At 36.9% G+C, this 144,179-nt stretch overlaps 1 protein-coding gene, 1 long non-coding RNA gene and 1 pseudogene across 2 annotated transcripts; 1 reads left to right on the top strand and 2 right to left on the bottom strand.

The window, feature by feature from the left end:
- Positions 1-54,316: 54,316 nt before the first annotated feature.
- On the bottom strand, positions 54,317-55,658 carry LOC101177371 (annotated as a pseudogene).
- A 1,795-nt stretch (positions 55,659-57,453) lies between these two features.
- Positions 57,454-105,021, bottom strand: VGLL3 (vestigial like family member 3). The gene is made up of 4 exons (XM_003255139.4): positions 104,885-105,021; positions 92,816-93,092; positions 82,878-83,414; positions 57,454-63,688 (listed from the first exon to the last, which is right to left on the bottom strand). The coding sequence occupies exons 1-4, from the start codon at positions 105,008-105,010 to the stop codon at positions 63,645-63,647; spliced, it is 984 nt and encodes a 327-aa protein (XP_003255187.1). The 5' UTR covers positions 105,011-105,021; the 3' UTR covers positions 57,454-63,644.
- A 5,798-nt stretch (positions 105,022-110,819) lies between these two features.
- Positions 110,820-117,837, top strand: LOC115832139. Its single transcript, XR_004027578.1, has 3 exons — positions 110,820-110,978; positions 116,657-116,750; positions 117,720-117,837. It is a non-coding gene; the product is annotated as an uncharacterized LOC115832139 (long non-coding RNA).
- Positions 117,838-144,179: the final 26,342 nt, after the last annotated feature.

Genomic DNA, 144,179 nt, shown 5'->3' with positions numbered 1-144,179 from the left:
TGGTTCCACATTTTTGCAATTGTGAATTGTACTGCTATACACATGCATGTGCAAGTATCTGTTTCGTGTAATGACTTCTTTTCCTCTGGGTAGATACCCAGTAGAGGGATTGCTGGATCAAGTGGTACTTCTACTTGTAGTTATTTAAGCAATCTCCAAACTGTTTTCCATAGTGATTGAACTAGTTTACATTCCCACCAGCAGTGTAGAAGTGTTCTCTGTTCGCTGAATGCATGATGCACCAAAATCTCAAAATCACCACTAAAAAACTTACTCATATAGCAAAACACAACCTGTTCTCCAATAACCTATGGAAATAAAAAAACTAATAAATATAAATAAATAAATACAACAGGGAGGACGTTGGTAATCTTGATGAGAGCAGCTTCTATGGAGTATTGGAAAAGAAAACCCGACTGGAGTGGAATTAAGAGAAAAGGGGATAAGAACTGGAGAGTGTACACGCTTGTCTTTCTTGGAGTTTTGAATGAGGAGGCTAAAGAAATAAAAGCAAATGGTGTGTCAGAAGGAGGTGAGAAATTGAGCCAAAATAATGATTTTTTTTCTTTTAAGATGAGAAAAATAATATCTGGCCTAAATGCTAATTGAAATGATCCAAAGGGGAATAAAAAGTTGATGATGTAAGAAAAGGGAGAGAACTGTGACGCCGATGAGAAGAAAGGAGAATGGGGCATCCTGTCATCAGTACGTGAGGAGTTGAACTGTAGTGATATGCAAGAGTGCAGAGAATGTGAGGGCAGGCAAGGATAGATAGCTAGTCATGATTAGTGACAGCCTGAAATAATCCCTTAGATGTGAATCCACTAGAGATAGGATAGGATAGGTTCAGAAAGATCTAGGCTAATAATCATGAATTTAAAGTGAGAACAATCAGGGGGCTTGTTTTCTCCACTAAGGTTTAGCTGATTAAGTGCAAAACAAATGTAGGATAAATTTTGAATTTAGATAGCATTGGCTAGTTTATCAAGTGTCTGAGAAAGTAAAATGAAGATTTTTAACATGAAGTCATAAGCCTCTTTCCTGTATTGTTGAGTATCTTTAAACTTATTATTTTAATGTTTATAAATATGAACAAAAACTTATTGAAGTATTTTCCAATTGTTGGAATATTTGTTTTCACTCATTATATATAACATTTCAATAACTATTGAATTTAAGAACCAAAATTGAAAATCAATTAAAAAAATAAAATAAAATAAATTGCAAAGAGCTTCCAAAAGAATAACTGTTTTAATTATGATCTATTGCTATATAACAATTCATTCTCAACATTCAGTCGGTTTAAGAAACAACAGACGTTAGTTTGTTTACACTTTTGAGTTGTGCAGTTCAGAAGAGAAGTCTTGTCCAACTTTATTACATTTGGGAGTCAAACAGTTTAGGAAGGACTTGTTGGGAATAGCTTATTTTGTACATGAACGCTCATTAGCTAAAGTAACCTGGCTAGAAAAATTACTTCCAGAATGGTGTCACTCACATGGCTATTGGTGCTGGTTGCTGACTGTGAGTAAAGCTAGAGATATTTGAAAGATCAAAATATATCTTAGAAATCAATATTGCTTGTGGCACATATACGCCATGGAATACTATGCAGCCATAGAAAAGAATGAATTTATGTCCTTTGCAAGGGGGACATGGATGAAGATGGAAACCATCATTCTCAGCAAAATAACACAGACACAGAAAACCAAACACCGCATGTTCTCACTCATAGGTGGGAGATGAACAATGAGAACGCATGGACACAGGGAGGGGAACATCACACACTGGGGCCTGTCAGAAGGTGGGAGGCAAGGGGAGGGAGAGCATTAGGACAAATACCTAATGCATGATAGGCTTAAAACCTAGATGATGGGTTGGGTGCAGCAAACCACCATGGCACATGTATACCTGCGTAACAGATCTGCACATGTATCCCAGAAATTAAAGAATAGTAAAGAAAGAAAGAAATCAATCAATATTTCTACGATGGATATAAACTTAGATTAGATTGGGAGAATTTTTATATATTTCATTATTTTTCACCCAAATTTTTTTGAAATTTATGAAATAAACTTTTTTAATAATTAAGTTTTGCTTAAATTTTTTTGCAATTACTTTTCTCTTTCTTTTAAGTTTACTTTGTTCTTTGACCAATTGATGTAAAGGTTTATTTAATTTAGTTTCATTCTACTTTGTTAATCTATTTTTTTTTGGCGTTTATCAGTCTCAATTTTTATATTTATTTATTTTTTGAAATCAGTAGGTACTTTAATGAGGGTGTATGTGAAACATAGTCGTGACATTTTATAGCCAATGAAACCAAAGTCCCCCATCAAAAAAGTGGGTGAAGGATATGAACAGACACTTCTCAAAAGAAGACATTTATGCAGCCCACAAACATGAAAAAATCTCATCATCACTGTTCATTAGAGACATGCAAATCAAAACCACGATGAGGTACCATCTCATGCCAGTCAGAATGGTGATCATTAAAAAGCCAGGAAACAACAGATGCTGGAGAGGATGTGGAGAAATAGGAATGCTTTTACACTGTTGGTGTGAGTGTAAATTATTTCAACCATTGTGGAAGTCAGTGTGGCGATTCCTCAGGGATCTAGAACTAGAAATACCATTTGATCCAGCAATCCCATTACTGAGCATATACCCAAATGTTAATCTATAATTTTTAAATTTAAGTTTTAAATAATTTTTAATTATTAAAATGTTTAAAACTATGCTTGTGCCTCTGGATATATTCTTGGACACACCTTAAATCATACCTAAGGTATAGCCTAGTTGTTCACTTTTGCTCTTAACTTCTATTTTGTTGATTTAAAAAATGAGAACTTTAAAATTTCTTCTTTGAGAAATACATTGAGGTTTTCTTTGTGGCATAATCTAAATTCACTTTTTTTGATGAATTTTTAATGAACTCTTAAATAGTTCTTATTCTAAGTTTTAGGTTGTTAGGTTCAATGCATGCTTTTAATTTAACTTAGTGATTCATCACCCAAGCATTTTCTTTTATGATATTATGCCAGTTACTTGATTGGCTACAGTTTTTAATGTGTAACAAAGTTATCATGCTAGATTTATGACTGAGAACTAATGTATATAGTATTAAGAAAAAAATGTTCATGACACTTGTTAAAGCTGGCAAGGAAGAATCTAGGGGAATACAAGGGACTACTGCAGTGGGATTTTACAGTAGGGGAAAGAAATTAGGCTCAATTCTGAATACTACATAAGGATTTACAGCTAAGAAGTAGGGTGAAAAGATTGGTGGATGGAAAATTACTAAGAAAGTAAGGTAATTCTCTGCTAAATTTACCTGTCAAGATTCTTGCTAAAGGTAATCAGACATCATGAAGGGGATGGTAGAAAGGAGGAAATTGTCCAGGTATTAAGGCTGATTAGACTCTACAAGAACTAAGACCAAAGCCCAAGTTTGAGCTACTTGAGTGGAGGGCTTAAGGGAACTTGACTGAAGTTTGGCCAGGTACAGTATATTTGACAACAGCATCTCATCGGTAGAAATGTAATATTTTCAGTTAAAGTAATATCCTGTCACTATAGAATTAATTGTATTTGCCAAAATATAATCTGAACAATTGATTCACTATAAAGCCATACAAACAACCTATAAAGCCATTCTATGATTTCAACCTAAAAGACCACTCTAAGATTTTCCTATAAGTATAATGTTGACAAAATATTAGCCTCTTACATTTAGAATCACTCTGTAATCTAATTCTAAATAATATATTAAGTTGCTAGGTATTAAAAGTTATGTTGCCGAATCCAATTTATCTCTTCCTAATACTTAAAAAATACATTAAATTTTATAAAACCTAAAAAGACATTTTCCATATTATTCACAGGAGGTCTCTTCCTACACTCACATCTTTAACAATGTAAGTCTTCCCATAATAAAATGCATCTTAAATATTCATGTTTTATGACCTCATCAATTGTAATGATTTTATCCACCTGGATGAAGCATCAAAATAACTATATTAATCATGTTAACAGCGTTGCAGTCTGAGGGTACTTACTGAAATCACATATCCTCTCTTTTGACTTTTCTTTTTTTGCAGAATTGATCTCATGATTTATTTTTACACTGCTATCATAAGTTTCATTGACATATATTATTTAATGCAGTTAATATTTCAGCATGGCAATAATATTTCCTAAGGTTCTTATGGGTAAGTTAAAAAGTGTTCATGAGATCTCCATATGCAATGTAACAAACTCACAACAATATTTGACTTTCATCATTTGCATACTAAGAAAATGACTTATAATTTATTTCTATGTAACAGAATATTTTCTCTGTGAACTTCATTAACATAGATATTTTTCCATCTTCTTGATTTGGAATTATACTTCAAATCATCACGTGGACAAATTCAGTGTGACTGAATGCTTCCTAGGTAATAAAAATAAATAATACATTTTTGCACACAAGGTTGACTAATAGCTAATTATTCTTACAGACAAGCCTCTGTAGTAGAATTTGTGAGGTTTGTAGGTGTATTATAATGCCATTCCAACAAATGCACCTCTGTAACAAGAGAATAAGCCTAGATTTTAGAGATGGTTTGCTGGGGTTCCGGAACTATTTGAAAAGTAAAGGATACTTTGATTTTTTTTCTATGAAATATGTTCATATTTCAAGTTTACTATTACACTTTTATTTGTAATTTTACTTCTTCTCTTTTATTCTGACTCTAAATATGATTTTCATCTTTAATCTTGAGCGGAATGTTTTTTTCCTCAAAAAGTAACTAAGTACTGTATCAGAGTGAATGGTTTGTATTGCCATCTACAGGAAAATAATGCACTACATTTAATTTCCCCAGGTAAATAAGTCATATAGAAAATATACATTTTATTACAGCCTCTAATTCTAGAATTTAGAGATGCACTTTGTTAATAGTATTAGTATTGTGTTTGTTTTTAAAGACCAAAAATCCATATGGAATATTTTAATGTTATCCTCACATTCCTTTCAAAAGTATCTACACATCTTGAAGGAGAATAAACACATGCACACACACACACACACACACACACACACAGTGTCTCTGCAATTGAAAACTTAAGATAAATATGTCAGTATGTAGAGTGTTATGAAGTAGACCTGTGATATCAGATCTCTTGAATAAAATTCTGTGTTCTCCATTTACTACATGGAGAACTACATGCTTATCCTTTTATAAACTACTCAGTTTAAGTTTTGAAATTCTTATCTGTAAAATGAGATTTTACTCAGGACTATTGTGAAGATTTAGAGTGATCATGTACCTAAAGGGTAGTATATTCCTGGTACGTATGAAGCACTGACCACATGTTAACTACTATCTTTTTTGTGGTACCTTTTTCGTATCAATACAATTTTAAATGACAGATAATCATATGCATAAAACTATGTATGTCTGTTAAAAAGCAGTTTAAGCTGGCATATGATGGATTTCACAAGGAAATCTATACAGGCTCAAAGACTCAGAAAGAATATTTAATTAATGTTTTTTGAAAAGATTCCATGAATGAATAACACCCTTCCCAGTCACTGACACAGATAGCTATAACATGTTATTAATTTACAAGTTTTTATTTTTTATTGCTATAAATTATATAAACAATTGCCTGGATGACACAGATGCATTATTATTCAAGAATAATAGGATTAGTACATGTTTTTGAATAAAAAATAGATCTAATTCAATGTATATGAAGTTGATAATTTATTCTTTATTAGATTTGAGTTCTTCTAGTGTGTTTGAGAAGCAAAGTACAATTGTTTTTAAAAGTTGCAGGTTAAAAAGTATGTGAAATACTTTTCAGAAAATATTTCAATTGGTTGCTGTACAGATAATAACCTACAGCATGTGGTCGTGAATTAAATGCAAAATAACATCAGGAGCCCTGCTTCAAGAAATAATTAGGCTTTCTGCAGAGTCATTCAGTAAAATTACATTATAGTGTTCTACTGAGAGGAGCTGTGTAGAATTGTATTTGTAAAATATAATTGCAGGGACAGCTGGCCTGAAAAAGGAAGAATCTTAATAATATATGTTGCTGAGGTGGTTGTTTACTCCCCATTATGAAAGTGGCTGATAAGAAGAACAGTTACTGTTGCATGGGAAAAAGAAATTAATTCAGGAAAATAATGATGCAGCTTCTCATGTCATTTAACTGAATTTTAAAGCGAAATGTATTGTTAGGCATGCAAGCAGCATGCCTGGAGAATTTGCGCTCCTTTCTCCTACTCCCAAAGCCTCCAATCTGCTATGTGGCCTTTCCCAGTTGGTTTCTTTTATTTTCTTAACTTCTCCCTTGTAATGTAAACATGGGAAAGAGAAAGTGGTAGAAGAACAAAGAATAAGCATACAAAGTAGCTCCACTCCTTCTGCATAGAGCTTTAATAGGGAAATGGTGCCACACTGAGACTATATGAATAGATTGATAATAGTGTGTTCATTTAAACCAAATAAGGAACCACTATATATTTTGCCACTTTAAAGTCAATTTCTCTTTTACTTAAAGGTCTTCTAGATTTTTGTCTACTCTTTGTCAAATAGGACAATTAGTTTTATCAACATAACCTTTCAATGCTGTTATAAACTCACATGTGCTAAAATAAATGTCTTAACACCCTCATGGTCATGACTAATACAGATTATCACATAAAATATGGGTGCTAGTATTTGATATACAATTCACTGTCATGTAAATTAAACAGAAATCAAGGGAAGACAAAGAAAAATGTTTAGATGATTATTAACTCCGGAAAGAACCACCTTTTAATGTTTAATGATTATTTAAATGCAGGTTAGTTTTTAAGTGGCTTTTCATTATTCAAATGAATATTAAGTAAATATTTGTTATAATCATCCTGCAAAACAAAAACATTGATAAATGAATACATTTACCATTTCCTGGAAACTGAAAGTTTCTATTTTTAGACAATGTCAGCATGATGTTCTCTTTAAAATTATTGGGATGACCTGTGTTTTCATTTGTAAAAGCAAAGTTTGTAATTTACAGGCAAAATACCTGAAGGCCAAGTTTTACTTCTTCGACAAATATATATTAAGGCTACTATGTGCCAGTCACTATTCTATACAGAAAACAAAATAGAGAAACTACTTTCAGGGAAGGGGTATGCAAAAGTGAAGGTGGACGTTACTCATTTAGTGTCATGTCAGTAGTAATAAATACAGTGAAGAGACAAAAAGCGGAGTAAGTGTATCAATGAACGATGTGCTATTTTAAGTCGGTTAGTCAGGGAAGGCCTTTCTGAGGCGGTGACATTTGAGCAGAGTCCGGTCTCTTATTTATTTATTTATTGAGAATCCTTTAATATTTTTATTATTCTGAAATTGAGGAGAAACAACACTACTTGAAATCTGTAGGATATAATTGACGCAATCCTGTTCTATTCATCACAGGAAACCAAATCAGCTCTCTCAGCTGCACAGCTGAGGTTGACAGAAACGCTTTTACTGGCTTCATTTGTGAAGAAAACATGGATTTAAGTAAATCAGTAGGCGGTATTTAGAGCCATTTTTAATTTGTTGTATCTCATGATCTTATGGGTCAAGAATTGAGCCAGAGCTTGGCTTCCTATTTTGTTACACATGGTTTTGACTAAGGCCATTCTGATATTCAGCAGCGCATAGGTTGGTGTAAGGATCCAAGGCGGCTTCTCTCACACGTTGAGCCCTTGGTGGGGAAGACTGAGAGACCAAGTTTGGCCAGGGGTTGTCAGTCAGGGAGCTCATATGTGCAGCTCCAGTACAGCAGTCTTCCAGTCATCAGAATTCTAACGTGGTTGTTCAGGGATGCCAGAGGGAGTACTCCTAGAGAAGAAACACAGATGCTCCCAGGCTCTTAAGGCGCAGCCCTAACGTCTCTCACAATATCAATTTGGCTTTATGTTATTGAGTAAATCAGTCACGGAGCTCACCCAGACCAAGAAGGGTGACATGGGCTCCTTGATTTCATGGAAGTAAAGGCAAAGAGATGGTGACCATCTTTAACTGGCCATATTATTCATATAAAAACTTATAAAACGTATTCAAATACAGTGACCAGAAAGCGAATTTGCCTAAGGTGCTAGGATAGTTCTATAGACTCTGTTACGTGTGTGTGTGTGTGTGTGTGTGTGTGTGCATAGTAAACCTAAAATGATATAGCTGTCAATAGAATATGTCATTTCTCCAATTTTGTACTGTAGAACTCATAAATTAAAATCCAGCCAGAGAAACTTGTTTATTTGTATGTTCTGGGTGGTAACCTGAGTCCAAAATGCAGGAAAAGCTAATTCACCGTTGGCATTTGTCTTATAGAAAAGGTTTCATTAGATGGCTTATTTTATACAACATAGTGGCTATAATTAATAGCTTACAGTTAATATGTTATATTCTTAAAAATTGCTAACAGAATGTATTTTAAATGTTCTTACCACCAACCAATAAGTATGTGAGATAATACATATGTTAATTCGCTCGATTTTGGCCATTCCACAATTTATCCATTATTTGAAACATCATGTTGTACACAATAAATACACACAATTTTTGGTTGTCCGTTTAAAAAGTATATTTATTTTAGCATCTTTTAATTCTTACATAAAGGGTATAACGGCAACTAACTACAACATAATGATCTCCTGTATGTTTAAAATAATGATGCAGCTTCTCATGTCATTTAACTGAATTTTAAAGTGAAATGTATTGTTAGGCATGCAAGCAGCCTTTTAATGAAAATCATTAGAACAGGTATTTGTGCAATGCCAACATTTTGATGGAGATTGTTTCACCTGTCCCTATTTAACTCAAAGGCAATTTTATGTCTACTTGAGAATAAATTTTGAAAGCTCTGCGATGTCAATCCAATCATGGCCTCTGTTTCTGATGTTTCCTTTGGCAGGTAACTTTAAGTTACAAGTGAAGTATTCACCCAATCAGTTTCAGCTACAGTAGCAATAAAATCATTCTAGTATTCTTCTTAACTGTGGTTATTCATTTACTAGATCAACTTTGAAATGACAGACAATATCATTTAGAATAATTCCTACAGCCATGAAAATTCTTAATTTGGGAAACTATAAGAACTTTTAATTTTGTATCTAATAGTAGCTCTGAGGTATTAAGATAATTTTATTTCTATGTAAAAATGCTTTCTATGATATCTAAATTGCCAACATTTTACTATGACATTTTAAATGAGAACATGTAAAATTCTAGGAATGGCCTTACATCCATTGTAGCAGTTTGTTTGAATTATCCAAATTTCTGGTCTGTGTGGACAGCAAGGAACTATACATTCCAGAATTCACTTGATTTTTAACAGGAATTCTTATTTCTGTTTATGCCAGTTTGAGGATAGCTACGTGCAACTGGATACTTACTTTTATTTTATTTTATCTATGTCTCCCAGACACTAGGTACGACTATGCCCTATATTAATTACATAAGATTTCTCGGTATCTAAATTCTAATAATTAAATTCTTAACATCTGCATGAGTTAGAAAACAAAAATTCTTCTTGCAGTTTTGCTCATTAAATAAACGGAAGCTACTCAGAAATTGCCAAGTGGAAATAAGAAGAAAACACTTTCCACTCACCTTGTGCTGATCTGATGAAATAGTCTCATTCACTCTTTAAATGTGTCTCTAAAGTTTGACCTTGGCCAGAAAGTTATGAGGACAGAATTACAGTCTCTTGTCTTTGAAATGGGTGGGTCTGCTAGGCAATTTTCCTTCTGGCATTCACAGTCTCAAATTAGTTGTGCACTTAATTAATAGCTACTTTAGTTCCTTTTTTGAAAGTGTAATAAAAATTATATGCCAACATTTAAATGTCTATCCATATAATCACCTAGAGATGGTTTGATATCACTGTTGTGGGAATATCTGGGTGTAGATATTTGGGGATATCTGAAAGTTTAATTTTTTTTCTGCTTTCAGATGCTTTATTTTCTGTGCCTTTAGCATTATAGAAGCCTTACTATAAACTACTTAATAACAAATAGTGTTTGTAGGAAGCACTCATACCACTGAGCAATTCACAGGCAACACTTAACAGCAATCGATGTTCAATTAAATTTATTAATTTTATTTTCTAGAAACCAGGTGTCCTTTTCAGAGCTGTGGACCCATGAGCTTTAAAAAATAAGAACTAATGCTTCCTGAGCACTAATTCAAATCCAAGTGTTTCTCTAGTGCTTCTTTGTATATTGGGTTATTTAATCCTCATTACATTTTTACAAAAAAAAAAAGATACTAGTTTTGAAGGAGAGAGAGTCATACCCATTTCTACATGGATATTCTGTCCCAGAGAAGATCACAAAGCTTGTAAATGATAGAATCAGGATTTGAAATCAGGCTGTTTGTTTTGCCTGTTTTTTAACTGCTATATTGTTTTTGCTCTCTATATAAAATTAGGAAATTATTTGTAAAGACGCTGTGGCCTTAAGATAAGTCACGGAAGAACCTATACATTCGAAATTGCTTGATTGTGAATCATTTGGAGTTTTCAAGTGTTCAGGCCTATGAACTCACCACCTCGGACCATGTAGAAATATCCGATTAAAACATTTTGTAGCAATTGACACATCCCTTGATCACTTTTTATGTACAATATATGATTACCACTTGGAGATACAAATATATATACATATATATACAAATGTTTGGGGGTAATATTGTCACTATTATTACATTTTAAAACACTATTTTTCTTCTAATTTTAACTTAGGAGTATCTACAAAGACAAATGAGACAAATTGTATTTTGGGATTTATTTTTTTTCCAAATTAATGTTCTACTTTTGGTGACCTCAAGTAGATATCTCAGAAAGTGAAGAGGTAGGGACATATTTAAAAGGCAGAAGCATTTCATGTATTTTGATACACTGCCTAAGATAAGTGAAAGTATAATGTTAAAACAGTAATTGTTTCTCTTATATATACAACTAGTCATAGCCTTTAAGTAAATTTTTACTTCATGGATGTATCAAACGTATATTCTTAGATATAACTGACATAATTTCAGAAGAGCTGTTTATCAGGTTCAACAAAATTCACATTCTGGAATTTTTATAATGATTTTAAAAATCATTCAGTTTTGAGAAAAGCTTTAAAATAACAAGTCTCCATAGACCATGGAAATATTTCTCAAAGAAAATAAAATGGAAATATTAAGATAAAATATTTCAGGATAGCTGTTTGTTGTGACTTGTTAAGACAGAGCTTTTCTTGTGGAATTAAAAATTCAACACATCAGCAAAATATGTTTGCTAACTTATAATGTGTGGGAAATAACTCACATATTTTATTTAAATCACTATTACGTTGTATGATTTTTTTCTTCTCTGACTATGCAAGGCTTAGACTCATTAAAGTACAAATTCAAAAAATTTTAGTTGAAGAACATTACTACTAGATCTCATAATATGTTTTCCTTATGATCTCTTCAGAAGTGAACCATTTTTTCCAGATATTGTTTAGCTTTAGCATTTGGCCAGTGAATCAATAAATATAAACGTTATAATCTCTATGGATAGATTTGGTGCTAGGTATGGAAGTAAAAGAGCAAGAATTTTTGAGACATTATGTTGGCTGTGCCTTGTGACAATGTTCCTTGAGGCTAAGACCGTATGTTTTTCATCTTGAGTCTAACACAATTTGTGACACATAGTAGGCAGTTAAAAAATATTTGCTGAATGAAAAATGACTGAATGGCTGAATGTACTTAATTGTTCCAGTTTGGCATTTAGAAGTTATTTTTAAAACTGTTAGAGTGACGAATATACTCATTGAATACGGCAGCAAATATTTTCCTTTCACAAATATCCAAGGATTTTTTGGTAGGTATGTCAGTTTCCCATTGTGCCAAAAGCTCTAATAATTTTTATTTTATTTTATTTTTTTAATGTAAGTACACCTTAGAAGTCTTTGGTTAAATTGCAAAAGACTTAAGTTTGCTTTTTCAGTTTTTGTAAAAATGTTAGTTTTCGTGTTGAATTTTCCATTTGATAAAGTATCATTAATAGTTTTTATATAGTATGCCTACGATTATAAGCAGTTTTTCTTCTTTTTCTTCTTTTTTTTTTTTTTTTGTTTTGTTTTTGAGATGGAGTTTCGCTCTCGTTGCCCAGGCTGGAGTGCAATGGTGCAATCTCAGCTCACCACAACCTCCACTTCCCAGGTTCAAACGATTCTCCTGCCTCAGCCTTTCTGAGTAGCTGGGATTATAGGCATGCGCCACCACGCCCAGCTAATTTTGTAGTTTTAGTAGAGACAGGGTTTCTCCATGTTGGTCAGGCTGGTCTCGAACTCTCGACCTCAGGTAATCCGCCCACCTCGGCCTCCCAAAGTGCTGGGATTACAAGTGTGAGCCACCGTGCCCAGCCAGCAGTTTTTCTTAAAACAATTATTCCTATTAAATTAAGTACCACTTAGCAATATTGAAAATTGTGCATAAACCTCATAACAATCCTAAGATGTAGGTATTATGGTTATCATTCCTATTTAATTAGGTCTAGAGATGTTAAAAGAGTTTGTCCCAGTTCATTCGACTAACAGTGGGGCCAAACATGACAGATCCTAAATTGTTGCCTTTATTATGGTCTTTGGCAAAGCTACTTTTTGTTGGCATTGTAGTATGTGTACCACATTCATTTCTCACTGTGTGTCTCTGTGTGTGTGCATCCGTGTGAGTGTGTATACATATATTTTTTTCTAATATATATCAGACTATTTAGAGTCCTTACCTCAGCCTGTTAAGTACTTCAACTAAGTCTAGAATCAAAAGTGCATGGCTAAGGTGGGCGTAGTGATGCATGTCTGCACTTCCAAATACTTGGGAGGCTGAGGCAGGAGGATTGCTTGAGCCCAGGAGTTCCAGACCAGCCTGGGCAACATGGCAAAACCATGTGTCTACAAAAACATACAAAAATTAGGCATGAGTAGTGGCACACGCCTGTAGTCCCAGCTTCTCAGGAGGCTAAGGCCTGAGCCTGGGAGGTAGAGGTTGCAGTGAACCGACTGCACTCCAGCCTGGGTGACAGAGTGAGACCCTCTCTCAAAAAAATAAAAATTGTGTTTAAAAAAGCACATGGCTGGAAATGTCAATTTTTCAAAGTATTTGATATCAAAAAATAATTTATTTTAATGTTTTAAATATCAAATTATTTAAAAACTTTTCCACATTATTAACGGTGAAATATAAAAACCTAAAAAATAAGACAGAACTTGTTTATTTTTAAGCACCAGATCTGTTTCCCATACAGTAATTACTTTGATTTGTTTTATTTTGTCCTCCTGCTTCCCAAAATGCTTACATGGGTGTGCCTGGTTACAAGTCAAGTTGTTTATGTTATTCTAGTTTTTCAGACAAAGAGAAGTTTCTTTTATTTTTCATACTTTTATTAATATGTCGTTGTACCACTAAAAATTCTAAAGAAAGACAACTAGAAAACAGATCTGAACCCGTTACTGTCTGCAAATGAGTAAAAAACACATGTATTTAAATTACCCACAAAAGTGCTCATTTTGCTTCTTCAATTGGTGTGATTCAGATATAGTGATGGAAGAAACTCTCTAAGAGCCATAATTGCATTTCTATTATACCATGTGGATGCTCTCAGCTGCTTGTGTCTCAGGAGCCACATCGTGGCCATGCACAGCCTGTTTCCTGCGGAAAGCAGTGGCACTGCCACACAGTTCTCCATAAAAAAAGAGACAAAGCACCGCCATGTTCACGCTGTTGACATTTTCATTATTATCATAAGTTGCTTCCGTTTTCAAAGTTGAACATTCATCAGAGTAATCATTATATCCAAAGCAAAAGAAATAACTATAGAACTCGAAATTTATTGAAGACATGTAACAACTGATTTAGGGGAGTCAATATTGAACCCGATTCTATTATCATACTTTTAGTTCCCGTATTTTTGCTTTATACTGTATAGATGGGCAAATAAATGGACTTAATTTTATCAACATGTAGCTTATTGACTTATAAGTCACTAAATCCAAAAATTTAGATGAAAAGATATTCTTGAATGTGTATAGAAATTACAATTTCTGGCCGGGCGTGGTGGCTCACGCCTGTAATCCCAGCACTTTTGAAGGCTGAGGCGGGCGGATCACGAGGTCAGGAGATCGAGACCATCCTGGCTAACACGGTGAAACCCCGTCTCTACTAAAAATACAAAAAATTAGCCGGGCGTGGTGGCGGGCGCCTGTAGTTCCAGCTGCTGGGGAGGCTGAGGCAGCAGAATGGCGGGAACCCGGGAGGCGGAGCTTGCAGTGAACCGAGATTGCGCCACTGCACTCCAGCCTGGGCCACAGAGAGAGACTCCGTCTCAGAAAAAAAAAAGAAAAGAAAGAAGTTACAATTTCTTTAGTAAAAAAAAAAAGAAAAGAAAGAAATTACAATTTCTATAGTAATCCATTCACATATTTGTTGAGTAAATTAGAGAACAAATGAATAAACTGAGTCCATCTCAGCTGTTTTTGGTGAAACCAAACCAATGAGGAAGTAAGGCCTTAGTGAAGGATCATGGATGCCTCTTTGAATATTACAGGTACTGAGAGAGAGAGAATATTCTTTCCTTATTTTAACTTTTGATATTTGTTGGTTGGTGGTATAATTTGAAGATGACTGATTTAAGCGTTGGAGGCCTGGATATTTATTGATTCAGCCATGTAATGCTGTGTAACCTGTTGCCATGTATTTAACCATTTTGGGTTCAAATTTCATCGTGGAGACTGTCACAACTGTCCTTGACTCACAACTTTATGGTGACTACCAAAAGCTGTAAGATACTGTTTTTTAAAAGCCGCATTATAAAGAGCCTTTTTAACAGATTTTTCTTATAAATATAAAGTTGAAGATTTTCTGGAGTTTGTCTCATTTGGATAAAATCTTATCCCCCAGTAGCTTGCTCCTTTTTGAGTCTTTGGAATTTTCCATGTCTACACTCAAGAACAGTGAATGGGAAATTTCCTTGAAGGGTTTAGAGATAACAGAGATGAAGAAGGAAAGTGTGCACCTGTCATAAGATCAGATGACTAAACTGAAACCAGCATTCCAGATTGCCTGTGGTCTCATGTACCCAAACCGACATCAATAATCTTCTGTGTATGTGTGCATGTGTTTGTGCTTCTGTGTATATTTGTATGAATTTTTACCTTTATAATAAATGCTTATGATCCATTCACCAAAATACGCAAATCTTTAACTCCCGAATGATCTACTACATGTAGAAACTATTCTGAGCCCATAGTGTATGTATTAAAGAAAACTCCTCAGACAAAGAAAATAGATTTATGTTTACCCACAGGACTGAAGAGCAGGAAGACATTATAAAGGAGAAATAACCACCTTGTCCAAAGGACCAGTCTTAAAACGATACACGTTTTATGTTCTCATGTAGAAATGATGGATGGTCCTCATTGTAAATGGGATCAGATGGCAATAAAAGGAAGCAGCATATCTGATGGCTACAATATCGGGACCAATTAGATAAAATGAGACAGCAGTGCATAATGGACAGCACACATCTGTCGTTACAATACAAAGTGCTCCAAGGAGTTCAAGGACTACATAAGAAAGAGTAGGGGAATTTCACACTCATTGACTTTGCCTCTAATTGATATTTCAGCTGCAGAGATAAGATAAACCTGTTTTCATGCTTAAGTAACAACACTCTCCAAAATATCTAAGTATCATGAGCAATTATGATATACAAAGAAAGCAAATGTTATAATATCTGACTTTGTTTTCCAGTGGTTAATTAAAAGAATACATGCTATTTCTTTTGCTGCGAAAATACATTCAGTCTTGAAATATAAAATCAAACTTAGCAGTGCAAGTGGCAAGGAACTAATTTATGAACACCACATATAGGCACTCTTAAGAAATTGAGGATGTCAATGTTTAAGTATTACTGGGCTCCAGCAGCTGTGATTGTCTGTCAGTGTAATCAGCTATCTAATTATATTGGAATGGTGGAAAATTTTTTGTGTATTTTATAGCTCAGTGGTGAAGATACTCAAAATTAGATAGCACATTAGGGCTTTGATAATGAAAGTAACGTACTGTAATATTTTTGAAGGTAAGGGATATTTTGGAAACTGATGTTAATTGATTTCAGTGTTAATCCATTTTTAGTTTCAAATATACCTATCTACTTTGCTATTGGAGAATTATAACTAAAAGTAAATTAATGATCCTTTTTCAGTCAGCACATTCATTCCAACAGACTTTTCACTCTTAGTGTCCGTTTTTATAATTAGCCACAACGCAATTAATAATACAATACAAATTTTATTATATATACGGGGGAGGGAGAGAGAGAGAGTTTACTGCAATATATATCAGATAAATACTATTATCACTCAATTTCGCAAAGGAGAAACTGGCACCAAGAATTTAATTAACTTTTCAAAGATCAAAAGCAAGTAAATTGTGAACACATGATTCAAATGTAGGAAGGTTTTGCTACACACTAAACCGCTACAGGAACCTGGATTTCACTGTTCATTAAAACTCCAAATTTATATAAAGAAGAAAAATGTTGAATCCCTAAGTCTGCTTTCAAGTAAATAATTTATCATCAAATTGTTATTTATTGTGCCTAATTTCAAAGTCTGTTGTATTTGAGTTTGAATTCTGACCTATCCTTGTCACTTACTGGATGTGTGATTTGAGGTTAGTCACAGTTTCTTAGCCTCATTTCCTTATGTGTAAACAATAAGAAAAAAAACCACTGTCCTTTCACCATTGTACGCATAATTGAGCAAAGATTAGTCTTATTATTTGTGATATTCTGGGCGAAGAGAATGGAAAAATAGAAAAGGCCTAGTATATGGAACTATTAACATTAATATCAATGTTGCCATCATTATCATCCTCCTTTAACATGTGATTCATTTAAAATAATTTGATAACTTTCCATAAGCATTTCATAAATAGATAATTAATTGATACTTTTATTGTTTTAGAGACTATTAGCCCTATCTGTTAAATTGAGAAATATACTTTTAACCTGGCTTCTAAACAGTAGAATTTCATGATCCATTTGTAGAGAGGGACTAGAAACAAAGAATAAGTTATTTCTTCAGATATTTTATTTACATTAAAACAGTATATACACACAACCATCTACTCTTCAAGTGAGCTCAAAGCTGTGTAACGTTGTTATCTATTTGAATTCAATTCAATCCCTGATCAACTTTTGTGGTTGAGCTCATTAGTTGATCTGATCCTTTGGCTCCGTCATCTTCTACAATAAGAACTCTTAACAGCTTCTGCAATTAACTGTGCCTAAATATATTTAAGACAAACTGACATCTAGCAAAGAAACACTTTGCCTTTCATCCATCTTTGAGGAGTAAAGACTTGTGTTCAGGTATGCCCAACTCTACTTAAGTAGTCTCCACAATCTTAAACACCTCTAAAGAATATAATGTTATATATGTAAAAATATAATGCACCATGTTGCAGAGATCCTGTTTAAAACAGATTTAATATTGAGATTACATTGTAAATATAGTAACAAAAGGCTAATTTCTATTATTTAAAAAGTTTTTGCACAGACTCCTTTTACTTTGTTTTTTTCTTTTCTTCCTCTTTTTGTGAGGATACGTTACATGCAAACTAGAGTCCTAAAATTTCATTTACTTCGACACTTACATAGTACCTGCTAATAACATTAGCTACTACTAATATCTATTCTGCATTAATTATACATTTCCATTTTCAAAAGAATCCAGTAAGGTAAATATTGTCTCCATTTAATAAACAAGGAAACTAAGACTAAAGATATACAGTAAAAAAAGAGACAGAGCTTGCACTCTATAAAGCTTGCAATCTACTATGTTAGAAGATAGCCGTAAACACAAACAGCTTAACGCAAACCATGGCATAAGTACAAGCCCTCTAAGCAAGCTCGATATAAAAAAATCATTGAATGCACAGAAAGAAGAGCACATGATACAAGTTGGAGAAAGCTGGGAAAAGCTGGCATTAGATGCAGTTTGAAAAAGAACCAGTGAATATCTGAAAATGGGGAAAGGACGATTGAGGCAGAAGAAACAATTTGAGAAAAGGCGCAAAGGTGTGAAAGTCTATGGTATATTTGGAAATTAGTGTGTCATCTTGTGTGATTGTAGTACAGAATATTTGAGGAAGAAAATAGGTGAGGCATAATGGTTTAGATCTGTTGCTCTCAAATTTTAGTACCACTCAGTAGGGACTCCCAGGTGGTCCCAAGAATTTTCACTTCTGACAAGTGCCCAGGTAACCCTAGCGCTTCTGTTTCAGAAAACACACTTAGAGAACTACCAGTTTAGAGGCATATGAGTTGCTAATTTTAAATGCAGAATGTAAAAAGGTTTTATTATTTATAATTCATAAAATGAGATGTTCAATGTTGGCCTACAATGTTAAAATCATGTGATTTAAAAGGTAATTAACTATAGGCTTGAAGGGCCTGTTAAGAAAGGATTTTGTACCACGAAGTCTGGAGTTCATTTGACAGTCTAACAGGATGCTTGCTCATAACCCTAAGGATGAAAGCCTTGTTGAAATTGACATAAGAACAGGCTGTGGCTAGGAGCAATAGTTAAAGAAACCATTGGGACCTTAGTTGTGGTAATACAACAACAATCACCCCAAAATGAAGACTGGGGTAACAAAGCAACATTAGGTCACATATGTGAAAGAAGACACCACTTAAGAAGAGACCAAAGAACTGTCTTTGAACTGTCTCTCTTTGAAGAGCCACTTCAAAAGGTCACGAATTGGTACACAGTGCAAGGGTACTGAGCAGAAGCTGACAGAAGGAGTTAAAATGTACCTCCAGGTTGGGTGCAGTCGCTCATGCCTGTGATCCCAGCACTTTGGGAGGCTGAGGCAGGTGGATCACCTGAGGTCAGGAGTTTGAGACCAGCCTAGCCAACATGGTGAAACCCTGTCTTTAATAAAAATACAAAAATTAGCCAGGCATAGTGGAGCACGCCTGTGATCCCAGCTACTCAGGAGGCTGAGGCAAAAGAATCGCTTGAACCCAGGAGGCAGAGGTTGCAGTGAGTCGAGATTGTGCCACTGCACTCCAACCTGGGTGATGAGAAAGATTCTGTCTCAAAATAAATAAATAAATAAATAAGTAAGTAAATAAATAAATAAATAAATAAGAAATCTACCTCTAATACTTTCACTGTCATATCTGATGCTGAAGCAGGGGTGTAGTTTTGCTGGCACAAAATAATAATTTGTCTGGACTGCACATCCCTTTCTAATTTATCTCCTCACTTCAGGAGTCTATATTTTTTCATTCAAACCCAGTAAGCCAAAGAATTGGGCAAAATTAGTTAGTTCTAAAATGTGGAGAAAAAGCAATCACCTTCATATTGCTGGTACTGTAGTAGTAGGTTGCATGATCTTAAGTAAGTGGCCTAACTCTTCTGGGATATAGTGTCCTAAAACATGAATTAAAATAGTCAAAATAAGTAATTCCAAATACATTTTCATATCTGAAATCTGTCTTTTAGAATAAAGAGAAAACAATGTGAGTAATCATGAGTATTGACACAGGGAAGATCTGGGTTGAAAACCACTCACTTTCAGAATGCTCACTTATTGAATGATTTTGGGTACACTAATCTTTCAAAGTTTCAGGTGACTTTATTTGCAAAATGAGAACAACAATCCCTACTTCATAAGAACAGATAAAACGGAAGAACAAGTTCCAATATAAATTTTTTTCAAGCCACTGAAGCAAAACATTTCGCCCATTTTTTTTTTCATGGTAAGGTAAATAACCCTACAGAACGAAAATCCATACCAACTTCCATTTCAAATCTTTCCTTACCCAACCCTAAAAGGTGTAAATTGCTTTAAAAAGAAAGGTAAATGAAATTGCTTTAAAAAGAAAGGTAAGTGAAATTGCTTTAAAAAGGAAGGAAAGAAGAAATGAACAGATGGAAAGAGATGGAAAAATCGAAGGAATAAGGGAGGTAGGAATGAAAAGACACCTCTTTTAATTCTAGAAAAGAATTACTTTTCTTTAATCCAAAATGACTAAATCAAATCACGGCAGTACAAGAATATATAGAACATACGAGAAGTTACATACTATAAAAATTAAATTGTCAACAGCTCTATATGAAAAGTATGACTACAGAGGGAGCAAACATAAGCAGTACAAGAAATATTAATATTTAACAGCTATCTATATTTTTACATGTGCACTTTATAAAGAAGAAATTAATCATTAAGATGTCAAATTCTGGGCTGGGCGCGGTGGCTCACGCTTGTAATCCCAGCACTTTGGGAGGCCGAGGCTGGCGGATCACGAGGTCAGGAGATCGAGACCACAGTGAAACCCCGTCTCTACTAAAAATACAAAAAAATTAGCTGGGCGTGGTGGCGGGCGCCTGTAGTCCCAGCTACTCGGAGAGGCTGAGGCAGGAGAATGGCGGGAACCCGGGAGGCGGAGCTTGCAGTGAGCCAGATTGCGCAACTGCACTCCAGCCTGGGCGACAGAGCGAGACTCCCTCTCAAAACAAAAAAAAAGATGTCAAATTCTCCAGTGTCTTTAAAGGATGTGAAGCACCATACTGTTTTCTAAGAATGCAGATACAGTGTGGGTATTGAGGCTTAAAGCAAATTTTATTTGAATCTTGATTCCAGCACTTGTGTATTCCAGTGATATGACTTTGAGCCAGGTATTTACACTCTCTCAACCTTAATTCCCTCATTTGCCAAATGTAAATAATACTACCCGCTTCTCTAATGAATCTGTGCTCACTACTCAAGTGACCACATAACCAAGCATTTAAATACTTCAAGCCCAATTTCTGAGCTATCTCTGAGTGTTGTTTATTTTGGGGATTAACTGAGAGAATGTATTTAAAATATCCACATATATTAGTCTTTCAATAAATATTAGCTTTATTAATACTAAAGAATTAACATGCAAGTGTGCAATTGACATGTAGTTAAAAATATTCCTATTTGAATACCATAATTTCAGTCATTTTAGCACCCTAGGATTTTTGAATCTATCAAATTAATCTAAAATAGCTATTTTTTCTTCAACAACTGATTAAGGATGAGACATAATAACAAATTAGTTTTCTAGAAATTCTGTTACTTTTATGGGACAAAACAGAAAACATGATTACCTCAAGCATCACATTTTTTATAGAAGTCAACTCATATCACCAGGCACTTCTGAGTGCTCATCAATTTATCTCAGAAATTAGACACAGTAACACAGGTAGTACCTATCTAAAATTCAAATGAAAGAGTCAGTTATCTATGTATGGGTCCTGAACATGATTTTTCAGAAATTCCAAGAAGATGGTAATACCATACTACATATCTTTTTGTCATCTCACTCTCTAAAATTCCAAATTTTAATGCTTCTTTCTGTAAGTGAGTAGCTAAGATTCCTACTATCATATTCACATACCCATGAAGGACATTTTGAAATGTAATCATTGGCTCTCCATGCTTATCCTCATTTTCAAACATGATTGTGACCAATTGCCTCCCCTGACATACTCAATTTCATGATCTAGGTGACTTTTGCAGGCCTTGTTGGCTCCTGTTTGAAATGAATAAAGGGCAGTAACACTGCTCAGGTTACAAATGAAATGCTCTTTGATTGACATATTTTATAACTAATATGTAGGTACATTACATCAATTTCGAAATGTACAAAACAAAGTCAAAGAAGAAAATCAGTATCACCTTACACTCAAGAGATGTCCTACATGCACACAAGAAAGAAAAATAAATACCCTGCTATTTCCATACATCGCAAATATTTTTTCTGGTAACTAAATACTTTTGTAAATAACTATTCTAATGAGAAATATATGTTAACACAATCATCCTATAATTCATTTCAATAACCCAATTGTTGATGCCCATTTTTCAGTATTATAAATGTCATAACAATAAAGATATTTGTAGACAAATAGATGGCAATTATGTATAACCTTAAATAGCTTCCTAAGAAGAAAATTTCTGATCTAAAGTTAATAAAGCATTTATTTTTGGTAAGTGCTGTACTTTGTTTTTCAGGAAGTTTATACCAGGCAACGGTAAGTAACATCACTATTTAAAATATTTCCAGTAATCTTGTTGTATACCTTAAAAAAATTCAATTTTTGTCAGTTGTACCTCAATAAAGCCGGTGGAAAAAATAAATAAAAATTGAAGACTTCTGATAAAATTTAATTTTAGTTCAATAGAAATATAATTAATGAATGTTCATTACAGAAAATTTAGAAAATACAGACAAAAATTAAAAATTTGAATAAATTTTGCCATTCACAATTACTGGCTGTTCCTTTTTTCAGCAGAGCTTATGTATATATTAAACACACATTTTTAAAAAGGTAATACAAAGTTTCAAACTCCTCTCTTGACATTGTATTGTGAGTGAGCATTTTATAATTTTTTTTTTTTTTTTTGAGATGGAGTCTCGTTCTGTCGCCAGGCTGGAGTGCAGTGGCGTGATCTCTGCTCACTGCAGCCTCTGCCTCCGAGGTTCAAGCAATTCTTCTGCCTCAGCCTCCTGAGTAGCTGAGTCTACAGGCTCCCACCACCACGTCCGGCTAATATTTGTGTTTTTAGTAGAGACGGGGTTTCACCATGTTGGCCAGGATGGTTTCGATCTCTTAACCTTGTGATCAGCCCGCCTTGGCCTCCCAAAGTGCTGGGGTTACAGGCGTGAGCCACTGTGCCTGGCCACATTTTCTAATTTCTGAGTCTCTGTTTTTCTTCCCTATTTCAGAGATTGGCTACTATTGACAATGTTGCTCTCATCAGAAACTCATGGGTATCACTCCAGACCTGACTTTCTTTCTTTTGTCCAGCACCAGCGGCTTACCAAGTCCTAAAATGTCCACTTGTAGGATAATTCTTGTAAGTTTCAGCTCCCCTCCGATCATATTTCCTCTCTTGTTCACTTGTATTACCACAAATACCTTTCAGCAGGTCTTTTGACCTTCAATTTAGCCATTTTATATTCCACATCCCAAGATCCTGTCAGAATTTTCTTCCCAATGTTGAAATAAAACCCTGTCACTCCTAGGATTATAATGATTCATTTAAGATAAAATCCTAGTTTTTCCGTGTAACACTGTTCCCCTTTACTTTTTCAGCTTCATTCATCTCTTGACATTATCTCAGATGTAGCCTGCCCTGAGGCATGCCAAACACTTGCTGTTCCTTGACTGTTTGCTGCTTTTCCATGAGTGTGTAAGTTCCATATTGGAAGCCTCAAGTAGGGGCTCAGAGCAGGGGCTCTGGGTGAACACTGCCTATAGTTAAGTCTTAGCTGTGCCAGGTGTTGGCTGTTGTCCTTGGGCAATTCACTTAACTTTTTTTCTTTTTTTTTTGAGATAGACTCTTGTTCTGTGGCCCTGGTTGGGCAGTTTCCAGAGATTCTCCCATCTCAGCCTCCCGAGTAGCTGGGACTACAGGTGTGCACCACGATGCCCAACGAATTTTTGTATTTTTAGTAGAGACAGGGTTTCACTATGTTAGCCAGGCTGGTCTTAAACCCCTGGCCTCAAGTGATCCACCCACTTGGCGGTCTCCCAAAGTGTTGGGATTACAGGCATGAGCCACCACACCCGGCCTCACTTAAATGTTATATGTAACTTTCATGTTTTCTCGTTTGTAAAATTAGGATAATAACAGTATTTACCTCTACAATCATTAGAAGGATTAATTGTTATGGTTATTAACTAACAACTATGTCTATTAAATAAAGGCTTTCTGTTTTGCCTGCATGTTATACTGATTAACTTGCACAGCTTACCTAACATTGAGATCTCCCCAAAACCTTTTTTTTTTCCTGATACTCAGCTGAGATGCATTCTTCTTTACTTTTACCTTTGTCCCATCATTTTCATCCAGTGTTGAAATTGTCTGTTTGTAACTCCTAAAACAGACTAAGTTGTCTGAGAGTACAAGTTGTCTTTCTCCTCTTTGTCGCCAGCATCGAGCAGAAAGCTTAAGCTGTGTCTCAAGTTGTTGTGCATCTGTATCTGTTTTATGAATGAACAATATTTGATAAATGGTAGTTTTTATTAAGATCTTATTCACCACTCTTCTTTTTCTGTGCAATATGCTTTCAAGACCTTAGTTAAATTAAAAAATATATATATTACATATATATAAAGGCCTAAGATTCACATAATAAATTAAAAACATGTAATCTAATTTTAAAGGGAGACAGGGTCAAAATTTACTTTTATCTGGTATTTTATTGTAATATTTTCATGGAGAAAACAAATAGCCCATGTCATATAACAAACACAGTGAAAATTAACAGCCAAGCAGGCACATTGACTAAAATTGTATGTTGTAACAATTGCAAGTAAACACCATGAGAAGACACGAAGAAAAAAGACATAGAACTTACTTTGCAGGATGCTTGGGGGTCTCTTTGGCTTCAGAACACACAACCCCAAGATTCTTTAGGCACACCTGGAGATCTGTAACAACGTATAATTCAGAGAATAAGCAAATTAAAACAATGTCGTATCCAGTGTTATAAAGAAGACATAAATGGAACCATTATGACAGGAACTTTCAGCTCAGCAATGAAATATTTTAGGATGATATTAGTCTTAATTCAAATTATAAAGACAGAGACAAACAAGGCTCTGAAAAGAGAAGGTTAAAAAAGTTAAGGGAGATGAAGAGAACACTCAAAGTCATAAAAGTAGAAATGAGATTGATATCACCAGAAAGAGGCTTTGTGGAGGATGTAAAGCAATTGGCAAATTCTTTTTCTCAGTCTGATGGTGCAACAGGAAATGAAAAAAGGTATACTACAGAGCATGGAAGTCTTTCACTACTTAAGTATTTAAGAATGAGTGAGGGCGCTTGTAATCCCAGCACTTTGGGAGGCCGAGGCGGGCGGATCACGAGGTCAGGAGATCGAGACCACAGTGAAACCCCGTCTCTACTAAAAATACAAAAAATTAGCCGGGCGTGATGGCGGGCGCCTGTAGTCCCAGCTACTCCGGGAGGCTGAGGCGGAGAATGGCGGGAACCCGGGAGGCGGAGCTTGCAGTGAGCCGAGACTGCGCCACTGCACTCCAGCTTGGGTGACAGCGCAAGACCACGACTCAAAAAAAAAAAAAAAAAAAAGAATGAGTGAGGTAAAAGTACTTCATAAATGAAGAAGTTACAAAATGTACATATGCTTATAATACCACCAATGTTCCTATTAAATTTCTAACAACAATAATAGTAAATGATAACATAATAGCACTATGACTGATGATGATGAAAAATGATGAATATTATCATTATATTAGTAATCAAGGCGAAGCAAGATGAATAGACAAATATAGATTTTCTAGATTATGTTATTTAAATACTTCAGGTTTACTGAACACCTGGCTGTCTAATGTGAATTACTCCAAAGAACATTCTGTTCCTTTCCTAACAAAAAAAAGCTTCAAAGGCAAATAAATAATTTCCAATTCCTTTTTGGTCTCCAAGTCACTCTTTACACAAGAGGAATTTGATGAGTTAAGTGTAAATGTATAAGAAACACGTGCATTGCATTTTCTTTAAAAATATGCAAGGGTTTAAAAATTAAGGACGAAAAGTGTTTGGCACAATGCATTTTTGGTGAAGCCAAACCAGAAACATTTGAGACAGTTTCAGATTGTGACCTTCAGCGTTCCTTGTGTTTCTGGGTATTAAATGAATCTAAAAATAAATGCTATCCTGAGCTAGAACTGAAGCAATAAAACCTGTAGCAAGGTATGGACCTGAATGAAAAATTTTTTGAGGATTTACTGAATTTTTGTCTTTTTTCTAAAAAAAAAAATCTTCTAGCCTGAGAGTTCAAGCAAATGCCCACCATATGTGTCATGCTCTGTTTCTATTGCCTTATTTCTTCTTAAGGTTTCTGGTTCACGTAGAAGAGGAGACATCTAAATATGTATAAGAAAAATGTCAACCCTCCCCTAGTGGTAAGATTAATTTAACTACAACTTGTACTCTTCAATGGGTTCAAATGTGTTCTGAGCTTGAGTCATTTTTGAATGCTTTTGGTCCATACTTTGTTGTAATTTCTCCCTATGTATTTGTTGAAAAGAATGACATGGTATTTTTTTCAATGCTTTTGGTCCATACTTTTGGTCCAATGCTTTTGGTCCATAATTTGTTCTAATTTCTCCCTATGTATTTGTTGAAAAGAATGACATATGTATTTGTTGAAAAGAATGACATTTTGTTTCTGTCCATAGGAAAGAATTATAAAACATAAATAGCTGGGTTATGTTGAGATTTTTTGGTGGGTAAGTTAAGGTGATAGAATATGCACTATAACAGGCAACGGCCATTTTAACAGCCAGTAACAAGTGGAAAAAACAATAAAATGGAAATGCAAAATTAGTGTTTTTATTTTTGTTGTGTGCTGCTGGCTTACCTGGTGCCTCTATTGAAGAATGGCATTTCATTGGTTTTTGCTGTTCTACAAATTCTCTCAGTCATCGCACATTACCTCCATCTCCTTTATCCCGTTTTCCAAGCACAAAGCACTGTATATTAGTCCGTTTTCACACTGCTATAAAGAACTGCCTGAGAATCAGTAATTTATAAAGGAAAGAGGTTTAATTGACTCACAGTTCCGCATGGCTGGGGAGGCCTCAGGAAACTTACAGTTGTGGTGGAAGGCGAAGGGGGAGCATGAACTTTCTTCACATGGTGGCAGGAGAAAGGGGAAGAGAGCAATAGAGGAGCTACCAAAACACTCATGAAACCATCAGATCTCATGAGAACGCCCTCACTATCACAAGAACGGCATGGGGAGAACTGCCCCCATGATCCACTCGCCTTCCACCAGCTCTCTCCCTCAACACCTGGGGACTCCAATTCAAGATGAGATTTGGATAGGGCACAGCCACACCATACCACACTGAGTCCTGTCAATTATTTTTTAGTGCCTTTCTCAAAGTCATCCTTTCCTTTATTTTCCTACTGCCAGCTTTCTGAGGTAGGCTCTTATCTCTCTATATCTAGACTGTACTTGTGAAAGAGAGAAAGTATCAGTCTCTCCTATTTTACATATGCCCCGTAACCTGTTGACAACAATTTAATATTTCTAAAAAATAAAAAATTATTCTACCACTTTCTGCTTTATAACCTTCAATGGCATCCTATTGCTCAAAAGCTAAAATCTTACATCACAATACTAGAAAGCAGTGGTTATTCAGTAAATATTTGTTGAAGAAACAAATGTATTCATCTCTTTTTTAGCTCTCTAAAACCTATCTTCTCACTATCTCCACTACTTTTTGAAGCACATAAACTCTTTGTGGTAAGCAGAATGGTTTTTCAAAGTTGCCCACTCACTAATACTTGGAAACTGAGTATGTTATGTTACATAGCAAAAGAGACTTTGCGATGTAATTAAGGTTACAAACCTTAAAACAGGAGGGGAGAAGACCCATTATCCAGGTGGGCTCTCAATCTAACTACATCACCCCTTAAAGCAAGGAATCTTTTTGGCTTTCAGGAAAAAAAAATGTGGCAGGAGGTGAAGCAAGAGATATGTGACTGAAGGAAAAGTCAGGGAGATTCCAAGTGTGAGCCTATTTGACATGCCCCTGCTGGCTTTGAGAAGCAGGAATCCACGGGCAAGGACCTCAGGGGCCATTGGGAGCTAATGGCAGCCCCTAACAGAGAGGGTGACCTCAATCTTACAAGTGCAAAAAACTGGATTCTTACAAGAGTCCAAGTGAGTTTGAAAGTGGACACTTCCCGGTACCTCCTGATGAGAACCCAGTTTGCCAATATATTTAGTTTAGCCTTGTGAAAAAGCCAAAATCCAGAGCAGTGCAACTAGCTGAGCCAACGGAACAAAGGGATAAATGTGTGCTGTTTTAAGCAAATTTGTGATAATTTCTTACAGCAGCAATAGGAAAATAATACACTCTCAAATATGTTGTTCTTGCGTTATGCCCATTGCCTCCTCAGCTCCACCTAGCATTCTACTTACCTACGGCAATAGTATACCTTCTGTATCACCTCCCAGTCCATCCCTAATCCACACAAACATCTTGAAAAGAATTGCATTGTGTTCCTTACAGCCAAATATTCTTAATTAATTAATGTTTGAAAAAGAAAATTCCTGGGAGAATCTCTTTGGTTTGACTGGAAAGAGCAATGTATCTTTTGGATGACTTGCTGTTGTATACAAGATGTTCTTGTTTGATTTATGGCTGTGGACATTTAAGAAAAACATTTTAAACTAGTGCATAGCAAACCTAAGTATGCATATGTAACACCTGGGGATCCTGTTAAATCGCAAATTCCGATTCACTAGGTCTGGATTTGGGCTAGAAAGTCTTCATTTCTAGTAAGCTTTAATAGCATTGTCATTTACTTTTTGTGTGACCTCGAGTAAATTACTTCGGTGTCCAAACCTAATTTTTTTCACCTGTAAAATTGATATTGTGCATATAAACGAGAACATGGATATAAGGGAAACACTGCTTTTTATGCTTTTCTATTACTGCAGCTCATATAACACCAACAAAGCAGCCCAGAAAAGCAGGGATGAGCCAAGGACAAATCACTCTATTAGCAGATCTCAAGAGCTGGTAGAAAGGTCTCAGGCTCTCGTTCTTTATTTAAAACTGCATTCAGCACAGTTTTTTGTTTGTCTGTTCATTTGTTTGTTATTGGAGGCAGACTCTTGCTCTGTCACCCAGGCTGGAGTGCAGTGGCCCAATCTTGGCTCACTGGAAGCTCCACCTCCCATTTTCAAGTGATTTTCATGCCTCAGTCTCCTGAGTGGTGGGGATTGTAGGCATGTGCCCCACGCCTGGCTAATTGTATCTTAATAGAGACAAGGCTTCACCATGTTGCCCAGACTGGTCTCAAACTCCTGAGCTCAGGCAATTCTCCCCTACCAGCCTTCCAAAATGCTAGGATTGCAGGTGTGAGCCACCGCGCCCTGCATCAACACAGTTCTTTAGAGGGACTGAGGCCCACAGCAGATGGAATTCCAGTTGTTCTCAGTGGTAACAAGCTTTCCTCTTAGTTTACTTTCCCCACCCCTTTGCTTCTGTTTCTTGGACCCTTCAAATAAACTACCTTTTCATCAGTCCTTTTCTCAAACTAATTTGGCACCACAATTACTGGTACTCTTACCTATTTTGAAATGGGATAAGAGGTAGAAAAGAGGGAAACAGCTTATGGAGTAGCTCTGATACTTGAACTTTGTGGGGGCAATGATCATTTAAAAGATTGTAAAATTAGTTGACATTTAATTTGCATTGAAAACCTTGGAGAAACAGAATGACACTGGCCAGAAGACCTTCATGGAAGTTTTTTAAAGCCTTTTATTTTCTATAGCTTTGGGTAGACTTTGCTGAAATTCAAGCCCAGGATTTAATAGTAAAGGTGACAAAACTGCAAAGGAGACAATGTTCAGCCTTAGTGGGTCTTTTGTGTTAAAATCATGGCCAAGATACAAAAGAAGTAAGAGATTGATATATCTGAGATGGGAATACCTGGGTTTCTGCACCCAAGGAGGCATGCATTATTGAGGAAAACACTAACATTTTTGAGAAGTGCAGTATGGCCATCCTCCGCAGTACAGAATTGACAGAAGGAGACAGTTCCACGAGACAAAGGCCCCCAGTGTCAATGAAGCTGACAGCATTCCGGAAGAGCAGAAAACGAAGTGGTGGCACTTAGCCATCAGAAGCAATATGAGAAGGCGCAGACATATGTGTATGGCAAAAAAGGGTTCCTTAACCTACAGAGAACTCTGGCAATGGCTAAAAGACTATAGTGTATATCTGGAAGTGAAATAAGTGTGCAGCCATCAAAGATGTTGCTTGACATGTATAAAACCAAGAAAAAACTCAAAAGGTAGTAGGCCAAGAGCTCTATCAGACTCTTCAATAAAAAATTACTGCTCCTGGCCCAGTATTCAGATCTGAGATAGCCTCAGATAGGATCTATTGAATAAAATAAGGATAGATACTCCTGAGGAAAGACCCTTTTATGCCACCAAAAGCGTATATCATAAATGTTATATCAATCTCTCCTCAAAAGTACCTGTGGTCTTGTACCAGAGTAACCACACATTAAGGAAAATGCATAATCAAGCTCTTTCAAAGAGATGTTGAAAACTGAGTCTTACTTCATACCAAAATTAAAGTGACTCTAATTCCTGGTGTATTATGATCAAACAGTAAGTAGATTTCTGGCTTTAAATCTAGCTTATAATGAGTTTAATTTTTCCATGGAATCACCCTGTAGTCATTTCTCAAGACTCTGAATTTTAATCAAACTTAGGATCTGATAGAACCCTTACCTTAGATTTCTGATTTGTGGAATAAGAGACATTAGGTTGAAATACCAAGAACAAACCTGAGCTTTCCCACTCACTCCCAGTCATGATAGTAAATCAAAAGTCATGCTATATCCAAGTTGAAAGTGTGTAATCACAAGATCATAGACAATCTGATAGAGTGTAAGAATGGCCTCATAAAGGTTCAGCCTAGCTCTCAGTGTGGGAATGGCACCTTATGTGGTTAGGATACTGCCTTTTGTGATGCGATGTTCGTGTTTAAGAAAAAACTATTATATGATGCCTTGTTCCTACTACTAGAATACGCAGGTGAGAGAATGAAATGTTGAAAGAAGCATCGACCGCACTCACCATCCCCCATCCCCACAAATGACCCACTGGGGAGTTTGTGTTTCTCACTCCTGCACCTTTAGACTCTGTAGATTCAAGATCTTAAACCCCAGTAGGGGAAATGTTGCTTCTAGGAAATGCACTAAGGGTTTCTTCAAACCTGAAGCTTTAGCTTTTGCTTAGTCATTTTGGACTCCTCATGCCTGTAGACCAACACATAGATGATTTTTTAAAACAGTTACTAGATTGACAGGATGTTTAACCCTAGTTCTCATGCGTTTCTATGGTTACTGCCGTATAATGGAGGCGTGGAGGAGTGCACTGGGCACTGAGGGAAATCACTGTAGCCTCCCGTGGTGTTTCTATGCTCAGTGAAAAAAGAAAACAGGCATTTGCTGCAGCAACAGTCTGATAAGGGGCAAGACAAACAAAGAAGACTCAGATCACTAAGGGGTGAAGCTCTGTGCTTCTCTATCAGGCAAGCAGCTGTATGCCAGCTGTAAGGCTGGCCACGTGAAAGAAAGCTGTACAGTGGGTGGTACAGAAGGAAGATAATGAATATCAGTTACAGTCTTGGGACTCAGACTGTAGCAGGAACTGTAGCTCGCTCTACTAAACCTACTTTAAATTCATATTTAAAGAGGTTGTGACAAGCCACGACTTCAGAGTTGTTAAAAAGTTGAACTGAATGTGGAGCAGTGGCATTTCTGAGCAGTGAAAAGGGATACTAGAGTAGACAACTTGTGTGTTTTGTGCCAAGGTCCCTAAGCCAACTTGCAATTTTAGCTGCATTTATGGAAAGTTCCCAGGCACTACAGCAGCAGCCCACTTTTCTTCCTTGCTTTTCTTCTTTATGTTTTGTGTGGACCCTCACTCCGCATACAGGACAGCTTGGGAGTGGGAGATAATTAACTGCCCTGGGGCACAGCCCTCAACAGTAATGGACAAGGGTCATGGTAAAGGCCCAGTTTCCTGTTCTACAGAGAAACAATTCTCAGGGTCTCCAACAGGACTGAGCCCCCGTGGCTCACAGTCATAACCCACCCTTTAGTGGCATCTCTTCCTTTCAACCCCACATTCCTGGATCCTCCGATATTGCTTTCTGGGATCACATGCCAACTAAGTTACCTGAAAAAAGACAGTCACTCTTTCTGAGGAAATCTAAATTGTGAACGGATATAAAGTGTCCCGCACCATGCTTGATAAATAATCATACCCAGTACATGTTCCTATCCTCCGATTTTTTTCTTTGCCATAAGATATTTATAGTTCTTTGGAGAAAATAACCGACTAAAAGATAGGTGTTATTGGTAAATATCATCATACTCTGCAAATGTACCTATAGCCAGAAATTAAGCCAGCATACTCCCATGTGCAGAGGGCCAACTGGTGTTTTTCATTCATACATGTCTGGAGCTTGAGAGGCAGAGTTTTGTATCACTACAATAGGAACCTGAAGAATTGGATTTTGATTCTGTTTCATTTACTTACTGGGATTTTATTTTATGTTTAAAATATTCACCAATATATTTAACTTTAGGTTCATTGTCTTCAAAATATTGTAATTTCTTATAATTTCTCAGTTGATATGAAGTCCGAGTAAGCTAATGGATACAAATATGTCTTGTAAAATGTAAGCTATCTTAATGTAAATGTACATGTCTCTACCACATGATGTCAAAGATGGTTGTTATTTGGCGAAGTGAGCCAAAATAATATTTCCTGAAAAATGCTAAATGCATGCTAATATATGTTATTTTGTCTTTATTTTTAGGAAAAATAAAATTCAATCTCGGGGGCTGATTCTATTTCTTGGAATTTTAGATAATTTGAAAGGTTCATGATGACAAAACTGCCTGTTAGCACATCCCAAATTTATGCACAGAATATAACCCATCTTGCTTGAGGTTAGAGCTGGTCTTAATAGTGCCTTTCTTTCTTTTGAAAACAGTTCTAAATGTTACCAAGATATTTGGCAGAAATTTTCAGCATCTAGACACAGACGTGAAAGAAACAGATGAGGGATATAGCCTGTGTCTGAAAACTTATGGAGGCTCAGGAAATAAAGAACAGTTAAATTACAGTCACTTATTCACTAATATCCCTGGCTGGTTATTTTTTTGGTAGTTACAGCACCATCATGTTGGTTTCAGTGGTAATTCACTGGTAATAAGTGAGTATCTACCAAGCTCAATCCTATCTCTACACAAATATTTGAATTATCTTGTAACAATTTTCCTGAAGATTTTTCTTAATTTACTATTTGATATGGTTTGGCTCTGTGTCCCCACCCAAATCTCACCTTGAATTGTAATTCCTAACGTTAGGGAGGGGTCTGGTTGGAGGCGATTGAATCATGGGGGTGGACTTCTCCCTTTCTGTTCTTGTGATAGTGAGTGAGTTCTCATGAGATCTGGTTGTTTAAAGGTGTGTAGCACTTCCCCCTTTACTCTCTCTCTCTTCTGCTCTGCCACGGTAAGAGGTGCTTGCTTCCCCATGGCCTTCTGTAATGACTGTAATTTTTCTGAGGCCTCCCAGCCATGCTTCCTGTATGGCCTGCAGAGCTGTGAGTCAATCAACATCTCTTTTCCTCATAAATTACCTAGTCTCAGGTAGTTCTTTATAGCAGTATGAGAATAAGAATGGACTAATACACTACTTGAACAATTTAGTTTACTTTTCAAGAGATTGTGGAACAAAGTATACTTTTTACCATTTTTGATTCACTGGTAATGAGCTCACTCATAAACTCTAGAAAGATAAACTAAACTGTTCAAATAGTAAAGTAGAAATATCTTTAGGAAAATTGTTATAAGATAACCAAAATATTTATGTAGAGATAAGATTCCAGTTAGTATTGTGCTTCAATGATATATTGGAAAATAGGGTTGTTCAGTTATTTAGGGGAAGTGACTTTTTCTCCTTTAAGTTTTATTTCCTTTTTAGGGAGGTTAATATAACTTATGATATTTTTGATAACTACTCTTACTCTTCAATATAATATTCTTAATAACCTTTCAGTCTATTAAATTTTTTAGTTGAATGATAATTTGAATAGCAATCATTCAGAACATTTTTCTATTCATTAACATTTTTCCTCTTGGTTTTAAGTTTGCTTGGTTGTCAGTTACTTTTCAAGGCTGTCATAATTTGTAATGGAATAGAGATTGCTAACTCACTCTTAGCTGGCAATCCTCTTTTATATCAGTGACATGACATAACAAAACTTTCAGCTTGCTTCATCATCCAGTTTTTCTTCTATCACTACTTCCCCAATAGTTATGTTAACAAACAGTTATATAAACAAACTTTATCCCTTTGTTTCTTCTTTTCAGGAATACTGGTAGTTGATGAAAACAATGAGAGAAATGCCTGCTTCTTTCCATACACCATAATTTCCCAAGAGCACCAAACTGAATGCTATGTGTTTTAAAATGTGTCAATCTAACAGTCAAACCTGGAATAAAACTTTTATTGGAGGTGAAGGCAGTTAAAGCTCAAACTTTGGGAACTATAAAATTCCAAATTCAAGGTGACTCCTCTCTAATTGATTTCATTTAAGACAGAACCACTTATTTCCAGAAAATGAACTTGAATAAAATTATAAATAGGTGAGAGTATGAGTAGGCATGCTATGGTTAATCGATGAGAAACGTAGTCATTTTATCAGACTAGACATGCTCAGTGAATAAATATGAATAGTTAGAACCTTTCATAAAATGTCTGAAGAAATAATAGATATTTTAATATATTATTCCTGTGTATATTAGTTTCAAAGACTCTAAGAGAAATCCTAAGATCACAGAATGTTAGAACAGGGGGTATTTTAGGGAGCATTCAATTTCCATCCTCTGTTCTTAGATCCTCCTTCTTGCCCAGGAAAAGCAATGTAGCATTAAGGTTAAACATGCGGAATCTGGAGCCAAACAACCTTAGTTTTAGTCTGGGCTATGACTAAGCTACCTAATGTCTCCACCTCTCAGTTTCCCACCTGTGCAAGGAGAAGGATAATAGGAGCACCTAATTGCAGGGCTGTTGAAGAATCGAGTGGCTGAATACATGGTAGATCTTAGAAGAAATTGACACACCCTAATAACAATAAATGTGTGTGTGTGTGTTTTTCTGCAGTGATGTTTTATTGAGAAACTCCTACATGCAATCACTGACCAGGTACTAGAAATGCAAAGAAAACTTGTCATGTTTTCTGTCCTCAGGATACTGAAAAACTTGAGGAGATGGACATCACAATGGTGTGAATGGGCAGATTTCCCTGAAACGATATTTACAGATGAGATGATATTTCATCCAGATCCTGAAGGTTAAGTAAAAGCTTGCTAATATGCCGCTGCTGTTACTGCTGTTGTTGCCATTGATGATGATGATAATGATTGTGATGACAATTAATAATGAATTAATAATGTAATTATTAGTTAATTGCTAAAATTTATTGGACACTTACTATTGGTTAATTTCTAATAAAAAATGTGTTATTTCGTTTAATGCTGAGAAAGATCCCATGAGTCAAGTTTCATTTTTATCTTTATTCTTGAAGACATGAAACTGAGGCCTTGAGAGATTATGAAATTTTCGCAAAGTTACTCAAGGAGTAGATGGCAGAGCTGGAAAGTAAGCACAGGCAGAAATCCATTTTAAGTAATGGGACAAGCACTGGAGAGCATACCTAAAAAATGATGCATTGTGATGAATGGAGAAAAATGTTCAAAGTAGCTCAAGCACTGAGTGTGTGCAGGTGATGGCAGCTGATGGTGAAGAACCTTCAATACTCTGCTAAAAGGGTGAACATAATACAGTAGGACCCAGCTTTTAAAAGAGAGAAGTAAGAATGATTGCTTCCATTCATTAAGAATTTATGTCTACTCCTAATCCCAATTGCCTGTCCCAGTAGCATGTTATACACATAATAGAATCCTTGGAAGTTTAGAGGTTAATCACTTTCCTAGGAATTTTGAAAAGATTACTCTGGAGGCAGTGTGCTTGAGAGTAATTTGTTAATTGAAGGGGAGGATGAAAGGGAAGAAATGATGAAGTCAAGAATGAGTGCGGTTTCTGGAGTAGGGCATTATGGAATAAATTATAACAATAAATGAGATTTATTGGAGAGTTTGAGAGGCAGTGGATGAAATACAAAATAGATTTTGCACAGACACTTTTCACTGATTATTGGATTTCCTAGTGGTAGATGTTTTTAGATGAGCAGTTAATACATGCATCTGAACAGGAAAGAGAAGGTAGATAATAATGACAATAATAGTAATGATTTGAAAACCATTAAGGAATTTTCCTTTTACCTTTCTGAGTATATAACCATTATGCTGGTTGATCTGAGGTCCAGGGATGTGGGTATCAGTCGTGGGTGAGAAGATGAAAATGTTTCAGAAGAAATGTAGAGAAAGAAGATGATAATAGTTATATCAATAATGATTTACAGCAAAACAGTGATTGTAAGTTCCGACATCACAGAGAAAAATAAAGATTACTTTAACGTCTTTAATTCTCCGTTTATATATGAAGGGCTAAACTAGATGTTTCCCTAAAGTTAGAAAAGGCAACCATTCCCTGAGGTTAGAATAGAAAGGAAAGTGATAATGTGATACATAAAAACACTTCACACTGACTTGAAGTTTGGTCAGAGAATGGAGTTGGGGACAAAGGAAACTATTTGACTTATATCTCAGTATTCCCGCTCTGGATTTGACCTGAGGATGAGGAAAGTCTATTAGATAATTAGGGGAGAGTAGAAAGTTCGGGGGACTTTTGACTTCAATTGAAATAATTTGGGCGGATCCACTATGCACTGTGCCCTGCACTAACATGGGGCAGCCAGTTTAGTAGGCAAGGTGGAGTGGCGTGGGAAAGGAGGAGCACAGTGGGCACCCTCTAGCTCCTGCCATTCTTTGATGGCAGGAAGACCATGGTGGAGGTCACCAGATCTGTGAGCAGCCTCCCAAAGTGGCATAAGTCACACTCTTGTCAAGGCCAGAGAGATGAACGGAAGAGAACTGTACATCTTTGCCAGCTGAAACTTGGGTAAGCTGAGCTAACCAGGTGGGAGAGGGCTATGCTTCTGGGAGGACTTGATTACAGCCCTAAGTTTAAAACCTCAAACTTTAGTTTAGGAAGCATGTACGAGGCCCAACTACAAAGTGGACAAGAGTGACAGTAAAAATATCAGCAAGTACATATCTAGCAAAGGACCAAAGGTCGGAGGAGTCCTCCCCATTGTACCTCTCACCAAATTAAAATAATACAAAACTAAGAGCCACGACAAAGACATGTGAACATTCCCTTTTCTCTGTCTGAAAAGCTTAACTTCATAGCAGGTGAAGGAGGAGGAGAATATCTGAACCTAAATACCGCTAAAGGAGACAGCTTATTTAGCTTCCAATTAGATACAACTAAAAGTTAATACTTTTCTTCTTACCAAGGAGTGAAGATTTCTAGGAAGACAGGCATAGTTATGGATTGGATAAAAGAGGTTTTATTTCCTCTGTGACCAGAATGAGATTGGGAAAGAATAATGAGAGAGAATAGAGGTATTCCAAACTTAGAGATTCCTTTCCAGTTATGGGAAGAGTTTCAGAAGAAATCTGAAAAAGTTTAATTAATTTTCCCTGTGGTACAGCAGGTGAATGCACTGAAATTTTTAGCTTGAGTTCATTTCTAGACTGTGCATCACCTCATGGCCACTCCCCATGGGAGGAGCCTGAGGATACCAAGCACTTCCCATAGTGCTCATGAGGCTTTAAAGAAAAGAATTTCCCAGTTGGCTTCTGGAAGTACTGTGCTAGATGGGTGGAAGGAAAGCTCTGTAGAATGTTACATAGAAAATGTTAACCCTCTCCATAAAAATGGTACCAAAAAACCCCAACATAGTTTATTAGAAAAATCTGGATAGATAGAATCCTTTTTAAAAACTCAATTTTATTTTTTACTTGCCTAAAATCAAAAACGTTTTATATAATAGTTTGGGGGTCATATTTACCATTATTTTGGGGGTGGGGTCATATTTACCATTATTTTGCTTTCCAAAACAGGTTTGGATTTATCAGATGTGGTCTTTGCTGCTTTGGGGATACAACATTTTCAAATTGTATTATTTGGATTAAATCTAAATGAATTACAAATATATATGTGAAGTAAAAATATCAAGATTCTGGTAACTAATTCGTGTATCAATTGGTATATTGATATTAGTAGCTCTCATATTAATAATTACTCTGACTTTTGTAGCCATAAGGCTTACTAACACTTTAAGTACTTCTGTGATGTTCCTGGACAGCTGTCAACATTACCAACTCATTCCTAACCCAGTTGACCCAATGGAGAAAGTCAGACACTGCTTAGGCCCTACTTTTACCGATTCTTAGTACAGAACTAAATCTGTACCCTGTGCCACAGAGTGTGTGTGAGACCAACCTCATATTTTCTACTTATAAGCTCTTTCTTTTGCCTTTTATCCACCTTTCCATTAGTTCCTCTTCTTTTTACTTTCAAAGTTGTAAGGGTTAAACTACTTTCTTGTTCTAGCTCTGAGAACTGCATTGTGTTTCACCCTTTTGTTGAGAAGGGAAATTGACTTTAAATGAAAGGCAAACAGATACTACTCAGTCATGATAAATGGTGAAAATTAAGCCCACAGAACTTTTATCTTTAAGCATATTTTTACCCTGACATCTTGAAAATATTATATGATGCAACTATTTCCACAAGTATTTTAAAACTGTTTTTCTGTTCCAAATAGGACCTCAAATTACTGCCATCATCATCTTTCCATGGACTCCTACTCTGCATAAGGTGCTCTAAAGATATTGTACCCACTGAAAAGATATTGTACATGACTAAGATCAAAGGATCTTTCTCACTGAGAGGCTAAGAGTCTATTTGGGGAAATTGTACAAGCACAGAAAAATTATAATCCCAGGCAAGATTTATTTACCATGTGGGTTATAAGATCAGAAAGTAATGAATGCTATTCATAGAGTAGAAAATGGCTTTGAAGGGTCTTAAAAGATGGGTAAGATTGAGGCAAAGGAAGTCAGTGTATCACAGCATCCTCAACAGGAAGTGTGTGGCGCGTGCCTGCGTGGAGTTGGGAAGGCACGTGGCAAGCCTGGGAAACAATAGTAGGTCATTTGGGCCACAAAGAGGAATTTTTATATAGAATAATTTTTCTCACTAGTAAAAACTACAAAGAGTTCTGAAGGAAGAGAAAAGAACTCCCAAGCATCAACAAAGATACAATATAAATAATGGCTGCTAGGTGAATATTCTTGTAAACAAAGATTTTTGTATGTCTTTCTTTTTTTCTCCTCCTTCTTAATGGGGACTTAATGTTCTAAGAATCCATTTGACTTTGGCAAGCTCTACCAGACACCAAGTGATGGCATCTTTAATTTGTTTATATGAAACAGAAAAATAGAAAACAAAAACAAATAAATAAAACCTAGAATGATTTTCACTTGAAAAAGCCAGAAACTGAGAAGTGAGTGGGTGCTGTATCCACTGTGAAATGGATGCGGGTATCTCTAGAAGGATCCTATCTCTACTGTACAGGTTAGTTTTGTCATGTTTCATAAAATGTTCCAGCCCTGTGACATACTGGACTCTTTGCTCTTTTCTCCTTCCCTTCAAAGGTTAAAACACGCAGGGGAGATTGGGTGATGATCATAACAGAAAGAATGTGGGCGTAGGAGGTGTGAGGAAATCAGTGCCTGGGGCCTGAGTTGGTTCTTCCCTGAAATGATTGAAAAGCACAGTGTGGCTTGATGACCAGAATGAACAACAAAGACTTTGAGTAGAATCTGCAGTCTGGGCCCATGGGAAGAGTGTTCTGCAGTGATGAGTCCAGCCATCACTCACTCACGTTTGCCAAAACAACCAGCCATAAGAAGGATGCCCATCTCCCCCCCGGGCCCTGCTTGTAGCCTGGATGTAGTGTTGCCTGTTGCTAATGAACCACTAGGATTGCCTCAAACACACCCTGACAGCTGCAGAGTTTTCGGTAACAGCCCTAATTCTACTTTCTCTTCCATCTGTCTACAGATGGCTTAAATTTGACCCCTTTAAAAAAAAGTATCCTATTAAGAGGCAATTACTGTGCTTGTAGATTTCCCATAAAAAATGACCGAATTGTGATTTGCAAGAGAGTCTGGTAATTGTGGATTATGTTGAGAGTTTGATACTCATTCTGGACATGGAGGTTTTGACACTATTTGGGGCTGGATTGCTAATATTCTATTTGGATTTATTCTGTCAATCATAATGCCATAGATAATAGTCAGAATGGTCAGCCATAAGTGCAAAAAGAAGTCAGTCCTTTCAAAACCATTAGCACTGAATTTATTTTTATTTTTTAAAATGTCTTTCAACTACAACAGGATGCTACAACACCAGAGTGTTTCTGTTTATTCTGTGCCATCTGGGTTTCCTTGATTAATTATATAATTCTTCTTTCTACAAGAACTTTCTTCTGAAAATTGCAAAGCAGTTTCAAGGTAGTACTTCAATATTCATTATACTTTACATATTATCTCAGTGTGAATACAAGAACCCAGCTAATTTAGGAGAAATCAAAATGTAAATAGGTTTCTAGAATATTTCAAAGAATTACAAATCTTAGACTCTTTGCAGCCTGAAAGTTTGCTTGTCCAAATGTCTCCTTTGCTAGGGGCAGGGAGGATCACCATGCCCTGAGTGACCAACTGTGCTTCCCAGTGAGCCAGAAGGAAATGCCAGTCCTACTGATGTCCAATTTAGTACTATGTACTTTTGACACCTAAGTCACAAAAAATCTTTCTTCTAAAATGAGTCTGTGTTTTATAATGACCGAATTTCTCTCTAAAGTTTTCTGAAATAGAAGGATTTTCATTTTAACAGATCAAACCAATACTTTTAAGCACGTGCTTTGTGCGCTATGTTGCAGAGACTACAAAGAAAAGATACAGTCCCTGTCTCAAGATGCATATTATTGTCTTGGAAAATTACCTTGAGGAATCAAGGCCTTCGAATGTGAAAATGTATTTAATATTGGGAGGCTTGCATGACAGAAAGTGAACGGTACAGTTGATATGGAAGTGAATAAGGCTTCTCCTTGACTTTCAGCAGGTGCTCTGCAAACACTTGTTGAGTTGCATTGAGCTGTATTCACTTGGAGAGCAGCTTCTCTATGGGAAAAACAATGGGTTTGATCAACAGTGTTAACTACTAATTTTTAGTAAAAATTCTGTAGGTTGGGCTAAGTTGTGGATATTTATTTATATATATTTCAATGTACAGTGTGACTAAAAAGTGCTACGCTATGTGTTCATTCTAAAAAATTATGTTAACATGATTATATTAACATGGGGGGAAATTTTTTAAAAATAATTTTCTAAGTCTTTACCAGTAGCTTTCTAATTTGTGATGGCTGATATATGTATTAACTTGGCTAGGCCATGGTACCCAGGAATTTGGTCAAACACCAGTCTAGATGTTTTTATGAAGTATTTATTTAGATAACATTAACATTTAAATCAGTATTCGATGAGCAAAGCAAATTACTCTCACAATGCAGGTGGGCCTCATCCAATCAGTTGAAGGCCTTAAGAGAAAGAAAAAGGCTAATATCCCTTAAGGAAAAGGAACTTCTATTAGCAATCTGCCTTCACACTCATATTGCAACATCAACTTTTCCATGGGTCTCTAGCCTCTCTCTCTATTCTGAAGATTTTGGACTTACCAGCCTCCATAATCACCTGAGCCAATTCCTTAAATCTCTCTTTTGTGAATGTGTGCATGTGTGTATCTTTAGAAATATAAAATCCCATAATACCATATATACAGCAGGTTCTTGAATAACATCCTTGCAAACATGCAGATGGACTGTGTGCTGCAGAAGAATTACAAACACACACCAAGAACAACATGTGGTTGTAATATATATGTAGAGTTTATTGGGGAAACATGTATATATAGAGTTTATTGGAGAAAATTCAAATTAAAGAAGGAGTATAGCACACGCTGTCTTCCAAGTTCATTATTCTACAACTTAAGCAGGGTATAGATGGTCTGAATGCACCCAGGAGGGGCTGCCAGGATGAGAAGCTAGAAGAAAAACTGAGAACATGCCAAGACAGTGAATAAGCCTGGAGCCCGCACTGCATTACATATTTTTTGGTTAACCTATGAGGGGCTAGGGAATACCTAGTTTCACAAAGTAACAAAAAATATTTTAAGATATCTCTGAGCCCAGGTAGGATGCTACAGAGAATGCATACAAATCAGGTGGGTCTGGAAAGCTATGCGTGCTAGGAATGCAGACATCAAAGATCTTTTCTCTCTGTAGGCCATTACACCAACTGAGCCAGCTCCCTGCCAGGATACCAATAAAGAGGAGAAAATGAGCCTCTAGAGCCATGTAGACTTGTTTCCCATCAGGGTCTTAAATATGAGTGACAGGAGTCACTTCCACTTTCTGACTCAGTTCCCATACTTGTATGTTCTAACTACGGAAGCAATACAACTGCATATGAGTTGCTATTTCGAAGCAAGTTATGCATCTTGTGTGATAGCAAATCCAGCCTTGGAGGGTGTTGTCTCCTAGGTGGCCCCCAAACTGAATCTTCAGCCATTCCACCAGTCTACTAGATCAGGTAGTACCTAGATACGAATTCATTGCCAATCTTCTATGTTTCTAGGTTAGAAGCAACGTGGTGTAGGATACAATAACTTGTAACCGAGGCATTCTATAATTGCTTGGATGATAGTACTAGAAGCAAGATGCATTGATAAGTCAAATCCAATTTTGAAAATATATCTATTTATATTAAAAAATTTTGCTCACCAGGACTTGTTTCTCCTTTTGAGTGGGATATCGTGCATATTGCAACACTTGTCTTTCACCCTAAAAAGAATGTACCTATATGCCCTTAGAAACTTCTCTAAGGGCAGAAGCCTGAAGTTTCATTGTATCTCTTACTCTATACACACAAATGACTTCCTAATCATTTCGGATATTCTTGCTACCTCCCCCTAACCAGATTCAATCAGCATTTAAGTCACCTAAGTCACAGACAAATGTGATGTTCTGTGAAAGGTCCTAATCAAGGTCCTGAGTATGTATAAGCATATTATATAAGGTATGAACACTCCCATAGCTTTTATAATATAGAAGCATATTGTATGCTGTGTCAATACCTTATATACTATGTTTATACATACAATACACTGATATCTCTGACAAGAGAAAATCAGCTGCTTCTGGTCAACCTTTCAAACTGTTATGGAGAGGAAGAAAAAAGCATTTTTCAAGTCAGATTAATAGATGTGTACCAGAATCTAAAGCCTTGTTTGGTTTATTGTACTCAGAATACCTATGTGGAATAGCAGCTGCAATGGGAGTAACCACCTGAGTTTAAGACAGCCCTCAGTCATTCTTTATGACTCCTTAAGCTTTTTTCCTGGAAGTAAACTTGTTGTGGCCCTCCAGGGATGAGGCTTTGCTTTTGGTTTGCTATGTAGGTACAGATGGCACTTCCAGGTGCCAACGCTTGGGACTTCTTATCATAATGGACAATGCAGGGGTTCTGTTAGTTTCCTAATGTACTTTACCCAACTATGCTATTAGGAACTGGGAAAATACCCAAAGGAGGATCCTGGACCCAATAGGGCCATTTTGAGACAGACTTGGCCCAAAACTTTATTCATCAGCCAATTTCCATAAGTCCCAGAAGACTATTGTGGCACTTCAGGTGCTCAGGGATGAGTGTCAACTCAGAGCTAGTGTCTAGAATTTTCCCTTTCTCCAGTGCAAAGTCATAGGTGAAATGGCCATATACTCATTCAGGGTATGCTTAGAGGAAGATCTATAGTCTATACATGAGGATATTGCAAGGCCTTCCTCAAGGGGGCCTGGGCTCTCCTTCAGTTAAGCAATCCAGGTTTGTAGACTAGTTTAGGTGGAGGAATTGGAGGAGATGCCATGACTTCTTACTGCAGTGACTAAAATACGACCTCTGCTCCCCATATATAGTGTATTCTCTATAATAAAAATCAAGTAATATTTTATGCCTATTTATTGTGTCCCTAGGTCCCAATAATCAATTATCCATGACTCAGGTCCCTCGAGTTCAAAACATTCTGGATGGCAGTCCACCTTTACAACCAGTCGTGGTAATTGAGTCACCCTTATCTCTGATGGTTAAGTACTGCCACCTGGCCTCTGTCACTCTGGAATCCCACAATTTCCATTAAAATCATGTAGACTACTTCACAAGTGGCAACTCCCACCATCAACCCCTATTTCCAGTTGAAATTCAGAACCAAGTTTTCAAAAATGCTGGTATTTCCCTCATGAAGCATTTCTCAATGCCCTGGTGATTAAGTGTTTTTTTGTAACTTTCAGATAAAATTGTCAGAGGAAGAGAAAGCAAATTGTCCATAATTACTTTACTCTAAATTTATCATGTTTTCATATCTGTTGGACTCCTTGCTCTAAATAATTACGGGAAAGTTTTCGCTTCTTGATCTCTTTAGACATAGTCCTTTGTGGAATCCATGCTTTAGTCAGTCAACCAAGTGAACTATTAGAGCCATTTCCAGATGATCAAGTTAATACATTAAATCCTGAATCCAATAGATATAGCCAACCTAACTGTATATTTCATTTTCGTCCTTTCACATGCTTAGGATTCATTTATATATGTGTTCTTTAAATTTCAATTCATCAATATGGGCAAGTTTTTGCAATTCCTGGTAGTCTATGTGCTGCCTTCTTCCAAGATAACTATTGATTCTACCCTGGTCTTACTGGAATCTGACTCCAGTTTTGGATCTTGTAAGCAATGAAGTGTGATGTGTGTGAATTTCAAAAGAAGGCTAGTTTCCTCAGGAAAATGAAAAGCGGGAGAGGTGTTTCTATTGGGAAATCAGTTTTGATATTGAATTATGGAACTCATTTCTTTGTGGAAGTCCAGTGTCCAGCTTTATCTGTGAACAAACAGGTTTCTGTCCATTTCTAAGAGAATCATTGCTTTCTCACTAACCCCTGAATATTAACAGAAGAAATTCAGCAAAGTTATCTGACCAACTTGCTTCAAAATTCTCCAAACTACACCACAAGACGTTAGTCCTGACTTTCAGCCATGCTGTCCTGTATGTATAATGGATAAAAATAATTCACTGAAAGCTGTCATCAAGTACTCTGGTTTTCTACCTGTGTTTGAGCTGGAACTTAAAAGTCTTACATTGGCTTTCTTTTTTTGGAAACCGTGAAGTGTTGTCTCAAATACTTTATCAAGCTCTACAATACTTGTAATCATTGTTACTGGCATAGTGGAAGAGTACAGCAGATTACTTAATTTCTTAGAGCCCTTATAATACAGGTAGTTGTGATGCCCTGCATACCATGGCTTACCAAAATTCCCTCTCTGCCTTCATGCGGGTCATTCCTACTTTCATGATCTAACATAAAATCCTTTCTTGAGGATTTGTTTCCTGGGATCACTCCTTATGGGCAAAATGGTATCTGCCATATTTCAACCAGGTAAATAGAAACCACTCTGAGTTCTTAAATAGCAAATTTGAAGCAGGAAATTGGTTATATAGTGATAGAAGAGCTACGGAGATGGTCAAACAAACCAGAGATTAGCAACATCAGGAAGCCACTCCCACCCATAGGGGCAAAAAGGAGAAGCATTCTAAAGGGAGCCCAGACACTAGGGTACCCAGCAGTAGTTGGGAGTGCGTCAGCAGCTGAGGCCTCAGAGGAGTCGTAGTCACTGCGGGAAACACAGCTGCTGCCAGAGATGCTGTGCAAAGCAGAGCAGGAGTCCGAGAAATATCCCGGCTTCTCCTTGAATCCGGTCTCACCCTGAATCTCCTGCCAGGGCCAGGGCTCGATCCTCTGGTGATACTACATGGGACATTGTACATGGGACAATCTACACGGGACATTGGAAAGTCGAGGAAGGGATCAGTCTTCGGAAAGCAGTTTCAGCACCTGCAAGGAAACTAATGCTTCCCTTTTCAGAACAGAGTGGTTTATTCAGGAAGAGAAACTATGTCTTCCTCCATCTCAGAATGGACTGCTCTGGCCGTAATTTGTAACCACCACTGTGCAGTTAGGGGGCCTCAGGCTTGATGTGATCAATCTATTTACAATAAAGCTATGATGAGGGTAAAAACAGATGAAGTATGTGTTAGGACATTTGCTGAGAAAGACGTACTCATGAGAAATGAGGCAAGTCAAATTGACTAATATGGAAACATTATTGATAGAAGAGAATGCGATAGAGATCCACACACATGAAACAGCCAGACCAAGGAGGTTGAGGGTGTTTTTAGGGCACAGAGACTGTACTCATTTAACTTGCTCTGTCTACACGCTGGATGGCATCATGAGCAGGTGGTAAATGCCTTCAAATTATCATGATAAACTGTTCTTACTAATGAAAGTGTGAATGACTGTAGGTAATTACGTGAAATTCAATCACGAGATTAAGCCGTCAGCAAGTGCAGGAAAATTATATTGAAATTTAGTCATTTATTAGTGTCCCGGAAGAATCTATAGAAGCCAACATGGATCGTTGAAATTAAGCTGGACACATAACAAAGATTTTGTTTTGTAAAATGCAGCAGAGCTGACTAAGCTGGATAACCTGTTATGTGTTTAATGATATATGTCTGTAACTTTGTCTACTGTGCTGCCTGTAATTAGTAATAGGAATGCTGTGAATGTTTTTTTTTAAATTCTACATTTCTATTTTCCACCACTGAATAATTCAAACCAGCACATGAAATATACGGGATGAGCAAAACGTCTAAATTGTGCACAGGTTTGCATATTGGCTCCTTGAAAGAAAAACTATTAAAAACACAATTCTAGGATGTCAAATTCCTAAGAGAATCATCTCTCTCTTGCTATTTCTTCTTTCTCTTTTTTTTTTAACTTCAGATTACATAAATGCCAATGGCATTTGTTGCAGAGATTGTTTGGAATTTTTCTTTGTTCCACTCTGAACAACATTGTCATTATTGAATTTTTACAGCTCCAACTTCCATTAACATCTGAAGAAGTTGTTAAATAATCTTTTCCAATTAGATTATTCTTTCCAAACTATTCTAGCTCCAGGAAAATATGAATGATGATGTCTAAATAGGGTATGGTGTCATATTTAAAGAAAATACGTGTACAAAAACTTTTAGAACTAGAAGAAGCCTTAAAGATTGTCTAATCGTATTGTTCCTATTTTATAGAGAAGAAAACACGTCAAAGAAATTTAGTGATTTTTTTTTCTAGGAGCACATGGGTTGTTAATAACAAAAATAGGTCAGGAATAGATTTTTTTTTTCAGATAATCTACGAAAGCATTCTTTAGGTAACTCTTCATTATTCAGTAAGATTCCATTACTTTAACACGTGATGTAGTTCTGGTTCATGATGATGCATAGTTGTAAACAACATATAGTTTTATTATTAACAACAACAAGACTGCTTTATCCAGAGGATAACTCATTCCTCATAATTCTCGGCATCAGGTTATTTGCATGCAAATTCTTCAGTTCAGAGTCATCTTACAGACTTTTTCCTTGTTTGTCTACTTAAAATTTTTTCCAAATATTTTTAACTTTCCCTTCTGTCTGTCTCTCTCAGTCAACCTGGTCTTGTTACATCTTAGTTATTCAGTATGTAACTCTCTTATCATCTTAGGGTTCTGTTTGTTTGTTTGAGGCAGGGTCTTGCTCTGTCACCTAGGCTGGAGTGCAGTGGTACGATCTCAGTTCACTTCGACCTCAGCCTCCTAGGCTCAAGTGATCCTCCCACTTCAGCCTCCCAAGTAGCTGGGGTTACAGGCATGCAGCACCACACCTGGCTACTTTTTGTATTTTTTTGTAGAGACATAGAGACAAGGTTTCATCATTTTGTCCAGGCTGGCCTCAAACTCCTGACCTCGAGTGAACTGCCCGCCTTGGCCTCCCAGAGTGCTGGGATTACAGGCGTGAGCCACGACACCCCACCTTATCTTTGAATTTTCAGTTTAATGTACTGCGACAGATAGGAACCAGAAATTAAAAGTGCAAAGCCACAATCTGATGCCTTTCTAAATAGAACTTCCTTTTTTTGTCATGGGAGACATGCTTAGGTGACATGTGTTTAGGAGATTTGCCGTGAGGCTAAGCAAGCTAAGGCTTCCAGGTCTCACTTGCACAGGCCCTTTCCCAGGTCTTGGGATGAATCTAGAGCTCATGTTGACATATGTTTTTGTGATTTTCTCAAAAATTAGCTGTTTTAAGCACTATTGTTTAAGAACACTGTCTCCTTCACTCACATACACTGTCTTCTCCATCACATGTTCCCCTTACGGGATGGTAGGGATGAAGCTAAGACAAGGTTGAGTTGGTCAACACATACAACTGAGATTTAGTGGATATATTTATGCCATTTTCAAATACGTCTATGTACAATTAAATAGTCATTCCCTGGTGTATAAATGGCTTCTAAGAATCCTTCAACCCCTCCATTGCAATGTTTCAAATGGGCCTGAGATGACCTCTCTCTATGAACATATCCTATCAGTGTTCTATCAGCAAGCACAAGAGTTTAGTGAAAAATAAAAAATAAAAAACAGGTTTAAAATGCGCAGAGGATTAAAACTAGTCATTAGAAATGCAGTGCATCACGTATGCATCTTTAAGCAAGTAATTAATGAAAATATACGTTTTTTCTGAATTTTGTGTTCTATGGCATTTATTTACTTTTCAAAATTTGTCCACTGTGATTTCTCATTTTCAGTCTTTGCTTATGTACATAACTTGGTATTCATTTTGTATTCTTTTCCTTAAAACGTCATCCTCCCCCCAGCTTTCGTAAGTCTCAGGCCCCACAAATCCTGGATCCAGGTGATTAAGTTTCCAAGCTAATCCTTTTAGATCTTAGAGGGAAAGCCTGTTCCTGGCTCGCTCTAGCAGCCTAAGTTTCACAGGGCTGGGGTAGCAAAGACGTAGTAGAATAAGGAAATAAAAACAGGTAAAAATCTTTTCTGGGACATGCAATAAAAAGTTCCACATCAGAGAAGCTGAATTCTTTTGACAAGTCTAAGAGAACTGTCATGGGGCCAGGGAACATGGACAAGTTTAGAAGCCTCACAGGTCCAAAAGTATAGCAGAGAGCAAGATGCAGTGGTTGCATCTAAAAATATTTCCATGAAAAAGCTGGCATTTCTGAGACTCGTTTTTATGAATGTGCACTACCTGATCAGAGAGAGTAGTTTAGCCTATTACAAATAGTCAATACAGACACCATATTCACTGTCAACATTGACAAGGGAAATGGATTAAACATCCATATGAATTCAAATCAGGACTTCTAGGGATTGAAATCACTACTTTGTTTTACTTCTATTAATATTTTTACCACGTATAGTGGACCCTACAGAAAGTCTAAATAAAGAGGAAAATAATGATACACACACACACTCACACATATTCACACACACACTCACACACACACACATACACATTCACACACACTCACACACACACAGTCACACACACTCACACAAGTTCTGGGGGTAGGATGATTACTCCTGCTTTATTTTCATGAGTTTAGAGAAAGAAGGAAATGGGGATTATAGTTCACAGTAATCTGAATTTCGATGCAGAAATTGGACTAGATTTTCCAATTACTTATTATGATGTGTCAGTCTCATAATTCAATTTTAAGAAAGTAAGACAGTAGTGCAGAGTACAGCTAGTTTGTGGTATAAGCACTTTAAAAACCAGGCTTTCAGTTACCTGTAATAGGATCTCCAGACTTCTGCCCTACTTGTATTTTGTATGTGAATGTGAGCAAACACTAGGCGCTCAATATTAATTGTATAGTAGATTGAGATGGAGCTTGGTGTAGTGGAAAATACATGAGCTGTGAAATTTCACAACTGGACTTTTAATCCTGATTCTGTTTTGTCATGTTATTTAAAATCCCTGCAAATCAGCTTCTCATTTCTAATGTGAAAATAAGGAAACCCGCCTTGAAAAGTTGTTCTGAGGATTCCAAGAGGTGACTTTTGTAAAGTTCTTGGTTATAGATGCCTAGTAAATTTGAGCCAATACTAATTGATGCATAAAATTCTAAGCTTCCTGGGAAGTCTAGTACTTAACAGGCACGTACACATTATCCCATTTAATCTGCATATCTATCCTATAATGTAGGTATTGCCATCTCCTTTTTACTAATGAGGAAGGGTACATTTCCAATGTCAAATAACTGGCAAGTGGGGAGTAAGATGATGATAGAATCTTACAGCCTCTCAGCTTTCTGACACAGAAGCTGCAGGTTAAGTGTTTTTAAATGATTTATTCTTTTCATGTTTATTAAAGTCTTGACCAAACACATACTCTAAGTGTGAGAAATGAGGGTACTTCATTAAAAAAAAATTTTCAGGACTAAAATGTAATTTTGATTTTTTTTGTAGCAGACAAAACAAGTGCTGAACACCTAAAAAGATTAGGGAGTTGACAGTTTCAGATGAAAAATAAGATGTCAACATCAAGAAGCTATAATTCTTCCAATCCATTATTCACTATTTTAATGAGATTTGAGTAAAGAAATAATCATATTCCTTGAGACCAGAAGAATATGTCAGATGAATTTATTCTGTATCCCCAAGTGGCAAATAATATTCTACGATTCTGAAGTCTCACATAACTCTCATTCATGAAAGCCACATTACTCTCCCTCACTCTTCCAAAGTACCCTATCCTTTCTGGCCATTTTTAGCTTCTCCTACTGTCTCTTTTTATCCCAGTTGGCTATGAGATTATAAAATCTTCTCACAGCTAATACATTCAGATGTGACAATAGCAAAAATTTGGGGGTGGTATGGAGTTCTGAGTTTCCTGTTTGGCTAAATCTGGGTTTGGATCCTGGCTCTGTCACTCACAGCTGAGTGCCTATATTAGTCAGGGTTATCTATAGGAGAAGATTATATATATATAAAATATATAAAATATATCTAATATATATTATATATATATGATTATATATATATAATCTTCTCATATATATCCCAACACACAGACTCCTTTGGCAACACCTCACAGACACACCCAGGATCGATACTTTGCATCTTTCAATCCATTCAAGTTGACAGTATTAATATCACAAGTCCACCCCTTGTCAAATTGAACCCATACACATCTCCTGAAATCATACATAACTTCAAATAAAGACAATAATAAGGTCATAATTACAACTAACATAATACAACTCTCCTTCATACAACCAGAAATGCAACAATCCCTAACCCAAATGCTATTACATAAAGTTAACAACAGTTAAATGCTGATATGAAGTCAATAAATCTTATGTCACATGATAAAGGAAAAAGGAAATAAAATGAAGGTACTTTCCTAGTGCAAGTGTATACGTGCACAAACATGTTTCTAACAGGAGGAGAAGGAAATACTCATGACAGTTACAGTCCCCGTTTCTGCAGCTGGTCACATGGTCGTAGCTGGTATTGGTGACTACCTTCTGCTACCTACCCATTCTGTATTCCCTTTGCCTTCAGCAAGCACCTTGGCAGGTCGTGTTTTTTCCCCCGGTGGAGTTACCCAACCGTCAGTTCTTGACTTCTGTGCATTCGCAGGCTCAACCTCATGTGGAAGCTGCCAAAGCTTTAAGCCACAGCCCAGCCTCTATGTTGGGCCCTTTCAGCCACCGCTAGAGCAGCTGGGATGCACCAAGACCTTAGGCTGCACACAGCACAGGGACCCTGGGCCCAGCCCACAAAACCATGTTTTCCCCCTAAGCCTCCTGAGATGGGAGGGACTGCCGTGAAGACCTCTGATATGTGCTGGAGACATTTTCCCCATTGGCTTGGGGATTAACTTTCAACTCCTTCTTATTTATGCAAATTTCTGCAGCTGGCTTGAATTTCGCCTCAGAAAATTGATTTTCCTTTTCTATCACATTGTCAGGCTGCAAATATTCTGAACTTTTATGCTCTGCTTCCCTAATAAAACTGAATGCCTTTAACAGCATACAAGTAACCTCTTGAATGCTTTGCTACTTACAAATTTATTCTACCAGATACTCTAAATCATCTCTCTCAAATTCAAAGTTCCACAAATCTCTAGGGCAGGGCAAAATTCCTCGTCTTTTTGCTAATACATAACAAGTGTCACCTTTGCTCCAGTTCCTAACAAGTTCCTTTTCTCCATCTGAGACAATCTCATCTTGGATTTCATTGTCCATATCACTATCAGCCTTTTGATCAAAGCTAGTCAACAAATCTCTAGGAAGTTTCAAACTTTCCCATATTTTCCTGTCTTCTTTTGCCCCCTCCAAACTGTTCCAACCTCTGCCTGTTACCCAGTTCCAAAGTTGCTTCCACATTATTGGGTATCTTTTCAGCAGTGCCCCCACTCTACTGGTACCAATTTACTGTATTAGTCCATTTTCATGCTGCTGATGAAGACATACCCGAGACTGGGCAATTTACAAAAGAAAGAGGTTTAATGAACTTACAGTTCCACATGATTGGGGAGGCCTCATAATCATGGTGGAAGGCAAGGAAGAGCAAGTTACATCTTACATGGATGGCAGCATACAAAGAGAGAGCTTGTGCAGGGAAACTCCCCTTTGTAAAACCATCAGATCTTGTGAGACTCATTCACTATCACAAGAACAGCAAGGGAAAGACCTGCCTCTATGATTCAATCATCTCTCAGCAGGTACCTTCCACAACTCTTGGTAATTATGGGAGGTACAAGATGAGATCTGAGTGGGGACTCAGAGCCAAATTATATCAATGCCCTTTGGAATGAACTTAACTGATGATTTCCTCAATTACTGAAAAGTTAGATTAATTAAAGAGAAACAACAGTATTTACATAGTGATAAGTAAATTAAATACTTAATTCCTGTAACAACTCTGTGAAGTAGTTTCCTTTAATATCTTCATTTTATGGCCAGGCACAGTGGCTCACGCTTGTAGTCCCAGCACTTTGGGAGGCTGAGGTGGGCAGATCACGAGGTCAGGAGTTCGAGACCAGTCTGTCCAGTGAAACCCAGTATCTACTAAAAATACAAAAATTAGCTGGGCATGGTGGCAGGTGCCTATAATCCCAGCTACTTGGGAGGCTGAGGCAGGAGAATCCCTTGAATTCAGGAGGCAGAGGTTGCCGTGAGCTGAGATCAAGCCACTGCACTCTAGCCTGGGTGACAGAGCTAGACTCCAGCTCACAAAAAAAAAAAAAAAAAAAAAAAATCTTCATTTTACATACAGATGACCACACTGTGACTTAAAGAGGTGAAGAAAATTATCCAAAATATACAGCTTCTAAGTAGCATTGCTGAAACTCAACCCCCATTTTTATATCACTAACAGCTTCCCAAATGATGCTATCTGAATATCGCTATTTGTGAAAATCACTTGGGATGAATTCATGTAATACTCATGATAGATCAAGGACTTTCATTAAATATTAGTTCCTATTTATTTGTATTTGTATAGCACTTTATTTTTCCCAAATCAGTTTAGATTTCTTATTTCACTTGATCTTCCTTGGACAGATAAACAGAAATATAAGATTAAATGATATCAACATATCACCAGTGGAAATGGTCCAGGATGTGGGCCTTCTGTCTTCATATTTGGTACTTTTTTTCCTTCAAACCTTCAATTCCTCAAGATACCATAAGAAGAAACTTTGAATTTTAACTTTTCTTGTGTTCTCCCTCCATTTTGGGGCTCTGAGGAAAGGCATATGAAAATAGGGCATATGCTTATTTTCATAAAAGGATGAGTGCCTTGATGTTACAGAACCTGATAGCACACACTTAAAATGATTATTTTGCCATCTTTGGAATCATCATGGCTGGAAGGCCACTCACAACAGGACTTTTCCTCTTCTTGCAATGATCAGCCTTATTGGAATCTGGCCTGCAGAGTGTCTGGGCTGTGTGTGAGCTTGATGTCAGATCAAGTCCAAGCAAGTTCCCCGAAGCTCAGGCTTTACAACATCGTGTAACTCAGAAACATTCCATCAAGCCACCACCCACCTTTTCCAGTGGGAATCTACTAAAATGATTCTCTTGGAAGCAGTGTGGAAGTAGGGGGAAGGGTGTTAAATTTGTGCTTTTGGAGCGGATTGTAGATGGGTGAGTGGGTGGAGAAAAGGGGGGGGACTTAAAAGCAAAGATGGAAAAAATAACCACACTGCCACCAAAATATTCTGCTTAAGGATGAGGGAGTACACCCTACAGCTGTTAGCGCTGTTCAGCATATTTTGCATATTTACATATACCAAGTATTTCCAAACAGCCTTGTGTTTGTTTTAAAATCCCACACGGAGATGTCTGGTAAAGCTGTCACTGCAGCAACTTCATGGTGAAGTTTGCAAGACTATTTTCAAAATTCTTTATATGCATCATAAACTGAGCAGAAGAGTTATTGTCATTAACCACATTATAGAGAAATCTAAACTAATCTGCCTATCCATCAGACAACACTCAGAACAAAGCACCCGTGTTCTAAGACAAAGAAAGAACCTCGTTGATCGAAGCCAATTTTTTTTATTGTTGGTGTAATTTGTTTAATACAAAATGGCACATAGCATGATACCATGTCACCCATTGATCCTTAATTAGTCCTGAAGCTATCGAAGTATGATTTTTCTTTATTTCTGTTGACTCTAATCTTTGACTTAAAGACATTTTCCCAGACTTACTGAGTTATAATTGACAAACTAAAGTTGTATGTATTTAAGGTATACGATATGATGATTTGATATAGGTAAACATTGTGTAATCATTATCACAATCAAATTAATTAATACAGCCATAACCAGAAGTATCTTTTGTTAAGAAAAATGATAACACGGGACAGATTTTTCATGTAGCCATTTTCTTTTGGAAACATAAAACACCACAAAACCATACACAGCTCATTTGAAAAAGATTCGTAAGCTTTCAACAGAAGGAATAGGGGAGTTTAAAGCTATATTTTCCTTTTAGCAAGATCCACAAGAAAGCATAGAGTGTCATGCTTAAAGGGGAACAGATTTTGTATTTTTTGGCAAGATATTAAGTCCTCTGTTGCTATATTTGGCTCTCTGCAAATAGTCTCTTGTACAAGTGCAAAGCAAAGATCAATGCTGGTGTTCTTCATTCAGTCACAGCCAAACTTGGTATGGAAAGTAAAACAGTGGTGCTTGAGTGTTGTTTCGAAGAAAGTCCTGCAGCTCATTTATTGATCAGCAGCATTCCAGAGGATGGATACCCTCTTTACACATTAAATCTATCAAAACATGTTTGCTTTTCCATAACAGTTTTCCACTGCTTAACTGATAGCAGATGGAGTGATTCAATCTGGACAAAAGTGTTAAAGCTTTACCACGTCAATGTGGTCATATTTAGCTATTTAGTCAAATGTGTATAAGCAGGTCAAATAAGATGCTTGGAGACTTAGGACATCACAAGATGGGTCTAAGTTCCCAAAAAAGGAAGCAAAACAATTAAATCGTACTTGGTTGTCCCCAGAGAAAACACACTTCAGCTAGGAAGAATCTGCACTGGATGACCTGCTCTCCACCCCCCAGACTGCTCATCTTACATAAGTAACACATAACCCTTTGGATTCTGAAGCACTATAATAACTACATGAAACATTTGAAATAGTGACAGGAATTTTCTTTACATGCAATTATTTAATGCATGAAGATAAACCCCCACACAAATGCCAACGCAAACATTATGACTTGCTACTCCCAGTGAAATAGTCCTTCTTGATCACAAGAGTGACAGAAAATGACGGAAGTCCAATACTAATGGTTGTAGGTAGAATAATGGCTCCAAGTCCTAATCCCCAGAACCATTGAATGTTATTGTATATGGAAAAAGGGACTTTAAAGATGTAATTAAGAACCTTGAACCGGGCGCGGTGGCTCATGCCTGTAATCCCAGCACTTTGGGAGGCCAAGGCGGGCGGATCGCGAGGTCAGGAAATGGAGACCATCCTGGCCAACATGGTGAAATCCCGTCTCTACTAAAATACAAAATATTAGCTCTGTGTGGTAGCATGTATCTGTAGACTCGGGAGGCTGAGGCAGGAGAATCCTTTGAACCCGGGAGGCGAAGGTTGGAGTGAGCCGAGGTCGCGCCACTGCACTCCAGCCTGACGACACAGCAAGAGTCCATCAAAACAAAACAAAACAAAACAGAACAAACAAAAACCTTGAGATGAAGAGATTATTCTGAATTACACAGATGCAGCTATTGTAATCACATGAGTCCTTAAATATGTAAGGGAGAGGAAGAAGAGAAAGTCAGTGATGCCATGTGAGAAGGTCTGGACCAGGTTGCTGGATTTGAAGATGGAAGGAAGCTAAGCAAAGGACTCTAGAAGCAGGGAACAGCAAGATTCTTTCTTGGAAGCATCCAGGAAATGCCTCCTACATTCTGTAGCCCACCAAGACTAAGATCTTTGCTGAATGTCTGACGGACAGAGCTGTAAGATAATACATTTTTGTTGTTTTAAGCCATTATCATTGTAGTAATGTAGTAATATTTTACAGCAGTTCTAAAAAGCTCATTTTGACACCACATATATGGTGGACAGTCAAAAAGCCTGTGCCAAATTATTTCATCTGTAATGCTGGAAAGTCTATTATTTAAATGCTGATTTTCAGACTTTAGTACTTTCACATTAAAGATACGTGTAATAAGAAAATTGAGGGCCCACGGGCTGGGCGCAGTGGCTCACGCTTGTAATCCCAGCACTCTGGGAGGCCGAGGCGGGCGGATCATGAGGTCAGGAGATCAAGACCACGGTGAAACCCCGTCTCTACTAAAAATACAAAAAAATTAGCTGGGTGTGGTGGCGGGCACCTGTAGTCCCAGCTACTCGGAGAGGCTGAGGCAGGAGAATGGTGTGAACCCGGGAGGCGGAGCTTGCAGTGAGCCGAGATTGCGCCACTGCACTCCAGCCTGGGTGAAAGAGCAAGACTCCGTCTCAAAAAAAAAAAAAAAAAAAAGAAAAAAAAAAAAGAAAAGAAAATTGAGGGCCCACGTAGAGAAACTCTAGCTTTCTTCAGAATACAAAGTCTTCGAATTCTCTTTTCAGTGTTAATCAATCGTAGAAAAGTTTTTGTTTGTTTTTTCATACTACTTATGGCAGAATCCCTGTCAACAAATGTAAAAACAATAAAATACACCTTGGTCAACCAATATCCTTGGAAGCATTCTATTATAAAATTCTCAAGACTCTTGCTGTTATGTAATTAATATACCCCATTTCATTTACTTTTCCATTATAAACATGTGTTTTATAATCTATCCTTGCTGTAACATATAGACTTCTTGGCTCTAGAAATTAACTTCTTAATTAATAACACCTAAGATGTTGTAATTTCCAAAATATTTATAAGATGCTTAATTGAATAAGGAGGAAACAAAAAGAGCTTTAAATTCTCAAGAAATGCAGACCAAATCCAAATGCTATGTTAAAATACAAACATTCAATTCACATTAAATTATTTATTGAACAAATTGAAGATAATGACATATGTTTTTATTACAAAGTCTTCCATCATCTTATATCATTGACACATATTATGAGACCTGCATTTGAAGAGTGAATAGAAACAAGAAAATGTTTTCCCAACCCCACAAAAACAGAAAAAATATATAATTTTATAATTATCTTATAAAGCCAGAAGTTTTATGGATTATACTTTTTTTATTAATCAAGAATGACAGCATAACTAAGGTTAATTTTTATTTCTGGAAACACAAAATTAAGGTAGCACAACTGCTTGTGGAACTAACAAGTCTGAAATTTCACGGTATTTCAATGCAGTAAAATAATATTTCTATTGTTAGTTTTCAGTTTACCTAATCAAGTGACAAATATAAAATTCACTACACTGTATTTTTGTTCACGAAAGCATTTCACCTTACCTAGATTTATATAATAAAAACAAATTGTATCCATATCTTCCCTTTAAATATATGTACTTTAAAGTGATACAAAGAATTCACATGAAAACCTTTCCCTATGTTTTATCTCCTGAAAAAAATGTATGGAATAGTATTTTTAAATCAGATATAATATTCAATATTGTACATATCCTAAGAAATTAAATCAATTGTGTAAATAATCATTAACTTTTACTCTAGCCACAGCATAGAAAGAAATGTACATCTCTATTAATATAAAGAGATATCAATAGGAAAGTTCACATCTTATGCATATACCAAAAAAACGAATTAAAGTATCTTGCATTTTAAAAGAATTATTCTTATGTCAAATTTAGTAGTCTAGAAATTGTTTTTTTGTTTAAAAAAAAAAAACAAATTGGTGATTACTCACCCTTTTCTAAAAGGTGTCTGTTTGCTTATACAATGGAATTGGTAAAAGTACACTTATTTATAATAGAATTTCTTGGAACTTAAAAAGGAGATTCAGAAAAACTTATTGGATCAAATTAAACTGACTACAACTTCAAGAGAATACTACTTTGATCAATACTTTAAAACTACAAAAGTATTTTTAAACAAAAAAGCACAATAGACAACAAAAGAAATAGAAAAATTGAGATACTTTAACAATAACGACAATTTCTATAGGCTGTAAAAGTGTACATGGTGCAATTCCCAGAGAGCACTACAAGATTCAAAAGAAAAAAAACCTGCTAAAAAATTCTAAATGTCTGTGCTGTGACCAATCTCCATGACCAAGTTACCACGGAAAGTAACATTTTGAAGTTACTGAGACTGAGGTTTCCTTATAGGCGCCACCCATGCCCCCAATTGCCAGAGCCATTCACTTTTTTATAGGTTATATATTTGTTTTCAACATCCGTTTTTGAATGGATGTTGAAAGTAAGGCTAAAATTTTTGCCTAGTTTTTCTATAATGATTTTAGTAATAGTTTTAATGCTTTAATAATAGATTTAAAGGGCACTTTGCTCTTTAAATATTTTCAGAGAATAAACTGTAATTTCTCTCTCAAACAAGTCTTTCTTATTCTAAAAGATGTCTTTTATCTTACAGGAAAGAAAAAAAATGAGTTTCTAGGAGCCTCTCCATTAAACTGGCAGGTTGATTTCATTTCTGATCCCATACAGTTTCTGCTGTCTTTCCTTTGGCTGCAAAGGTGATCAATCAGGAATTCGAACTGGCATCAATACCCCTTTGTAACTGCAATGGCTCAAGTGAACTCCTTCCATCTTCAGTAACTGACACAGTGTCAACATCTGCTTCCAATAAGGTTGTTTCTCTTTTCCCTTCAGTAGAGTAAATCTGCTGACTGAGATCGTAAATGGTTGTGTTTTTTTCCCCCTTTTAATGCGGAAGATTTTTCCACCATATTTTGCAACTTTCCTTCAAGTCAAGTAAAAATAAAAAAAAATTGGATAACTTCAAAAGAAATGTTCTTATCCTAGGTGCCAAGGAAGTTCGCTATATAACTAAAAATATAAACTATGGTGAATGAATGACGCTGTCCTCACAATTTTGGACACAGTAATTTAAATAAAATTTTGGAACATGTAGGAAAACTGAATTGGACCTACATGCCACTATAAGGTTAATTTATTTTTCCTTCAGAAATGACACGCTAAAAAGTCAGCTAATTAAGAAACGTACATTTATCTCCTATTCCAGGTAGAAGGAACAGTTAGTAGGAGAAAAAGATTCTCTTTGCAGTAATTTCTTACAGAAAAACAATCATGTATCTATTTGATTGCTGCAGAAACGGATATGGATGTGAAGAGAAGAGACCTTTGGGAGCTCAATTTAATGAACTACTTACTCAACTTGATAGGCATCTGTAGTAGCTGTTATTTATTGAACATCTAATATGAGCCAGATGATTGATCATGTGTGTGTGTGTGTGTGTATGTGTGTGTGTCTGTATGTATGTGATTTCCAACTTCCAGAGCCTGTCTATTATCCCATTTTACTCATGAGATAAATAAATGAAGCCCCAAACCACACATAAACTTGTGGCTAAACTAGAATTTAGAGAATGGCCTAACAGCCAAGTTCTTTTCCATTAATTCATTCTGCTTTCTATTTATCCCTCAGTCAAAACTCTAACATATATACTTTCCTTTTTCCACCACTTAATGCCACTGCCCCCATCGGCTTAATTCAGCAAACACTATTTAAAGAAGGGACACTCAGTAAGGGATAGAATACAGGTTCTTGAAACAGTTTCTGATTTCCACTTTAAATTATAAATACGACATTAAACAAGATAGCAAACTCAAAAGCTAGACAGGGTGACATATTCTGCAAATCTCAGAATAGGAATGGGCAAATACTTTTTGTATAATGAATAACAAGCTTCTCAAAGGCAACTTTCATGTCAGTGCTTAGAATTTGGGTTTTTCAAAAAGTCTTAAAAAGTTAAAGAAATAAATCCCCAATTATTTGCAATCCACTCCTCATTTTGCAAATTTTAGAGCAATCTTGGCCATTTTTGCTTAACAAAATAAGATAAATACTCTTAAGAAGAAAGAGAAAGGAGAGCAAATAGAGGGGAAAGTTAAGAGAGGGTGCTTAACTTTCTTAAGAAGACACATTGGTTTCTCAAAAGTTTAGAGGCTCTTTCAAATTAATAATGAGAGACAAAATAATCTGTTAGGTTCCTGATTTGTCTACATTATGTTGTTTCTTAGCTCCCGATGGTTTATTGGTGGAAGCATAGATTCTATTTAAAATAAATGAGACAATTTTCTAGGGTCTAGTTCACAGATATTTAGAAAGCTTGAATAAAATCTGATTTGTAAAATCAGACAAAAGTCACCTTTGTCTAAAGGTGGAGTGGTTTTAATAAAATTGTGGAGGCAGATAGTAGCCCTCAATAAAACAGTTCAGAATCCTCTAAGTCCAACAGCATCATTTTGATGTGAAAAAAAAGAGCCAGAGAATGACAGGATTTTAAACTTGGAATAAATGAGGAATATTATGCTAAATTACAACCCATCCTCTTTTAGGACTTCTAACAGCAATAGGGTCCTAGAAGACAATTATAGAGGCATGCTCCTTCTCTTTCCATGTATATTTTTGATCCACTCCCTGGGTGGCAGTGTACCCCAAACACCTAGGTCCTGTTTTCTTTTTCCTTTTTCTTTTTGAGACAGGATCTTGCTCTGTTGCCCAAGCTGGAGTACGGTGGTGTAATCACAGCTCACTGCAAGCTGCAAACTCAAACTCCCAGGCTCAAACGATCCTCCTGACTCAGCCTCCAGAGTAGCCGGGACAACAGGTGTGCACCATAATGCCCAGGTAATTTTTCAGAAATTTTTTGTAAGGATAGGGTCTCCCTATGTTGCCTAGGCCGATCTTGAACTCCTGGGCTCAAGCAATCCTCCCAAGCCTCTGCCTCCTATAATACTAGGATTACAGGCATGAGCCACTGTGCCCAGCCTGGGTCCTGTTTTCAAAGAGAGAGCTCACTTGCAAATCTTCCCTGTGTACAGCAGAAACCAGGCTCCCAACATTTCTCGGGTCCTCAGAGCCAATAAATTTTTTTATCTGACAGTTACCAGGAGAGACACAGAGCAAAATCTAAATTCAGGGTGAAGACATCTAATTAATGCCCTTCAATTAAATTTGGTGGAAAATAAGAAATGGAGCTAGGAGTAACTACTTTCCTTTTCCTCTTCATTGGGAAAATCCAACTGAATGATCTTAATGAGGTTGAGTATAACACTACTTTCAAATAAATTACAAAGGAAGTTAATGTATTCTGAAGGATGAGGCAAATAACCCTGTGAGTCATCACATGGGAACTGTTGAATACTTGCCTTTGAAAACTCAGAAGGACACAAGGCAAATCCAGATTTATAAATTCACTAAATTTTGTGCTCCATGTATTTGGGCAAATTATAAATGAAACAATCATATCAAATCAAATTATGGACCAAAGTATAGAAAATTTAACCTGGCTACTCCCAGCAAATATAAGTTCATGTTATTAGTGAGTGGAACGTATCTTAAATTTGGACCCCACATTGGTAAAACTGTGCATATTGTGTAAAAGAGAGTCTAGGTGAGAAACAGCAAAGTGCGGAGTGATGAGAGTACAAGAGAGTATATAGATCTGAAACTCAAAAGATGGACAGGATATAAATGAATACATAAATTACAGCCAAGGAAAATATTTGAAAATTATCTATGAGAACTCTGCCTAGTTGAACATGTCATGTTCATGTCTAAAAAGTTCGCATATATGATACGAACAATTAAAGATAGAAAGTGGCATTTCACTGAACATACTATTTTATGTGGATGGAGAGAAAAATGGGAGAAATTTGAAAAAACCGCTTTATGAAGCTAAAAAACTTCTCCAATACACTAACTTTTTTACATGATGTCTCTGGAAGCAGTTGATGGAAGAAATGAACTTTGCCTTTGAAGTCCTAACAGTATCAATAACTGCTACTTTCATAATCTTAATCTTCTCCTAGCAGTGTCTTAATGATAATTTCAACTTTATTTAGATCCTGAGAGCTATATCAAGTTAAATCCTCAAATTTTTAATTTTTAGCCCAATTTAAATTGTATATAACCTCTGGTTTTATTTTTAAATTGTGGCATAAATTTAAAACCTAATATACACTTTATTTTGCCCAAAATTTCTTTCTAAAAAGGAATTAAATGAAGTAAAGCCAGATTTAAATGAACAAAAAAAGAGACTTGTTAAGTTCTGTGTTGAAACTATTATATATAGAACTGTTGTTTGTTTGTTTGTTTGTTTGTTTCAGCTTACAGTGATAGGTGGCATTATAGGAAAGAGCTCAGGCTTTGTAACTTCTCTAGTACCTTCCCAGATATTGTTCCTTCAGATGCTCTTCAGGAAAAAGAAATCTCACTTAAAATACGACTTTTTAAATTGCCATGAATGAATAATTAGAAATAAGTGAAATAAGTCACTGGCACTCATAGGTAGCATGGTTAAATGCATTTTTTTCCTTGTAGTTGTGTATAACCCCTGGTTCCATTTGTCTAATTTGGAGGGGCTAGAAAGAGAATTAGTCTCCTCTAGGCAAACTCTTCATCTGATTGAAAGTTTACGCCAACTTTCTTATTAGTCAACCTCCAAGTTATTCTTTGGGAGAAATCAAAGCAATAAAATATCATTTTTTTAGTACAGTCATTAAAAAAAACTTTTCAAGCTATACATATAATTCAAAACTAATTGAGCTAGCATGGAATTAAATCTTTACTGAGATTCAATGTAAAAACAATACTGCATTGGTTTGACTACGATACAGCTACTTTTGTAAAAAGGAAAAAAAACAAAACATTTGAGGTAACCTAGAAAGCACAGACAGAGCATATAATAGACATCTTAGAGATAAGCATTTTAAACATTTTTGCCAGTGCTTCTCTGAGAGCAAGTTCTTTAAACAGAACTCAACAATTTTTACAATATTAAAAAAAATGCATCCCTCAAAAATAGCCCATCAATGCTAACCCAAACTTTTTGTATTTCTACAAAAATAGATGCACATAGAGCTACAAACTTGTATTCCTGAAAGAATGAACATTTTAATGTGTGGTTCATCCTTTCCTGACAAGGTGGTTGGCTAAAAAAAACATCAAAATGAAACAAAAACTTAGCTATATATTGATAAAAGCAAGATAACAAAAGGAGAGAGTTGCACAGTTGGCAAAGGCTCAGATGAGGAAATAAACAAACAAAAATGCTTTTCTTCAATGTCTAGGACCCACTTTGCTTTCTCAAGAAAGGCCGAAAACCAGTCAACTGCATGACACTTTGTCTTCTCCTTCCATGCCTTTCGTGTCCTATTGCTGAATGGAAAATCCCGACAGTATCTTTTCCCAGTGGGCCCTTGGATTTATGCTGCAACTTAACTCACTAAGATTGTGTGTTTCAGTACCATGGTGATTCCTTACTCTTGTCTTGATGCTGTAGACCTGGAACAAATGACAATGGGGAAAAATAAAGAACATTAATACCTATGGTACCAAAAATTAGCATAATCTGCAGTACATCGGATATAGAAACCAAAAAGATAATCCAGGCAACTGTGAGTTCTGACCTGAAGACATCATGATCTCTAAGCAAATTCTGTGCTGGAGCTCACAATTTTCAAAAAACCAACTAACACAGTATGTGACAGAAACACAAGACTAGGACAGTGCTATTTATACAATACAAATTATTTGCTATATTTTTTATTTGCTTGGAGTATGAGTGAATAGTAAATAGCAAAAATGAAACATTTGTAATTTCAAATGGAGGTGATATTGAGAGAAAAAAGACATAAATAATCTTTGGAGCATTTATGCAGTGCTTCAATTAATACTTTCAGTAATAATCAAAATTATTCTTTTAGACTAATGTGATAAATAAATTCTGTGTTATTTTGAAATGTACTGCACAATGGGATTACTACAAACTATGTGAGCGATTAGATGGCTAAAAACTGAGTCTACTATTGTCAGTAAAATAAATATAGTTGGTTCATAACTAACAGTCCAGACCCATATTCTATTTATTAATTTACTTACTTTATCTTATCTTCCTCCAAAAAGTATGTAAAGTGGATTTAAAAAATCATACCAGATAGCAAAAATTAAAATTTAGAAGTTAAAAATAGTGACAAAAGGAAGGTATACGTTGATTAATAGGACATAGATTAATTCAAACTCAAAGCTAAAATCAGTAAGAAGTTTATCAAAGAGAAAACGGGAAATGTGACTTTTATCTGTGTCTAATACAGTTAATTGACTAATTTGTGACATGGGCAATTCACATAGCACCTTCAGTTTGTACCTACTCGAAGTTACTTTTATTTTGTTTTTTTTTTCTTTCCAGCTTCACTGAAGTATAATTGAAAATTAAAATTGTATATATTTAAGGTGTATAACAACATACTTTGATGAACTTATATATTGTGAAATGATTACCTAAATAAAGTTAGTTAATAAATCTGTCACCTGTTTTAGTTCCCTTTGTTTTTGTACCTGAAGTATAATTGTTTGGAAGAGTAAAAACACAGAATAATAGGTGCTTTTATGTTGTTTAAAACTAAACAACAAAACATGAAGCAAAACTCTTTAAACATGTGGGTAGAAATGCAGCAAGGTTGCTGTTGTGTGGGTGCAAGGATCTCAAGTTGTCTTCTTGGTCTTTGATCTAAAACTGTTGTAAACCCAGGATAGATGTCAGAAATTTAATAGCTAAATGAGCCAATTAGTTTCAAAGTTTTTCTATTATTAAACAACATTTCTTATCCCTCAACTAGTCAAAGAATTTTGTAAAATATGGATTTCATTACAAAATAGGACACAATTAGTGTTTGGAGACATTAAGGCAGTCTACAAAACGGACTACACAAAGGGCAAAAGAACAAATAGAAGGAGATAAAGAAGCATCTCATAAAATTACAAGTCACAATCTGTGTACTGTGTAGCATTTGTGAACTGGGAACAAACAACACTTCCTGAATGCCAAAAGATTGTCTCTACTTTTTTCTTTTTACCACCAGCATACTGGTATTATGCTTGATAAAGAAGCAACAGTTTTCCTTTCCCATTTCGAAAGAAGAGGAGGAGAAGGATAAAAGAGGACAATGAGAGAGAGAAAAAAAATAAAAGGATCTGGGGTATGTCAATCCAATCTAAGGTTGCTTTATTCTTTTTCAAATGGTTTTCTGGTTAGAATAATTTGCAACCTGACATAGTCTCTGTTGGGTAACTCTTGTAATCTAAACCACCTTTACTGACAGTCTGCTGACTATATAAATATTTTTTTAATTATTAAAACATCTCATCTTCTGTATGACTCAGGATTTCCACACTTGAAGACTGCATCAATCTACAGAATGTCAGTACTGCAAGTCATGAATACTGTTGTAATCATCAAGTGGTTTGCCTGTCTTATTCTTGCTTTTAAATAAAGGCAACTTCTTATTTGCTTTGCAAAGACATATGACTATTTCAAAATCACGTGAGCCTTTTGCTGCGGACAAGTATTTCATTACTTAAGATCGCCCCAGATTTTCCAATCAGAATAACAGAAGTCATTCTCTCATTATAAATTCATATATTCAATTTTTTGTTTCCATGTCTCTGCATTTCTACAATGCGAATCTTAAAAAGTCAATTCCTCTGTGGCCTAAAATGTATCAGATATCTAATGGCTCCTTGTGGTTAAACTTCTTGGTGATGGAACATAAAAAATTTTGCTTTAATTACCAGGCATTCATATTTGTAAATCTCAAAGTAGGCATATGCAAAGCACAAGAAAATGAGCAACTACAAACAAAAAACCCTACTAATAAGTTGCAAAAGAAAAGCAGGGCTGGCCGGGAGCAGTGGCTCATGGCTGTAATCCCAGCACTTTGGGAGGCCGAGGTGGGCGGATCACGAGGTCAGGAGATCGAGACCATCCTGGCTAACACGGTGAAACCCCGTCTCTACTAAAAATACAAAAAATTAGCCAGGCGTGGTGGCGGGCGCCTGTAGTCCCAGCTACTTGGGAGGCTGAGGCAGGAGAATGGCGTGAACCTGGGAGGCAGAGCTCGCAGTGAGCCAAGATCACGCCACTGCACTCCAGCCTGGGCGACAGAGCAAGACTCCATCTCAAAAAAAAAAAAGAGAAAGAAAAGCAGGGCTACAATTTTTTTTTTTTTATTAAGACAACTGGTAATGGTAGATTGGAATAATTAAGAGTCAACAAGTACATTTAGTTTTCCCAGCGAGGGTGGAGGGGGGCAAAATTGTTAACCCATGAATCTTATGTGGTCTAGATTTATTTGGGATTTCCCAAGATTTTTCTTGCCAGAACAAAATCCACTCTGCTACAGGTTCTGCTCCTACTAAGACTTTTCTGCTTCCTCACTTACCCAAATCAAACCTACTTGAAATTAATTCATAACATATCCTGAGATTTCCCCACTGGCTGTCTGAAATCACATCTGTTTACCTTCTTTATGGTAGCCATTTTCTTTCAGTTCTATTGTTCAGACCATGAGATTTTTTCAGTAGAAAGGAAAAAAAAAAAATCACAAAAATGATGTAACCTAACATTTTCTTAGGGCCTTAATGATTATATTAAGCACGGTGCTAAGTGCTTTATATGAAACATCATACTTCATGCTTCTAATCATGCTAAAATAATATTCGTTTTACAAATGGGAAAATTTAAGTCAAGAGAATTTATGCAATTATTAAGTGAGAGAACTAGGATTTTAAAAGAGGTGGTCTGATGTCAGAGTCAATGGTCTTAACCACAATATACATGTTCACATTATATGAGTTATACTGGCTGTAGCCTAAGTCAAAATTATCACAAAATGAATTCAAGGAAAACTTAATAGATTATTATACTCCTTTTCACACTGCTTAGAAACACTCTGATTTAACAGAACTGATATGAAGATTAACAAAATAGTCCTCAGTGATTTTTTAAAAATTCTCCATTTGTCACATTTTTCCTAAGATGACATAAATGATGACGTAGTAGTCTGTTACACTTTTGATGAAGACCACTTCATGGTACGATAGGATGTGTCATATTTAACTGATACGTCTCTCTATATGTATCTTTAATTTAACCACCACACCCCCTGCCAGACTTCTTCAGTGTGAACTTTAAAAACATAGGGTGGTCAGTTGGCTCTTGAGGTGGTTGTCAAAAATGAACGAAGAAACAAAGATATCAACTGTTTACTCCAGAGTCTGAGTTTGAAATTCAATTAGGACAAAAGCCTGAAAGAAATTGAGAGTCCTTAGACCCATTTCCTTACTTCAGTTCCAACACCACTACTGCCTAACCACCAAAAGAAAAGGAAAAAAAAGTATTCAGAGCCAGGATGAGAGCAAAGGAAATAGAAACATACAAAAAAAAAAAAAAGAAAGAAAGAAAAAAAAAAAAACACCCACCACCACAACAACAAAAAATAAACGACAACAACAAAAAACCTTTGGATATGGGTAAGTGAGAAGTCTTGGTCAAGGAAGAGGATGAGAACATGATTTTCCTTAAAAATTTGAAGATTCTAAACAGTCTTATTCCATTTGGGCTGCTATACCAAAATTTCATAAACTAGATAGCTTATAAATCACCAAATCTTATTTACCACAGATCTGAAGGCTGGGAAATCTAAGATCAAGGTACCAGCAGATTTGGTGTCTGGTGAGAGCCTGCTTTCTGGTTCACAGAGAGTGCCTTCTACTGTGTGATCACCTGAGATCTCTCTGAGATCTCTTTTATAAGGGCATGATTTATATTCATGAAAGCTCTACCCCCATGACCTAATCACCTCCCAAAGGGCCAGCCTTCTAATACCAGTACCTGGGGGCTAGGATTTCAACATATGAATTTGGGAGAGATGTAGTGATTCAGATCATAGCACTGACTGTATATAACAAGGCATCATGACTCATTTTCTAACTGAGATTCAGGGAGGCAGCAGCTTCACAGATCTACCTCTTGTAAAATGCTATAGAAATAAGAAAATAGAAATGGCAACATGGTAGGTCTGAGCATGAACAGCCTAGAGACTTCCCCCTCTTTAGTTTCCCTCAAACCCTGTTTTTTCCCCCAAAAAAGTGTTAAAGCTTGCCTATGCTCCCCACAAATGGTATAGGAGACAGTTCAGTGAGAATTCTGGGGTCCTGTCAGTGTTAGCTGTGACGTGGGTATCCCACAGCAGAAGAAATAGCATGGCCCGCCCCAGATGAGCGTCTTGGAGGGATCACGAACACTAGGAACTGAATTCAAATAGGCCATGCTGAGTAGGCCATTATTAGAAAGAACATTAGAAAGAATATTGTACACAGAATGGCTGGAGAAACAGATTAGAGGAGGAGGGTATCTTGGAAACAGCAGTTCAGGATAAGAATGAAAAGACAGAACCAAAAAGCAGACAACAACTATCAACTGGACAGTTTTTGTGATGTGAATAACTTTCTAGGAACAGAGGCAACTCCAAGGAAAAAAACGAGGAAAGAATCTGAGAAGAGCTTTCAGTTCAAATGGGATTTTGTTTTAAACTGAGAATAATGGAGCTGCCAGTGGATTGAACTAAGAATAAACATAATTGATGAGGGTAAGTTTTCTACCATTAGAAATAATAAATAAACATTGGGTAACACAAAATGTTACACTAATATACAGCTGAGTTTTAGGTACTGTTTGTTCGTCAGAGTCATAACCCACTAAATAAACATGCTCTACTTCTGAGAAAGCATAGTCATTTGAAAACACCACTGATCACGGCTCTTTAAGTAAGTTGAATATGCTTTCAATTAATTTTATTGCGGGAGATAAAAGAGGTAACCATACAATGGGAAACATGCTGTTGATTTAAAAAAAAAAAGAACATAAATAGGAACATAAAGCCTTAAAGTGTGTGTAGAAACTTTGAAGACCTAAAAGTAAAGATAGCACTTATATGGGTAAGTGTAAACTTCTCATTTCATACATATTAAAAGTCAAGAAGCCATGTGGATTAGAATGCTTACTATTAGACTATAAGAACCTGGTAACATTTCTCTATTTAAAAATAGATCTCCCTTTTCATCCATCCTTTAGTAAAGATAAGAAATACTTATTACAAAGTTAAATATATACAACACTGTGTCAGATGCTACATCAAAATATCCAAACTTCACCAGCAACTTGACAGCTAACACTGACACATTGACATATGATCACAAAAAGGTGGGAGAGACAGTCATACTACTTTCTATTGCTTTATGAAATTATCATTGTTAATGATCATACAATTGCATTTGTTTGTCTGAGCCCTGGGGCAATCACTTTAAATACTAGTTAAGAATTTCTAAATAAGATCTGTGTAGGCCGGGTGCAGTGGCTCACGCTTGTAATCCCAGCACTTTGGGAGGCCGAGGCGGGCGGATCACGAGGTCAGGAGATCGAGACCACGGTGAAACCCCGTCTCTACTAAAAAATACAAAAAATTAGCCGGGCGTGGTGGCGGGCACCTGTAGTCCCAGCTACTCGGGAGGCTGAGGCAGGAGAATGGCGTGAACCCGGGAGGCGGAGCTTGCAGTGAGCCGAGATTGTGCCACTGCACTCCAGCCTGGGCGACAGAGCGAGACTCCATCTCAAAAAAAAAAAAAAAAAAAAAAAAAGATCTGTGTAGGGGTAGGACCTTAACACTTGCAAGAGAAAAATTTAAGAGAGAAGGCTACTCAATCTGAGAACTATGATTTCATTTCAGGTGAATATCAAGATTAATACATAAGCGCCACATTTTAAAACATTTTTAAAACTCTTAAAACATCATGGAATTCTTGCTTAAAAATCAAGTTAAATAGTATTTAGAAAGTAAAAAGCCTACATAATATCACCTATCATCAGACAATTTGCTAAGTGTACCCGATCTACATATATGCACATACCACTTGCCTATTTCACCAGCAGTATTATCTTGGAAAACCATTACATGTCTGTATGTGTAACTCAACCCCATCCTTTTGGAGAGCTGCACTATATTTATTCTATAGTATACTATTACACAATTCTCTATAGATGTACATCTTTTAGATACACACACACACACACACACACACACGCGGGTGTACAAAGTTGCTGTTACTTGTGTGAATATTTAGGAGTTAAATTTCTTAGAAAAATATACATGTGTATAATTGCTGAATCCAAGCATATGAACATTTACATTTACATATTTAATCGTGGTGACTAAATGTGCTCAGAAAGTTTGTACCCATATTTATATATTTTTCCTATTTATAATCAATATTATAGATTAAAAGTATCTAATTGTTTCAATGTGAGTTTCTTTCACTGTTAGGGAGGCTGGATATTGTGTGATTATGGCATTTATTCCTCTGTGTTTTAACTCTGGCCACATGTTCATGCTTTTTAAAAAGTAATTTTCTAGTTGATTTTTAAATGCTTTTTGTATACTAGCATTTAGTATACTTTTAGGTATACTAGCATTTTTTCCCATGTATTACAAATATTTTTGCCAGTTTGATGACTTCTCTCCATATTTAATATACAAATTTTGAACAATAATTCTTTTTAAAGTAATCACAAATAGGATGTATTTTCTTAAACCAGACCAAAAATTAAATTTATTATGATATTTTAAGTGCAATTATTCTCTTATAATTACAATTCTTGCACACTAAAATCATTACAAAAGATACCTAGCATGGCAGCATAATAATTTTCTGGCAGAGAAGATTTTCTGTTTATAGAGGTATTTTCTCCAGACACATTTAGAATTCACTTAAAATCTCCACGTAGTAGTACTGTCAGAAACAATGAGGTTAAAAACTGTCTGAACCTGTCAAAATGTCTTTAAGCTCAGATTCAAAATAGGGCAGAAATGTAAAACCCACTGAAGCTGATGTTACTAGAAAACCATAATTCACTATGTTATCTTAAGAAGTACAGCACCTGCTCACCTGAGGCAAACATTGCAGGTGACAAAAGTTCAGCCACCCAGGTGTTTCTCCTTGCTGGTGTTTCCCAGACCCAGACCCAGACAGCAAGCCACTTTATTCTGTTTGCTCTCTCAGTACCCACCTCCCTCCAAAAACCACAAACTCTCCTGTGCACAGAATCTCTAGCCTTTGCCTTTAGTGACATCCACTTCCTCAGACATGTGCATATTAAAATGCATAGCTGGGGGGTAAATTGGCAAGTACTTAAAGCATCAGGATATAAAGTTACAAATCTGAACCAGTTGTTTAAAAACTGACCTTGTGGATATATATAAAATATGAATCATAGAGTTAGGTAGTTTTTTTTTAATCATAGTGGCAATTTACCAGTCTCAAAGTTTGAATGTCAATGTGGCCAATAACCTCTTGGGTGATAGAAGCTGGGGACTATATGGAACAATATGGAATTTAGACACTGCTTACCAATTCAGTGACTTCAATTTCAAAAGCAGATATAAAGAAACTTTGAAGCCAGAGACAAAGAATAAAGGAAAGGAAGAAGGGAGTGGGGAAAATGAAATCGAATACTCTTTGTAATTTCTTCTACAGGCTTTCTCCCAGAACTGGAGAGGAGCAAAACCAAAAAAAAGAAAAAAGCTTGGATCACTTATTGTAACCAAAACCACAAGTTATAATAGTCTCAAGAGATTGTAACTATCCAGACATCTGTTGGATAACAAATGTAGCCAAACATGCATCCTTAAAGAGGTTTCTAGGTTATGCAGTGACAGCTTTACAGTCCAGAGAACAGATAATCCAATCAAAGAAAGAGCTAATCTGGATCCATTTCTTACCCAAAAAAACCATAATTAAGGACATAACACCAACGTAGGAAACTTGATACCTAGGAGTATGAATTATAACATTTACTACTCCAATTTTTAAAAGATGCTTAAAAACTGCTGAAATCTACTTGCATTTTAATGCCTATTTGATATAAGTAATCAATCTCTCTATTAATGCAAGATACATTGGAAAGCATTCCATTAGAATGAGATATGTTGCATCTATATCAATTCTTGAGTTGACATCAGAAACTTTTCATCTCTCTCTCTCTTTGTTTTTTTTTTGAGACGAAGTCTCACTCTGTCACCCAGGCTGGAGGCTGGAGTGCAATGGCACGATCTTGGCTCACTGCAACCTCTGCCTCCGGGTTCAAGCGATTCTCATGCCTCAGCCCCCCCCGGTAGCTGGAATTACAGGTGTGTGCCACCACGCCTGGCTAATTTTTTGTATTTTTATTAGAGATGGAGTTTCACCATGTTGTCCAGGCTGGTCTCAAACTCCTGACCTCAGGTGATCCACCCACCTTGGCCTCCCAAAGTGTTGGGATTACAGGCGTGAACCACTGTGCCCAGCCTCATCTCACTTTTATGTGACATGAACAGAAGCTTGCTCCCTGACATTTTCCAGAAGAGACTGTCCAATTCAAGTAAACACAAAGAGGGCTTCAATGATTATGAAGATGCTAAGCATCACCTAATAGTGCTCAAGTAAACCAGGCATGAAAATAAACACCATAACACATACTTGTGTTTAAAAAAATTATGAAGTTAAGTCCCCAGCATATCAGACTGTAACCCAAAAATAAAAAAATACCTAGCATATTTTATTTCTCAACAGTCCTTTTTGCCAAGAAATTCGGAACATGTTGCCTGTAGACAACTGTTTGTGAAACCTTATATTATTGATAAAGAGAACAAGAAAAGAATAGTTAGGCAGCCTGAAAGGGATAAACAGTATCTGTAAATTCCTCAGGCCATATAGAATTTTTGTATGTAATCTTTGCAGACTGTTCGAAAACGGATATAAAATTGTCAGGGAACAAGTTCTGAAACAGATCTTCATTTGAGCTGTCCTTTTAGATGCGCCCCTATGTGATCGATGAGAAACAGCAAAGCTGAAAGTATTATTTGCTGATAAGAACCTGACCACTGAAACAGGCTTTCAAATGCTTTGTGTCGTTCTCTACTGAGAGTCATATCAGGACAACCTGGGAGTTATGGCTTCCTTCAATAGTGAGTGAGCACATCCGTTTCTTTTGGGAAGACAAGTTTTACTTTGAAAAAGTCTCCACCTTCCAACCACAGCTAGTTGATGACAATTTCTTTAAGAAAACTGTTAAAAGATGATGGCATTGCCTAATCTTGCTTGCAGTTTTTAAGAAAATACTTGGCCTGGCACAGTGGCTCACGCCTGTAATCCCAGCACTTTGGGAGGCCAAGGCAGGCGGATCACGAGGTCAGGAGATCGAGATCATCCTGGCTAGCATGGTGAAACCCCGTCTCTACTAAAAATACAAAAAAATTAGCTGGGCATGGTGGCAGGCGCCTGTAGTCCCAGCTACTCAGGAGGCTGAGGCAGGAGAATGGCGTGAACCCGGGAGGTGGGGCTTGCAGTGAGCCGAGATTGCGCCACTGCACTCCAGCCTGGGCGACAGGGCAAGACTCCCTCTCAAAAAAAAAACAAAAAAGAGAAGAAAAGAAAATACTTGAGATAGCAAGGGATGCTATCCAATTTACATAGTAATTTATATGGTAAAGTGAGCTTTAAAACTCCTTCATAAAATTAATGCTAAGATAAAAAACTGATTAGATTTGCAACTTTTAAGGATTAGCATTTATTATTGGAGTTTTGTTGAGCCTAATTCATAGTCTAACTTCCTTTTTTGTACTTAAAATTTTCTTTTGTTTTATATGAGTGCCAAGGATGAATATCTCAACAATACGTAAGCATAATGGGATAGGGTTTTTTTTTTTTTTTTAGTACCCTCTCATTCCACGTGGCAGAGTATTCTAGATAGGGAAAATGTTTAAATGTATAAAAACGCCTTGAAGATGTTAACCCCGCAATATTTTTATCTTCTTTTCCATTGTCTGCCCAATCAATACAAAAGCACCTAGTTTTCACTGCACGGCCAATATCAGCAAACACCACTATCGGGAAATTTAACTGTAACAAATATCACAGCTAATCTTCAAGAACAGGAAAGAATTAAGTCAGACACAGACAAAATAAAAATGACAGAAGCATTCACAGCTTGCGCCTCAACTCTTCAGGATGCCTCAAACCTCCAATGTGAATTAATCTTTTGTTGTAATGAGCCCTATCTCAGATTCAGAACCATGAGAGTTTTCATTCTGTATCATGCATCACCGTCTAGAAAACACAAGCTCATTGGGTTCTCCCAGCTGTGTCAGGGGAGGAAGTGTCCTCTCCATTTTGCATCTAAGGAAGAGGAGGAGCTGAGGGGTTATAGGCTTACTCAACATAATGCAGCTAGTAAGTAGTGATATGTGTCCAGAATCTGTTTTTCAGTCCCATTTTTCCCTACATACATCTGCACAGAATTTCTACATCTCTGCAAATATTAATGATGCCTACATTGACCAGGATTTTTATGAGCCCCTAAGTGAATTTGGGAGGGGGGGAAATAAATTACTAATAGAATTAATATATCTCTTTTCTCTTTTTCCCTGTCTGCCCCTCTCTCTCTTTCAATGCATACATACAAATATGTACATAAATAAATATGTATATATATTCTTTTTCTAAAGTCCTTCTCCTTCTTTCCTCCTCAAACTTATATTAGTGACCTCAATACCTGCAGCCCCAAAAGAAAACCCATTTTGACAAACTAGTCTTCTCTGCTTTCATTGAATGATATGTACGTGCACATACGATACAGACAAATATGCACACTTTTTTGTTATTATTTTCCAAAAAAAGACATATATGTGCTTTTCTTGAGCTTTCCTTTTTCAGTCAGCAATACCATATGGAACGCAATTCACTTATAGATCCCACCTCTTGATGGTAATCACTCAATTCCATTTTTTTTGTTACCGCAAACATTGTCACAATAAACACTTTTGTACACACATCATATGCTGCTGCTTGTATTTATGGGAGGTAGACTCATAGGAGTAAGAATGCTCAGCCAGAGTTTATGAAAATCATTAGTTACTACATTTTCCAGTCTACTTCTTTAAAATACTAAAACTCTAATTTTCTACCAGCAATATATGAGAAATAGCAGTTTCTCTTACCAAGACATCTTTTACAATGATTCAAATTTACACCACATAACTATTTGTATTATTATGCAAGCGCATCCTAAAACATAGCACCTTTAGAAAGTTCCTGCACCTGTTCTACCAAGTAGGAGAAGAATCTGAGGCAAATCCCCATACTTTAGGCATTGCGACGTTATGGCACCATGTTATGGAGGAAAGCCCACAGAAGCCCATGGGCATGACAGCTACACAGCTCTCAGAGAGTAGGAGAATTTCATTAAGGTCCTGCAGCATCCAGCCTGGAATACTTGAAACTGACGGCAATGCTCTGGAATGCATTTCTCCCCTCTTATTCATCATCCAGTTACTTTTCATGCAGATCTCACAGGCTGGGATCTCCTGGCGTTTTGTATGCATCTCAAAGATGGTTTCCATTACCCTTCTGGTCATGAAATTGTCATTCTGGACACGTGCCCTACACAACTAACACCAATCAAGAGTTTGTAAATATTTTAACATAACTCTGATGTTTTTTCCCTCAGTGGAAAATAGACTTATGACATATGCCAGAGAAAAAGAAAAAGTTTTGTAGAAAGTGTGAAGCAATCGGGTGTTGATTAGAAAAATTTTTGTTACCAAATCATCATAAACTCGACAATGACAACAAAGTCCAGAAAAAGTGTTTCCATTATTCATAAACATTCTGCCTGGTATTTTTAAAAATAATCTGCACCTATTGCTTTATGATGTTCTAACTATCCTAGCTGAGATACTGCCCTCAAGGTAGATATACAAAATTCTATAAATCTTTTTTGAACCATAATAATGAGATGGAAAAAAATCATATAGGAGGGAAACTACTTTTAGTTGAGCATCAACAATATATGATATTTTGATGCCCTCTCATCTTTAGGGTGAAAAATATCACAGTGCTTTAATATTTTAACATAAATCAAACTATCCTGTTTATTATTATTGAGGCTTTCTAATGATTCATCTCCATTTCATTGTAAAGCCTGGAATTGGAGCATTATCATATTTAGTAAATATTCAAGGGTCTTGAGTTGTAAATCTAGGTTTCCTTTAGTCCTTTTTGTAAATGTAACTGGGTATTGTAGATGTTACTGGGTATAAAGCTCCATAATTTTAATGACATTAGTACCCCAATGAAATTAACATATCAGTAACTTTTAAAGAGTATTATTTAGCAAGGTTATTTGTGGAACCTTCATGCAACTAGTGATTTTTACCCAGGTGGGTTAGCACCAGACTACCTAAAAGAAATCGTGGGTCTTGAGATGTGAGTAAGTTTTGGCAAATTTACAGGTGGAATGGAAAAGTAAGAAGTAAATAGATCTATCTCTCTTTCATGGAGAGAAACTGCCTCTCCATTTGCTTCTCTAGTATATTTGCTATTCTTACCCAGTTTTTTGTATTGCCTGTACCTAACAAAACCAAGATATTTATGTTTTTAATTAATAGATTTCATTATAAAGCATCATTGTAGTGCCAACTATCATAATCTTAAACACTAAAGTAGTTTAATTAGTCTGTTCCAAAGTGAATACTATATAACGATTTTGAGCAATGATGATTACAACTTAAATCCATTAAAATATAATTTTTGTCACTAGTGAATAATGTCCCTTTCACAGAATATTCAGATTAAATCAGAATGTTGTTTTTAAATATAGCTTACTGGCCTTAAACCATAAATAATTCGGAATACCATTTAATGTGATTCTGCTTTTATGATATCATCAGGCACAAGCTGTCCATGAAGAGAAAAGCGTAGATTAGGACATTTATCTAACTCCTGACTTCCCCTGTAGTACCCAGTGCTTCCTATCTAATATCAAAATGGAGACCCTCAAACAATTTTTTTCAGTTTTCTTAACAGATGAACTTCATTCACAGGTTAGAGAGTAAAGTTTATTGCTATGAAAGTCTCTTCAGAGAGTACTAGAAACAACTTTCTGTACTTCTCAGTCTGTGCCGTGCAAGTCATTTGTGGACTAGTAGCTATTGTAGTTTTGTTTCCTCTGTCTGGCAAAAAAGGGTTGTCCCAGTCTGTGACACACAATCTTGATTTCACTTGATATCTAAAGATATCTTGCTAAGTGAGAGATGAACAAGATAGTGTTTAATATCTGGATTAATCACAGTTTGGGGCCAGCTCATATAATGACTCACTCATGGAATCCACTATTAGGTGGCTACTTACGCAAATTAATGGCTAGTAATTAGGATGTGTTTTTTTGAGAGGCAAAAGGTACATCAACATATGTTTACTCCCTCTAAGCTCTAGATTTCCTGGACCTGTGAAATATTAGGTTATGCAAAAGTAATTGTGATATATATATAAATATGTATATGGTGTTGTTTTGTTTGTTTAATATTAGGTTACCTAAATGTATCCTAGCAAAAAGTATATGAATAACCTCAATTCTAAGTTGTTTATGTATACTGCATATTGCATTATTGTGACATTCCTCAAAGTAAAAATAGATATTTATAACAAAATTGTAGCTAAAATAACATAAGGGATCCCAAGAAAAATAAATCTGTGGATCTACAGATGAATGCAATCTCATGCCATGAGCAGCTTGTGTTTATAAAGAAGTCACACCACAAAGCATGACTGCTTTTGCTTTTGGTACATTTAAATAAAGTGGATGAAGTGGAAATGATGAAAGTCAAGTTTAAATTTCAGTAAAAAGCCCTTATTAACAAATCTTCACTTGAAAAATTAATTTAAACTTGGCTGGAATGTACAAGATTGTATGTCTTACATTAGGTAAGTTATTGGCAACAACAGGAAGTAAGAATGACAACATTTCAGTAAAATGCCTGGAATGATCATGACCACTAAAAGAGGACTACTATGTCAGAATTTACTTAACGTTATCACTAAAAAATCTGAGGATGATAAGAGGAGACATATTCTGGCATTCACACGTGAATGCCTGGTAATATGTTGTACACGATCACAAATATTTCCACATTTAACCCTCCCCTTCCTTACACACAAAGGGGCCCAGTATAATACTCTGAGATAGCTGAAATCAGTCCTCCACATCCTGTGACCCTCCCTTATTCATTGTACTATTCTAGGTGTTATCTCTGGCCCCACCTACCCTTGTTAACCTAGGTTACACGCAGCTTAATATAAGGTGAAAGTCATTCATAAAAGTTGAAAACTATGGCTTCTATTATGCGGAAGAAACAAAGCTAAATGAGAAGTTAATAAGTACACCCCCAAAAACTGTGTTCATGAGAAAGGCAGAGTGAAACAATCTCCTGCTAAACACAATTTAAAATGCTTTTTTACTGAAGAATATATAAAACATTTTATATGCTACCACATGAGCAGAGTAGAATTAGGTAGCGGTAACAGAGACCTGTATGGCATGGCAAAGCATAAAATATTTTTATCCGTTTCTTTACAGAAAAATGTTGCTAACCCCTGGATTATGCCATACATGATATTATAAAACTTTTGTCACTACACATTATATTACATTCAACCTTCTAGATTTCAAGGTTTCCTTAATTTCTTTAAGTAGATACAATGAAAAAATGTACCTAAAATTATTAAATTATTTGCAATGAATTGAATGTTTATGACTCCCCTCCAAATAAATTCAGATGTTGAAATCCTCACCCCCAAGGTGATGGTATAAGAAAGTGAGCCATAGAAGGTAATTAGTTATGAGGGTGGAGCCCTCGTGAATGGCATTATAGCGCTTATAAAAGAGATCCTTAAGGTTACTTTGCCCGTTTCACCATATGAGGTTACAATGAAAAGATGGGCATCTAGAAAACAGGCCCTTACCAGACATCAAATCTTTTAGAACCTTGATGTTGGATTTCCCAGCTTTCAAAACTATGACAATAGATTTCTGTTGTTTATAAGCTACACAGTGTATGATATTTTATTATAACAGCTTGAAAGCACTAAGACATAATTTCTCTACTAATGAAAATTTAATGTTTTTAGGCTGGGCACAAGTGGCTCACGCCCGTAATCTCAGAATTTTGGGAGGCCAAGGTGGGCAGATCATGAGGTCAGGAGTTTGAGACAAGCCTGGCCAACATAGTGAAACCCCGTCTCTACTAAAAATACAAACATTAGCAGGGCATGATGGCATGCACCTGTAGCCCCAGCTACTCAGGAGGCTGAGGCAGGAGAATCGCTGGAACCAGGGAGGCGGAGGTTGTGGTAAGCTAGGATCATACCATTGCACTCCAGCCTGGGCAACAGAGCGAGACTCCAAAAAAAAAAAAAAAAAAAAAAAAAAGGAAAGAGAGAAAATTTCACGTTTTTACCAACTTCTTCTCAAAATAGTTGGTTTAATGTATTTATCTCCTAATGGATGTGAAAATGACCTATATTTTAATGGTCCAGGTCACCTGGACTTTGAGAAGTTTTATGACTGTATGAAGGTTCTTCTCTTGGCTGCTCAGTAGTCACCCAATATCGATGCTGAGTTTTCAGCTAAATCACTGTTTCTGGCTGTACGTTCAGGCCAATGTGGCACAGATTATATAGAGGGACCCAACTTTCACTGTTCTCAACTGTTCTACTACCCCTTCCTAGCTTGGTCCTACTATGCAAAAACTTCCGTTCATTTAAAAGTAGTTGCAAAAGTGGCAGAGTGGCTACTACCCCTTTGCTGTCCGTCTTTAGAGGACAGTGTGGTGTGTAACCAGATCCCTCTCCCTTTAGGACCAAGGCATTTATTCTCCTGTTGCTGGCAATTCCTGATTCTCAGTTGCTTGTCTCTTTGGGAATTGCCTTCAGCTGAACAAACCCACCTGGCCCAGTATCATGTCCCCTTCCCAGAAGCAGATCACAACTTCTAACTGGTCAGTTCAGGAATGTAAAAGCCTAACCCCCTTGACCCGAGGCAGCACAATGAAACTTCTTCTGCCCAAATCTCCTATCCTCCAAAGATGTTGCCCTGAGAACATTACCCCATAAATTGTCTACAAGCAAATCTGAGTCTCAGAGTCTGTTTCCTAGAAAAATTGACCTAGAACACCCCTCTCTAACTCCTCCCAAAGAAAGAGAGATGTAATATTTGTTATTATATCTGAGTGTAGCAGAATAAAATGACTACATATGGCTCAGCCTCTTCCACTGTCTCTTTTTCGGGCCAGCATCAATGCATGATGGTGCATTGTCCTCCTGCTTGTGCCTTTTGTAGGGAAACTGCACAAGGGTTGGGCCTCAGATTACGTTTTTCAGAGACAAATCTGAGCAATCATCAGTCTCTTCACAGTAATGGAGCTCTAAGCTGTATAACAAGGAAGATGTCTATGGGAATCTTCTCTGAAGTCCAGATTTTCCCCAGAACTGCATGTCCCAGAATCCAAATTTAGCTGAAGGAAGTAGAGGTCTAATTGTGGCATTAAGTCTAATCTAGAATCTCCAATTCTGCCTGATCAATGATTATCGTAATAATTTTATCTTTATTTTAATGATTCCTTTGTTTTCTCAATTGGGTCAAAATTTATGAAACGAATCTTGATTACTGTCCTAAACCCACACTGACAAAGGGCAGCATGCCACACATGCAATAGGAAAACCTTCATCTTTCACTATTAACCATTTTAATAGTCGAATTCACCTAATTTTATCTGATTTACTTATACAAGGAGATGTTATCCCAGCAATCCCTTAGAGAGGGACACGTCTTAGTTCAAACTTCAGCTTGGACACATAACAATGCAATTTAAGCAAGTAGTTTTCTGAGTCTCAGGTTTCTTAGTCACAAATGAAACTAACAAGATCTATCTCAGATTTAGTTTAAGAACTTAAAGTAATAGTGTATGTATGTGTGTGTATATATATATATATATAAAGTACCCCAGGTAATGCCTTATATTGTGAGTAATAAATGCTCATTCATAGCTCTGTAAGTATGAAGAATTGTTATAAGTGATATCCAACTGGGTCCTCTCAAGAATTTCCAGGGAACAAAAACCCTCTTTGCTACTTCCAAAAGGTGTGAGAATGGCTTTTCATCTTGATGAGTTTATTTCAAGCTGAAATTCTGTAACCAGTCAGTGAATCAAGCTCACACCAAAGTGAATAAGTACAAAAGTAGGCTATCAAAATGAAAGCGCAATAATCACACCCATTTCCCCCCTTACTGGTAGAATTCATAGAGGGAAGAACACGCCCTTTGCCTGCTAACAGCATTGTTACCGTTGCCACGTAAGTACCACATAAAACAGAGAAGAGCCTCCTGAGACCTGCTGTCCATGAAGGCAGCTGCCAAATTGGGAATGCTAGTAAGATCTGGCCTCAGGCATCCAATGTCTCCCAAGTTGTCTTTATTCTGTTAGTATGTGGCAAAGAAAGAAGGGAAGCCTGTGCTGGCTGTGCCATCACACAAGCTTCCGCAGAGGGAGTACCAAGTCCCCTGACACTTTGTTTAGAAAAGCGGCTTGAACCCAGTCTCAATAGGAAGCTGAAATGGGTTAGATGGGGCAATGATCAACAATGGAAAGCTCAGTGGAGAAAAGTTAACCAAAATAAGAATGTTCCACTCATGTCACGGGAGAGGTAAAATAAAGCTGAGCATTTATGACTCTGGGGAATTATTTGTTGTGAACCAGCACATGATTAAGGGTTCTCCATACTGCAGAAAAGCCAACGAAGGAAAGAATTTCTTTAAGCTTTTGGAAAGAGAGTTCCCACGTGCCACAAAATGTTCTAGCAAAAGAACCTGGGACCCACTACTTTGGACTCTAGGGATGCAATGATCAATTTGTCGTTTTGGGCTCTGATGCCTGTGATTTCATGAGCTCAGAACTATGAATACTTATTAATATGACCAGTCTGGTCCAAAAATCAAGCTCAGACATTTAACACAGAACCTTCAGAACTAGTGAATTCCAGAAAGGAGATGAATGCTCTGTGAAGAAATCATTTCCTTACTATTCGTTTCTAAATCTGTTGAATATAAGTTTTATAGTAGTCTTTTAAGTCTTGTTTTATTTAAATCAGAGACAGGGAGAGAGGAGAGGAACAAAGGAGGAGGAATAAGAAAGAGAAAAGAAGGAAAGGCAAAGGAGGGTAAAGTCAGGGAACGGAGGGCAGAGGAGGGGAGAGGAGGAAGAAAATGAAGAAAAAAATCATTCTTTTAAAATACGTTCCCTAATTCTTGTTCGAAAGGCTACACTATAGACTGTATTTCAGGAAGCAGTTTTTATAAGTCATCCATAAGGCCTAACAAAAAAAGGAAGGAGAGAAAAATTACTGAAGTGTACTATTTCTGAATTCTGTTAGGCCTGACACATGGTATAACGCGCAGAGACATGGGAGATTTAAATAATGGGCTCAGTTCTTTTTAAACAGAAGGTACCAGAGATTCCATTTCAAAGGAACAGACCACTGGCCTAAGAGATGAGAGAAAAGCTCTGAGGCCTTTCTCAGGCTGTATGTCATGAGCTAGTCCTACCAGTTTCTGCAGGAATGCAGAAATTATTGCAAAATGGCTAGGTTCCATAAACATGTCGGTAAAGTTTAACTTTAGAGATAAGAAAAAATAATTTCAAAACAAATTTCCACCCTTTCTTAAATTAACTTTATCTTGTTATAGAAAGAAAGAAATCCAGCAGCTTACCTGTATCAAATCCCACGCTTGGCACTATGTCTACTGTTCCATGAAAGGCTCCAGCCCATGCTGAGGTAGCAGAGGTGACTGTAGTCGGTTCTGTCTTTGTGATGTCACACTGGGGAGCAGGAATCCTGGCCGCATGCACTGAAGGCATCAGCAGAGGCCCATAGGACGGATCCAGGGCAGAGCCAGCAGGAGGGTGGTGATGGTGGTGATGACGGTGGCGGTGGCGGTGGTGCACGTGGGCATGAGGGTGGTGGTGCCGCATGTACACGTCATGCATATGGCTGTAGGATGGGCTCACCTGAGATGTCAAAGGATAAGGCCAGGACTCAGACACAGCAGGGGGAGGGGCTGGGCCAGTCTGATGCAGGTTGTGTCCTGGCCAAGGACTGGGATCAGCCGCAGAAAAGGTGCCAGGGGGTCCGGTGACCTGGAAGTCAGGATGAACTCCCCCCAAACAAGGCGCAGGTGGGGGCTGGTAAGAGCCGGTCCAAAAGGAAGTTGGGAAACTATTCCGTTGGCTTGAGAGAGCTGAGCTGTCTGAGAAGACAGAAAATAAAAAACATTATTAACAAAAGACTCAGTTTTGGGATAGACTTGCCTTTAATTGTCCACTCTAATTGTCCAATAATATTTTACAAGCAGTCAAATCAGCATGCACTCTTACTCTCCCCAAACAGGGGTGAATTGATACCAGGCTGGCCTCTGGGCTCGTAAGCCAGTGGGTCCATGTGCAAGATCCAAAGTGTTGAATGAGCCCCCCTCCATTTGCTTTGCTTGGCTTATGCCGTCACAGTCTGTGCTAAGGTTTGCTATTTGGGGATTGAAAAATTTCATTTCCTTCTGAGTACCTTGCAGCCATCAGGCCTAAGAGGAGGTCATATCTACCCACTTCACTGGTAAAGAAAGCTTATGCCATAAATGAGGTTTATATAAGTTGGAAATGATCATTTTTTCCAACTTCTAAATGCAAATACAATTTTCACTTAAATGAAACATTTTAATTCCAAAGGTAACAATGGAAGTAAGATTACAATTACTTATACTCACTAACACTCATTTTCCACTAAGAAGAGTGTATTCCAGCCTCATTTTATTTATTTATTTATTTATTTATTTATTTATTTATTTTCTGTGGAGATCTGGGAGTCTCTAGACCAAGAATAAAAACGGTCAATATTTAATGACACTATCAAACACCCAACATTTTTCCAGGGGCTTTTCATGGATAATCTCATAGGATTTTCATTCCAGGCCTATGGGGTAATTATTGTTATTATTCCCATGATGAGAAAATCCCAGCAGAGAAGAAGCCCAAGGCTTAAGATGGCAAGAATGGGACTAGGCTTTGAAGCCAGGTGGCCTAAATGGCCAATGGCTGGTCCTCTTCGTAAAGTGCCACAAGAGGGCACAGTTGTAACTGTGAACCTCAACATCTCGAATTTGGTGACAATCCTATGGAAATGATGAGTGGAGGAAATTCAAGTAGAGGTCACGGGTTTGGGGAAGTATTTTGGGGAGAGGGAAATATCAAAGAATAGCACTTAGAGACAAATGCTAATGAAAACCATCCCCTAACTCTTCATCAGTTCAATTTCCTACTCAATCATAATGACATATTTATACGTGACCTACTATGCATCAGACACAGGCGTCAGGGATGACCAAATGGACATCATTTTTAGTCACAATCTGCAGAAGGATAGATAAGTAAAAACGGACATGTGCAAGGTGACACCGTAGGTATTCTCCCAACAGGAAGCACAGAGAGCACCGACCCAGCTCAGAGAGTGACAAGTAAGTGGAAGCTGACTGAGTTGGGGCTAGCCCTGGAAAGAGAGCTTTAGACAAATGGATCAGCACATCAGAAAAGGCCATATATTACACACACACACACACACACACACACACACACACACACACACACACGACAGCAGCAGCGTTTGAAAGACAAAAAGAGTTCTGTAGGCAGAAGGTGGCAACAGAAAAATTGAGACTATTGAAATAAGGACCAAAATGGGTGTAGACTTGCTGGCCGTGGTACTGAATGTAAATTCTATTGTGAGATGGTAGGGTCTCAATGGGCTTTGAAGGGTTTTGAACTAGGAAGTGACATAGTCAAATCCGTCTGTAGAAAGATCAGTGCCTCCACCTGTAGCCTGTTGCCTACAGTGTTGTATAACTGAACAAGCAATGGGCTGGGAGACCAAGGAGCCCGGCTTTGATCCTAGGTCTTACCCTATCTCATTTTATCACCCAATATGGACCCATTGATGTTTCCATGGTTTACTTTCTTTCTCGAAGGAAATGAAGTATTTGAATTCATTAATTCAAATTATCTACGGCTTAATACTGCTAACAGTCTGTGAAGTGCCCTATGGATTATTTTTATTTACAGAAGAAGGTATTTTCTAAAGATGTTAGTCATGCAAGTTTAAGAGAGTATTTTTATACTGAGTTCCACATAAAAGAACCTTGCTAGACCTTTCCATTGAATGAAGGGTATGAATGGAGGATATCTTAAGAAGTATTTTAAAATAAGAATATTCAAAACTCTGACGTTACCTATGTTTTCACTATAAATATCCAGGCCACAGTTTTCTTGCCTCCAGGAAAGCTTAAAAAACTTCAATCAACCACCACATATATCATTTGGTTAACATAATTAGGCTATTACTGTGGTGTTTGAACATTTCCTCTCCCCTAAAGGCTGTGGCAGCAGCACTGCAAGCTCTTCTATTCTTTCCCCTTCAGCTGGGCACCAGAGCTATGATCATGACCATTCATCCCATTCATCCTGTGGTCACACAGGTATTCACAGTCAGTTCCCTCTCTCACAACATCTCCATCGATCTCAAAACGCTTGGGGAAATCTAGGAAATGATGTTCTTCAAAAGGCAAAGAATGGAACTTCAAACTTCAAGTCTTCAAACAACCTCAGGAAACTTTTAATTGAATGACTTCATTAAAATCACAATCTATCCAAAAATACCACCTATAATCAACCTTACTGGCATTGAGGTAACTATGTTTTCTTGAATTAACAATCGTCTCTTTGCAACATATGAAAAATACTATTAATGACAAGAAGGAAAGTCATGTAAGTTGTAAGAAGAAAATTCAATTTGCCTTAGGTGATGGTCATTTGTAAAATATTTCTGTCATACCCACAATGAAAGCAATCAATGTTTAAAGCTTAAAACCCATACACAGAGTTTAGAGAGGCTCCTTATTCTGCATAGTTCATCCTTGCTACCACACATCTGCCACTTTGCTCTCACAACTCCCACCTTTGGGACCAAAGCCTTCATTCTGCTCCTAACTTCCATCTCCTGAGGGGCGAGAATCCTATTATGAAATTATTGAGCCCCAACCACAAATACGTGCCAGAGATATAGAATTCCCCTAATTAAAATCCACCATTAAGATGTCAAAAGTACAGAGTATATACCATTTCTCTGTATGCTTTTAGTCTCATTTATATGTACATGGAGCCAATCTTATTTTATAGATGCTTATGCAGTTTGAATATGCATGCGCAAATGGGAATAATGAATGATTTATCAAAAATATTATTGGTCTATTTATGAAGTACTGTACCATGATTAGTGAAGACATTATTATTGAAAATAGAAATCTATTTTTGAAAAGGCACTCCATAAAGATTGAACAAAGTTTTAAAATGCTCCAGGGAAAAATAAAATTAAAAGGAACTTAATATTTTCCCAGTCAATATGTCTCCTGAGATGAATATAAAGTTTGCAAAGATCTATGCAGCCCTTTAAAAAAAACCTGTCGCATTTACAATTGAAACAATATTGAATTGAAAATATGTTTATGAAGAAGTTTATACTTCAAAATCACTATTAGGTGTCTTGCTTGTTTAAAGAAAAAAAGTCTTGATACAAAGGAAGAGATGATGTGCTTTGTTTCATGCCTGAGAACCAGTGTGCTTATTTCATAAGTGAAAAAAATGTAAATCTTTTTCATTACATGATTCTTTGCTTATGAGTACTTAATCACAGCCACATTTGTTGGATGAAGAAAACATATGAAAAACTGCATGGGCTATTTCTATGCAATATTATGTTTCAGGTTAGTGAAGAAAATACAGTACTTTATGCTGTTAACACTATATGCTGACTTTGGATTCAATGTTACCTGATATACAGATGATGTTAACCAATATTTGGATGATGTTGACACTGACAGTCTAACACATACAAAATGCCCAACTATAATTTTGGTTCAATTTGCTTTTGGGGTTAAAAATATTACTCACACATACATAGACATAAGTTTATTTCTAGACAAAAAAGAAAATGATAATATTGATACATTGTCTAATACAATCCGCTCAAAGCAAACCTAGTAATCTCACTATCTGATTTAGACTGCAAATATATCTTAAAGACATGAAAGAGTTCAACATGGTATACCAGGTATTTCTTTCAATTTCATAATAGCTGGGATACTTTTTACACTGATTCTAAATGTCTCTTAAGAAAAACACACACACACACACACACACACTCCCCCCAAAAAAATTTTTAAAAATCTCAGAGTAAAAAATTTAAGATAAGATTCAAAATTTAAAGAATGATGCAGCTTATTAATTTTGAAAATAATGAAAACTAAATTAAAAGGAAAATGGGACAATGAAGTGTTGTAGAAACTAAGTCATCTTAAAAATTTCCAGAAAATACATTAGAATCAATATTGATTAAAACATCATTATTAAATGCTAAAAGGTAACATTTTTACATTTTTTATTAATACCAGTTAAAAAACAAAATTCTACTCAATTCTTAACCTAAAGTGTTCTTGCTGTAATTTCATTGCCATTCTCTTGTTGTTCTTCCCATAAAAATAAATGGCTGGGACAGAAGTGAAATGACATGTGTTCCAGTGTTTTCTGTCATTCAGTAATTATGCATTACCATTATGTCCAAAGATTGCCCTCTAGTTACTTTCTTCGAGAGTTGCTCAAAATGGGCCTTGTGACTCTACAATGAGAGTTTCAAGGGGTGATGTCAGAGGCCCATACTCCTTGGAGGCAGCAGGGTGAGATCAGTCACGCCTCACTTTTTTCCCCATGTCTTGGTCCTATGGACATTCTGTTCATTTCCAGTATCAGCCAGCTCATCAGACAGGCCCTCCTTTTCCTTTCTCCATTTGACTATTTAGGTTTCATATTTATCTTGAGAGCTTTTTCCCATGAGAATGAATTGCCCAAGCAGACTCTATGTATATCAATGAGCCAACAGATGATGTTCTTTGCAACTACCATATCAGTAAGATTAGCATTCTGTATGGTTTTAAGTCAGTGATCTGCACTGCTATGGCTTGACATAATTCCTGCCCTTTTCTACAGATACACACAGACTCATTTCTGTAAAGATCAGTGCATTGACATATTTGAAGCCAATGTTTAACTCTGTGCTAAATTAATCATATAGATTATTTTTAAAATCTTTATAATAACTCTAGGAGAAGGGTATCAATAAACGTATATTTGTATGGAGATAAGGGAACAATCATATTCATTAGGTTTTCTATTTTTTTTTTTTTTAGATAAGAATCTCACTCTGTCACACAGGCTGGAGTACAGTGGCACAATCTCGACTCACTGCAACCTCCACCTCCCGGGTTCAAGCGATTCTCCTGTCTCAGTCTCCTAAGCAGCTGAGATTACAGGTGGCCGCCACCATGCCTGGCTAATTTTTTGTGTTTTTAGTAGAGATGGGATTTCACAATGTTGCCCAGGCTGGTCTCGAACTCCTGACCTCAGGTGATCTGCCCGCCTTGGCCTCCCAAAGTGCTGGGATTACAGGCATGAGCCACCACGCCAGGCTAGTTAGGTTTTCTTAATGGAAAGAAATGAAATTCTTTCAACCCTATTAGAATATATAGCAGGATTAGAGGTAACTGATAAGACATTGTGCCAAGTAAAATACATATACTTCCTGTCATTGTTTGCGTTACAGCTGAAAAACACCTAAAAAAACTTTCCTAGCTTCATCAAGGAGATATACATTCAAAGTATAACCATTATTCCATTATTAGTCTCTGTCTAAAGATTTACCATGTAAATATATTCTGCAGTCAAACATGATTCAGTTAGTAAATTTGTTTGTAGCCTGGTAGCACTTCTGTGGCACTGTAATAACTTTATGCTGTAAACTAGACCCTTTAATACGTGGTCAGCAGTTCCTTTCTAAGCATCATTGCCATGGCCACTAACATTATCATTAGCCTTTACTATCTACTATTATCTAAGACTCTGTGTTTTATACCAAAAACACAAAGTTCCAGAAAACAGTGTTCCTGGATAAAGGCTCAGGGTTTGTTTTCTATGTGTCAAACGAGTGGAAACTTAAGGAAGAGAGAAAAGGCATCTGACTTTCATTTAGCAGCTTGAGTCTAGCTCTATGCTAAATTACTCATATACATTATTTAAAAATCTTTACAATAACTCTCTGAGATGGGTGTCAATGAACACATATTACAGTTGAGGAAGTTGATGTAAGAGATTTCAATTTAGTAACCCAAGATCACATTGCAACCAGAAGGTAAAGGCTGGAACATGAATCTAAAACAAATGGACTCCAAAGACTGCATTTTCCAATCCTGTCTGGCTTTGCCAATTAATATTAAATTGTCACCAACTCTCTCATTTTATGAGAATAAAAATGTGAGTCTCATTTTATTGAACCTCTTCTTTAAGACATTTTCTATATTTTTAATTATCGTTTGTGGCTCTCCTATAAATCCTACACAAGTTTTATATATTTCTCTAAATCTGACTAATTCACAGCTTAAGACAATTATGGCAAAGATCTAAGAAAAGCAAATAATACCTTTGAAATTACAGAACTTTACAGAAGAAAATATTTTTACCAATTATTTAATTTAACCCCCTTATTTTATAAATAAAAAAATTGCACCCAAAGATTTCATATAACTTATTACCAAGAAATTTTCTATTAAAGACTCTTGTTTTCTAATTCCAGATACATGGTAGGAAATTGGTTCATTTAATTCAGTCACTTAATCATTCAATGCATATCTATTTCAGATTTTCCACGTAGAAACACATTGCCATGAGCATCAGAAAAAATGAGGCACCATAAGAAGATATGGTATTTGTAAACTTAGTGGGAGAATAGGAGATGAAAATTGAAGTGCATGCTGTGTTCTCCTGGTATACTCTGATAAACTGATGTAAAAAGCTCTAAAACTGTGGGGCGCAGTGGCTCACGCCTGTAATCCCAGCACTTTGGGAGGCCGAGGCAGGTGGATCACCTGAGGTCAGGAGTTCAAGACCAGCCTGGCCAACATGGTGAAACCCCATCTCTACTAAAAAAATACAAAAATTAGCTGGGCACGGTGGAGGGCCGCTGTAATCCCAGCTACTCGGGAGGCTGAGGCAGGAGAATTGCTGGAACCAGGGAGGCGGAGGTTGCAGTGAGCCGAGATGGCACCACTGCACTCCAGCCTGGGTGAAGAGAGCGAAACTCCGTCTCAAAAAAAAAGTTCTAAAACATCTGTTCTCCACCTATCACTTTTCATTTCATTCACCTCACACCAGCATCTTTGCTTCTCATTGAATATTCTAAGCTCAGTCCATCTTCTGGGCCTTTGTACTATCTGCCCCTTCTGTGTAGCATTATTTTCCCCTAGGTAACCACGTGATGAGTATTCTTATTTCCTTCAGCTATCTGCTCAGACATAACTGTGCCACACAGGGCTTTTGTTATCACCTTATGTAAAATAACATATTTTGTAACAATTGTTTGTTTCCTGTTTCTACCCTAAAATGTCAGCTCCATGAGGGTAGAGCCTTGGGCTGTTTCAGGACTTAGCACATTGCCTAACACACAGCAGGGGGTTAATAAATGTTTGCTGAGTATGTCAATGAATAAAACAGGAGACGTATTTGAAGATCAAATTTAAGATAGTTCCAAGAAAACTTCAGTAGTAGTTATGAAAACATTGCCTTTATTAACCCTTTCTATGCTACAATTTAACATCTGCTAAAGGACCTTGTGTAATGTGTTATGCAAATTGCAGAGAAAATGCTGATGTGTTGTAGGGTTTCTGCACATTCACAACATCCCACTAAAGATTATTTTGAATATGATTCTATAGACAATCACTCTCACACCAAGAAACAATTTGGAACATTAATTCTGATTTTTCAGTTTAAATGATAGCAAGGTTGCATATGCCCATGTGCCGAAAGAAGTAGACGTTATATTTATTACTCTCCTGGGACTGATTATCTTAACAGGATTCATTATTGATATATCAAATTATTTATTAAAGCCGTCTAACTCACTAATGTTTTCCTATTTTCTTCCTCTACAAATTATTAAAATTATTCGTCACGTCCTGTTAAATAGGACATTAGTCTATTACACAAGCATCATAGGCTTCCAAGGACCAACCTCAGTTCTCTTAGTAAGCCCATAATATTTACTAATCGAATAATTAGTATGTTTCTCAATTCATTTCCATCAAGGCCTTGGATATTTTATTTGTAATCCACCTTCTCCTTTATAGTCACTGTTTAGTGTTGTTTATATTTACTAAAAAGAAAAATAAAGAAGGAAGGAAAGAAAAAAAAGGAGAGGAGAGCAGAAGAGGCAAACAGGGAGGGAAGGAAGGAGAGAGGGTGAGAAGGGAGGGAGGGAGAGAAGAAAAGAAAGGTAAAGTAGCTAAGAAAAGATCAGGCCCAGCAATTCCACGTGGCCAGTACTTCTGCAGTGGAGCAGAACCATTCCCCTGCTGCTGAGAAGGTACCACCAGTCACTGCTCACTGCTCACCTGGCCCTGCCCACACGTAGCCAGCTTTTCCTCATGATAGGAATCACCCAGAGCCCTTGTTAAAGTGTGATTCCCACACCTTCCTATGAAGATTCTTGTTCAGTAGATTTGAGATAAAGGGGTCCTGCAAACTGTCCTTAACAGGACTAAATCAATGGTTATCAAACTCTGCATTGGAGTCACGGAGAGGGCTGGTTAAAACACAGATTGCCCCACCCCAGAGTTTCTGATTCTGCGGGTCTGGGGTGGAGCCCAAGAATTTGCACTTCTAACGAGCTCCCATGTGGCACTGATGTTTCTGGTCAGGAAAATCACACCTCGAGAACCATTGTACTAGATCATTCCTATAACCAGGTGAGTTTGGAAGAAATCACCACTGTAACAAATTTCTCTGAAGCTGTCATTGGAATGACGTATTATGTTTTTCTCTAACCCTGTAATTACCCTGATTTAGATGTCACCAATAATTTTCTGTGAGTCAGAAATCAGTTTCAAACACATCTCTGTGACCTCGATATAGAAAGAAAGAAAGGAGTCCAATGTGCTGCTCTGTCTTTATCAAGGTAAAAACACTAGTTTAAACCGTGTAGATGCTGCCAAAAAATGCCTAGCTTGTATACTAGAAAGAGTTAATACAACAACAAATCAGGATAAAGAAATCTATTAAAAGAACACAGACAGCTTTCAATGTCTGTATTCCTGGGTCAGACTCCGGTCTCTGGTATGTCACCACGTAGCACCTATTGGAATGAGCAAGAGCTAATTTTTTAAAGCTGATTTAGACACGCCTATTATTTAGAGATCCAAATTGGGCCACCGGGGTTTTAGGAATGGTGCTTCGCAGCCCAGTGCAGCCACTATAAACTCAAGTCGGTTGCATCACTACTTTCCATGAGGAATTTAAGGGGTGTGACTGCATCCTTTCCAACCCTGCATTCCACATGTGACAAAACCGATCCAGCTGTTTGTCTGAAAGAAATTCCTCACTGTCCTTAAATATTAAAAAGCAAGTGGAGATCCATCCTCAGGGGCAAGTCTCCAGCTGGAACCTGGTACAGGCAGTTGCGAAACAGAGACAGTGCCCTGGAGAGCATCTGCTTTTGAATTCTTACCTCGCCACAGGGGGGTTAGCCCCATCTTGTTTTTTGAAATGGCAGATTCTGGATGGAGGGTGATGACTTGGCCCAAAGCTCTTGAGAAGTGTTCATCCACTACTGACCCAATGTCTCCCTGGAAATAAGTGAAAAGGACACAGCGAGAGTTAAGGTACTCCATCTCGGCAGGCTGGTCTTTCTCCTGCTCCTCCTCCTCCTCATCCTCCTCCTCTTGTTTGCTGGGAAGGGTGACTTCCAGAGAGTCCTGCATCTTGCTGAATACCGCTAACTTCTTCTGGGATGGAATAAACAAAACACAGTATCAAAGACAGTTTGTAGAAAAACATTCACTAGTTAAGTTTTCACTTTTTAAAAAAGGAATCTAAATATTAACATATGTTTGCAAACTGATTCTTCTTCATCTGCTTTACTCCATCTTTTTCCTCCCCAAACCAGTTGCCTCCTTCCCACACTAAAAAAATAAAATAAAAAGTCTGTGATTCTACATCTGGCAAACGAACATAAAAGCCCATTATCAAATAGTATATTTTCAAAACAAGATTTTGTTGTTGTTGTTGGTTTTATTTATTTTTTTTTTTTTTGGCTTTTTGTTTTTTCATCTAGCTAGGCCAGCAGGAGAATGACTTTTTTAAAAAAAGTTTCTCTTCCCAGTTTTGGTTTATTTTTAAAAACGTAATGTACAGCAGTATTATGGTTTAGGACAGAGAGGAATGACTGTCTGGGGGTGGAGTGGAGAAGAAAAGAACTTTTCTTAAATAAAATAAACTAAAATAAAAACAGGAATGTAGCATCTTATAAAAGGATTTGGCAGATGTGCTGAACTCATTTCTCAAAAATCAAACTAAAATGGCAAAATAAGTCTGTGTGAAGATGCATTTTGCATGGAACATATTTTTCAGATGTTCCACTTACCATCATTATCATGAGGGAAAAAGGTTTTATTATGGCTTACTGAAAATATTACAAAATACTAGTAGTGGGTTAATGTTTCAAATAAAAATGAGAAAGATTTGTTAATTAAAGATGTTTAAAAACATATTATAATTCTAATAATAATACACATTATTTCGGACATGTTTCTAAAACTTTATATTTATCATCTCATTTAATCTTTACAATTCTACAACATGGCTATTAATACTATCCATATTGTAAAGATTAAAAAGCTAAAGCACAGAAAAATTAAGTTACTTGCCAAAAGTCACAAATCATGTAAGCTGCAGAGTCAGAATGCATAAGAAAAACATACAGGTATAGACATGTGTGTGCATATATATGTTCTGGGGAATGGCAGGGAGGGGTATCTAGAGTATAGATATGTGTGGTGGGGAAAGGCAGGGAGGGATATCTAGAGTAAAAAAATTACAAAAACGTATTTTGTATTGTTTTTCTGTGTAATATGCTTACAGTTAATTGTCATTTTCTTATTCCTGCTTTTCAATATTTCCAAACATTTTTCACCGAGCACATATTCCATTTATTATCAACTTTAATGTGAATTACATATAAGAAGATAATGCTAAAGATTATGAAATGTATTATTCTAGTGACCAAATGAGCTTTCTCTGTTATCTTTATGTCTGCAAAACCTGATCCTTGATCATACCATTTTTTTTTTTTACTTTGAAAAAAACGCATGCTGGAAAATGAACGTGAATAGAAAAAGATAAATCACTCCAGAATACCCAGGAATTTTTCAAGTGTTAGCAAAATACATACCCCAGACTCTATATTTCTAATGTAATTGCTAGCTTCAATATCTATAGCTTCAAATTATAAACGCACCATTCAATAAATTGGTCCCTTTCCCCTAGCACTGAATATGTTGTTCTTGTATGAGGTGAGAACTGAAATATTCAGAAATACTATGAACTTCTAGTTATCATTTCAGGATGGCTATTTATAAATATATGTTTTGCTTTTATTTAAAATTTGTGTCAGTATGGTTATGATTTGTTGATGAATAGATAATTTATACTTTGTAAGTGAATGTGCCTTGCTGATGAATAGGTGATTGCTTTTATTTCTCATAATCTACCTCTGCACAGATTTGAACATATTTATATTTAACTTCAATAGTAAAAACACCATAGAAACATATGGTATGTGTAAAATGAGGGAATCGAACTAAATAACCTCTAAAGCTATTCCTAGTTTTAAATTCCATTATAAAATTAAATGAATATTATGATTTATTAGTCAAATCACAGTGCTGCTTCTTCGGGTGCATGCGTATTCACCTAAAACATGTACTGTTTTAACCATATGCACACACTCTCTGTTGAATATTCTGGCACATTAGAAAGCAGCTCTGTTTTTATACGAAAAAAAAACCCTAAAACCTATCTACATGGTGGCATCATTGTCCACAAGTGTTCATTCTTATCCGTGAAACTAATTTCTTTTTTCTGTTAATGTCCAGCTCAGCATCAGTTTGTGAGAGTGGGCTTTGCATATAAATGCTTTATTTGTTTAATTGTAACATTCATTCTTTAAATAGAAGATCCTGGCTATGTTAACGATCCAAATAAAGTTAACATTTTATTTTATCCTTAATTGACAGCAATTAATTCTTAGATGAAATAAAATTGGAGTTATATATATGTAAAGGATTTGAAAGCCATGAATCCTGACACAAATGTCAAATAGTATTCTTATCAATACTAGCAATCATGAAATATCAATTTTAAAATCGATATTTTAAAATCCATTAAACTATTGTATTTAAACTATAGAATTTCAATTGATTTAAGATTTCACAGTTTTCTAAATGCTTCATAATATTGTGTTACTTTTCCTACCAATTTTTCAGTGGTTGGATAGAAGTAAACTGACCTAAAAATTATATTTTTCAATATGCAATGGAAAATAGTAAGCAAAAGCTGCCCCTGCATTAAAATGCCTGTCATCAGTTTATTTTAGAAAAAGAATTCTCTCGATGTATGCATTCTTTATATTCTTTTTATTTCATATATGTAATATATGTATATTTACATAAATATGTATACTGAAATATTCCTTTTTGATACAGCAAATATATATGGTTCTTTAAAATATTTATACTGAGTCCTCTAATTAAATAAAATTTTTTGGAATGATTATATACTTTCTTTTTTCTTTTTCTCTCTCTCAATTATTTGAGCCTGTTCTTTTACTAATTAAATAAATTTGCTAGAAAACTATCAAGCAAATAAAACGAAAAAAGCTTATATCTACCAATAGGCAGGACACAAGAATGTCTACCATTGCCACTTGCAATTTTTTTTCAGATAAAGTTAGGTTAATTTTCACAGATTATAATGAACTAGTTTAAATATTTACGTTTACAACACACACAATTACACACACACTCACATACACAGACATTTATAGCCTCACAATCAACAGTACTGGTTAAAATAAGAATCTCAAAGTATCCAAATGGCCTGATAACTCACTAATGTGCCAAGGTTGAATCTGCATACTTTTTTTTAACATTAAGTGTGATCATGAAGAAAACAGAAATACAACATTTAAACAGCAATGGATTCAAATGCTGCCATTCATCCCATCTTAATTTTATTCTCCATAGACTCTGGTGCCTCCACTACTTTCTAATGTCTGTGTTCTGTTGACTGTAAATCAATTTATTGCTTTTTTTATTTTTATTTTTTGAGACGAACTTTTGCTCTTGTTGCCCAGGGTGGAGTGCAATGGCGCGATCTTGGCTCACTGCAACCTCTGCCTCCCGGGTTCAAGTGATTCACCTGCCTCAGCCTCCCTAGAAGCTGGGATTACAGGCGCCTGCCACGATGCCTAGCTAATTTTTTGTATTTTTAGTAGAGATGGGGTTTCACTATGTTGGCCAGGCTGCTCTCAAACTCCTGACCTCAGGTGATTTACCCGCCTCAGCCTCCCAAAGTGATGGGATTACAGGCGTGAGCCACTGCGCCCAGCTCTGCTTTTTTTTTTTTTTTTTTTAACTAAGTATTTTGCTCATGAGCGCTTCTGCCATATTCTGTATTCACTTGATGTTTGCTCCTTCAGTGAAACTTTCCTAGTGTTACATTCTTTCTTGAGAATAATATATAAAATTCAAAACATTCAGACTAAATATCAAATCATCAGAACCAAGATTTCCTGATCGAAGTTCACAATGTAATCTAATTGGTATTTTTCTCAAAATGCACAATCACTTCCTAAAAAATCCAGATTTCTCAGAAATATTTATGTTTTTCTTAGAAGACCCTGCAGAAATGTTAACACAAATAAAGTCATCTAAAGGGACTTTAAAGACTACAAGTTGTTGTTTTTTTAAATGCACATTTATGTCTCTTCGCCGCTACGTAGTTATGACAATTTTTCCCTCGGTAAAGTGACTCTGGAGTAAGATGAAACAATAAATGGGTTAATAGTTATAAAGTTAAAGCTAACTCACAAAGAGGTTAAAGTATCGGTGTGGAGAGTTCGCTTGGGCAGTACAGACCATATCCAACCACCACACTGCTTGCCATTAGGCACAACAGCAACAAACTTTCAGCAGGAATGTGCAGGGGAAGGGTTTGTCTGACAAGAGAAAGACTTCCATGTCAGGAGCCAAATACCACTAACTCCCCAGGGCTTAAGCCTACAAAATGCCAAATGATTACCGTGCATATGTGGAAACTTTTTTCCTAGGGAAACAAAAGTATTTTAATGAATCACTGGAGTCTTTGGATATTTAGAAACAGATTTAAAAAGAAAATCTACTGGCTATCTTTTGAAAATACAATGATTCTTTTATATTCAAAAACATGATGGGAACTATAAGAAGAAATCACTATCCCAGGGTAAATATTTCAAAATCATAGAGGACATAAAAGCAGCACATTACTCTCTGACCATATATATTTTTTTCTTTTGAGAGAGGTTCTCGCTCTGTTGTCCAGGCTGGAGTGCAATGGCGTGACCACGGCTCACTGCAGCCTCCACCTCTCAGGCTCAAATGATTATCCTACTTCAACTGGGACTACAGGTGCACGCCGCCATGCTGGCCTTATTTTTTATTCTTATTTTTTTGTAGTGACAGGATCTCACTATGTTGCCAGGGTTGGTCTCGAACTCCCAGCCTTAAGTGATCCTCCTGCCTCAGCCTCCCAGAAATGTTGGGATTACAGGCAGGAGCCACGGTGCCTGGCCACATATTTCTTAATTTACTTGGATAACAGATTTTGGTTCTTAGTCTATTTGGAGAAGGATAGGTCAGGTTATATGAGGTTGGGTCAAGTTAAGGAACATATGTCACAAATCTTTTGTATGTTTCATTTCACATAACTGTCTTCTCACATACACATACTTTGTCAGAATAAGTATTCCCAAGTAATAAGTTAATATGCAAATTACTGGGTCAGGATGGCCTACCTATAATAGTAAGTGGCAGAGATGGGATTAGAACCTATTTCTGTCTGTTTACAAAGCATGTACCCAGAAAATAGAGTAAAGAAAATGTGTCTCTATGATATTTATTTTAACTGAATAAACAGACAAACAGAAAACATCAGTCAGCATGGCATCACAGGCTAACTAGGGCAGTCTAAAAAAATTAGAGATTAAACAATGCCATGCTTTTAAAAACATATATAATTCTAGGTGAAATTGAACTTCTATGTCTAAGAATATATTATCTCCTGGATAAATTAGATACATAAAACAATTGTCTACAATTTTTCTGAAAATCCTATTTTGGAAATGTGACCAGAGTCAATCTGTGAGACAAAATCACACCTCAGGTTTCTGTGTGTGTTTGTCTGTTTCTGTTGACAGTAGGGAGGAGCCAACCAAAAATAATATAACTTAAGAGGATGAGTTACTTTTGAGTGCATTTGCCTCTAAATGATTCTTGTCATTATCAAAAAATCAAACCTAACCCCTCCAAGGAAGAAAAATTGCCAGTTTTGATGATGTTCAAAAAAATGTGCCACAGGCTTAGAGGCGATTTCAAAATTTACATTCCCAAAATGTTTTAAGCAATGATCATATCATGAGGGTATGTGTTCTCTCTCAAACCAACTACTTTGAAGGAGACAACAGTTTCCAACATATAAATTTCTAGTTAATTTGTATAATTCTATTACTAGACTTAGGGTACAATTTCATTTTTAAGGTAATTTAACCATTATTCATTAATTTATCTAATTGTCAATTAATACCTACCTTGTGTTAGAAATTATGCAAAGACTCGGAGTCACAAAGACGAAAGTCATAGCCTGTTCCTAAATTCAAACTTCTCATAGTTAGTTGGAAGAGTATGGTGAGGGCTAATAATAAATAAAGAGAGCCTCACGGTTTATTTATATGGCTGATTGCATTAGAATCTCTAAATGGCTAATATTCCAAAATTCAAAGGTAAGAAAATTCAAAAGATAACATAGGTTAATTACTAACTGTTTTCTTGTTTCTAAAGCAGCATAGATGGGAAGGGAATTCAATAGAAAAAGAACTGAAATGGGAAAGAAGATTTGACCAAAATTATTTCCATGAGTCTGAGCAAGCCACTGAAGCTTCTGGCCCTCAGCTTCCTCTTTTGAAAACAAGAAACTTTGATTTGATTGTCTCAGAGGTCTCTCATCCAACTCTATATCTTACTAAGCAACATGCTGGAGCTCTAGACAAATTCACACTTAATTTTGGTTCTTACATTGGCTGCGTCTTCTGATATTTAGCCAAAAAAACCCTACAGATCATTGAAGAATAATTTATTTTCAGACATGGGTCATCTAGCCCAATTCCTAGGAATTAGTTACGGCGCTTCCTTTGTCTGTCTTCGTATTAACAAGAAAGGATACACTTTTAGAGTCCCCCTACTTCATCCTCCAATGACAAGTGTTTTGGCATACTGAAATCATTTGGTTTTAAGGAGAAATGACACCAGTTGAATTTAGGTCATTCTTTTTTTCTTCTTCTACTAAAGAAGGAGACAAGTGAAAAATGGTTCAGTTACCCCAGTTCAGACCACACTTGTAAATTACTGGCGTAAATCTGGTATCCACTGAACTAACAGTAAATATGGAGTTATGAGTTGTTCTAGCAGCAGCTGTTTGGGTCTAATGGTTCAAGGCAGTCTTAGGTCTTCCTAAATGAATAGTCAGAGCAGAGAACCAGCTGCTTAAATAGATGTGTTTTGAAAGGTTCAGAGCAGAGCTTAGCTCAAAAGTTTTGCTTTCACTGTCCCGGACAGAGCCTCAAATTCAACTCTTAGAGAGCTTTTGCTTCTTGAATAAAAATGTTTTCTTGGAGGCAATACCCTAACGTATTATCTGTTACAGGATATATTAGTTTTCAGATTTTTAAAAAGTTAGCTGGACACAGAGCCTATGGAAATGAGATCCAAGCTAAGCACCCAGGTCTTAGAATGACAGTCACCTAGCTTACAAGTTTGCTTTAAGATCTGCCTTAGGTATCATAAGCATAATAGTTTTATTCCCATTGAAAATTCCCTTTGCACAGATAGATATGACAAATATATATACACACACACACACACACACACACATATATATACACACACACACATGCACACAGCCCAGCCTCTTCTGCAGTAGCCTGAAGAAACAGTGCATAGGAGAACAAGACTTTCCACTCTGAACACCTCTTTTACCATCTTACAGGTCACCTCCTTGCCATCTCCGGCTTTATGAGATGTGAAATTTTACTAAGGGCTAGATAAGGTAGAACTTTCTTGCATTTAGCCAAAATACCCTTTACATAAATTTCCAGAGTGTCACCTTGTCCTGGCATTTTGTTTCTTGGTGAACACACCCTCACTCTGCATGATTTTATGGATCTCAATCTTGCCCTTACCATCATTATTGTAATCTCGATTCTGGTTGAGTGCCAGAGATAAGAGTTCAATTATTTTAACATTTAATTTTTCCTCCGGCTTTGAATTTTCTGGCTGGGAAGTTATTGGGAGCATGAAGCTGTGGGGCACTTTAAGTCTCTAAGTCTCTACAGTGAAGTTACTTTGTGTAGTGTGAAGTTATAGGGGCTGTTATTTCTCAAAGAAGTCCTGTATAAATTTTTATAAATCCACTTAAGTCCTTACTTACAGTTGCAAGAAAAATAGATTCTCTGCCTCAAATAAGTTGTCTGTGAATTGAAACTACTTCGGTTATAACTGTATTATTTTCTCCTAATGAATCTAAACTTATGTTGGAATAGCAATAATAGATGAGACACTTAACTGCTAATACCACTTCCTGTATTTTATTTTAGATAAATAAATATTCATTTGCTAAGTGGATATACTGTTTCATCAACAAGGGTGCAACGTGGATAGCATAAGTCATTAGCATAATCCAAATGCTTGCTAAAGGCCTTTGGAATGCCTAAACTTAAAAAAGTACACTACCAAGGACTTGGAAAGAAACTCGCACTCCAACGCCAAAGAATCTACTGCATATTAATCTTCATTATCAAAAAAAAATGATTGGGGACCTAAAGACAAAAATAAGCCTATTGTGCAACAGCAAAACATTAAAAAAAATAAAAAAAGCTTTAGGAAACTTCATGGCATTGTACAAAGATGCTACACCGGAGAAAGGGGGATCTGGTGATCCTAATTTTGTCACCAGCTTTGAAATCTTTAGCCAGGCATTTCAGTCCTATAAAAATCCATTTTCTCACTTGTAAAAAGAAGAGTTGAAGTTATGTTTTTCCAGGGCTTTTTTCTCTGACAAACTGAATCTCAGAACAATTTTATGACTCAACCAAGGTAGCAGAGTCCAGAGAGAGTTTGAAAAAACACCTTACAAAACTTATAACTGAAGTTCTGCCTCCAAGGGCACTTAATTTTTTCAAGTGAAAGCATGCATGCAGATTCACCCAGCTGTTACCCTGGAAGACGACAGAGTAAATATACTCTTTTATATGAAGCCCAAAGTGTGATTGTTAAAAATCCCCATGCACAATTAGAAAACCAGTGACTGTTCTCTGTCTCATCTATTAACTGCATAATTCTGAAACCTTTGACAGCGTGTGCTGAGAGACCGAGTCAAGGATTCTCCTGAGGAGCTGTTAGAGACTGACATATTAAAGCCAGAAAGAGATGGTGGGCACCGGAAACAGGTCACCCAGCATCCCTCAGCAATTTTGGCTCTGTAAACCCCACTGTAGGATTTATATCCAGCCATGCAATTTCTAGTAATTAATGTCAGGGACTATAAAATTTATACTTTGGACATATTTTAGCTTACTTTGACTTTTTAGCCCATTGTATACCTAAGTAACACACTGCAGTTCAAGCTAATAAATATATACAGTTAACTAGGTTTTTAAAAAGACATTCACTTATTACCCACCTACAACATGCAATATGTTCAACCAAAACCTAAACTTAAATTTCCAGTGCACATTTGTGCTTATAGGGAAACAGGTGAGAGTACAAATGCCTGGATAATGAAGTTCTGTTATTTCCAAAATAATTCTCAACGTTATATGATCATTTGTTAAGAGGGAAAATATACCTGTGTTTAAAATCCATCATAATGAATCATTTTGATGTAGTAATTAATAAGGACTTCAGAGCTATACAGTTTGAGAGGAAAATTAGTGGACAGATACACTACTACAACTGAATACAGAAGTAGTACAAAACTTTAATGCTGTCTTTTCTAGCATTTTTTAAATGACTATTAAAATTTCTTGATTGCTGTTACTCTTCTTTGCTCCTTTTCGTCTTTTCCTTCTCAAAAAATCAATTTTTCAAACTCAGTAGGAGTTGTAGCCCTTACTTTTCTCTCCCAGGCAAGATGCTATTAGGGGTCACTTCCCATGTACGGAGAAAACAATCTTCATGGATAATAATGATAAAACCTTATGGAATGCAAAAACAACCAAAATATGTATTCTCGGATGACTGCATTAGGGCCAAGTCAATATTAGTCCCACTTCACCCACGCATCACATAGTCTAAAAATGCTGTCAGCCTGATAAGAATTTCCTGATTTACTCTCTTTTCCAATAGAAAATGTAGGTCATCAAAATAAACTTCTGACACTAAAAAACAGTAGTTACACTGTCAAGTCTTTTTTTTTATTTCACTAGCCAGTTACGGTCAGTTTCTTTATTTGACCATAAAAAAAAAAAGAAGGAGAAGAAAAAAAAAAAGAAGAAGAAAGAAAGAAATTTTGAACAAGCCATTTTAGTAAAAGCAACATGAAAATTTCCAAGCACATCCCTATGGTTGACTCAGCCTAACATCTAGTTAAGCAATGTATACAAAAGCCCAAAATATAGAAGTTGATCATTATGTAACTAATCAATGTAGATAAATTGTTTTCTTTTTAAGAAGCCCATTGGTCAGAGTTTTTCTAATTTTTATTTTATTTTATTTTTTACTTTTTAAAATTGTTGTCTTCAGTAGATTGATGGTTTTAGAAAAAGAAATGAATTTGGGGACCGAGCCTCAGGGCTATGGCAAAAATTATATAAAGTATTGGAGTCATTTCTTATGAAAACATTAATGATTGGTAATTTGCCATTTTCTCTGATACCGAATGTTATTTTCCAGCTCAAAAAAAAGTGTTATAGTATTAACTCCACCATAGATTCATTAATTTCACAACCCTAAAAAAAGAAGCCATATTCGAAACAACTTCTACTAGTTTGTTATTTTATAAGGGAGGAAAGTATCTTTCTGAACACGTAGAGAAGTTGTAGTTCGTTGCTCATCCACATTCCAAATGATAATTGAAGGCCTCTATAATATCAGAGATGCTTTGAAATGCTGGTGCTGCTGAATATATACTTTTTTAAAGAGGATAGCAAGAAAGTAGGGCTCCTTCCTCTTTTGCCCTAATTGGTTCTGGTTAAGCTGGTACTATTTAGCAGATGAATCTGGGGCATGTACCCTTCCAGAATTAGCTGAATTTCATAGTTCCTAAATTCTAAACAGAAAGTTAGATTTCTTTCTAAAGAGTAGCACTGTAATCCTAGCAAAGAGACAGAGGTAGAGGAAATATAGAAAGCAAAAGGTCAGATTAATTAACAGCCCAAACCTATGAAGGTTTGCAATAAAACGTGGTTCCTAAGAAAGTAAAAAGAAATAAATCAATATATTCTAAGGATGGTAATTTCCTAACCCAATCTAGTTATATTTTTTTTAAGTTTCTCCAAATCCACCCACCCTAATTCCCATAGTCTGAGGTGGACTCTATTTTGGTACAGTCCTTGCCACATACATTTTTTATTTTAATGTAGCACTAACTAAGCCTTGGCACACTCTCCGTTGTATCCAGAGAGTGATGTCCAAGGGCGCCTCGTGCCAAATTCCCCAGAACTCTACTGTTCCTTCTAAAGTAACTATATCATCTCCTCAGTTCTCGACCCCTTATTATGGACATCTTCAGTTACTCTTGGAAGAGTGGAGACTCAGCATCCAGAGATTCAAGGTAACCTTTTGGCCGAGGGACACACTGTCAACAGACTGAACACGTACAAACTGTGCTTTGCTGGAGTTCAAAAATGAATGAAGAACCTTGGAATCCATCCCTGTCCTCTAAGTCACAGTGACAGGGAGAAAGACTCTGTGGAGAAGTTCTAGTAACACCCGACAGACATTATGCTAGACCAGTGTTCCCCCATGAAAGTCCCAGATCATTTCGTGAATTCACTCTCCAGGTAGCCTCCCCTACCTCTTGTCAGCGCACTTCATCTTCCTCATCAATAAACCCTGAAACATTCCATCTTTCCAAACAAGCAAAATAGTTGGTTTAAAGGAAGTTTACTCACATAGTTCTAAGATAGATGCCCTTGGTGAGCTTCAGAGAACTGAGTCCTAAGAGCTAGGGTGGCTGGGAGGGGCAGCCTCTGAGCTCCGGCGACCACAGCTCAATGAAGCCCCCAGCTAGGTCATGTCTCACCCACCCGTCCTCCCCGCTGCTCTCCCTTCCCGGCTCTCTCGGGATGGCTTTCTGCTCAAGGACGCTCCCGCAGGTCCCAGAGCATCCTCTGCGCCACGCGTGCCGGCGGGACGTCGCCGAGCCCCAGACCGATACTCTCGATGCCCTTCGCCCCCGCCCCCAGCAGGCTGCCCGGCCGGTGACTCACCTGCTGGCCAGGTTGGGGCGCCGGCTGATAGTAGGCTGTGGGGCAGGTTGTCGCTGCCATGGGGTTGGGCAGATACTGGGACGCTCCATACGGCTGGGGGTGATACATCACCTCCGCACAACTCATGGCAGCCGGGGCAGTGGCGGCCCCCGAGCTGCCGCCGCCGCTCTACGCGCTGGCGCGAGGGGCGCGGGCGCCGCCGCCGCAGCTGCCGCCTCTGTCGCTGCTCCAGCTGCTACTGCGGCGAAGGCGGGTCCTCGGCGGCCTCGGGCTCCGCGCGGGGCGCGGGCTCGGGAGGGACTGGCAATCAGCGGGGGCCCATGCGCGGGCACCTTCATCTTCAGCCCCTCCGGGTGTCCCCTGCCGCGCTTATATAGCGGCTCAGGGACGCAGCCTCCCACTGCGCCGCTGGGGCATTACCGCGTCCGGCTCCCGCGAGGGCTGCGGCGCCCACGGCAGCGCCAGTCACAGCCACAGCCCAGGCCCGGGTCGGACAGCCGTGGGGAGCCAGGCTCCGGTTTGCATATACACAATGCACGCCCGGGGCTCGTCCTATCACGGGTGCTCCCGGCTGTGCGAGGACCGGGAGGCGGGGGCGGAAGGAGGGGGAACGCCGGGGAGGAGGGGGAGCACTTTGCCTCCCCAGGCTGTGACGCGGAACTTTGCAAAGTTTCTCCAACTCTCTTTGCAGCGGGCGGGTCACCCTGCAGGGGGACCCCGGGGAAGGCTGGCTGCGGATTGGAGCGAAGTTTGCAGCCCTCTCCGCCTCCCAGCATGGGATGGTGGTGGGAGGGGAATGGTATGCAGAGGCTCCGCGCCCTCAAGGCTCGGCAGGTTCCCACCCTGTCTCTGTCACCTGGCCGCCAGGGCGAGGTCTTCCCAACTCCAAGGAGATTTTACAGGGAACACCAACTCAGAAGCTGGGGCCAAACAAAAGCCGAGTGTACAAAGGGGTAAAACAGAGCAGGCGCAGAATACACGGGGATTAGCTCCTACATTAAAATAATCGTAAGTGAAAGTTAACATCACTGCAAGTGCGCACATGCCAAGAATGCAACACAGTTTTCCACAAGCAATCTCTGCTTTAAGTTTACATCTTCATGGTATGACACTGCTGTGGGATGTCCACCATTTCTGGCTTTTACAGCCTGGTTTTCATAGAGCAATAAAGGGTAGTTGATTAAGCCCATTCGGCTAATAAAGGTTTATCTATTTGCAATTGGATCTGACCCTCTCCAAAATGGGGGGAAAAAGTCTGTGAGAATATACTTGTATTCTGACATAGTCAGTAGAAATAATTATATTCGCATTATTTTATTTATTTTGAGACAGGGTTTCCTTCTGTCGCCCAAGCTAGAGAACAGCTCACTGCAGCTACCACCCCCACGCTCAAGAGATCTCCCATCTCAGCCTCTGGAGTAGCTGGGACTACAGGCCTGCATTACCACGCCCAGGTAATTTTTTAAAAAATTTTTTTGTAGAGAAGGGGTCTTGCTATGTAACCTAGGCTGGTCTCCAACTCCTGGGCTCAAGTGATCCTCCTGCCTGGGTCTCCCAAAGTGCTGGGATAACAGGCATGAGGCACCACACTGGGCCTCATTTTATAAATGAGCAAACTCTAGCTCTGAGATTCAGCAGACATATCTCTCCTTATATGTAGGCATCCTCTTTTATGACTCAAAGCAAACTCTCATTTTCACAATCTATCTTTTCTCAGAGAAAAAGTCAGTTTGAAAGTCAAATGCACTAATGTTTTTATAGATTGAATTATATCTTCCCCAAAATTTATATATTGAAGCCCTAACCCACAATATGGCTGTATGGCTGTATTTGAAGACAGGACATATAAGGAGGTGATAAGGTTAAATGAGATTTAAAAGGTTAGGCCCTAATCTAACAGGACTAGGTTCCTTATAAGAAGAGAAAACACGCCAGAGATACCTATCTCTCCCCCAAACCCCACTCCCTCTCTGCTCTGTCAAAGAGGAAAGGTCATCTGCAGTCGTAGTGAGTTGCCTACAAGCCAAGAAGAAAGGTCTCACCTTGAAACCAACACTGACCACACCTTATCTTGTGCTTCTAGCCTCCAGAACTATGAAAAAACTAACTTTTTTTTTTTTTTTTTGAGGCGGAGTCTCTCTCTGTTGCCCAGGCTGGAGTGCAATGTCACGATCTCAGCTCACTGCAACCTCCGCCTCCCCAGTTCAAGCGATTCTTCCACCCCAGTCTCCCTAATAGCTGGGATTACAGGCACCCACCATCATGCCCGGCTATTTTTCATATTTTTGTAGAGACAGGGTTTCACCATGTTGGCCAGGATGGTCTTGAACTCCTGACCTCAGGTGATCCCTCCACCTCGGCCCCCGAAGTACTGGGATTACAGGCGTGAGCCGCGGCGCCCAGCTTAATTTGTTTTTTTTAGGCCACCTCGTTTGTGGTCTTTATGATAGCCCTAGCAGGCTAATACAGATATACAGTTCTCATATATTGCTAATGTTTACATAAGTGTCTGTGTGAATGTCTAGCTACACAGATACGTACACATGTATAAACACACAGGCATACACACACACACTCACACTATAAAAATTGGATAGGAACTTTTTGCTACCCCGTAACAGCTTTTATTCACTCATTTTATCCACTGAATATTAAAAGCACATTTATTCAGGGCTTGCACAGTTTTTGGACTTTAAATTGTGCTCTTTGTAGTGCAAGAGTATTTCCAGCAATAATATATTTCATAATTTACTTTAAACGTTTATTATTGTCTTTTCCCAAATTGACATCCTTTGATCAGATCCCTTTCCTGTGTTCCAGATTTATCTAGTCAATTCTTTCCAGGTAGCTCCACATAGGTGTTACATAAGGACCTCAATCCTAATAGTACGGATAGTCTCACGTACCCAGTTTGATCCTCTTTTTTAATCTTCATCTCTACTGAAACTGCCCCACTACCAGTTGCCCCAGCTAGAAATATGGGAATCTTCTGGCACTCCTTCCTTCTCCTCACAGTCCCCACACCTGGTCTTGCAGTCAAGTGGACCCCAAATTTTCCATTTCTACTGACTCTCTCCTTATCTCTGTTGCTATAATCGTTAGTTTGCTCGGCATCTCTCACTCAGACTCCTGCAAGAGACCCTTAGTGATTTCTGGGCCCCAAGGCGAACTTTCTTCCTGTTCTTCATAGTTTATACTACTCTTTAATGACCCAGGCACTGTAAATCCAACTGTGCAATGATGATTCATTCTTCTTTTAAAAATTTCACAGTCACATCCCGCAGTCTGTACAGACAACTCTTTAACCTTCAGGTTCTGATCCCTGCCCATGTCACTACCTCCTGCGAATGTTTACCAGCTATCTGAATTGAGATCTGCATTCTGCGAAGAAGCTGTGGTACTTTCTACCAGCATGTCGTTTTACATATGTGCAGAGCATTTGCACCAACACATCCCCCACCCTCTTCACTTGTTAACTCCTTCTTGCTCTTCATGTAATTGTCTTCCAAAACATCCGATGAGGATCAGCTTTAATGCTCCTATTTTCACTAGCTCTTGTACTTTTAAGAATACTGCTCCCATCATACAAATAATTAACTACTTGATTTGAAGTTGCTAATTTGCTTGTCTCCCCAATATGACCGTGGCTGCTTGAGGGGAAAGACTGTGACTTTTATCTCTAAATTTCAATCATATTATGTCAGGCTTAGTAAACATTCTTTGAATAAGTAAAGCATATAATAAGAGGAGAAACAAAAACTATTAGAATGACTTACAGATTCTTGGTGGGGTCTGAGCACATATGAAATCAGTGAAGACTATAATGTAGAATATGATTTCAAACTCTGTTTTAGTCTTTCTACTGTATGTTAGATTGAGAAAATCCTTATGATGTTAAAAAAAAAATAGGACCTAGAATATAAAGTGACTGAATTAGGCCACAGAGCAAGTTTGTGAGGACAGCCACTGCTCAATGCCAAACCTCCTGTTCAAATGTTTAATGCCTCCAACTTTTTTCAAATAACTTATATCTGTAGTTGATTTTTTGTACAATTATGAGTTCAATATCCGTCTCTTTAGCTAGACTTTCGTTATTTATATCTTGTTCATCTCCATATCTAACACTTAGAAGACATTCTATATCCATTTTCTGAATGATAAAATAAAGCCAGAACTTGATTCAACGTGTCCATATCCCTCATTGCTGCATCTTCCATGCTCCCTATGGCCTCTAGTGTGTTGCAAATATTTATTCTATGACAAAAAATAAAAAGTTATTTGGTACTAATACGTCATGTACACAAAAGTCTATAGGTGTTTGGCAAAATTTTCCTACAATGCAATATCTTTTTTGATACCATTCTTTGTTTCTATATTGTACTGCTGGAAGAACATAAGAGAGTAAAGATTAATTCTACCTAGACTTAGAATCTACAGAAGTGGACAGAGAGAGAAAATAGCTTGTCAAAGGCTGCAGTCTTAGTGAGGTCATTAATAAAAATTCTGATAATTCATGTTAGGGAAATCTACATTTGAGTTCTAGTAGGAAAGCAGATGTACCTGACTTCCCCTGGGCAACTATTTAGGGTTTTATAGTGGAAAATAATAAAAAGGATCATCAAGCTTAAAACATCCTTTTTCAGATAAGTAAATATATGATCTGATTAATGTGTTCTAGGGAACTAGTGGCAGAACTAAAGCCAGAGTCCCATTTCTCTTGACTCTTGATTTAGTTCTCTTTCCATAATTGCATAATAAAGATATATAAACAAATATATATGCATATGTATATGCACACATACATTATACATGTGTGTACATATTCCTAGATATTTACTTATGCATATATATATATATACACACACACATACATACACGAAGGAAGAAGTTTTTGATCGGATTGTCCTTGGGTCAACTGGGAGTTGAAGAAGAGGAGTGTGTTTATGGGGTGGGGATGTGGGCCAATTGCATTTAGCAAGAGTGAGTCACTCAGATCAGAGAATGTGATCTGACCACTGGTGTACTCATTGTCATCTCTACTATGTAAGGGTGTCACAATTACTTGGAAAAAGCAGCAATGGTATGGAATTTAATTCTATGTAATTCTGAGCTAAAGTTCCTCAAAGTTTACCCTTCTGTGATTTATCCTTTTACACTACTCCACCGCTTTTCTGGTTCAGTTCTGATGTGGCACCTGATCTAAATAAATGGACTTAAACATTTCCAACTCTTCTGAATTGTGAGTTTACAGTCACTACATTTTTTCCCCCACTACCAAATTTCTCAAAATGTTTGTTTCCAAATTCTCCAACTGGAAATTAGTGAGGTGGACCACCCCCCACATCTAGTTTTATTTGGAGGGATAACTTGAAGTGCATTTTCCTAATATATTTTGGAATAAGACAGGGTAAAAAGTGGGGCAGCTTATTTTTTGAGTGGTGACAGCCATCCCTGCCTTTAACTTGGGATCCCAGTGTAAGAGAACTCCCTGGACCCTGCAGTACATGCATGTAGATATCTCAAACTAAGTATTTAAATCTCCTCTACCTGCCCCCTTGCTACCAAACAGTTGAGTTTTGATCAGCCCTTTACCCTGAGCCCACTGACAATGCAGACTGCTCTAGGAACCAGGGCTCTGCAGAAATGGGCCTGCGTCATCTGTGCAGGAAATTGTCAGGTCTTGAGTAAAGAAACATAGTTGTTCTAGGCAGAATTATGCCCCTCCCCAAAGATGTCCACATTCTAATTCCTGGAACTCTTGAATGTTCTGTTACTTAGAAAAGGGGAGTTAAGATTGCAGATGGAATTAAGGCTTGCTAACGAGAGGATTTTAAGAAGATAAGCCTGATTCTCTGGAAGGGCCCAGTGTAATCATTATGAGGTGGGCCTCCTCACATAAGGGAGGCAAGGGACAGAGGAGTCCCCCATACTGATGCAAAGAAAGAAAAAGGACTCTGCAGGCCATTGCTAGTTTTGAAAATGGAAAGGAATTGAATCATCAGCCAAGGAATGCAGACAGCCTTTAGAAGCTGAAAAAGGCGAGAAAATGGGTTTTCCTAAGGTCTCCAGAAAGAACACAGCCCTGCTGACACATGTGAGCCCTGTTTTTGTACTTCTGATTTGCAGAAGCATAAGTTACTAAATTTACCTTGTTTAAAGCCACTAAGTTTGTGGTAATTGGTTACAGTAACAATAGAACCCAAATACAATGGTAGGATGGTGAAAGAGATGCTGGAAGAGGTTTTGGGTGAGAAATTCCCCTTTGCCCTACAATTTCCTATGGGGAAAGTCATCACAGGAAGAGAGCTAGTGAGGGGTACTGTAAAGCTCAGGGCCAGGGAAGGACTCTAGTTGCCTGGATCTAAGAGTGGTATCAATGGTGCCAATAGGATAGAAGTAAAAACAGGAGGTCAAAACTTGCATGTAAGAATGAAGGTCATTTTAATCAGTTGTCATTCAGGATCACCTGCCCTCCTCAATGGCACTGCAACTTTACTATGTTTCTCTAAAGGTGCTTACCCATATCCTCCTGCAACTATTGCTTCCTGTCTTGTCCACCATTCTCATATCTGTCCAATTCAATTTTATCTACGTTCTGCATCTCTATTCTCTATTTTGCTCCATCACCTCACCAACATATATTAAGGTCAGTAATACTGAACATGTTGCTCAATTCAAAGTTAACTGTTAAAACCTCATCCTAATTGATGCTTTATAAATTTTGCCATTGTGAATTAATCCCTTCTTAAAATTCTCTCTTCTATTGATATCTTTTCATGGTATCCTCCTGTCTACATCTGTTTCTTGATACTTTGGCTGTTCTTCCTCTTTGCTTTGCTACATCCTCCTCTACCTAAACTTTAAACACTGAGTGTCTTAGTATTTGGTGCTGTGCCCTTTTCTCATCCTTAGGTAGTACTTCTTGAAGAGATTTTATATGTACTCTAATTCAAGGTGTTTTTTCTTCTTTTTCCTGATGAGTTTACAACATCTAGTGAAGTACTCCCTTCTCTTATTAGTGACTCTTATGAGGTTGTTAGAGTACACCTCATATAAAGACTCTGAGGCTGGGGTTTCAACTGTAACAATTAATGATGGACTACTTTCAATCTTCATGGTTTGATTTATTTAATGAAAAATGAGACTTTAAATATTTCTGGTTGACTCAGCAGAGACACATAGCAAATGTTAGCACCTGCTTCACACAAGATTCTCATTTGCTGGGAGCCCAGCCAGGGTTGGCCAGGACCCTCTCTTAGCACCTCTATCTACCATTAGCACACATTCCTGAAAGAGTCAGCACACTCTTTCTGTTAAGTGGTTTTTTTCCATAATTTCATAAAATTTTTCATATTTTTTCATGAATTTGGCTGGAGTTACAGGATTTCACTAGAAGGCATACACACACACATATGCAAATATACGTGTATGATACTATATTACTAGTATATTTTATAGATACTTAAACATAGAGGAATCCAAGATGAGAAATAGCGAGGTGAGATGAAAAGATGTCAAGACACTACTTAGGATCTATCAGCAGAGTGAGGTGATAGATATGTTAATTAACCTGATTTAATCATTCCACAACATATACATATTCTACATTCTACAATATATCATAACATCATATTGCACACCCATAAGTGTATACCATTATTATTTGTAATTAAAATAAAATTTAAAAAAATACAGGTTAGTCTAACAAATGTTCAGATAACATCACCTCATCATTTAACTATGTGCTGTTAAAACGTTCATTATTTTTAAAATATTAGCAAAGAATATGTACTTAACTGTATAATAGGGTTATCTGTCTTCACAAATGACAGACCTTGAGTTCATTGCATACTTTGAGTTTGTTGCTTGTTTCTTTGCTTGTTTCCCTCATAGTAATGACAGATCTGGGCTAACGTAACTACATTGTCTCTCTCAGCCTCTGACAAGTGGAATACATTCACGCGAAGTCTGGCCTGGGTATGAGTACAGTTCTGTCCATGGAATGGAACAAAGCTAAGTAGGCCAAGGGGATTAAACCCTTGATCTTGGCATCATTAGCACTATGTTCTAACCCACCAGGCTAACTAGCCACAGACAAAGACCAGTTAGACTAATAAATCACAGCAGCCAGAAGTATCTGGTTTGCATTTATATCTCATTTGTAATACATTATCTTTATAATTTGATTTAAATATTTTAAAATAAAAAATGTAAAAAGAAAAAGAGAAAATAAAAATAAAAACTTTGGAAGAAATGAAGCCAAAGGCAATGTTGCTGTCACTCAGAAGAGAGAAAGCAGGGAGGAAAAGCTATCCCACGCGAATTCCCAGTGCAAAGTAAGACCATGAGATGTGCTCTCGCTTTGTACGAGAGGTGTCAGCTGAGAACGTTGAGAGAAAATCACAATTCTTTTAAGTAATTTATGTTTAAGGAGCTTTGTATTTAAGGAAACCTTTTTTGAACCACTTTGAAGGCCAATAGCTTTTATGAAAAAAAAGTACTATTATGAAAAACACAAATTTTCTGCTCTGTTGTTGCTGTTTCCAGATTTTCAGTTTTGTGTTTGATCCAAAAATGAGGTATGCATGTATTTTCACATCCTAAAAGTAACTTAGTTGCATCCCAACTGCCCAATTCATTCTCATTGTATAAATAGGTCACTGGAGAGGATGTCTTAGCATTATTGTCCCTGTGGATTTTGAGTCCTGGAACATATTCAAAATCCTATCTATTTCCAAAGCCCATTGTAAGTAGTACCTCCTTTAGGAAGTGTGTCTTAACATTTGAAAATTGACTTCCCTATACTGTTATAATTTGTGTTGCCTGCATCTTATATTTGGAGACTTGATTGTATGTAATTATTATTGTTGCTCCTTATTTTGCTCCAATCATTTCCATTATCATAATTGTCTCCCTAATGAGAAGACAAATTCCTTAAAGGAAAAGGTGGAATTAGATACCTCTTGGATGACTCACACAGCACAAAAGGTAGGCACAAAGTTTATACCTGCTGAATTTTATTTGAATTTAACAACTATACCTGTGATCTGTGAATATTGTGGGATTGTCAATCTACACATGTTCTTGCTTTGGTCTCTTTCAACACCAAATAAGAAGAACAGAGATGCTAAGAATTTTTATGTGAACATTATACAAGAAATATATGTTGCATTATTCTTTAGCTTAATTGCCTAATTTACTCTATGAGTAAATTATGTCTTCAAGTAGATGTCTCTTTGAAAAAATTATCTACAGAATAATGTCAAAATGTTGAATGTGATGGGCAATACTTTTGGAGTTTTTTATTTTCTAAGAATTCTAACTACAGCTGTTTCTTTAGTATAGTACAATTATAGTAAAACTGAAAAATATAAAATAAATTATTTCAGAAGCTATGCATCACCTTCAGTAACTATAAATACTAGCATCTCATCTTCATCTGTTTGTATCTTATTGCCTTGCAAAATCAAGTTCATCTTGGTGGTATAGTAAGGGGCAGACTTCCTGAAATTATCTAACCATAACATAAACTTGATGAATATAAAAGAATAAAGTAACAGCAATAATAGTAATAGTAATAATGATGATAATAGTTAACCTTTAGAGTGCCTACAATATTGTAGGCAGGTCTTAAGTGCTTTACACATACTAACTCATTTACTCCTCACAACAGCCTCATGAGGTAAGGACAATAATTTTCCCCATCATACAGATTAGGAAATTGAGGCACTAAGTGGTTAAGTGATTTTCTCAATGTTATCCAGCCAGGCAATCTGTTTCCACAGTTCAGCCCTTAACCAGTGTGCATACTATGTCTCAAAGGTGAGGGTGTTGAAGAAAGTTGATGTGCAATTTTGCCAGTTCTAGATCATTTTACTCATTCTATTAGAAAAAGTCATGCTATCTTGTCTACAATTTGTTCTTAGAAACTGAGCAGATAACATCATCTCTGAAATCTAAGGTGATGTTCTGTACTCTAGATAACAATGATCTTCACTAGAAAGAAAAACTGTGGGTGATAATAACCTGTCCCCTACATATGCCAGCTTCTTGGAATCTCAAGGGGACAGGGACAGTGAAAGTAAAGAAACCAACTAAAATAAAACAACCCCAAATGCCTTAATATAATACTTGCCCAGTTATCTTATTTGTGGAATCCAAATATAAATTTTATTCTTTCTTAAAAGTGAATAACTGAAATAATGGCACGCATGCTGCCAACTTTGTGGAATTAAATCTCATAAATTCTCAAAGACTGAACTGCTTGTTTATATTTTCCTTGGGAGCTCACCATGTTCTGTATAGATAATAACAATTTAAAAAGAAAACCTGAAAGAAATTTCAGAGCATTTGGTAATCAGGTCATGACATCATCAACTTCAGGTATGATGAGAATATGAGGACAAATGGGAGAGAGAAAGAAATTGTGAGCTCTTCTTGGACAATGTGAGATATGATGCTGAATATTAATTGTTACTTCAAGCTCAGGAAATGTGCAAAAATTACTCATTAACTAGAGCGTTGCTACTCAAGGTGTGGTCTATGATCCAGCAGGATTGTTATTACCTGAGTTAGAAATGAGTAATCTCAGGGCCCCAGTTCAAATCTGCAGAATCTGAATCTGCATTTTGATAAGATCCTCCAAGCACATTAAAATTTCAGATTCACTGAACTAAAGTGTCTCTCTATACCCAATATCAAAATGTAACATCACATCACTTATATTACCTTTTAGCCTAAATTTTAGACCATAGCCACCTTAAAACATAGACTAATTATGGCATATTTATGGCAATTTAAAGATATAAAACCCTTTCCCAGGCCCTTACCTCATGTAAAATCCTTATTCTGCCTTTGAGAAATTCAGAATATATACATGTTTTTAATGGCAAACTGTTGCTAAGAGAGAAATTATCATGTGGACAAATACATAGAGGTGGTAATTTAAACCTTGATCTCGTAAATCCAAATTCAGTATCCAAATCCACTTTAACACCCTCACCTTTGAGACATAGTGAGACCTTTTCTATTTCTGAGACAAGCATCTACGGTCGTCAGAACATTATTAAGTTGTGTTCAGGAAATGCTGAAGAGTTGACAGTCTATTTTTCTAAGACACAATGTATTCCCAATACAATTTCCAGTCTTCATGAAGGTAGAAAAGGTGATTTAATCAAGTACACGTAAACTATGTCACTCTAAGATTTTCGTGACATTTTCTGGATAAACGCAATGGTTTGAGGTTAAACTAGACATTTCAGATGTTTTCCTTCTTCTTCTGCCTGAAATGTTATTAGGCTACTTGGTGGGGTAGGGGAGTGCATATGTGGGGCCACGGTATGGAGGAGACACTGTGGTTGCCTCAGGTTCTTAGTGCTGACACCTCATGTAGCCATCTCTACTCTTTCCCCTTGCCATGGTGACATTCTTGGGAGATTGCTGCCTCTTGGCATGCTAGGCAGAGAGCAGAGGCACAGGCATTCCATCCTTTAAAATTTCACTTATGATCAACTTCTATTTCTCCTTTTCCCTTTTAGGATTCAACTCCAAGGGTGGGGACAGGAGAGGAGTGGACAGGCCAGAGGTGCCCCCCGACTCATATGCTTTCACCAATTCTCTACTCTTTAGTTTTCTGTACAGCTCTTCACTATTTATTCTAGCCCAGACAGTTCTTATCTCTTCAAAGGCAAGAAAAACTAGATCTTCCAGTATTCTTATGTGGCTTTTATTTTAAAGCTTAAAAGTCAGGAGTTGGATGGTTTTGTTTTTCAGTTTCCATAGCTGCACTTCCCCTTAAGGCAACGCCTGCCTCAAGGCTGTCTGGTGACCTAAATGGAGGAGAGGTAACGGGGTAAAATGGAATGAGGTATGGCAAGCATCGGTTAATATTTAAAAATACTGTCCTTTCTGGTGTCCTATAATTCTCGTGAGATAATATGAAAGTCTAGAGCGTTGGACTTTCTAGAGTTTAAACCATGGAAACTTGGGCTCATCTAATCTGTTTGCCTGAGAATATTTTAGATACTGAATTCAGTTCTTGGTACCACTCTTTAATTTTTTTTTTTTTTTTTTTTTTTGAGACGGAGTCTCGCTCTGTTGCCCAGGCGGGAGTGCAGTGGCGCAATCTCGGCTCACTGCAAGCTCCGCCTCCCAGGTTCACACCATTCTCCTGCCTCAGCCTCTCTGAGTAGCTGGGACTACAGGCGCCCGCCACCACACCCGGCTAATTTTTTTGTATTTTTAGTAGAGACGGGGTTTCACCGTGATCTCCATCTCCTGACCTCGTGATCCACCCGCCTCGGCCTCCCAAAGTGCTGGGATTACAAGCGTGAGCCACCGCACCCGGCCTTGGTACCACTCTTTAAATGTCATTGTCAGCCTAAGGGATGGTCTTAGGAAAAGAATGAAAATGGAAGGGTGTCCAGGAATGATTTCCTGTGAGGTCTGATTATATGAAATATGATTACTTAGCCTAGAAAAAAATAGACTAAGAGGAAATAAATATTTAAACATCTATCATATTTATGGGGAAAAGTAAGGAAGCTTTTGCTATTGTTGTTGCTTGTTCCAAGATCAGAATGAATTAGAATCAGTGAATTAAATTTAAGAAATCTAACTTTAGTTCAAATTAAGTATGGCAGACAAAACTTTGCCATTTTCATTTTACTTCTGGATAGAGCAACATTATAGAAAAGCCCTAATTCCTGAGATATGATTTGAAGGGAAAAGCCTTGAGGAAGGCATTTACACATATCAAATGGTGATATGAGGGAAAAATAAAATTTTTATTATGTAATGCCATCACTAATATTTTGTGATTTTTATTTTACCACAGCATATTCTCCTACCTTGAGTCATATAGTAAGGAAGAATTTCCTGGAACAGATATTCAGCAATGAACTGGATTTCCCATGCAGAAGTACCTATTCTGTTATGGAAATTATTGAGCAGTAAAAAGAATACATTTATTCAATAAATGTTTCCTTAAATTTATTTTTACATTTCTTAAAATACGTATCTTCATTGAGTACATACTATGTGCCCGCTCTTCTAGTATGCAATGAAGAAAAATTGGTAGGCAAGATCAGCATGGCCTCTCGAAATTGACTGGTTGCTTTGATTAGGTGATTTTTGTGTTTGCTTCTGATCCTAAAAGTTTTAGGATCAATTTAATAATTGATCTTAAATCCTACTGCACATTAAAGTTCCTATAATATTCAGCCATCTCATTTTTCCCATATATATTAGTGTGTATGCCTATTTTTGCATTTTTATTTATACACAGTTTTATATTTCTGATAACTTGCCTAATGATTTTTAAGAATTGTAAATAATCTGAGATTTTTATCCTACTTGTAAGATAACAAGTTAGCTTGCCCTAGTTTCATGGATGCTAACAGAAGGCAAAAGACTCCTGAATCAGAAACAAAAGACAGTTTATCGCTTACATCAATAGCAGTAACCAAAATATCAGCATTTATGCTGGTTGCCTGAGTCCCAATTCCTATATGCGGATGTGATGAAGGCCAAGTGGCACCTGCACAAGCAATGGGTTGCATTAGGTCACAGGGGAGGAATACCAAATTTAGGAAATCTTAGGGTTTTAGAATGGGCTGCAAGCAAGCCTGCTCAAACTTTGTCCCTGAGGAAGACATTACATACTTTCATAATGGATAGCAAACAAGCCTGGGCTCTGCCCTCAAAGGAGACACTCTGTATCTTCCAAGGTTGTCTTCTATACAAACCTGAAACTTCTCTGAAAAGATAGAACAAAAGGCTGTCAGTACTGTTCCCAAGACACACAGAAATGCTAGAGATCCATAGAAATTGTCTTGCAATAATCATACCTGCTAGATTTCAAGTTACCATGAACCAGATCCTATCTTTTTCATCACCATATTCAATTTCTTCCCCACTGTCTAGTGCATAGTGCACAGTATAAGGATCTAAGACTTACTGAGGTCTCATCATACGTCACAACTTTTCAAACACTATGTATGTAAACTCAAGTCTAACTACTATTATATGGTCACAAATGTTATCTTCACTTGGCACCTGAGGAAACTTAAGTCAAAATAATTTAGAAACTCATCTAAGACCAAACAACTAACAAGGGTTGGAACCTATATATATATATATTTCTAGAAGAAGTAAGTTGGATTAATAGATGGCTGGAAAATTATGAAATAGAAAAGAAGGCTCTGTGATTATATGCATCAAGCTATGTATCAGGCTGCAATTATGAGTTTGAACACAGTGCAATTCTTTCTCCAGACCTCACATACTATTAAAATCAGAGGCTAACGCATATCGTTTTACTATTTGTTGATTTCTGTAACTGCAATCTGCTCAGGGAATCTACAAGGATGCCTGTGCCGTAACATATCTAATAGAAGCTTTAGTGTCTAGGTTTAATTTGCCTGACTTGGCCTAACTTCACGGTAAAAGACTAATTCTATCTGAAAAATACAAGAATTTATTTCATACTGATTGTTCTTAGCAGTATGTCCATTGGCAGAACATTAAAAAACAAGAAGAATGGCTCTGTTTTATTAGCTGTGGAATAAATGTACAATGGAAAAATTAGCTCATGCCTAAAAGAGGGAGAAGTCATTTCTGTGCTATGTAGCTGTCCCTGGATATAGACATGACTGTAGCTACACAAAGTATATACTGCTCTATGTCTTGATTTTTGTTTTCAGAAATTACACTCCGTTCATTTCTAGTCCCCTTCTTCATAGAATTATCTCTTTTTTTCCACGTTGTAAATATAAAGTGGCATGCATTTGGATAGAAGGAGACCAAAAAATATATATTACTGCACATCAGCAGGGATATAATGGAGAAAAAGGTGGGAAAAAAGAGGAGTTTGGAAAATCAGGAAATTAAATAAACGTGCACATAATTCCACACCCCAATGTAGAACAATTATCATATTAATTTATATATTTTCCTCCAATATTTAAGTGATTCATCAACAAATTCACACAACACATACTTATTGAGCACCTACTATATGTCAGATACTGTTTAAGGTGCTGGGCATATAGCAGTATACAAAATGAAACAAATATTCCTGCATATATTCTAGAGATGGTTTTCTAGATAGTACACATAACATTTTGAATGCTATCTTTTAAGCTTTTAATCATTTTCCAGGTTACTCTTTGGTTTTCATAACCATCATTTTTAAAGGACTGAATGATCTTAACAAAATAGCCAATGATTTCAACTACTTTTTTTATGGTTGTTATATTTGCTGTTTTCAATTTCCTTTTCTTCTTTCCTTTCTTCCTTCCTTCTATTTTTATTTAAAAATAATTTTTAGGAAATAGCCTCATACTGAACATCTTGTCAGACTGCTTTTTTCTCTGTATTTTATACCAGTGTGTTCTTTCAGCTCACGTTTCCTTTGGACTTGCGCATGCTGCCTTTAGACACTCTTCTCTGTTTTGGGCAAGATTCACATTACAGAGACCGAATGTTAACACATTGAATTCTCTGACAGCAGAATTGACACTGAATAATTCCAGAGGTGCCAAAGAATGATTCTCCTGGGATTTCCTTTATGGATAGCTGATTTTTGAAATTTCAAGGTTAGAGCTTCACATTTGCCCTCCTTCAAAATGTACATACCACTGCAATACTAAAATCTAGCCTTATTATAATCATCTATACATTTATAAGAACAAAGAAGGAGCAGGTTTGATAAGGCAGAAGAAGAAAGCAGAAAACTAATGGTGCCCATTTTGTCCTATGCAAACAATCCAGGCAAGTTCATTTTTATATATGTATATATGAATGTTATTTCTTGCTTCATCGTTGCTATGAAATACCTAGTATGGGATTATGTGACATTAAGAAAATCTGTCCAACTGTAAGCACGTGTGTAATTGGCTGGGTAAAGGGATCAGGTGTGAATCTCATCAGCGCAGTGTTTTAGTTGTCTAGAGTCAATAAATAGGAGGGATTTTTATATACTCTCAGACTGTTATAATGGTTAAGGATAAGAATAAGCTGGGAATGGAGTAGGCTCACAGATTGTTAGCACTATACGCTTTTCTAGTTTAGTTATTTGATTTTCAAATGGCGAAGCTGAGGACTAAAGTAACTGAGAGACTTAACTAAGTCATAAAAATAGAACAATATTTCCATATTAGTATCCCTTCAGCTTGTGTTTACTGCCTCTATACTTGAATGAGCATTTGGAAACTTTATAATGGCCTTGCAAAACCTCAATTTTTTCAGCTTTTTGAAGGAAAAGAGTGTATCAGTAGATGCTCTTATTTAATTGTGTATTTTTCCTTTTCACCTGAAATCTCAATAATTTTTCTGAACCACTTTGTGGGCATACGTTATGAAAGTATGAAATAGAAAGGAAAAAGTGGAAAAAAGAAAAAAATAGAATGAAGTAACAATTTTAAAGGAAATTGAGTGAATTCTGACTTTCTCCTAATAATATATAAAACTTCAACGTGTGTTTTCTACACAAAAGTTACAGTTTCCTTTGTATTCTACTAGAAGGAGCCATTCAGTCTCAACTTTGAGGGCACACTTCCGTCCCAGAATAACGTGAAGCATCTATTTTTTCCTGTTAGGACTTGAGCTAAGCATGAGAATCAATTTTCTTAAAACAAAGTTATCTCTACCTTTAATTAAGAATAAATACTTGTTTTAAATTGCTAATGGATTTGGGCTTTATTCTAATGCATGGTTATGCTCCTGTCTAAGAGTCTGTCCATCCTTACATGGGAGAACAAAAGGCAGAAAAATAATCCATATATTTATAAGAGACCAAAACGATGTGAATGAAAATTCTTGGAAACTGGAAGTTGGAAAAACTAGTTAGAGGAGCGTAGAAACCAAATGTCAAATGACTCTCCTATAGTGAATCTACTCATCAGCAATTCTTGGGGCAAGGAAATGGAGATGAAGACCTTATAAAAAGCGCTATTCTAATGTCAAGCAGCTGGGCTGGACAAAAAACTCAATTTCAGTCAACTTCCCAGTCATTACATGATGGAAATATGTCCCTTCCCTGCTGTCAATTCAGACTTCAGATGATTGAGATCAATGACTTGCTCACATTATTTCAATCTTCTTAGGAAACATATTTGCTTACTCCATGCTAGAGTTTAAATGTTTGTGTGCCTCCAAAACCTGTATGTTGGAATTTGATCACCAGTGTGGTGGTATTGGGAGGTGAGGGCTTTGTGGGGGTCTAATTACTAGTTAGATGGTGAAGCCCTCCTTAATGGAATCAGTGCCATTACAGAAGGTGCCCCAGAAAGCTGCCTTGCCCCTTCTACCATATAAGGACAGAGCTAGACAGTACCATCTATGAACCAGAGAGCAGGCCCTCACCAGACCACGACTTTGCCAGCACTTTGATCTTGGACTTCCCAGCCTCTAGAACTGTGAGAAATAAATCAATCTGTGGTGTTTCCAAGCCACCCAGTTTATGGTATTTTGTTATAGTATCCAGAATGAACTAAGACACTTTAAGATTCTACTTTAGACAGAAACAAAGATCTGAACTATTTTTCCTCATATTGTTTGTTAATGCTTGTTTTTATTGTTTACTGGATTGTTACTGAAAATAAATAAAGAATATTTCCCCCTTTTTTCCACATTTACTATGCTATCTTAGAGAGTGAGAGGGAGAGAGGTTATAGTTCATTCTTTTTTCTCCACTCATATTTCTGGACAGTTATTTGTTCTTGAATAATGCATGCCATTTGAATTTGCATATGCTTATATAATTTATAAACTGCTAGAACACAGTTTTGTAAAACTACCAAATTAAAACATTATGCCCACTGAAGTGTAGCATTCCTTATTTAGTTTATGCAGTATTTCTTAAGTAATGGGAGTGACTCAAAAGCATTTTATAATTATTTATTGGGATCTACTTTTGTAAGACAGGCCATAAAATATATAATAGGCATTACATGCTAAATATTATTTATTTAAAAATAAAATAAAAATTAAATTTTTAATTGTAAAATTTCATATCTAAGTGGTAGTTATCAGAGGCTATATTTAGATTCATAAATTACTGCTCCTCCAAAACAATATATAAATGAATACTTTGTCTTTATTAGTTTGGTTACATATTTTCATGTATCTATTAGGTTTTTTTGCTTGTTTTTAATTGATGTATAACAATTGTATATATCTTTGAGGTACATGTGATATTTTGATACATGTATATAATGTATAATGATCAAATCAGGGTAATTGGGATACCTGCCATCTCTTTTCTTCCTGTTGAGAACATCGTAATCCTTCTCTTCTAGCTATTTTGAAATATAAAATAAATTTTTAACCATTAATCGCCCTACTATACTAATGAATACTAGAATTTATTTCTTCTTTCTAACTGTATTCTTGTACCTATTGACCAAATTCTCTTCATCACCTCTCCTCTCTACCCTTTCCCCTGGTAACCATTCTTCTCATCTCTGCTTTCATGAGATCTACTTTTTTAGCTCCCACATATGAGTGAAAACATGCAATATTTGTCTTCCTGTGCCTAGCTAATTTTGTTTAACATAATGACTCCTAGTTCTATCCATGTTGCTGCAAATGACAAAATTGTATTCTTTTTTACAGCTGAATAGTATTCCATTGTGTATATATACCACATTTTCTGTATCAATTCATCCGTTGATAGACATGAGGGTTGATTCCATATTTTGGCTATTGTGGCTAGTGCTACAATAAACATGAGCATGCAGGTATCTCTTGAATATACTGATTTCCTTTCTTTTGGATATACACCCAGCAGTAAAATTGCTGAGTCATACAGTAGTTTTATTTTTAGTCTTTTGAGGAACTTCCATACTGTTCTGCAAGGTGGCTGTAGTACTTTAAATTTCTACCAAGGAGAGCATTCTCCTTTCTCCCCACTCTCATTCATCTGTTATTATTTTTTGCTTTTTGTAATTGTTTTCATTTTGATCGTAGCCATTTTAACTGGGTGAGATGGTATCTCATTGTGGTTTTGATTTGCATGTCTCTGATGATTAGTGGTGCTGAGCATTTTTTTTCTCATTGACTATTTGTATGTCTATTCAGGTCCTTTGTCCATTTTTAAATGGGATTATTTGGTTTTACTGCTAATGAGTTATTAGAGCACATTGTATACTCCACATATCAATCCTTTGTCAGATGGATAGTGTGCAAATGTTCTCTCCCATTCTGTAAACCATCTCTTCACGTTGTTGATTCTTTTGCTGTGGAGAACCTTTTCAGTTTTATGTAATCTCGTTTGTCTATTTTTGCCATTGTTGCCTATGATTTTGAGGTCTTTTACAAAAAATCTGTAGTGTTTCCCCAAAGTATTTTACTAGTAGTTTCATAGTTTTAGGTCTACCATTTAAGTCTTTCTCTCTTTTGAGCTAATTTTTTATATGGTGAAAGATAGGATGTAGTTTAATTTTTCTTCATATGGACATACAGTTTTCCCAGTACCATTTATTAAAGGGACTGCTCTTTTCACAGTGTATGTTCTTTGTGCATTTGTCAAAAAAGAGTTGGCTATAATGTGTGAATTTATTTCTAGGCTCTGTATTCTGTTCCATTGATCTACATGTCTGTGTTTATGCCAGTTTATGCTGTTTGGTTACTATAGGTTTGCAGTATAATGTGAAGTCAGGTAGTGTGATGCCTACAGCTTTGTTTTTTGTTTGTTTGTTTTTTGTTTTTTGTTTTTTGTGCAGGATTGCTTTAGCCACTCAAAGTCTTTTGAGTTTCCATATAGATTTCAGGGTTGTTTTTCCTAATTCTCTGAGTAATGTCACTGGTATTTTGATAGGGGTTGCATTGAATCTGTAGATTGCTTTGGGTGGTATGGAAATTTTTACAATATTAATTCTTCTAATCCATAAGCATGAGATACAGCTTTCATTTTTGCGTATTCTTCAATTTCTTTTATAAGTGTTTTATAGTTTTCCCTGTGGAAATCTTTTATTTCTTTGGTTAAATTTATTCCCAGATTTTCTTTTTTGTAGCTATTGTAAATGAGATTTCTTTCTTGATTTTATTTTCAGGTTGATAGCTGTTTGCAAACAGAAACACTACTGATTTTTGTATGTTGATATTGGATTCTGAAACTTTATTTAACTCATCAGTTGTAAGAGTTTTTTGTTTGCATCTTTAGGATTTTCTAAATATAAGATTATGTTGTCTGCAAACAAGAATAATTCAACTTCTTCCTTTCCAATTTGTATACCCTCCGTTTCTTTCTCCTGCCTAATTGCTCTGGCTTGGACTTCCAGAACTATGTTAAATAAAGTGGTGAAAGGTACCATATTTGTCTTATTCCAGATCTTAGTGGAAAGCCTTTTAATTTTTTCTTTTTTGTTCAGTATGATATTAGTTGTGGGCTTATCATATATGACCTTGTTGTTTTGAAGAATGCTCCTCCTATGCTCAGTTTGTTCAGGTTTTTATCATGAAGGGAAGTTGTATTATATCAAATACATTTCAGCATCTATTGGAATGATCATATGGCTTTGTCCTTGATTGTGTTGATGTGATGTATCATGTTTATTGATTTGCATATGTTGAACCATCCTTACATCTCTGGGATAAATCCCACGTGATCATGGTGAATGATCTTTTTAATGTGTTGCTGAATTCAATTTGCTGGTATTTTCTTAAGAATTTTTGCACATATGTTAATCAGGGATATTGGTCTATAGTTTTCTTTTTTTTGTTGTATCTTTGGTTTTGATATCAGAGTAATGCTGGTTCATAGAATGAGTTTCAAAGTATTCTCTCCCCTTTAATTTTTTGGAATAATTTGAGTATAATGGTATTAGCTCACCTTTAAACATTTGGCAGAATTTAGCAGTGAAGCCTTCAGGTCCTGACTTTTCTTTGATGGGAGACATGTTAGTACTGCTTCAATCTCATTACTTGTTATTGGTCTGTTCAGGTTTTCTCTTTCTTCATGGTTCAATCTTGGTAGGTTGTGTATGTCCACAAATTGTCTTCTAGTTTTTCCAATTTGTTGATACATAGTCTTTTTTTGTTTTAAAAATATGAATTAAATTTTTTAAGTATGAAGTAACTATTTATGGCAGTAAATATAATTTCTTATTTTAAAATAATACATATTGAGGTTAATTTGCATATAGTAAATTTGCCCCTTTTGGAGTACAGTTTTATGAGTTTTGACAAACAAATACAGTTGTGTTTCCACCATCACATTTAAGATATAGAAAATATCCATCATCCTCCCCAAATTCCCTTGTTCCCACTTATAGTCAATGCGCCCTGCAACCACCGTCTCCCACCAACCACAGGTCTGTTTTCTATCTATAATTTCCTCTTTTTCAGAATGTAATACAAATGGAATAATAAGTTATGTAACCATTTAAGTCTGGCCTTTTGCTTAGCATAATGTCTTTGCTATTCATCCATGATTTTACATGTATCACTAATAGTTTGCTGCTTTCTGTGACTAAATAGTAGTCCATTTTTTGAATGTACTACAATTCATTTTTCCATTCACTATGTGATACACACAGAGAGAGGGATTGCTGAGTCATAATATTTGACATATATTTAACTTTATTTACTGTATTCCCCTGCAAGAGGGTTGTATAATTTTTCATTTGATATTAAGGGTTTCTGTGCAACTTGCTTTAGCCAATAAAATGTGAATAAATATACCTGTGCAGCTTCAGAGTAAAAGCTTTAAGAAACAAAGCATATGTCTTTTCCAAATATCTTTTACCAGTCTGTGGCTTGCCTTATTTTCTTGACAAAATCTTTCACAGAGCAGAAGTATCCGATAAAAATCTGTTTTCTAAAATATACAAAGAACTCTTAAAAGTCAACCGTGAAAAACACAAACAACCTGAACAGAAAAATGAGCAAAAAGATACCTTAAAAGATACCTCACCAAAGAAGATATGCAGGTGACAAATAGAATATGAAAACATACTCCACATCTTATATCATCAGAAATGCTAATTAAAACAACGAGAAACCACCACACAACTACAACTATCAGCAGGGCAGAAATCTGAAGCACTGACAACACCAAATACTGGCAAAGATGTAGAGCAACAGGAACTCTCATTCGTTGCTGATTGGAATGCAAAATGGTACAGCCACTTTGGAAGATAGTTGAGAATTTCTTATAAAACTAAACATACTCTTAGCATATGATCTAGCAATCATATTCTTTGGTATTTACTGAAAGGAGTGGAAAACGTATGTCCACACAGAAGCCTACACGTAAATGTTAACAGCAGCTTTAATTATAGTTGCCAAAACTTTGAAGCAACCAAAATGTCCTTGAGTAGGAAAGAATAAATAAACTGTGATACATTCAGACAAGAAAATCCCATCAGCACTAAAAAGATATGAGCTATCAAGCAATCAAAATACTTGGAGAAAACTTGTACGTATGTGCTAAGTGGAAGAAGTCAACCTGAAAAGCTTACACACTATATGATCCCAACTTCATGACATTCTGAAAAAGGGAAAAATAGAGAGACAGAAGATCAGCTGTTGCCAGGGTCTGGAGGGAATACAGAGGCAGAGGATGAATAGACAGACCACTGAGGATTTTTAGGGCAGTGAAAATACTCCTTATGATACTATAATGATCCATAAATGCTATTATAAATTTGTCCAAACCCATAGAATGTAGAACACAAAAAGTGTACCCTGATGTAAACTATGGACATTGGTGAATATGATGTGTCATTGTATTTTCATCAGTTGTAAGAAACATACCATTATGTGGATGGTGTTGATAATAGAGGAGGTTATGCATGTAAGAGGAAGAGGGTATATGGGAAATCTCTGTAATTTGCTCTAATTTTGCTGTGATCCTACAGTTGCTCTAAAGAATAAAGTCTATTAAAATCAAAAAACAAAAACAAAACAACGAAAAAAGAATGCGTGATTCTTCCTCATGCTTTTTTCTCTACTGAGAGAACCACAGGTACCTAATAAAATTGCTCTTTCATCCTGGATCTAGGAATGAAGATGATAGATAAAGCAGGGCCACAATCAACCCACAGCCTCCATGTAACCTGAGTGAGAAACAAACATCTGCCATCATATAAAACTGAGGCTCTGAGTTTGTCACCATAACCTAGCAGAAGTTAACTGATAAACTCTGGAAACTACTTTCTACTCCACTTAACTTCATGTATCATTTGAAGCTCACTTCCTTGAACTTCTTTCTTTATCCCCTTTAACTTGATATATGACTTGTTTTTTTTTTTTCTTTTCTAACCTCTTGTTTGCTCCTTTCATTCTTATTTTCATTGGATTTTCTTTCTACTGCCATTCTCTACAAAACTAAATCTGTAAGTCACACCTTTACCTCCACACACTAATTGTACTGTAGCAAATGTTTAATTAGTTTCACAATTTTGAATCTATAATCCCCTAGCTTGGACTATGTATTTATGACATTAGATTGAACTTAAAAAACAATATTTGCCTTATATTATGTTTCTACTAAAAATCATTAGTAACCACTCATGACTTATAGGATTAATCTGACCATCTTACCTTTGTTAACAAGGTCCTTCAGTTGGTTTCTGTACTGCCTTCCCTGCCATTTCTACCATTGCAAGCATCTTCCATTTCTCTTTTGAATTAACACTTTTCAAACTGTATGGGTATACTCCTTGTTTCAGGATTTGCAGCATATATTTCAGTCTCTTTTGAACCCTATTTCTTTCCATCATTTGAAATCCTCCAAGACATATATCTTAAATTCTATTCTTTCCAAGAAATTCTTTCTACTGATGTCATTGAGTTACCATTGACACCTTCAAGCCATTCTCTTCAAAGCTGCAAGAATGACCTTTCAGCGACACATATCCTTCATGCCTTCTCTCTACCCTACTTAAATTATTTCACTGGGCATTTAGGGAAAAAAAAATACTAAAAATCTTGAAGAATCTACAGAGGTATTTTCTGTTCTACTCTCTCTCTAGCATTCTAGCCACAGGTATCACGTTGTGGCTGTGTTGAACACCATATTACCTCGCACCACAAGATCTTAGTGCTTGTTATTTGCTCTCCCTAGAATGTGATTCTTTGTCATTCTGTAGCTAACCTCTTCTTTTCCTTCAGTTCTTAATTCTCTTATTACTTCCACAGAGAAACCTCTGACCTCTCTGTGCAGATCCAAACTTTTTATTTTGATCATGCTTTTATAGCATGGTTTACCTACCTCTCCTTCAGAGTATGTATTATTGTTGTAATTTTATATTTATTTTTGGATTATTACATTATCTACCTACTTGGACTTCAGCATTATAGACCTGCCCTACCCATGGAACAGTATCTGGCATGCTGTACACCCTCAATAAATATTCGTTGACTGTTACTCAAAAAGTCCATGATGCCTGGGCCCTTCCTTCTGTCGTTATCTTTCATTTGTTATGCATTATCATACTGATTGACAGTCTTATATTGATTTGTAATTTAAGTCTTTGTCACTCTTCCTAGCTAATTTTTTTGTTTGCATCACTGCTATTCCAACAAACACATCCAAGGGTCCTAAGCTACTAGTTGAATAAATGCATGCTTTCTGGCTATTACTGAATAAGAGTACTCACCAACTGAAGGTTAGTAGATGCAGCCAGATTTATATATTTAAATTCATCAACATCTTGCTATTTTAAAAAATTTAGTCCATAGTGTCATTTACATACTCAAAGAAAACTACTGAAGCAAAAACTCTTGAGCACCTACCATCCCAAGCACTATGATCGGGGTTGCCAGATAAAATCTCAGCCAAGAATAATTTTTTAGTGTATGCTTTCTGTATCGCCTAGGACACACTTATAGTAAATTTATGAGTGGTTTTTCTGAAATTCAAGTTTAACTGGGAATCTTTTATTTTTATTGGCAACTATAACTATGATACTCACTGAAATGATAATGGTCGTTCTTCACTGAGCACTGACTGTGAGTCACACATGGTACCAAGTGCTGTCTATTGACTAGGGTTCTATGAAAATTTACTTTGGGCACATGAAAAAACTGAGGCACAGATTAAAGAACTTGCTCAGGGTCACAAAAGTATCGAGTGACAACTCTGGTTTATGTCATGAGATGTATAAGAACTTAGAGCCTGCACTACTAACCATTATAAAATACCACCTCATCTAACACAATCTAAGCTATTGCACATACCCTCAGCAACAGTGAAATCAACAGGGAGACATTTGTCATCAAGCGTTTCAAGTATCTTTTAACTATAATCATCCAAAGATCCTAATGTAAAACCCAGCATCCGATTTGTAAAACTGCAAATGTATTTCTGGCACTCCTTAGGAAGTTTCAGGTAGTTTATCAACTATAGGGGTTCTGAACTGACATAAGTGTGTTAGAGTATCACTATTTGTGTAAGTTATAATGTTGGGTTTAGTTGCCTATGAGTTAACTGTTTGAGAATTTTCTATGACATTAAAAAATCTAGATATAGTTTTCATGTCCTTAGATCAATTTAATGGATACCTTTCCAGTGACAAAAATATCCCCAAAATCATATTTTCTTTGAGGATTTATAAAGGTTTGCACTACACTCGCCATTTTATTCCAATGATAACTTTCGATATTATCAGATCACCCAGTGCTTTCCACTATAACCACATAAACATTATGTCAATTAGTTATTACTTTCAACACCTTTTATAAGTATTAATTTTAAATTCCCTCTCTTTACATTAAATTGTTTGGTGACTTAATCCCTGAGTTCTATGCAAAAGGCGGCTTGGGCATAGTAATGGATTAAGTGATACTTGTGCAGAGTTTAAACATCAGCTTGAGAGTTCACAAAGAAAAAATTCAAGGTGTATCATATGTTAAGAATGTTGGGCCTTCAACCTCTGCTCCTTCATCATTATGTAACTTTCACTAAGTGGGTGTCTTAGACACAGACATAAAATGGCTCTATTCCACACTGTGTCCATCCATGTTCTCTCCTTGGTTCACTTAACTTAGCTGTCTTGCTTTTTCTCACCATCTTCACATCACTCCCCTGAGATCTTGTCACTCAGCACACCCAGGGACAAGCTGCCTCCTTTTTCTTATGTGGTGACAATGTCACAAAGTAAACAGTGCAAGCTCTTGAGTCAGACTGACTTGAGTTCAAATCCCAGCTTTATTTATCAGCTGTGTAACCTAGAGCTGTTTATTTAACTAAAATGTTAACTAATCAGTATTACTAGCATTTCATGTCAGAAAAAATTTGCAGAATATGCCATTGTAAACGTGAAAAATAGTGTGTTAGTTTTTACTTTCCTGTTGGACTACACTCTAATTTCCCCTGTCAATTTTCCTATTAATAAGTTGCATTTAATGTAAATATGTTTTTAGCCTTAAAAATGCAACACACAAAAGCTATTACATTTTATAGTATCAGTGAAAAACACAGTGCAGAACACATTGCTGATCATATTCACATCTACCCATTCCTTAGATGTTAGACTCTTCAACTACTAGAATAAATGACTAAAGTTACATTCTTGCTGAATAAAACGCTTCCTTGATTTAGAAGACAGAATCAGGGGGTGGAGCCAAGAAAGCCGAACAGGAACAGCTCCAGTCTAGAGCTCCCAGCGTGAATGGTGCAGAAGACAGGTGATTTCTGCATTTCCAGCTGAGGTACCAGGCTCATCTCACTGGGCAGTGTTGGAAAGTGGGGGCAGGAGAGTGGGTGCAGTGCACCTAGCATGAGCCAAAGCAGGGCGAGGCATCGCCTCACCCGGGAAGTGCAAGGGGTCAGGGAATTCCCTTTCCTAGTCAAAGAAAGGGGTGACAGATGGCACCTGGAAAATCGGGTCACTCCCACCCTAATACTGCACTTTTCCAATGGTCTTAGCAAACGGCACACCAGGAGATCATATCTAGTGCCTGGGTAGGAGGGTCCTGCACCCACGGATCCTCGCTCATTGCTAGCACAGCAGTCTGAGATCCAACTGCAAGGCAGCAGCAAGGCTGGGGGATAGGTGCCCACAATTGCCGAGGCTTGAGTAGGTAAGCAAAGCGGCCAGGAAGGTCAAACTGGGTGGAACCCACCACAGCTCAAGGAGGCCTGCCTGCCTTTGTAGACTCCACCTCTGGGGGCAGGGCATAGCCAAACAAAAGGCAGCAGAAACCTCTGCAGACTTAAATGTCCCTGTCTGGCAGCTTTGAAGAGAGTAGCGGTTCTCCCTGCATGCAGCTGGAGATCTGAGAACGGACAGACTGCCTCCTCAAGTGGGTCCCTGACCCCCGAATAGCCTAACTAGGAGGCACCCCCCAGTAGGGGCAGACTGACACTTCACACGGCCAGGTACCCCTCTGAGACAAAACTTCCAGAGGAACGATCAGGCAGCAACATTTGCTGCTCCCCAACATCCATGGTTCTGCAGCGTCTGCTGCTGATACCCAGGCAAACAGGGTCTGGAGTGGACTTCCAGCAAGCTCCAACAGACCTGCAGCTGAGGGTCCTGACTGTTAGAAGGAAAACTAACAAACAGAAAGGACATCCACACCAAAACCCCATCACCATGGTTATGTACGTCACCATTATCAAAGGCCAAAGGTAGATAAAACCACAAAGATGGGGAAAAAACAGAGCAAAAAAACTGGAAACTCTAAATTTCAGAGTGCCTCTCCTCCTCCAAAGGAACACAGCTAATCACCAGCAAAAGAACAAAGCTGGACAGAGAATGACTTTGATGAGTTGAGAGAAGAAGGCTTCACACGATCAAACTTCTCCTAGCTAAAGGAGGAAGTTTGAACCCATGGAAAAGAAGTTAAAAACCTTGAAAAAAAATTAGACGAATGGCTAACTAGAATAACAAATGCAGAGAAGTCCTTAAAGGACCTGATGGAGCTGAAAACCAAGGCACAAGAACTACGTGACGAATGCACAAGCCCCAGTAGCTGATTCGATCAACTGGAAGAAAGGGTATCAGTGATGGAAGATCAAATGGATGAAATGAAGTGAGAAGAGAAGTTTAGAGAAAAAAGAATAAAAAGAAATGAACAAAGCCTCCAAAAAATATGGGACTATGTGAAAAGACCAAATATACATCTGATTGGTGTCCCTGAAAGTGATGGGGAGAATGGAACCAAACTGGAAAACACTCTGCAAGATACTATCCAGGAGAACTTCCCCAATCTAGCAAGGCAGGCCAACATTCAAATTCAGGAAATACAGAGAATGCCACAGAGATACTCCTCGAGAAGAGCAACTCCAAGACACGTACTTGTCAGAATCACCAAAGTTGAAATGAAGGAAAAAATGTTAAGGGCAGCCAGAGAGAAAGGTCTGGTTACCCACAAAGGGAAGCCCATCAGACTAACAGCGGATCTCTCGACAGAAACTCTACAAGCCAGAAGAGATTGGGGGCCAATATTCAACATTCTTAAAGAATTTTCAACCCAGAATTTCATATCCAGCCAAACTAAGCTTCATAAGTGAAGGAGAAATAAAATACTTTACAAATAAGCAAATGCTGAGAGATTTTGTCACCACCAGGCCTGCCCTACAAGAGCTCCTGAAGGAAGCACTAAACATGGAAAGGAACCACCAGTACCAGCCACTGCAAAAACATGCCCAATTGTAAAGACCATCAAGGCTAGGAAGAAACTGCATCAACTAACGAGCAAAATAACCAGCTAACATCATAATGACAGGATCAAATTCACACATAACAATATTCACCTTTAATGTAAATGGGCTAAATGCTCCAATTAAAAGACACAGACTGGCAAACTGGATAAGGAGTCAAGACCCATCAGTGTGCTGTATTCAGGAAACCCATCTCACGTGCAGAGACACACATAGACTCAAAATAAAGGGATGGAGGAAGATCTATCAAGCAAATGGAAAACAAAAAAAGGCAGGGGTTGCAATCCTAGTCTCTGATAAAATAGACTTTAAACCAACAAAGATCAAAAGAGACAAAGAAGGCCATTACATAATGGTAAAGGGATCAATTCAACAAGAGCTAACTATCCTAAATATATATGCACCCAATACAGGAGCACCGGATTCATAAAGCAAGTCCTTAGAGACCTACAAAGAGACTTAGTCTCCCACACATTAATAATGGGAGACTTTAACACCTCACCGTCAAAATTAGACAGATCCATGAGACAGAAAGCTAACAAGGATATCCAGGAATTGAACTCAGCTCTGCACCAAGTGGACCTAATAGACATCTACAGAACTCTCCACCCCAAATCAACAGAATATACATTCTTCTGAGCACAACACCTCACTTACTCCAAAATTGACCACATAGTTGGAAGTAAGGCACTCTTCAGCAAATGTAAAAGAACAGAAATTATAACAAACTGTCTCTCAGACAACAGTGCAATCAAACTAGAACTCAGGATTAAGAAACTCACTCAAAACTGCTCAACTACATGGAAACTGAACAACGAAATGAAGGCAGACATAAAGATGTTCTTTGAAACCAACGAGAACAAAGACACAACATACCAGAATCTCTGGGACACATTCAAAGCAGTGTGTAGAGGGAAATTTATAGCACTAAATGCCCACAAGAGAAAGCAGGAAAGATCTAAAATTGACACGCTAACATCACAATTAAAAGAACTAGAGAAGCAAGAGCAGACACATTCAAAAGCTAGCAGAAGGCAAAAAATAACTAAGATCAGAGCAGAAATGAAGGAAATAGAGACACAAAAAACCCTTCAAAAAATCAATGAATCCAGGAGCTGGTTTTTTAAAAGATCAAAAAAATTGATAGACTGCTAGCAAGACTAATAAAGAAGAAAAGAGAGAAGAACCAAATAGACGCAATAAAAAATGATAAAGGGATATCACCACCGATCCCAAAGAAATGCAAACTACTATCAGAGAATACTATAAACACCTCTACGCAAATAAACTAGAAAATCTAGAAGAAATGGATAAATTCCTTGACACACACACCCTCGCAAGACTAAACCAGGAAGAAGATGAATCTCTGAATAGACCAATAACAGGCTCTGAAATTGAGGCAATAATTAATAGCTTACCAAGCAAAAAAAACTCCAGGACCAGACGGATTCACAGCCAAATTCTACCAGAGGTACAAGGAGGAGCTGGTACCATTCCTTCTGAAACTATTCCAATCAATAGAAAAAGAAAGAATCCTCCCCCTAACTCATTTTATGAGGCCAGCATCATCCTGATACCAAAGCCTGGCAGAGACACAACCAAAAAAGGGAATTTTAGACCAATATCCCTGATGAACATTGATGCAAAAATCCTCAATAAAATACTGGCAAACCAAATCCAGCAGCACATCAAAAAGCTTATACACCATGATCAAGTGGGCTTCATCCCTGGGATGCAAGGCTGGTTCAACATACGCAAATCAATAAATGTAATCCAGCATATAAACAGAACCAATGACAAAAACCACATGATTATCTCAATAGATGCAGAAAAGACCTTTGACAAAATTCAACAACCCGTCATGATAAAAACTCTCAATAAATTAGGTATTGAAGGAACGTATCTCCAAACAATAAGAGCTATCTATGACAAACCCACAGCCAATATCATACTGAATGGGCAAAAACTGGAAGCATTCCCTTTGAAAACTGGCACAAGACAGGGATGCCCTCTCTCACCACTCCTATTCAATATAGTGTTGGAAGTTCTGGCCAGGGCTATCAAGCAGGAGAAGGAAATACAGGGTATTCAATTAGGAAAAGAGGAAGTCAAATTGTCCCTGTTTACAGATGACATAATTATATATCTAGAAAACCCCATCGTCTCAGCCCAAAATCTCCTTAAGCTGATAAGCAACTTCAGCAAAGTCTCAGGATACAAAATCAATGTGCAAAAATCACAAGCATTCTTATACACCAATAACAGACAAACAGAGAGCCAAATCATGAGTGAACTTCCATTCACAATTGCTTCAAAGAGAATAAAATACCTAGGAATCCAACTTACAAGGGACATGAAGGACCTTTTCAAGGAGAACTACAAACCACTCCTCAATGAAATAAAAGAGGACACAAACAAATGGAAGAACATTCCATGCCCATGGGTAGGAAGAATCAATATTGTGAAAATGACCATACTGCCCAAGGTAATTTATAGATTCAATGCCATCACCATCAAGCTACCAATGACTTTCTTCACAGAAATGGAAAAAACTACTTTAAAGTTCATATGGAACCAAAAAAGAGCCCGCATCACCAAGTCAATCCGAAGTCAAAAGAACAAAGCTGGAGGCATCACGCTACCTGACTTCAAACTATACTACAAGGCTACAGTAACCAAAACAGCATGGTACTGGTACCACAACAGAGACATAGATCAATGAAACAGAACAGAGCCCTCAGAAATAATGCCACATATCTACAATCATCTGATCTTTGACAAACCTGACAAAAACAAGCAATGGGGAAAGGATTCCCTATTTAATAAATGGTGCTGTGAAAACTGGCTAGCCATATGTAGAGAGCTGAAACTGGATCCTTTCCTTACACCTTATAAAAAAATTAATTCAAGATGGATTAGAGACTGAAATGTTAGACCTGAAACCATAAAGACCCTAGAAGAAAACCTAGGCAATACCATTCAGCACCCAGGCATGCACAAGAACTTCATGTCTAAGACACCAAAAGCAATGGCAACAGAAGCCAACATTGACAAATGGGATCTAATTAAACTAAAGAGCTTCTGCACAGCAAAAGAAACTACCATCAGAGTGAACAGGCAACCTACAGAATGGGAGAAAATTTTTGCAATCTACTCATCTGACAAAGGGCTAATATCCAGAATCTACAATGAACTCAAACAAATTTATAAGAAAAAACAAACAAACAATCCCATCAACAAGTGGGTGAAAGATATGAACAGACACTTCTCAAAAGAAGACATTTATACAGCCAAAAGACACATGAAAAAATGCTCATCATCACTGGCCATCAGAGAAATGCAAATCAAAACCACAATGAGATACCATCTCACACCAGTTAGAATGGCCATCATTAAAAAGTCAGGAAACAACAGGTGCTGGAGAGGATGTGGAGAAACAGGAACACTTTTACACTGTTGGTGGGACTGTAAACTAGTTCAACCATTGTGGAAATCAGTGTGGTGATTCCTCAGGGATCTAGAACTAGAAGTACCATTTGACCCAGCAATCCCATTACTGGGTATACACCCAAAGGATTATAAATCATGCTGCTATGAAGACACATGCACACGTATGTTTATTGCGGCACTATTCACAATAGCAAAGAGTTGGAACCAACCCAAATGTCCAACAATGATAGACTGGATTAAGAAAATATAGCACATATACACCACGGAATACTATGCAGCCATAAAAAATGATGAGTTCATGTCCTTTGTAGGAACATGGATGTAGCTGGAAACCATCATTCTCAGCAAACTATTGCAAGGACAAAAAACCAAACACCACATGTTCTCACTCATAGGTGGGAATTGAACAATGAGAACACATGGACACAAGCAGGGGAACATCACACACTGGGGCCTGTAGTGAGGTGGGGACAAGGGGGAGGGATAGCATTAGGAGATATACCTAACATTAAATGATGAGTTAATGGGTGCAGCACACCAGCATGGCACATGTATACATATGTAACAAACCTGCACATTGTGCACATGTACCCTAAAACTTAAAGTATAATAAAAAAAAGAAGACAGAATCAGAGCAAATATCTCTTACTCTGCTAAAATCATTATCGTTGGTTTTTTCAAGGTATGTAGAATCATAGCGCTCTCTAATTACAAATATATTGTTGTTCTTTCTTTCATATTGAATGTCCCCTGCACCACCTCTACCATATTTTCTTTTTTTCCAGCTTGATGAAAAATTTCCCATCCATTAATACTTTCATAAAACAATTCATCATGTGTGGAATATAATTACTCAGATCAAACCTGTCTTCTCTCTCTCTCTTTCTTTTTCTCTCTCTGTCTCTTCCTTTCTCTCTCTCACCCTTTCTTTCTCTTTCCAACCCTCCAACCAACCCTTGGACTCTCTTTCACACTCAGTGCCCTCTACCCTCTGTTTTTAGACCTCATTGTCTTTAACACATCACTCTCTTCTTAAACAGAAACCTAATCTTTTCTTCCTAGTAGTATTTGTAACTAGTAGATTTAGGTGTTAACTTTTCCTCATGCTTAAACATCCATTTATCTCCTACATCAATAGAGATTGTAAAAGTCCATATTTGCCCATTCATTTAGTAAAGTTTCACGTCTGAAAACACACATACACACACACACACACACACACACTCTTCCAGTGCTTTTAGTAGCAGATAGTTTGCCACAAAATAAACTTTTAAAATATTCATCATCTGCAAAATTCATTACAAGCCCACAAACTGCTGAAATTCCTGCTTATGGTGATGGTATTATCATCTCCATTTGGTCCAGTCTTTTTTTGTTTTGAGACGGAGTCTCGCTCTGTCACCCAGGCTGGAGTGCAGTGGCGCGATCTCGGCTCACTGCAAGCTCCACCTCCCAGGTTCACACCATTCTCCTGCCTCAGCCTCTCCAAGTAGTTGGGACTACAGGCGCCTGCCAGCACACCCAGCTAATTTTTTGGTATTTTTAGTAGAGATGGGGTTTCACCATGGTCTCGATCTCCTGACCTCGTGATCCGCCCGCCTCGGCCTCCTGAAGTGCGGGGATTACAAGCGCGAGCCACCATGCCCGGCCGGTCCAGTCTTTATTATAAATGCTGTTTTAATAAATAATAAGTACTTGAAACTCTTCTTTTTGGAAAAATCAATTAATAATGTTTGAGAGGGTGGCATTATTACCAAGTTATACTGTGTAAATTAAAGTAAATATTCACAAATTCCTTTATGCTAAAACTCTGTGGCTAATATTTTCAAGAAAGGAAAATTGAAAATGTGTGTTAGGCAACCAATTCTTGTTTTCATTCCTTCAATAAACATTTGTTAAGAGACTCATGTGCTTCACACTTTGGATAAATCACTAAGGAGAGACTGTTGAGTAAGATGTCATATCCAGGTCACTGTATTTATGTATTGTTCATTTTAAAGGAAAAAAATCCATATCAAATAAATGATTAACACTTTATTTGTATAACTCTATGAAGAAGTCAGTTGCTTCTATGAGAGTGTCTGATGGACTGGATGCAGAATGAGGGTAAATCAATGAAATATAAAGACCCAGAATTCTCACGTCAAATAAAATAAGAATGACCAGATAATCACATGGTCTAAATTCTTTATAAATAAAAATTGATTTCTAACGTTTTAATTCAAACATATAAATAATTAAAGACAATGGGAGTAATCAATGTTATACCTGATTAAGCCAAAAAGCTCCTTGAAGAAAAGAATTTATGTAACAAAATTGTACTATCTTTATCAATTTGGGGGTAGGTCATAACTCCTTTGGAAGAATCATAGTTTCAAAATTTAAATGTAAGTGAATGAGAAGATATTATTTGATACAGTGATGCCAGGTTAACTTTCTTTAGCTACAACTACTTCCGGACTGTAAAGCATGTAATGAAGTTACAATTATGACTGGAAGATTACCTATATCTGAAAGTCAAATATGTGATGGAAAAGAATCTCACTCATAAGCTAACACATGTTATTAAGCTCCTCCACTGGGTCACATCCAAGGTTTTGTGTTTGTGGTAATACTATGTTTCTCTGGGGAAAATCAGGAAGCTTTTCCTCAAAGGAATCATATTTTCCTTGGGCTTTAGTGTGAGTAGGTGCTCATCAGTCTGAGAGGAGGGAGAGAAACATTCCAGGGCTATAAAACAGCTCGAAAAAATACGTGGAAATTTGAAAGGACATTGCATGTTCACTAGGCAGTGAAAATAGGATGGATTATTGGGAAGCAATAACAGCATTTTGTATGCTATATTAAAGAGTTTAGATTTTATTGTGTTTTAACTGGTGAACCAACAGCAATTTCCAGCTAGCTAAGTGACAAGATCATATTTGCATTTTAGAATGTTTTCTCTGCTATTAACGTAAACTGTGACCTGAGGACTGGACAGACCACCATGAAACAGATGGAACTACAGTGATAATCTGGCTAAGAGATGGCTTCACTGCATACAATCCATAACCTTTGATTATTACATCTGGGTTATGGTCCTTCCTAATGCGAAGTCACAGGGACGTTTATAACCACATGTAGTACCTTACAGGATTGTAAGACTATGTTTGAGACCAGTAAAAAAAATACTTAAACATACCCCCAACTTGACTATCTAAAATTAGTGTCAAGAGTGAACTGTTTCTGGCCAGGGAGGCAGAAAGCCATAACAGAAATTGTAACCCTCATAAGCAGTATGAATTTGATCTTACATCCAAACACTGAAGTCAGGGCTTCAGATTTTATACCATTTCTTAAACATTAAACAAAAGCTAAATTGTTTAGACCTGCTTATGTTACTTTTATTATCCTCTTCAGATGACTTCAATTTACACATATTTTTAATGTTGTGGTGACCAACATCAGTTTCATCACCAGGGAAGCTGGTGGGATGTAAGGTTGCTGGGCAACGTCTTTGCTGTGGGTTTCCAGGCAACATGCTTTGCATGTGGTCAGAGTTAAAGTTTGTTGTAGTCTAGGGTGTTTGGACTGCTGCAGAAAGGTTTCTTTTTGGTTTTGTTTTGTTCTGTTGTTTTAAACTTTCAACCATGTTTGTTAATAGTATATTATCAAATGCATAAAATTGCCTACCATAAAGAAAGTTTCAGGTCTGAAAAAAAAAAAAAAACACGAGTAGTACTTTTCCAAATATTAAAGGCTATAGAGAGTCAGTTTCATGATAACTATATTTTGAGCCAGTTTTTCTGCTTCTCTGACATTAGCATTTTTCTGCATACATATTTCCCCTGTTTTTCAAGAAAATCAGTGATACCCTCCCAGCATGTGGTTTGGATGAAACACAAGGCGAAATGAAGACAGCTTCCTTTAAATGAGCCACTGAGTTCTTTAATCAAGCTGGGTTCAGGCCCTGCTGAGGAAAAATCAAGCCCTTTTTTCATCAAGCAAGGGGCATGCAATTGGAACAGGGAAACCTCCTAAATACATATGAAGTGGATGCATGGCTTTTCTCTGGTTCTGGAATGCAGAAGAGCCTGCAAAGCCTGTAGCATAATCTCAGGGGTGTCCATTCCCACTCTGTTGAATCCTGTTTGGGGACTGTGAATCTGGACCTATGCCAGTTGACCTTTTGAATCACTGATTAACTCTTCCAGCCTGTGAAACACCAAAAAAAAATCTAGTTACAGAAGATGGATTCAACCCCACCTCTCTTGTATCAAACAGATGCAAATGACCCCAGAATATAGCTCCTGAAATAGCCTTCTTCCTTAGGAAAAATCAGGTCATTAACTTATATACTTTATTTGGTAGTAACATGAAGTTTTAAAATAGTGTTTGGATTGGAAGTCAGAAGGACCCTCCCTACCAGGAGATCATCAAATGCATTCAAGCTCCTAGTATTTCCCTCATATTAGAGTCCTTCTTCCTTCTAGCTGACCAGAGTCTCATTTATACCTTGGGAATCATCTGTACTAAACTATGTGTGGCTCAATGAAAATACACTGCTATTTCATGCTTGTTTTCTGATTCACTTCTGCCTACCTAAACATTCTATTTCACTCCTGTTTTTTTTTTTCTGAACCTTCATTTTTACTTCAAAATGTCACTCTGAGGTCACCTCTTCTGTGAAAATGGCTTCAATAACTGTATACGGGTTCTACATCTTCTGTAGTCTCATCTTGTTTCCCCTTGATAGCATGTCCCTACCCTCCAGTCTCTCTGAGGCTTTTCTTTCTTAATTTCAAGATCCTAACCCAGAGCTGGTATATAAAAGCTATTTAATACAAACCTTCCAAATGAACCAAGGAAACTCTTGGTTAAGATCACTATTTTAAGTTAATTTGATGTATGATTTAAGCAAACTTTTTCCCTTTGCTGGGAGTAAGTTTTCACATCTGTAAAATGAGTGTGAACAAGAGGATCTCAACAATTTCTTCTATGGTAGCCATTAGCCTTGTTCATAAATATTCTGGTGTTCCACCTACCAGGCCCATGTTAGTCTGAAATATGGCATGACCATGTGACTTTAGTAGAAGTGACATACGCCCCTTGTCAATGTAAGGCATTGCAATGTTCACTCTCTCCTTCTTTCTCCCTCCCTTGTGGTGACTGGAAGAAGGGATTGAGATGGAGCAATGGACCACAATGGACTGTGTCGGATAAATAACGTGAGTGAAAATGTTCGTTGTTTTTCAGATTTGGGGTTATTTTTGTTTTGTTTTCTTTTGTTTTTTTTGTTGTTGTTGTTTTATTGAGATGGAGTCTCTCTCTCGCCCAGGCTGGAGTGCAGTGGCGCAATCTCGGCTCACTGCAAGCTCCGCCTCCCTGGTTCACGCCATTCTCCTGCCTCAGCCTCCCGAGTAGCTGGGACTACAGGCGCCCGCCACCATGCCCGGCTAATTTTTTGTATTTTTAGTAGAGACAGAGTTTCACCTTGTTAGCCAGGATGGTCTCGATCTCCTGACCTTGTGATCCGCCCGCCTCGGCCTCCCAAAGTGCTGGGATTACAGGCGTGAGCCACCGCGCCCAGCCGATTTGGGGGTTATTTGTTAACACAATGTAGCACAGCCTTTGCTGACTAAGTTCAATACTTACATTTCATGATTCTATTTTATTTAAGAGAAAACACACTTCCATTACAAGTCTAATATCAGGCCATAAAAGTATGGTTTCCAAAAATCGATTACATTAATATGCCCTATAGAAGAGTTATTTTTAAAACAATCAACAACACTTGAAGCACAAATATGCTTCTATTTAATGACAGGCAATTATAATAAAATAAAAAGACTTCAAAATTAGTTTTATATAAACCATAAAGAGAAATGGGGTATAATAGAGAATATTTTCCTCTTCTGCTTTTAATTTATATCCAGAAAAGATGGTTTAGTTTCTATCTTTTGGAAAACAATGTCGCACATGGACTCAATTTTACTAAAAATGCAGTGTTTGTGTATATTATTTTCCAAGTCATTCCTCTTTCCAAGAAATATGGCTAAGTTTTCCCTTTTTGACTACATTTTCATGATTTCATGTGTTATATGGTAATGTTTTAAATATAAAAGGAATTTTTAAAATATATTTCCTCTAACTTCAAAACTATCACCAAAAAGTTGTACCAATGTCAAAAAATTCAAGTAAATTTTTTTTTTAAAACTTAGGCTTCCATATGTTTCTGATTTTAGAGGCTAATCATTGAATAGACTGAACAACCAAAAGAATGCTTATATTTTTTCTATTTTATTCAGCAATTTTTATAATGACAAATTGATTTTTAATTTATTTTACATTTTATTTGAAAATAAATTCATTTGGGGAGATCTTTTTTGGAGTTATCAATGAATTAGATCTTGCTTTTCCACTGGTTGTAAAACTTTTCCTTTTTAACCTAGGCTCTGATAGCCAAGAATGAAATTGCTATTATGTTTTGACTGTCAATATTTATCCAAGACATTTCAGATCCTCACTTTTCTTTAGGCTAACCATTAACAAAGCACTTCTATTTTTATTCTAGAATCTGAATCACACTGCTTCTTTGTGTACTGAGGTTTAAGGAGGCATAGACTGTAAAGACAGCTCTTTGACCTAACAAGCTGACTTCAGACTCCACAGGTTCAGCCAACCAGTCAAGTATCCTTGGAGAATTACTTACTCTCTGGAAACCTTAGGTTCCATTTTTACAAATATGAGTACTGATAATTATCTGCCTCATGCATTTGTTATTAGAGATCAATGGGATGTGCCATTTAATTCCAGAACTATAAGTTCTATAAAGGTGTGCTGCTTGGCTCCTTCCGTAGTCCCAGTATTCACCATGCCTCATATAGAGGAACATTGTATGATACGTGTTGAGTCAATGATTGTATAATCATTTGAAACAAAGGAGTTAATAATGGATCAATGCTTGAATAAAATTTTTTGTAATATTTAAAATATTGGATAAGCTCTACAAGTGATAGTTATAATTATGACCATGTCATGGTACAATATTTACTTTTACTCTTAAATTCTCCCAAGATTTTATAGTTTGGCACTTTTATAAAAAATATTTCCAGCCTGGAAAACATAGTAATACTGTGTTTCTGCTACTAATAATAAAAAATTAGCCAGCTGTGGTGGTGTGCACCTGTGGTTTCAGCTACTCAGGAGGCTGAGGTGGGAGGATCACTTGAACCCGGGCAGTTGAGACTT

This window comes from Nomascus leucogenys, chromosome 21 (assembly GCF_006542625.1).
Source record: "Nomascus leucogenys isolate Asia chromosome 21, Asia_NLE_v1, whole genome shotgun sequence".
NCBI lineage: Eukaryota > Metazoa > Chordata > Mammalia > Primates > Hylobatidae > Nomascus > Nomascus leucogenys.
This window is presented reverse-complemented; position numbering and strand designations above follow the sequence as displayed.

Excerpts from the sequence above, each read along its gene's own strand:
- VGLL3 (XM_003255139.4), bottom strand. The coding sequence starts at position 105,010 with ATGAGTTGTGCGGAGGTGATGTATCACCCCCAGCCGTATGGAGCGTCC. Across the intron at positions 93,093-104,884 it reads CGCCCCAACCTGGCCAGCAG|AAGAAGTTAGCGGTATTCAG; the intron begins GTGAGTCACCGG and ends ATTCCATCCCAG. Across the intron at positions 63,689-82,877 it reads AAGCGTGGGATTTGATACAG|GTCTACAGCATCAAGACAAG; the intron begins GTAAGCTGCTGG and ends CATTTGTTCCAG.